This window comes from Neoarius graeffei, chromosome 9, assembly GCF_027579695.1.
Source record: "Neoarius graeffei isolate fNeoGra1 chromosome 9, fNeoGra1.pri, whole genome shotgun sequence".
Lineage (NCBI taxonomy): Eukaryota > Metazoa > Chordata > Actinopteri > Siluriformes > Ariidae > Neoarius > Neoarius graeffei.
In genome coordinates this window covers 9307148-9451326 of record NC_083577.1, presented here as the reverse complement: position 1 = coordinate 9451326, position 144179 = coordinate 9307148, and the positions used below count along the sequence as shown (strand labels likewise).

General features: G+C 40.0%; 1 protein-coding gene across 7 annotated transcripts; it reads left to right on the top strand.

Moving 5' to 3' along the window:
- The first annotated feature begins 33514 nt into the window (after positions 1–33514).
- On the top strand, positions 33515–113942 carry ikzf2 (IKAROS family zinc finger 2). Of its 7 annotated transcripts, none has more exons than XM_060929002.1 (8): positions 33515–33628; positions 42459–42507; positions 59536–59640; positions 74845–75036; positions 83109–83276; positions 101239–101376; positions 105649–105780; positions 108232–113942. In XM_060929002.1, exons 2-8 carry the CDS (start codon positions 42480–42482, stop codon positions 108972–108974), a joined length of 1506 nt encoding a protein of 501 aa, XP_060784985.1. In that variant the 5' UTR covers positions 33515–33628; positions 42459–42479; the 3' UTR covers positions 108975–113942. The 7 variants fall into 7 exon arrangements, with proteins under 7 accessions (XP_060784985.1, XP_060784986.1, XP_060784987.1 ...); XM_060929003.1 differs by lacking the exon at positions 33515–33628 and adding an exon at positions 35310–35491; XM_060929004.1 differs by lacking the exon at positions 33515–33628 and adding an exon at positions 35378–35524.
- The last annotated feature ends 30237 nt before the right edge of the window (positions 113943–144179 follow it).

Sequence of the window (144179 nt, the reverse complement as noted above, 5' to 3'; positions counted from 1 at the left end):
AACAGTAAAGATGTTCATTTTTGTAATCAAAAGCATTAGCTTGCTGTAGATATACTGGTTCTTTATTTTTTCCGATTCAGCGTATTGTAATGATCATTTTTTCCAATCTGGTTGACTAACAAGTTCAGTCATCTTTAATTCCCTTTCCTTCATGATGCATTTTTTAAAAAAATATTACCTGAAAATGAAATCTGACTCAAAATCTCTGTTTCAAACACACAGCAAAAGCCTGACATCTGACTATATTTCGGAGACATATTTTATGAGTAAGTAAGTTCAGAACTCTATTTCAAATCTAAGAGCAGTAATCACAACTGAAGCTTAAAACAATAACAACAACAAAACAGGATCTTGTTTACCTTCTCAGTATGTGGTATAGAAACTGCGTGTGTGTGCAAATTGTATATTATGCAGATATATATATATATATATATATATATATATATATATATATATATATATATATATATATATATACAGTTGAAACCGTATATTTACATACACTTTAGGAAAAGACACAATCTTTTTTTTTTCTCATAGTCAGACATGAAATCAGACATTCACTTTAACTTTTTCATGTCTGTCTGAATATTTAAAATTATTTCAATGTACTTAATGCCAAATTAATCAGAGAAGGAGTTTTTTATTTAATATTTTAATTGCTTTTATCAAATCAGAAGTTTACATACACTGCAGTTTGTGTGCCTTTAAACAATGTAGGAACGCCCAGATGATGATGTCATGTCTTTGGAAGCTTCTGATAGGTTAATTGGCAACATTTGAATTAATTGGAGACACACCTGAGACACACACCTGTGATTGTATTTTAAGGAACACCTCAAACACGGTGCTTCCTTGTACACAACATGGGTAAACCTAAAGAAATTGATCAAGATCTCAGACTAAGAATGGTTAACTTGCACAAGTCTGGCTCATCTTTGGGGGAAATTTCAAGAAGCCTGAAGGTGCCACGGTCTTCAGTTCAAACCATTATACGAAAGTATAAACAATGTGGGAATGTCAAGCCATCATACCGCACAGGAAGGAGACGGATTCTGAGTCCCAGAGATGAGCGGGTTCTGGTCAGTGCTGTGCATAAGAACCCAAGAATGAATGCAAAGGACCTCGTGAAGATGATGGCTGAAGCTGGTAAGAGTGTGTCACTGTCCACGGTGAAACGAGTTCTGCACCAACATGGGCTGAAAGGCCACTCTGCCAGGAGAAAGCCATTACTCCAACACAAACATAAACAGGCCAGATTACAGTTTGCAAATGAACACAGGGGAAAGGATCTCAATTTTTGGAGACATGTCTTGTGGTCGGATGAAACTAAAATTGAGCTGTTTGGCCATAATCAACAATGATATGTTTGGAGAAAAAAAGGAGACGCTTACAATCCTAACAACACCATACCAACAATGAAACATGGCGGAGGCAGCATCATGTTGTAGGGTTGTTTTGCTGCAGGAGGTACTGGTGCACTTCACAAAATCAATGGAGTAATGAAGAAGGAACAGTATGTGGAGATACTGAACCAACACCTGAAAGCATCTGCCAGGAAGTTAAAGCTTGGCCGCAAATGGGTCTTCCAAATGGACAATGACCCGAAGCACACCGCCAAACTGGTCAAAAAATGGCTTGATGACAACAAAGTCAATGTTTTGGAGTGGCCATCACAAAGCCCCGACCTCAACCCTATTGAGCATTTGTGGGCAGAGCTGAAACGACATGTGCATGCAAAGCAGCCAAAAAATATGGCCCAGTTATACCAGTTCTGTCAAGAGGAATGGGCCAAAATTCCTGTCAAGTATTGTGCAAAGCTTGTTGAAGGTTATCCAAAATGTTTGACCCAAGTCAGACAGTTTAAGGGCAATTGTACCAAGTACTGATGAAGTGTATGTAAACTTCTGATTTGATAAAAGCAATTAAAATATTGAATAAAAAACTCCTTCTCTGATTAATTTGGCATTAAGTACATTGAAATAATTTTAAATATTCAGACAGACATGAAAAAGTTAAAGTGAATGTCTGATTTCATGTCTGACTATGAGAAAAAAAAAAGATTGTGTCTTTTCCTAAAGTGTATGTAAATATACGGTTTCAACTGTATATATATATATATATATATATATATATATATATATATATATACACACACACACACACACACAACGCTAACCACTACACCACCGTGCCGCCAAGCGTTGTCGCCTCACAGCAAGAAGGTCCAGGTTCGAGCCCCGTGGCTGGCGAGGGCCTTTCTGTGTGGAGTTTGCATGTTCTCCCCGTGTCCGCGTGGGTTTCCTCCGGGTGCTCCGGTTTCCCCCACAGTCCAAAGACATGCAGGTTAGGTTAACTGGTGGCTCTAAATTGACCATAGGTGTGAATGTGAGTGTGAATGGTCGTCTGTGTCTATGTGTCAGCCCTGTGATGACCTGGTGACTTGTCCAGGGTGTACCCCGTCTTTTGCCCGTAGTCAGCTGGGATAGGCTCCAGCTTGCCTGCGACCCTGTAGAACAGGATAAAGTGGCTACAGATAATGAGATGAGATTATATACTGTGTGTATATATATATATATATATATATATATATATATATATATATATATATATATACACAAGAGAAAATGAATCCAAGGTACACAGCGTCATCAAGCTTAATTAAATTATTCCCTCTATCAGCACGCCAAACACTCCTGCACATTGTGAAGTATTGTTCTGCGTCTGCGTACCAGATCATACCAAGCCTTTGTTGTTTTGACATGACTATGAGTGTTTCTGACCCAGCTTCGTTATTCTCTTGACCCTGACTCTGTTGCTGCTGATCGACCGACCTCTAGGAGGAACTTGGCTTTGATTCTCATCACATGATTTGGATTTGTTTACCAGTTTGCAATGCACCCGCTCTCCCCTGCATTTGTGCCCATAAGTGCCTGCACTCTGACAGATACGTTCTTTCGTTTGTAGCCAAGGCCAGTTCTGGTCCATTATGATGTAATAACCATCCGAAAATGGAATGTATCAGTTGAAAGAATTTAAAATATAACTACTCTGAGTAAATATCTTCAGTTTTATGTTAGAATTTATAATCTATGACTTTTGCCAGATTGTTGTCACAGAGGCTTCTGGGAAGGCTGAGCCAGTCTCTTTAATGCTGATTTTCTTCATACTAGTATTTGTATGTTTATAAATCTCAATCAGTCATAAATCACCAGGCCTATTCACAGTATAACTGATTTACATTTTGCCACACCTACAAATTAGCATAAAAGGCAAAGCTCACTGTGAGACAAAAAAAAAAGTGGCTAAAGCACAGCATGTGCTAAATCATCCAGTAATGTAGCTTAGCCATCGCAGTGGGTCAGCTATTTTAGACACACGCTAACTTCTTCTTTTATACAGCACCATTATGTGCCATCTTGTCCTGTTTGAATGGCTAGATTTATCTTAACTTATGGAGTGAGTTTTATTAAATCCATGAAGTGAAGTTATACTTGATAGCATAATCCAAATATAAAATCTGAGTAACTCATGAACAACTATATGATTTGGAGCCGATCAATGGATGGTCCCATTAGTGATTCTCTGTATATGCATTGTATATTTATACCTAAAATGATTAAAATGTATGTTTAAATTCATGAGCAAACTTAGGCTACAGTTTTTTTTTCTTTTTTTCTCCTCTCCAAACGAACTACCACATGACCACCACTTGTTAAATGAGACCCATGGTTTCCATGGCAATATGATATACTAGTGCATCTCAAACAATTACAATATTGTGAAAAAAGTTCAATATTTTTCATCAGTTATTTAAGAAAGTGAAAATTTAATATAGTCTAGACTCATTACATGTAAATTAAAATGTTTCAAGCATTTATTTTTTTTCCATCCATCCATAACCACTTACCCAGTACAGGGTCGCGGGCAAGCTGGAGCCTATCCCAGCTGACTATGGGCGAGAGGCAGGGTATACCCTGGACAAGTTGCCAGATAATTGCAGGGTTGATACATAGAGATAAGCAAACATTCACCCCTACAGTCAATTTAGAGCCACCAACTCCACACAGAAAGGCCTCTGTCCGGTACTGGGCTTGAACCCAGAACTTTTTTGCTGTGAGGTACCAGTGCTGACCACTACACCACTGTGCCACCTCTTTCTTTTCTTTTCTTTCTTTCTTTTTTTTTGATAATTATAGCCCACTGTGCAAAAAAAATCTCAAAATATGAGAGTATTTCATTTCAAGTAAAACCATGTAAATACCATGTATCTCTCGGTCTAGTTCAGTCCATGCAACCACAATCATGAGGAAGACTGCTGACTTGACAGTCATCCAGAAAATGATCATTGACACCCTCCACAAGGAGGGTAAGCTACAGAAGGTCATTGCTGAAAAGGCTGGCTGGAAAAGGTGTACAAGCAACAGGGATGAGTGCAGCCTTGAGAAGATTGTCAAGAAAAGTCGATTCAAGAACTTGGGAGAGCTTCATAAGGAGTGGACTGAGGCTGGTGTCGTGCATCAAGAGTCACCACACATAGCCATATTCAGAAAAGGGGCTACAACTGCCACATTCCTAATATCAAGCAACTCCTGAACCAGAGACAATGTCAGAACCATCTTACCTGGGCTAAGGAGAGAAAGAACTGAACTGTTGCTCAATGGTCCAAAGATTTTTTTTTTCAGATGAAAGTAAATTTTGCATTTCATTTGTAAATCAAGGTCATAGAGTCTGGAGGAAGAGTGGAGAGACACAGCTTCCAAGGTGTTTGAAGTCCACTGTGCAGTTTCCACAGTCTGTGATGATTTGTCATCTGCTGGTTTTGGTCCACTGTGTTTTATCAAGTCCAAAGTCATTGCAGCATCTACCAGAAGATTTTAGGGCACTTTATGCTTCCATCTGCTGACAAGCTTTATGGAGCTTCCTTTTCAATTTCCTTTTCCAGCAGGACTTAGCACTTTCGCGCAGTGCCAAAACTGCTACCAAATGGTTTGTTGACCATGATATTACTGTACGGGGTGGCACGGTGGTGTAGTGGTTAGCACTGTTGCCTCACAGCAAGAAGGTCCTGAGTTCGAGCCCAGCAGCCAATGGGGGCCTTTCTGTGTGGAGTTTGCATGTTCTCCCTGTGTCTGCGTGGGTTTCCTCTGGGTGCTTCGGTTTCTCCCACAGTGCAAAGACATGCCGGTTAGGTTAATTAGTGGCTCTAAATTGACCGTAGGTGTGAATGTGTGTGTGTGTGTGTGTGTGTGAATGGTTGTTTGTGTCTATGTGTCAGCCCTGCAATGACCTGGCAATTTGTCCAGGGTGTACTCTGCCTCTCCCCCATAGTCAGCTGGGATAGGCTCCAGCTTGCCTGCAACCCTGTACAGGATAAGCGAACACAGATAATGGATGGATGGATATTACTGTGCTTGACTGACCAGCCAACTTGCCTGACCTGAACCCCAGAGAGACTCTGTGGAGTATTTTCAAGAGGAAGATGAGAAATACTCGACCCAAAAATACAGACTAGCTGAAGGCTGCTATCAAAGCAACCTGGGCTTCAGTAACACCTCACCAGTGCCACGCTGCACTAATACAGTAATTCATCAGTAAAGGATGAAGTAAAGGAGCTCCAACCAAGTATTGAGTGTATAAATGAACACACTTTTCAGAAGTTGGACATTTCTGTATTGTAAATCCTTTTTTGATAGATCTTCAGAAATATTCTAATAATTTGAGATACTAGATTTCTGGTTTTTATGAGCTATACACCATAATCATCAAAATTAAAATAAAAAATAAAGGCTTGGGATATTTCACTTTATTTGTAATGAATATAAAATATATAAAAGTTTACCTTTTTGAATTAAATTACAAAAAAAAATCATGATATTCTCATGGTTTGAGATTCACTAGTATATTTATCAGGCAACAAATTAGCCAACAGTTGGCTAAAAGTATAGCTAAATGCTAGGAGGAACTGGTTAAAACAGACTTTTTTTGTCAACACCTCCACAGCACAATAAAATACCTCCAAAGACTTTTTATTTTCTGTGAAAGATGTAGTATCACTTTCAGTATCCACTTCAGTGATTTACAACTTAAATTTTACTGAAGCCAGTTTCATTAACAGTCATCGGTTGAAAAAAGGCCATGTCCATCTTGTTTATTCTCAGTCTGAGTCACTGCAATAAAGTCATTGAGCCGATCAGTGGGTTTTCTGCAGAGAACAGATTGCAGATTAGGTGATGACTGGGGACTGTACATATCTTGAAGTATCTGAGGTTAAGATAATACAGGCTGAGTTTCACAGCGCACAGAGGGTGGGGTGGAAGTTGATATGAGGAAGAAGAGACCATTAGAGTGGGTCATACATGGCTATAGAACATAGTATGTTATCTTAAAAAAAATGTCAGAAGAAGAGAAGTTGGTGAGGTTTTCCTGCATGGTGGAGCTGAAAGTCACAAGAAAGTTTGATCTTGAGCCAAAGCTTCATGCATTTACTACTCATAGTGTATATATTCTACTCCAGAACACAGGATGTATGTTGTAATTACTTTTACATAATGTCATTACTGATAACTAAGAAATGAAACACTTGAGACAAGCTGTTAAGAAAACAATAAACATTGGAGTTTCAGTTAGCAGCCCAAAGTTGATTATTTTACCATAACAGCACATCAGAAATTGTTCTATTCAATTATTTCTCTATAACATTTCCCAACTGTTTTTAAACTGTATCCATTAAAGAATGACATACTTTATTCTTTCTATCCATTTAATGTTGTGGAATGTCTGTGAAACAAGTTCCTGTTCTCACTTACGTTATAGCAGTGACATAGAAACAGGCGTTCCATCCCCAGCCTCTCTTTTTCCCCCTCTCTCTTGAAGTTAACAAGGTGGGAAAAAAAAAACAGCTTGTCATGGTATGAAGAGACAACTCTTCTGTCTTGTACTATATGTCAGAAACTACACTGCAAAAAATGATCTCTTGTTGAGAGAAAATATATTTAATATGGGTGAATTTATCTATTATTTCTTATTAGAGGGGTGGCACGGTGGTGTAGTGGTTAGCGCTGTCGCCTCACAGCAAGAAGGTCCTGGGTTCGAGCCCCGTGGCCGGCGAGGGCCTTTCTGTGTGGAGTTTGCATGTTCTCCCCGTGTCCACGTGGGTTTCCTCCGGGTACTCCGGTTTCCCCCACAGTCCAAAGACATGCAGGTTAGGTTAACTGGTGACTCTAAATTGACAGTAGGTGTGAATGTGAGTGTGAATGGTTGTCTGTGTCTATGTGTCAGCCCTGTGATGACCTGGCGACTTGTCCAGGGTGTACCCTGCCTTTCGCCCGTAGTCAGCTGGGATAGGCTCCAGCTTGCCTGCGACCCTGTAGAAGGATAAAGCGGCTAGAGATAATGAGATGAGATGAGATTTCTTATTAGAAGTTTACTAGAACTCAAATATAAGATTATTTAGCTTACTTTGAGATGTTTTTACTAATTTCAAGCCTTAAATTTTCTTATTCTATTGGCAGATAATTTTGCTCATTTTAAGCATTCAATTCTAGAAAGAAGCAAATTTATCTGCCAATGGAATAAGAACATTTAAGGCTTGAAATTAGTAAAAAAACGTCTCAAAGTAAGGTAAATAATCTTATATTTGAGTTCTAGTAAACTTCTAATAAGAAATAATAGATAAATTCACCCATATTAAAGAAATTTTCTCTCAACAACAGATAATTTTTTGCAGTGTACAGTACTACTATTGCTGCTCCGTAGAGAGCAAAAGTCACAGAACTGAGCAGAATCACTAGGTTAGCTTGATGAACTCAGCCTTTGACTGTGCCAACCTCTTTGCCTGATCGATAGAAACTCCAAGCAATTGAGCGATTTTCAACCATGTCCCAATAATATTTCCTGATGAGTTTCGCAAACAGGATTTTCTTGGTGATGGCGGTGCTCTCAGCTCTGCAAACATCAGCAATGTACTTAAGATGCTAGGAGTATATAAAATCACGCATTGGCATTGTCTTCATCATTACCTCAGCCAACTTTGTTGGAGGACATTGTGTTTTCACCTCCGTGTCTTTGTTTCCAATGTAACTCAAAAAGTAGTAAGCATATGTGACCCCTCATCGAATCCAGGGACACATGTTGGCCGAAATGAATCTGAGATAATCACAAAAGAAGCATTTTTTTTTCGAAATTTGTGATTTTTGTTTTTTTCCATCATGTGCAAGTTGAGATCTTGAAGAATGCAATCAGTATTTCAGATAATAGATTGTTTTGTTGGAAAAGCATACATTTTTTGTTGCAAATTGTCTTGTTTTTGTCAGGACTGTAGCCTGCTGGGGGGTGTGGGTAAATTACCATATGGGCCATTCACATGATGATTTAAGTCTTTTGTTTTGTTTTTTCCGCGAATCAGCTGTATGATCCGAGTTGAGCGCATGGCTACTTAACTGCATACAGGCGTGTGATTTCACTATGGAATGAGTTACTAAACAGAGCGCAGAGGAGCAAACACCGCGAAGCAAACAGACACACGGTATTTACATTGGAGATCACCATTTCTAGCAAAAAAAAAACGCAACCTCGTTTTCCAGATTGAATGGAATACTTGAATGATTGGATGATACACGGACCATTCTAGGATTACATTATTCCATTGGAGGCATTGGTGTGTGCAAGGCGCCGTTTCTCTTTCTGATGGGGTAAGTTTATTAATCTCAGGCTGTGTGGTTATTTTTGCATGTAACGGAGAGTGTTGTGGTTTGGTTAAGCCTAGGTCACAACCGGACGTACGATTTTTTGGCCGTGTGATTTTTGGCGTTTCCCAAATCGCTGCGTTTTTTTTTTTGTTCGTGGAGAAAGACGCGCGTTGGCCGTAAGTTTGTCTTGCAACCTGAAAAAAAAACGTAAGCGCCCGTACAGTTTGTTTGACATGACAAAGAACCTCTGCGGCCGGTCTGCGGCTCGAAAATCAGCACATCACAGGCACGCTCTCGTGCTTTTCACACGCGTGCTCTCATGCGTTTCATGCATGCTCTCCATGTGTTCCTTGCGTTTTTTGCATGTAGACCGGCCGTAGGAGCACGTACTGTACGGCCGGTTGTGACCGAGGCTTTACATGAAACTAGTGTTGTGTTAGTTGTGTCATCATCGTGCTATCTTTCTTTCTTACGGTGTGAGTAATTTTTCAACCACAAAACGTTAAAGTATACTTTAGGACTTATTTTTGTACTTCATAATTGTGTTGGGCATACTTTGCATGGAAGGAAATTTGACGTGGTGATCTTTGTTTACATGAAAGTAGTATCATGCTAGCTCGTAGGGGGTAGGGCTTTCCTTAATGTCATGCAAATGAGCACCATTATGTGCCCGCCCTACACCCAGAGTAGCTGAGATGGAAAACTTTGAGGGCGATTTTCTCCCTTTTCTGTTTTAAGAAGTATACACTTTCAAAAGGCCACACATTCTTCAAATATTGTCAGATCCCCACATGGAAGGCATCATTGGAAAGCTTAGAAACTGTAGTTTCTGAATCTGTCAATAACTCAAAATGCCCCCGGGCCGACATGTGTCCCTGGATTCTGTGATCTGCCACATATTTTGATGAAATTTGGAGGAAAGGTGAGCCATGGGCCAAGGAACAATTCAAGTCAAGTCAACTTTATTGTCAAATATGCTATACATTCTCGACATACAGCACAGATGAAATTTCAGTCCTCTCTGACCCATGGTGCAAACAGGCAATGCAATAAATAAAAATAGAATAATTGAAAAAAAAAAAAAACAATATAAACAGTATAAACACTCTAGATAGGAGCTAGACATAGACTAAACACTCAGACAAACAATATAAACAGTATAAATAAACAGTATAAACACTAGATAAGAACAAGACATAGACTAAACACTCAGACAATATAAACAGTGTAAACACTAGATAAGAACTACACACAGACTAAACACTCAAACAGACAATATAAACAGTATAAACACTCTAGATATGAACTAGACGTAGACTAAACACTCATATATACATACATATACACACACACACACATAAATTGGTTCAAATAACCAAACAGTCAAGGGCACTTGAGGTATAGCAGGTAAACATGAAATAAGCAGTATAAACAAACTAGCAGCTGTTAAGATGAGGTAGTGCAGAATAGTGCAAATGAGCGAGGTAAAGTGAGATGTGCGGTCCCTGAGTTCAGTGTGTTAATGAACGATGAGATGTATGTATGTGTGTGTGTGTGTGTGTGTGTTGGGGGGGAAACTATGAGGATGACATGTCAGATGCTGAAGGGGGGGCAGGGGGTTGTGCGAGCAGAATCTGTGGCAGGGGGCAGAGGGGGAGGAGGGGCAGAACAGGGAGGGAGTTGAGCCTCCTGACTGCCTGGTGAAAGAAACTGTTCTTGAGCCTGCTGGTTTTGGCCCGGAGACTCCGCAGTCTCCTCCCCGACGGCAGCAGGCTGAAGAGGCTGTGAGATGGGTGGGTGGGGTCACCTGCAATCCTGATGGCTTTGCGGGTGAGGCGGGAGTTATAAATATCCATTAGAGAAGGGAGAGAGACACCAATGATCCTCTCAACTGCTCTCACGATGCGCTGCAGAGACTTGCAGCAGGACACGGTGCAGGCGCCGTACCACACGGTGATGCAGCTGGTCAGAATGTTCTCGATGGTGCCTCTGTAGAAAGTGTGCATGATGGGGGCCGGGGCTCTTGCTCTCTTCAGTTTGCGGAGGAAGTACAGACGCTGTTGGGCTTTTTTGGCCAGTGATGCGATGTTGTTGCTCCAGGATAGGTCTTCAGAGATGTGCACACCCAGAAACTTGGTGCTGCTCACCCTCTCCACTGCAGCACCATCGATAGATAGTGGAGCATGCTGGGTGTGCTCTCTCCTGAAGTCCACAACAATCTCCTTCGTCTTCTCCACGTTCAGACGGAGATTGTTGTCCTTGCACCACATGGTCAAGCGGCTCACCTCACTCCTGTAGATTGTCTCATCGCCATTGTTGATGAGACCCACCACAGTCGTGTCATCCGCAAACTTAATGAAGAGATTTGAGCTGGATGTTGGTGTGCAGTCGTGGATCAGCAGAGTGAAGAGGAGGGGGCTTAGCACACATCCTTGGGGGGCCCCTGTGTTCAGTGTGATGGTGCTGGAGGAGTTGCTGCCGACCCGTACAGTCTGTGGTCTCCCCATCAGGAAGTCCAGCAACCAGTTGCACAGGGAGGTGTTGAGTCCCAGCTGGTCCAGTTTATGAATGAGCTGTGAGGAATGATTGTGCTGAATGCTGAGCTAAAGTCTATGAACAGCATTCTGACATACAAGTCTTTTGTCTCCAGATGGGTGAGGGCTGAGTGGAGGGCAGTGGAGATGGCATCATTGGTCAAATGGTTGGACTGATATGCAAACTGGAAAGGATCCAGGGCGGGGGGGAGGGCAGACTTGATATGCCTCATGACTAGCCGCTCGAAGCACTTCATGAGGATGGGAGTGAGTGCGACAGGGCGGTAGTCATTGAAGCAGGAGGGAGACAGCTTCTTCTTCGGGACCGGGATGATGGTGGTGGTTTTGAGGCACGTGGGGACAACAGCCTGGCTCAACGAGATGTTGAAGATGTCTGTAAAGACATCTGTGAGCTCCTCGGCACAGTCTCTCAGGACACGACCAGGAATGTTATCAGGACCCAGGGCTTTTTGTGCATTTGTCGTCCTGAGAGCTCTCCTCACGCTGTCTGGGGACGGCGTCAACACCTGGTCACTGGAAGGTGGTGGGGTCTTCTTTGCCGTGGTGCTGTTGTCTGCCTCAAAGCGAGCGAAGAAGTCATTCAACTGATTCAGCAGAGATGTGGAGTTGTCACAGGTCTGTGGTGAGGGCTTGTAGTCTGTGATGGTCTGAATCCCCCGCCACAGGTTCCTGGTGTCTCTGCTGTCGTTGAAATGGTCAGCAATGTGCCTGGAATACTGTCTCTTGGCCACCCTGATGCCTCATGACAGATTGGCCCTTGCTGTCCTCAGGCCCACCTCGTCCCCAGCTCTGAAGGCAGCGTTCCGAGCCCACAGGAGCCTATGGACTTCCCCTGTCAGCCATGGCTTCTGATTGGCCCGAATGGAGATGGTTCTGGTGACCGTAACATCGTCCATGCACTTCCTCATGTAGGCAGTGACGGTCTCCGTGTACTTCTGGAGATCTGTGGTGTTGTTGTAGGTGGCCGCCTGTCTGAACATGCTCCAGTCAGTGGTGGAAAAACAGTCCTGGAGTGCCTCTGAGGACCCCTCTGGCCATACACGTTCCCACTTTGTAGCTGGTTTGGTGACTTTAACCAGCGGCCTGTATGCTGGCATTAGCATAACAGTGGAGTGATCTGAGACCCCAAGGTGGGGGAGGAGTAGGGCTTTGTAGGCATCTTTATGCATGGTGTAAACATTGTCCAGAGTATTGTTTCCATGTGTAGGAAAGTTGATATGTCCATAGAGTTTTGGAAACACGCTTTTGGGGTTTGCATGATTGAAATCCCCAGCCAGGATGAGGAAAGCATCTGGGTGGGCTGTCTGCTGCTCACTGATGTGCTGATAGAGTTCATTCAGTGCTTCACTCCTGTTGTTATTGGAGCCGGGAGGGATGTATAATGCTACCAGCAATATGGCTGTAAATTCCCTCGGCAGATAGAATGGCCGGCACTTAATAATCATAAACTCCACCAGAGGTGAGCAGTGTTTGCAGACCACAACAGCATCACGGCACCAGGCATCACTGATGTAAACACAGAGTCCTCCACCGTGAGTCTTCCCCCCCTCGACTGGCGCTCTATCTGACTGGTAGCATATTAGCCGGGCTAGCTGAATGGCACAGTCTGGGACACTGTCATTAAGCCATGTTTCCACAAACACAAGGACACAGCACTCACTCACAGACTTAAAAGATGAGCGGAGCAGGCAGACATAATCCAGCTTGTTGTCCAGCGAGCGTATGTTGGCCAGAGTGATGGTAGGGATAGCCGGCTGGTGAGGGCTAGCCACTAGCTTAGCTCGGATACCTCCGCGCTTGCCTCTCTTCTGCTTCTGCATGTTCCGCCTGTGGCGCTTCCACTGCGGGCTGGATGCAGGAGTGGGGGTCGGTGCTTGAGCAGGCCTCCGGAGCAAACCGTAGCTGCATAGCACTTCCGTGTCCACTGGATTTATATCCGTGAATATAGTTCTGCGGATATCGAGCAGAAACTCACGGGAGTATGTGCGCCTTGAGACTAATGGACGCTACAAAGACGAATAGATACACACTGTTTTAAAACACAAAAAACACGAAAACACCATTCTGTCGGGACAGAGAGGAGCCGCTGCGTGTGTGCGCACCACCATCTTGTGTGTAATTTGCAATTGATGCAAATCCAGATATGAATGTAGATCCAGGATCCAGATATGTATGCAAATCTAGGATTTTTTTTGTCTGTTCCCAACATAACTCAAAAAGTAGTGAACAGATTTGTTTGAAATTTGGTGGACAGCTTTCATATTATCCTAGCTTCAAGTGATTTGATTTTGAGGTTGACAATATGTGGCTTGGCGGAGGTATACACTCTACCATGTGCCCTTCTAGTTTGCTGAATGCGTTCATTGGTGCCTACAAAACTATAGTTCACCTCATCCTCATCCATTGGCATTTCTTTTCTTGCCCATCCATACTTCTTTTGCCATACTCCATAGATATTGGAACCAGCACACTTCAAGTTGCTTCATTTGTTGCTCATTCAAAAAACCTCCTTAGAAAAATTGCAGCTTTACCTTCGACTGTTACAAAGAGCTGACACAGGAGACTCCTTCCAAAAAAATGATACAGAAACATATTCTTAAAAAAACCTTCACCATATTGATGATTAATCCATTTCCTTGGAGTCTCCCTTGTAGAAGTATCCACGTCCATCCACTGTCTGATTTAGAAACAATAATACACTATATTGCCAAAAGTATTTGTTCATTCATCCAAATTATCGGAATCAGGTGTTCCAATCACTTCCATGGCCACATTTGTATAAAATCAAGCATCTAGGCATGCAGACTGTTTTTACAGTTTGGAGCTGGCCCCTTCCTCTTCCAACATGACTGTGCACCAGTGCACAAAGCAAGGTCCATAAAGACATGGATGACAGAGTCTGGTGTGGATGAACTTGACTGGCCTGCACAGAGCCCTGACCTCAACCCGATAGAACACCTTTGGGATGAATTAGAGCGGAGACTGAGAGCCAGGCCTTCTCGTCCAACATCAGTGTGTGACCTCATAAATGCGCTTCTGGAAGAATGGTCAAAAATACCCATAAACACACTCCTAAACCTTGTGGACAGCCTTCCCAGAATAGTTGAAGCTGTTCTAGCTGCAAAGGGTGGACCGACGTCATATTGAACCCTATGGATTAGGAATGGGATGTCACTTAAGCTCATATGTGAGTCAAGGCAGGTGAGCAAATACTTTTGGCAATATGGTGTATTTATCAGACAACTAATAATCATTCAAGTCTTGGTTTGTTTGATCTAATAATGTGGAATGACTCTGGTACAAGAGTAGACAAAGATCTAGGCATGTGACACAGCAGGATTGGGAAAGAAAAATCTGAGAAGTGCAGAAAGTACAGCTTTCATTCCCTGTTATCATTTGTCGAATTTCATTACAGGATCCTCATCACAGGTGACAAGTTTCTGATGTCGAAATAAGATATCCTTCCACTAAAATGAGCTATCTTGTCCCCTTTGCCCACAAACCAGATTAAAAAAAAATTCCAGCATGAAATGCTTGTTCATAAATGACATCTATTAAAAACAAGGTCAGAAGAAGCTGTTTTCTTCTTCTTCTTCTTTCCATTTTTCAAGCCCATGGGAGCCTGCTGTCATGGAGTATCACTGGATTATCTGGAGAATGATAATTGCTTGACCTGAATCCCAAACTTTAGTGCACAAAAGAATCAAAATTGTAAACCGCTCAAGTGTTACTTTACAGGACATGATGTTTGAACGATAGCATTTCACATTCTACTTTGTGGTTTAGGACACAGTCTTTAAATTGCCAGCTTGACAACTAATGACATCTGACCACTTTGAAAGAGTAATATCAAAAGTATTGTAGAGAACCATGGTTCTCAAAGTGAGATCTGTGATTTTTTTCTTTTCTTTTCATTCTTATGTTAATGGAACTCACAGCTCACCATCAGTATACACTGAACATGATTTTTATTACCTCTGCCTACTTTGTCTGAGGAGGTTATATTTTCACCTCCATTTGTTTGTTTGTTTGTTTGGTCCCAACATAACTCAAAAAGTAGTGAACACATTTTGATGAAATTTGGAGGAAAGATGGGCCATGGGCCAAGGAACAATTGATTAGATTTTGATGCAAATCTGGATAAGTATATAGACCCCTTTCACATGACGTCACCGCGCCGCGAGATTTTGTTAGGCGCCATATTGGAAGACCAAGTACATGCACTCACAATATAAAACAAAGTACGAGCGAGAGTAAAGTGACACGATGGATGATAATTCTGGTTATGTGAGTACATTACCAGTTGCAGAAAGGGCACGGTATGTGGAGAAACTGGCTGTGATTGATGGGTTTGACCCATATGATAAGACTCGGGGCAAGGGAGAATGGAAACATAAGGAGGACCTGACACCAATTCTGCCATCTGTTTGCTACCCAGACATTGTAAACTATTTGTTGTTTACACCCAGTGCCTACACTCAGTGTTCGAACTATGCCGATATTTTCGGGGGGGCCCCTTTTTTTCCCTTGGGGGTGTGTATGCTTGCGCTTGTCTCGGAGCGCGGATCTCCAAACACATGAGAAGCCTATCTTACGCACATATCACGCAGACTCCACACCTCCACACACGCATCGCGTCTGAAGTCATAACTCATCAGGGGAAATCGTGTCCACATTGGCATGTTCAAAAAACAACCTCGCGTCAACAATGATACCACACACAAGAAAAAAAAAACAGTCAGGCTACTCAACAACCAACCTGGCAGCAGCGAGCAAGCCCCAAACCATCCTAAATTATTATTATTATTATTATTATTATTAAATTGTAGAAGTCTGGGAGGCTTGCTCCTCATACAGTTATCAACTTGGGGCCACTTTAGCATGTTTTAAATCTGAATTTCTTGCGTTTGCTTACCTCAAAGTGTCCGCAGATCATGCACAGACTTATCCATTATATCCACAGTTTTTTGCCAAGTCTCACACAGGTTTCTTTCAAGTCTACTGTTGGGCCAATAAATCATAAATAAAACAGCTCAGATTTGTTTGTTTAAGTCGTTTGCCACTCCACTTTATTCTCGTGGGTTCACATACCGCTGCCGTTATTATCCCCTTATCACGAGTTTGTTGGTCTTCCAAAATGGCGCAGGGTCTGTTTACTTCCGGTTTCGGGTGACGTCAGTGAAAGGGGTCTATAGAGATCTTGCAGTCACGTGACCGGAAAGTACACAACCGCCATCTTGTCAGTCAAAAACACCGCTGAATACTGCTGCACTCGTGTACAGAATGGATCAATTTCAACCGCCGGACTACACGGCTCATTTTTCTAATGAACAGATAACTAGATATATGTCTAAAATAAACGATCTACAGATTTGTGACCCTTATGGCTTACCGGACGGAGTTTTCACGACCGGATTTTGAACTGTCAGCGGAATACCCGGACGTGTATAATTACCTCATTAACTTTCCCTCGCTGTTCAGTGGTGAAGCACTGCATGCTTATAAATCTCTGGACAGTTATCTTTACAGAAATTCAGGATTTGTCAGTGACTCAGATGTGGCATCTTGTAAACAAGAATCCTCATTGGATGGGTAAGTCACTTAAGTATTGAGTATAGCACTGACCAGCCGATTATAGAATAGAATAAGGTAATTCCAAATCGTCCGTCTTGTTTACATGGATCTGGCGTTGGAGAGGCAGAGGCTTGGCAGTGGAGATTTGAGTAGCTGTTTTCTGAGCTTAGTCAACAGGCCGGCTCTGCCTGCAGCCTCGCTTTTGCTTCTGCTCCCGGCGCCGCCTCCTTCGCTTTGCTTCTGATAACAATCCACGGAGACCCCGCTGGTCTCGCTATCTCGTCCGGAATGTTTTTTTTTTTTCTCGTCCGGAATGTTGTGCATGCGATGGAAATCGCTACAAACCATCATTTTCTGCTGGAAACCAATGTCCAGTAAGTCCATACGGTTGTACTGAATATTGAAGTCCGGTACAGACGAACAACACGCAAAAATACACACAAAAAACATAAAAAACGTGCACAGGTAGGGAGAGCTTGTAGCCGCAGCCGTTGTAGTAGAATTGTATATAGTAGGGTTTTCCAGAAGAAAAGGTAGAAGTAAAAGCAGAAGTAGAACCAGAAGTAGAAGTAGAAGGCAGAATATGGCGTTTGAACGACAAGATGGCGTCTGTCACAATCTGGATCGGCTGTGACGTCACATGCAAGTGCTCCATAGACAGAGGATTTTTTTTGTCTGTTCCCAATGTAACTCAAAAAGTACTTAAAACTGTGGGGTCTGACATTTCTTCAGTTCCCCACTCACAACTTTAGTCCCTATGTGCATTTTCTGTTTGACACACAAAACCTGAAGAAAAAATAATACTGTTATATACGACCATTCATCAAATATCTATTATGAAGAAAAATAAAGCTGGGAAAGACTTAGCAGAGCTCGCTGGTGAAAGTATGAAGCTAGATAACTTTGCTAATCATGGGCCAATGAACAGTTAATTAGATTTTGATGCAACTTTGAATATGTGGCTTGGCGGAGGTATGCACTATACCGAGTGTCCTTCCAGTTTTTATACAAGAGTTCTTATATTTATTAGTTTCACTGATTGATCGGTTGAATTCAATAGGTTTAATACAAACTTCCATGACTCAAAAAAAAGAAAAGCAAGTACTATAAATAAAGTTCACATGGACCAAACATGTTCTGTCAGTTGTCATTTCTGGGGAAAAACAAACAAATATTTAAAAAAAAAAAATCATTATTTATTTATTTATTTATTTATTTATTCATTCCAGTTAAAAAGATCCATGGGTGCAAAAGGTTTGGGGAAACTTTAAAAAAAAAAAAAGGACACTAAATATTCCACATTACAACATTTCACCTTAAATACACTGGTATTATAATGCAACATGTATCATCCTCAGTATAGCATGGAATTTAGCATACATGTTTAAATTATTATTATTATTATTATTATTATTATTATTTTAAATCTGAAATATTAACATCGCTCATGCCACCTATCCTTGTGATCGCCCTGGAGTGTAGAAACTTTTGTGTAAGTTCACGTGAGAACCCAGAGATCCTGAAAGCGCTTCATATACGACAGTGGAATGAAGACAGAGAGAAGCTCAGGGGAGGTGGTGGTTGTGGTGACAGTGGTGGAGGGGGTGTGTAACGGTTTCCCTTCTTCAAACACATCTCTTGAGTGTGGAAATTGAGCATGTAGAAGCTAAAGTTATCTAAAGGGGACGCCTCTGCAAACCAGGAGAAAGTAAACAAGTATACACTCACGCGCGCACACACACACAGACGCACACACACACACACTGTACATGAGTGAGAGTTTCAGAATAAAAATGTTTTGCTGTAGCATAAAACTTACCTGTAGAGACCTACACACACACACACACACACACACACTAATATATATATGTGTGTGTGTGTGTGTGTGTGTGTGTGTGTGTATACACACACACATTCAGCGTCCACTTTATTAGGAACTCCCCTTCATCCACCTGCTGTTTTATACAGTTCTCTCATCAGCAGCACGGTGCATCAAATCATGCTTCAGTTAATGTTCATTTCAAACATCAGAATGGGAAAAATTGTGATCTCAAAGTGTGACTTTCACTGTGGCATGGGTGTTGGTTTCAGCCAGATGGACTGGTTTGAGTGTTTCAGAAACTGCTGATCTCCTGGGATTTTCACACACAACAGTCTCTAGAGATTACACAGAATGGTGCGAAAACAAAAAAACATTGAGTGAGCGACAGTTCTGTGGGTGGAAACAAATGCCTTGTTGATAAGAGAGGTCAGAGGAAAATGGCCAGATTGGGTCGAGCATTTTTGCCAGGAAGGAAATAGTAACTCATATAATCACTCTTTATAACTGTGGTGAGCAGAAAAGCATCTCAGCATGCAACAGCAGAAGAACACATTGGATTCCACTCCTACAGCCAAGAACAGGAATCTTAGAATCAATAACAAATTCCTATTAAAGTGGCTGGTGAGTGTGTATAAGAACACACCTGATTTTATGTCTTCTGTTCCATCAGTTGGTCAGAAGGTGTTGATTAATTTTCTGACAGTGTTTCCAGTATGTTGATATGGCTGCATTCATTTTAATATGTTGCCATTTCTTTAGGAACAACTTACACAGCAACTAGTATATCACTTACTCCACAACACTCAAAGGTGATACTCTGACACTTTCCTTCACATTAAAGACGTGTTTATTTATCACATCCATATAACATTTGTGAAAGGAGTCCCCAGCATCAGAATTAAAGCTCTCAGCTTCCCAACATTTTTCTCATTAACATGACAAGCTTCATCTCATTAATGTTGAGAGAGACGTCATGGAGGAACAACTGTTTATGGCTGCTAGAACATCAATGAAGGAGCTAAGTTGTTTCATAGATGTTACTGGATGCATCCACGGTGTTAAATGTAACTATAAATAGATTTTTTTCATGATTATTGAATAATAAAAATATTACTGTGGATTAAAAGTACAGTGTATGGTGTTGGAGTAAAATAATAAATTTAGAGGTGCTTCACATCTGGTTACATCACACCACACAATCATTGATAATTTTTCAAAATTATTCCTTACATAACCGATTATTGGTGGACAGAATGATATAAATGAATACTGTCTATGTTGTTGTTGTTGTTGTTTTTACTACCAATGCATTTTTTTCTAACATTACAGAGGCTTGCATTAATAGACATAAACAATGCATAACCCTAAAAGTACTATTTATAAAGTATTGTTTTGGGGAGAAAGACTTTTTTTTCATATGGTTTAATTATAGTAGGAAAATATGAAGAAAAATAAAACTACAGAAACAATTAATATTCCTTTTATTTTAATCTTTTTTTAAATTTCTTATAAATATCTGCTTGGAGATGGCATCTTACACCACCTGTGGTTTATCATATTGTTCATATTACTTTATTAATATTTGTTTCATGTTTGAAAGGAACAGTTAGTGGAATTTAAAGAATTCACTTCAGTGTAAAATATGCAAAATAAAAATAACAAATGAAGGAAGTAAAAGTAATTCCACTACATGATGCATTATGTGATGTGAAAAATCCAAGCGTTAACTCTAGACCATATTTCTATTGTCAGATTGTTAAATATAAGTTGTAACTTGATGCATTTGAATTAAAAAGAAATTATTTTTATGCATGTGTTAATGTTTTACTTCATTTAAATATAATTTGGTTCAAAACGTATTTCACACTTTATACACTTTAGGTTTAGCGTCAGTCCAATGAGAATCTTCTTCAAGGAGAATATTCAGAGATAGAAAATAATATGAAAGACCACAAAAAAAGATGAAAGCTTGCTCTTTCTCTTTGCAGCAATGTATAAAACGTGAAAAACGTGTGGTTTTCAGTCGAAATGTTGGCACATTTTAGCAATGCGAATTACTAAAAACTGAAGTGTGCAATTTTTAGACAAATCTGTATTTGTCATGTCGGAGTCACTTACAGTAACAGTAGAAATGTTCACCCTCACATGACTAATATTTGCTGCTCCAGATGTTCAAAGTGCTTGAGTGAACATCTTCGCTGAGAAAGGTCAGAGCTCTCACATGCTACTGTACAGTGTGCACAGATGATGAGGTTTCAGTTACAGAAGACCACGTTCAGGGATTACACGTGAACAAGCCTGTCTATGGGAAGTCTGTAGGGTTTAATGTGTGTTTATGTACCATGTGCACTTACACACTGAGTGTATTTATTACATCTGTGTCAAGATTGTTGAGCGTGAGCAGGGTAAGGGATAATGTGTGTATGATTATATTACAAATGACAGAATTGCAGCCGATGATAATATAAATATGTTGTTGTTTTATTAAGTGCCATTAAGTTTGATTGGTCAGAAGGTGTTGATTAATTTTCTGTAACAGCAGCTCTGACAGTAAACCACATGTCCTTGTTCTCACACGTGATCATTTCCATAGTAACAGCTCAGACAGAGACTCCACATAAGCTAAAATGATGAAGAAACAGATTTAAAGAATGTCTTGTTATTTAATGAATAAGCAGCTATAATACTGTATGTTGATGTGATGAAGTTTAGGGGAGGTTTATTTAACATTTCTGAAAGGAGTCTCTAGTTATGTCTCACTATGTAACAGTCAGTAAGCCCCCACACACATACACACCCCACCCCACCCCAAAAAAAAAAGTTTTCCAAAAGTCTTCAGAAATTTGCATTTTGCAGTGACTCTATAATGTGACAAGCTGCCATTTTTTGATGAGGAACTTCAAAAGATAGAAAAAGGCTGGTAATGAAACAACTGCTCCAGTATATCATACCTGACAATAAGAACTAACTTGTTTCAGATGTTCTACAACATTAAATGCACCTATTGATGGATAAAAAATTACAACGTGAAACATGGCATAAAAGGTATACAATACTTCCAGATGTGCTCTTAATCAGAGGGGGAAAAATAGAACTCGGTGCCTCTGCTGCCAACAAGGCTAGTCTTCTTGGTGATAATTTGTTTCCCTCAAATACTGGGAAAATATATTTAAAGCAAGAAGGAAGCTCTTGAAAACAATTCGAACTTGATGCTAAGTGTGTTGATTGGGCTGCATCTGTCACCAATAACTTTGTATGCCAGAGATATCATTAAAGTATTGTAGCATCTGACCAGGTGGGTGGAGCACAGAAGTACGGCAAGCTAGAACTGAGTTCTCAAAACTCTTTTTATTTTAAGCTTTTCAGCTTTTCCCAATCTCCCAGCCACACACGCGCACACACACAAGTCTTCTGGTTGGGGAGAGAGCTCCCTTTCTTTGCTCTCTCTCTCTCCTTTTAAAGGGCGCGGTCACTGGGGAAGACACACAAATACAGGTTAATTCCCATCAGGTGCAATGATTCCACCACTTACCTTCCCTTACTCCGCCCTCCATTCACAGACCGATGCTTGGCCACGCCTCCGCTGCCACAAGTATGCTTAAACATGAAGGAAGCTATTTAAGAAACACTACAGTATTTCTGGGGTAGCATGGTGGTGTAGTGGTTAGCACTGCCACCTCACAGCAAGAAAGTTCTGGGTTTGAGCCTAGTGGCATATGGGGGCCTTTCCGTGTGGAGTTTGTGTGTTCTTCCCGTGTCTGCATGGGTTTCTTCCGGGTGCTCCGGTTTCCTCCACTGTCCAAAGACATGCAGTTAGGTTAACTGGCTACTCCAAATTGCCCCTAGGTGTGAATAGTTGAGAGGAGTAAGCCTCTATAAATAATCCAGTAGAAGGCAATGGGAAACCACGACTGTAATTCTTCCCTGGAAAGTTGGACCTGCCATCATGCAGAACACTAAAGAAGACAGTATTTCTGACATTTTGCTGTGACCTTGACCCCATGTAGATTAATTCCAAAATCCATTTTATAAATCCTACAAACATTTAACGACTCAACCTTTAGATATCGCATTAATGAAATTCTCGGACACAAGGATGGACCGATGGGAAAAATCATAGAAGAAAATCAATTTCCTTTCCCACCAAGCCAGTTCCAGGTCTGGTTCAGAGCCATTGCCAAAGTTTGAAACAATTATTGGTGTTTTGACAACCAAACAACCAGCCAGGAAATCTGGCTCCAGAGCAGGACCAACTATTTGCTCTTCTAGAACCAAGAACCACTTAGATCAAGGGCTGGGGATGGGATTATCATGGCCAACAAGACCAGCTAAAACTTTGTGACCACTATGCTTAAAATACCAGAGCTAGCATAGCATCTAGTCTGACTAAAGAATAAGAAGCAAAAGAGACAATGTAGTCCATCGTTGTTGTTGTTGTTGTGCTTGAGGCGAGTGGCACTAACAGGGCTGGGTAGCAGTGGGGTAAGTGGCAGGGAAAGTGGAGACTCAGTTGCTGTAAAGTGTGAGCTAAATGTTTGTTGCACTAAGCTATATGTAAATGACCTGTTTAGCTGACCTATTTACATAGGAAATGAGATAGACCACATATTCTATATGTTGAATTGCATGGAAAACTCTTGGAGATAAATGTAACGGTGCTTTCTCTTATAATATACAGCTTTCATTGTATATCTTTTGCAATTGGTTGATATTTATAATATATGATGGCTGTTGCATACTTTTTAGTGCTGATGACATTTGTAGAGCATATTGTGTACTGCTATTTTAATTGTACTGTATTGTATTTTTAAATTGTGTGACACCGCAAGAAAGGAAATAGCTTGTATATCATTTATTTAAAGTATGTATGTATGTATGTATGTATGTATGTATGTATGTATGTATGTATGTATGTATGTATGTATGTATGCATGTTTGTATGTATGTATGTATGTATGTATGTAAAGAATAAATGCAAGATTTTGAATAAACTGTTTAACAAACACTGAGTCACTGATTTATAAGGTAAACTGATGCAGTGCATAATAAACTGGCCTCAGAGTGTCTGATGCTTCACATTTTTATGTCTGATTTTGTCAAAGATGCTGATAGCCACTTCACTTGAGCTATCCAGACAACTGGAGGGAAAAAACACATCTGATATTTATTACCTCTGACACCGTTGTTTGGAAGGGGTTGCTTTCACCTCCTTTTGTTTTTTTGACCCCAACATAACTCAAAAAGTAGTGACTAGATCCTGATCAAAGTTTGAGTAAAGGTGGGCCATGGGCCAAGGAACAATTGATTAGATTTTGATGCAAATCCGAATATGTGGCTTGGCAGAGGTATGCACTCTACCAAGTGTCCTGGATGTGGATGTACAGTTGTCATCAGAAGTTTACATACAATGACATGAATGTCATCTTGGATATGAATGTCATGGCAATATTTGGGCTTTTGGTAATTTCTTTGAACTGTTCTTTTTCTGTGGCAGAATGACTGTACAGCATACAGCTTTAATAAAGAAAAAAAAACACTAGAATTTGGTGCACCAGTTTTAATTTTCTTTGGGTTTTCTGAAATCAACACAGGGTCAAAATTTACATACAGGATCAAAAATTTGCATATGCTCACTTACGGTATGAATTCAGAGGTGCTGAAACTTCCAAAATGTCTCTTATCTTGCCAAGACCGAGGTCTCTTAACTTCCTGTTAGTGATTATGATTGACTACAGCTGGTACTTCTCTGTGCCTTCATAAAAAGGGTTTGTTTACAACACTCATTGGATTGACCAACACACAATACAATGGGAAAGTCCAAGGAGCTCAGTGCAGATCTGAGAAAGAGGCTCACAGATGTACACAGCTCCGGAATGTCTCTTGGAGCCATTTCTAAACAACTGCAAATTCCAAGATCAGTTCAAACAATTGTATGCAAATTATTGTGAAGTGTAGTCACTTTGCCAAGCCACTTTGCTTCAAGAAAACCCAAACTGTCACCCTTAGCTGAAAGGAAATTGGTTTGGCTGGTCAGGAACAACCTGGGAACCACCATGGCACAGCTCTGCCATGCACTGGAAACTGATGGATCACTGTCTACAGATCAGACCACCATGGACTAAGAGGCTGCTATCCAAGAAATAACCGGTGCTCCAAAATTGACACCTTCAAGCTTAACTAAAGTTTAAAGCTGACCACATGGACAAAGAAAAAAGCCTTCTGGAGGATAGCTGTATGGTCAGATGAGACAAAGATTGAGTTGTTTGGCCACAATGACCACCATGTACAGAGGTATACTGTACCAGCTGGTGGTGGTGGTAGGATCATCATGTTCTGGGGCTGTTTTGCTGCCAGTGGAACTGGTTCATTGCACAAGGTGGATGGAATAATGAAGAAGGAGGACTACCTCAGAATTCTTCAGCACAAGCCATCAGAAACTTGAACACAACTTGGGACTTGGGAGTTACCACAGGACAATGAACCCAAACACGCATCAGAGCTGGTTGTGGAGGATAAAGCAGGCTAACATTAAGCTTAAAACAAGACCTGACTTCAATGCTTTTGAAAATATATGGACCTTGCTTATAAGTCGAGTCCATGCCAAGGAAAAATAAATAAATAAATAAATAAATAAACTCTACCAATTCTACCATGAAGAGTTGTGAAATATCCAACTAGAAACCAGAAGCTTGTTCATGGTAAACAGAAATGTTTGGTCAAGGTGAATCTTGCGAAGAGACATCTCATCTCATTATCTCTAGCCGCTTTATCCTGTTCTGCAGGGTCGCAGGCAAGCTGGAGCCTATCCCAGCTGACTACGGGCGAAAGGCGGGGTACACCCTGGACAAGTCGCCAGGTCATCACAGGGCTGACACATAGACACAGACAACCATTCATACTCACATTCACACCTACGGCCAATTTAGAGTCACCAGTTAACCTAACCTGCATGTCTTTGGACTGTGGGGGAAACTGGAGCACCCAGAGGAAACCCACACGGACACGGGGAGAACATGCAAACTCCACACAGAAAGGCCCTCGCCGGCCACGGGGCTCGAACCCGAACCTTCTTGCTGTGAGGCGACAGCGCTAACCACTACACCACCGTGCCGCCCGCGAAGAGACATTTTACCCAAATATTATGTGTGCTGTATGTGTATTTTTGACCCTGTATGTATAATTTTGACCCTGTGTTGATTTCAGAAAACCCAAAGAAAATTAAAACTTGTGCATCAAATTCAAGTATTTTTTTTAGTTAAAGATGTATGCTGTACATTCTGCCACAGAAAAAGAGCAGTTCAAATATTACTGAAAGCCCAAATATTGCCATGACATCCATATCCAAGATGACATTCATGTCACTGTATGTAAACTTCTGACAACAACTGTATGTGGATCCAGGATTTTTTTTCTGTCTGTTCCCAACGTGACTCAAAAAGTAGTGAACAGATTTGGATGAACTTTGGTGGACAGTTTTAGTATTATCCTAGCTTCAAGTGATTTGATGTTGATGATATGTGGCTTGTTGGAGGTATGCACCCTACCTATCGAGTTCCCTTTTAGTTATGTCATGAAATCATGTGTTGACTTTTTTGCTTAAACTTCTGAAACTTGCATCAACATGTTAGTCTATTTCCATTTTTGTTAATGATTTCCTACACAATGCCATTTGACAACCTACTGATAGTTCAGTGGAATCTTGTCATCTCTATCTAATGAGACCAGTGCAGCAGCACTTTAATCCTTTAGCCTGTCCAGCTCTCTCAGCTCCTCATCTGTACACTCTCCTCAAACAGGTCGACTTCAAAAGATTTAACTTTCATGCCAGTACAACAATCAAAGCCATCAAACTCGTCATCTTCAAACAAGTAATAGTGTAAACACTACTCATACGAGATGAGCTGAATCTCAACGTCGTATAGGTGCATTGCATTGTGGGACTTTGAGTCCTATGTTTGTGTCAATGTCCTTTTCTATGCTGGATTTCTTATTAATACAATGATAAAAACGATCTCTGTTTGTGGTTTGAGGTTGTTGATTTTTGTTACAATGAAACACCATTGTAGTCTATTGCATTAAAAACCTCTGTGGATCTGCCTGATCCATCCTGATGCCCTACTTCTGTTGGGAGTATTCATCACCTGGAATTCACTCACTCCTGCCCCACATGGACAGCCTAAATCTCACCATGAGATCACTGTGGATGGTACCACCTAGAAATCATCATGATGGCTGTGGATGGTGTTAACTGAATTGCCTCAGTGCTGCGATCACTAAAAATGGTTTGTACTCAAGTCTCTACCATTCAACAGTCAATAACTTCAGTTCAGTACAATAGACGTTAAGTGAATTCAAGAATGACTCTGATCTTCATATTCAAGTTCCTGTTAATTTATCATACGGTTGTAAAAGGGAAAAAAAAATTATAATCACATTATTTGCTCACTCAGATGAGGATAGGTTCCCATTTTGAGTCTGGTTCCTCCAAGGTTTCTTCCTCACATCCTTTCAGAGAGTTTTGCTTTGTTGCCGTAACCTCAGGCTTGTTCATTAGGGTTAAATTTCTAAATAAAAAATGTATATCCAGAATGTATATATTTCTGTCAATCTGCTTCATAACAATGTCCATTATTAAAAGTGCTACATTAATAAAATTGAATTGAATTGAATTGAACTGAATTGATTTGAATTGAATGATCCTCCTGTGATGTCAGTGCAGCACTGAGCATAGAATTAGCAGCAGTATCACTAAACACAGCTGAAATATTTCAATATCAGGACATTGAATGAGTTTCAGGGTGGAGTTTTCCCTGACACTGCAAATTCACACTCCAAGGACCTGAAAGTAAACTAATACACATGTGCAAATCAGTAGCTTGTGAGCATATTGTTATTAGTTAATTACCAAATAGATAAAGATGCCTCCAAATGAATTTTTCATGCTAAACAGTTATTGTCAGGTAAAATGTTCAAATAAAATGGCCTAGTTATTCTTACTGTAGTGGCACGAGCTACGGTTGGGATTGGGTTTGGCACGCAGAAGGTGCAGTTGCCCCGTTCTTCCAGTTACAAAAAGGCCCATGCATTTTTGTTGTTGTTGTTTAGTTTAATATTTTAAATAAATTTTGTTTGTGTGTCTTGATTACAGCAAAAGAATAAAATGTCAGACTCAGACCACATCTGTGTCTTCTGTAGAGCCGAGACGAACCCCACCATGGCCAAGGGATTCACATCTTATACAGCAAACAGCACCTAGAGGAGCACTGTGACCTTTTTGTATTGTCATTGATTCCTCCCCATTGGTAGCCCCTTAATAGGGCCCACACTGCTCTGAGTCGTGCCAGACTGTCTGCTGTATTTCTGAAAAAAAAAATCCAGATCAGACTGTTTCTGAAAACAGCTTAAAACTAGAAGGGCACTCGGTAGAGTGCATACCTTCGCCAAGCCACATATTCAGATTTGCATCAAAATCTAATCAATTGTTCCTTGGCCCATGGCCTACCTTTCTTCCAAATTTCCTCCAAATCCGTTCACTACTTTTTGAGTTATGTTGGGAAAAGACAAACAAACAAACAAACAAACGGAGGCAAAAACATAACCAACAAAGTTGGCGTAGGTAATCAAGAAGTGATGTAACCACATCATTACAAATGCGCCTCTCTCTCTCTCTCTCTCTCTCTCTCTCTGTCTCTCTGTGCATGTGTGTGTATGTGCATACAATGTGGCCTCTGACTTTGAAGTACAGCTGCATACATGTTGCTTCTTTGACTTGTATTCTGTCTGTGTTGGCAGGGCTCAACATTAACGGTAGCTCGACTGTCCAGGACAACCAACTGTTTGGTCCTGACAAGTCAAATCCCCATCTGCCTGTCTGATAGGACGAGTTGAATATTTGTTGAAAAATCAGCATTTTTATAGTAATTATTCAATAGTGGCAATAATAAAGTTGCAACAAAGCTAGTTCAATCCCCTCAGTGATCCGGCCGTGTTATTGTTTACGAAATTCCGGGGAAGCTGAGTACAGCAGGTGTGTGTGTAAAAATAACCATGTAATATCTTATCTTAATAGATTATTCAAAAAGTCAAAGTCCTTCCCACGCCTTACAGTACCTGGTATTCCTGGGCAGTCTCCCACTCAAGTACTAACCAGGCCCAACTCTGATGGTGGCGCATCGGGCGGCGCCGATCTCCGTTTCCGTAGCCCTCGGCCTCTCACATAGCTAGGGTTACAGTGGGGGGCTAGTCCTCTGGTAACCACGAGAGTTTAACTCCCCATGCACATCTGTATTGCAGCGTGCCTTGCCAGATGGTAGTAGGTACCATTTTTATGATGGTCTTTGGTATGACCCGACCGTGAATAGAACTCACGATCTCCCGATCGAGAGGCGGACACGCTACCACTAGGCCACTAGTTGGTAATACATTATTAAACTCTGAATTCATCAAAATTGGAGAAATAGTGATCAAATACCTTGATAAAATAAATATCTGTTGTGAATCTTCATTTCATTCATTCAGGATATTCATTGTATTTTTCTTTTGTATGGTTTGCATTAACCATCATAAATGTCATAAAATATTTTGTGGGAATTTTATAAGAGTGTCGAACTCACTTACAGTTTGTTTTCATTCCCAATGTGATTCTGTCACCCTTATCATGTCCAACTGGTTTTCTTTAAATCAATTTATGCTTCAAGTTTTACTGGATTAATCAAGATTTAACTTTTTTTCCTCCAGAAGCTTTGAATTTGTGTGAGTCTAACTCTTAAAACTGCAGATCAGGTAATGGATTATAACAACACGCACACCATAATGAGACATTGGATACAGGGCCGTAACTACCATTGAGGACACCGAGGTCATGTCCTCGGCATTTTTTTCCCACGGTATTTTTTTTTTCACTCAGAAATGTGAAATTAATATATGATGAAAATCGTTCTGACTTTGATCGGTGGAAAATTCTAATTTCAGCTTGCATCCCCCTGTTCTCATTTGTTTGTCTAAACATAATCATTTTTAAATGAAGCTGAAATATCCGACATTGGAAACATTTCATATTAGTCAGCTAAGCACCACGGGATATACAAGAGTTGAGAATTGTTCTCATCATGGTCCGACTCCACAGCCAGTCAGTTTGTCAATTAGTCGTGGAATCTGAAAATTGACATAAGATGAAGAAGTCTACTACACTAAAACAAACCAAACTCAGCTTTGGAAAGTCAACAAGTGAGAGAAAAAGAAAGAGGGAAGAAGGTGAGTTAATTTTGCCAGTCACTGACAGTTATGTGCCGGAATGCTTATGATCATTAACAGTGCAATTTTAATTAGCATTTCAAGCAACAACAGTCGAAGCCACTTATAGATAGGATTTTCGTTTTCCAGGCGGCACAAACTCTTTTATTCTCTCTCTCTCGTCTCGATTTGATTTGGTGCGTTTCAGATCAGAAAAGGCTGGACAGTCGTGACCTGTTGTTTATGAAGTTATTGTACTGACGAGACTTGAGCTATTTTGCTAACTTACCAGACTATAGGCTAACGTGAACCCAAGATGTTTTGATCATTGGTTGTATTTTTGAACAGAAATGAAAACGGGTAGCAAACTTATGTTCACATTTTATTTACAACATGATGTACCACCTCTGACTGCTTTCTGTCAATCATGAACAGCCCAGCCGCGTTCACAGCTCCTCCTCTGATCACCAATAATAGTAATAGTAGTAATAATGATGATAATAATAATAATAATAATAATAATAATAATAATAATAATAATAATAATGTTTTAAAATCAAATAGAGGACACTGGAAAGGGTGAGGATCAGCGAGTTGAAGAGAGAGAGCCAGGAGAGGAAGAGAAGGGAAGAGCAGAGCCAGTAGAGGAAGAAAAGGGAAGAACTGAGTCATGAGAGGAAGAGATAACAGAATCAGGAGATAAAGATAGGGAAATAACAGGTGAAGATCAAGAAACTCCAAGTACAAGTTTGTCCATCCATGATCCGGCAAGCTATAAAAACAAAAGTTCCTACACAGATGAGGAGAAAAAGAACATTCTTCAGGGTAGATGGAGTAGGGACCAGTATAAATACCCCCAGCGTCAATTTGGGAAAAGGCTTCTGAGATATAGTGCTGAGTGGGAAAAAAAACACCCCTGGCTACGGTACTCTCCATCTGAGGATGCTGCATATTGTTGTGATTGTGCAGTTTTGAAATTGTTAAAATAAACATGTTCACCTACATGTTCATCTCCTTGTTGGGCTTGTGATTTTGACTCGTTTCCAAAATGTATGAAAAGTCACCATATTAGGACGTTTTTTTTTTTTGGCAAATAAGATGTATCGCAATGTTTGACCTCGGTATTTGAAAAATCCTGGTTACAGCCCTGATTGGATATATATATATATATTATATATATTTTTTTGCTTATTGTCATAATTAAAGTTTGAGTTTAACTGAAAGATTATAAATCACTAAAGCATAATGATGATTATAACTATACCTGCTTTTTATAAACTTTGTTAATCTTTTTCCTTTCATTGAACTAGTAAATACATAGTAATAAAAAAAAGGTTATGGTCAGGATGAGTGAAAAATCTTGCTGCTTGTCCGACTGGACGAGTGGATTAAAATGTTAATGTCGAGCCCTGGTTGGCTAAATGGGAAAAAAGTGAAATATGTAGTTTTGCATGAAAAATCTGTCCAAATTTGAGTGTCCCATATGCCTGTTTCTTCTGTGTGAACCAGTGACAATGAGTAGTAGTCACTGTTACATTATGAAAATCTATGAGCCGTCCAGATGCCCAGTTTGGATAGATGGAGAGACTGAGAACATTTTGCTCTTCTGTTCTGAGTAATTGAGAAGTATTGCTCTGAGGAAACCAAAACGAGATGCGAAATACAAGAGAGGCTGAGGGATCGAGACTTTTTTTTTTTCTGAAAGCTGAAGACGGAGGACCAACACAAGTGTAAGGGTAGTATCTCACTGGGCTGCGACAGCCCGTGACTAGTTGGAGACACAACAATTGTGATAAAATATGCAAATTAGCGACAATTTTCACTTGGAATCACACTGAATTGATATTAGCATATTTTACCGCAATTGTTGTGTCTCCAACTAGTCGCAGGCTATCACAGCCCGGCTTTCCCTCGGCAGACAGGGAAGTAGAGGAAGCCTCACGGAAACTGACTCGAGAAGGGTTCGCGACGGCTTTGCGGCACCAGCGATGCATTTGCGGCTATTTTGAGAGAAATTTTGTCACACTAATTTTTTGAACATGTTCAAAATTTCAGCAACGAAGGAGCGACACTTTGCAACTCATGCGAGGAAATTGAGAAGCCCCGCAAATGTTTCAAGACACTTTTGAAACTCTCTTGCGAATGACATTCGCAATTTGTCGCAAACTGTCACAGCCCAGTGAGATACTGGCTTAAGAGTTAGCGTAGGACAAGATTATTCCAACACCAAACCAAATACAACAGCATCTTCTCACAGTGTAAATGTTCCATCATGGCTATTCATGAATGTGGCAGGCTGGATTGCAAAATTCATTAGATATATTTCACACATCCTGACCTCATAGGAGGTCATGCCAAGATATTTAACAAAGTCATGACACATATCATACCACTTTCTTCTTCTTACTTTTGGGGTTCCCAGACTTTTTGGGAAAACAACCTTCAATGAACATGAATTTTCTGCAGCCATTTCTATAGCACACCTCAATTTAATCCACATTTCTCTCTGTTCTGCCTTTCCATCTCCATACATTTTCCCTTAAATCCATCACGGTTCTCCATACAGCCAACATACAATAGGCCATCGGCTCCATCCTCTCCTGAAGTGTTTCATTCCTCTTATCTTACACCACAGGGATCTTTTTTTAACAATTACGTTTCTTCATGTATTAACAAATAGCATCATGATTTTTTTTCCATTTTTAGTTACATTTAATATTGTTGGACATCTTGTGAACAAGTGAGCTCCTTCACCAGCCTCTTTTTTTAAATCTTTTGTGGAGTGAATAAGGCAGAAAAAAAGATCTGAATGCTTTCCCATGATGTACAATATAAAACATACTGACCCTGGAGACACCTTACATAAATCTCATCTCATCTCATTATCTCTAGCCGCTTTATCCTGTCCTACAGGGTCGCAGGCAAGCTGGAGCCCATCCCAGCTGACTACGGGCGAGAGGCGGGGTACACCCTGGACAAGTCGCCAGGTCATCACAGGGCTGACACATAGACACAGACAACCATTCACACTCACATTCACACCTACGGTCAATTTAGAGTCACCAGTTAACCTAACCTGCATGTCTTTGGACTGTGGGGGAAACCGGAGCACCCGGAGGAAACCCACGCGGACACGGGGAGAACATGCAAACTCCGCACAGAAAGGCCCTCGCCAGCCACAGGACTCGAACCCAGGACCTTCTTGCTGTGAGGCGACAGTGCTAACCACTACACCACTGTGCCGCCACCTTACATAAATCTTCCAGAAATATTTTCAGACATAATAATTCACTGTATCAATGAAACATTTATTTGTATAAGAATGTTATAATAATAACATTTTTATTAAATTTTGTTGCATAAATAAATATAAACCTGTGATATGCCTTGCAGCCAGCGTTATGTCAGAGCCGACCACTCAGAATGTTGTCAACAATACTGTAGTACCTGAGTATAATTTATGAAGCTACACCTCAAAAAAAAAAATGTCCAAATCAACATTGTAAGATAAATTACAGATCACCAGCCTGAAGGGCATCTGACAAGCCAATGAGAATACCAAATATCTAGATTATGGTTTGAATAGGGCCAATCTGGCAACCCTTCCCCTGTGTAACTCTGCCTGTTGGATTTGTTCCTCTGGGTTTTGATCAGCCTCGTCTCCACTCTTCAGGAGAGCTCTCTTCATTTCTCATGACCTGCTCCTTCTTCATCTGTGGAGAAGATGCCACTGATCCTTCTTCTACACCACTGAGGTAACAAACTCATCACCATTCATCCACAGCTGCTCGTTTTATTCTATTCACCATGCCATTTACAACCTTTATTGCAGAGATATCACAGTCTGAAACGCTGTGCTGTGCGCAGCAGGGTTGCCAGATCTAAACGCAACTCCTATAATCTTTTATTTCTGTCCTGAAATAATAACACATGAAACGACTTCGGAATCGAGAGATAGCATATTTTCCTAATGTAATTGATTGTGAAGAGGTTTGGTGTAAATTGGGATTTTGGCGTTATGTTTTCCTTGGGCTGTGAAAATATCCGGATAATCTGGCAACCATATTGGATGTTGTGATACCAATCTGGCAACTCGGGCAGTGCAGTTATCAGATCACCTGTTGCAATCTGATCACTGCAGGGAGGGATTGGAGAGTTAATATTTCAGGAATGTCTATTTTAGTGAGTTTAGCATCCAGGGAGGGCTGTAGAGAAAATAAAAAAGTTTTTAAAAATTTAGAAAATTCTATCTTGTTTTTTTAATTAATTGTTTTGTTGATGTATTCGGAATACAAACTAATACGAAGTAATAATCAGCTATTAATTAATAATAGGGTGGTAATAATCTTTTAAGCTATAACATGTGAATCTAATGTGATGATAATCATTTCAGCTGTCTTCCAAAAAGTATTTAGCTTAATAATATTGAAGTTCAAGTCTACATCAATCAATCAATCAATCAATCAATCAATCAATCAATCAATCAATCAGCCATGGCTTTATTTATGTTCCATATGTACAATGAGTCAAATACTTGTAAGAAATACATTTGAACTAATTATATATATATATATATATATATATATATATATATATATATATATATATATATATATATATATATATTTCTGTGTGTGTGTGTGTGTTTATGTATTGTCAGAGATGTTTTATATAATGTCTAAACTTGAAACAAAAAATTAAAATAAAAAATGCATGATGGATAAAGAGAGAGAGAGAGAGAGAGAGAGAGAGAGAATCCTAGATAAAGGATACAGATATTTATGTTCCATATGTACAATGAGTCAAAGACTTGTAAGAAATACATTTGAACTAATTATATATATATATATATATATATATATATATATATATATATATATATATATATATATATATATATATTCTGTGTGTGTGTGTGTGTGTGTGTGTGTTTATGTATTGTCAAAGATGTTTTATATAATGTAAACTTGAAATAAAAAATAAAATAAAAAATGCATGATGGATAAAGAGAGAGAATCCTAGATAAATCCTCAATTAGCCTCATCAGTACAACTACTAGATTTTTAATCTCGTGACTGAAATATCGCGATATTACGCGGTATGTGCTACCACTGTGTTGATTTTATTTTATTTTATTTTATTTTATTTTATTTTATTTTAAGACAGTTTAAACATTCAGTACGTTTTCAAAAAACAATCAAATGTTCATTTATTTATTTATTTAAAAGTCACGTTACCCAGAAGCAGCCTAAAGTTGTTGCCATAGTGACCAAAACCTGCCAGGAGAACGGAGGTTCGCAGCCCACGCTAACTGTTTACTGATTGTAATTTTATCCCTTAACGTTAAAATTCAATCCCGAGTGTTGCTTTTTTTCAGTCAAAGAGTCTGTTCCTGTTTCCTAATAACCAATTCCACAAGGAACCGGTGGATCAGGTTCCTCTCTCTCTCTCTCTCTCTCTCTCTGTCATTCTTTCTGTATAAACCCCGCTTCCTCTCATCGATTCCAGTAGCAAAGCTGAATCACAACCATAACCCTAAAAAACAGAGTGAGAGAAAGAGAGAGAGAGAGAAGAAACCTGAAGTTGTCAGAGGAGAGGTGGAAAAAGAGACCCGACAGGTGCGGAGATGGAAAATAGGAAAAGTTTGACAGGTTTGCAAGGAGGAAGTGGGTGACAGATTGGTGTAAAACCTTCAGAATGTTCCTTTCGTGTTGTTCTTGGTATTTTAAAACATAAACCATATATTTGTATTATAAGTAAAAATTGATATAATTAATCTACACATCTAGAAAGACCAATTCCGTGTACGAGGGAGATGAAGTGATTTTTTTAAACCAAGTTTTAAGTTTGGGATGTTTCTCAATCTGGCAACCCAGCAGTTATTGAAGTATGCGCTCAATGTCGGTCTCTTTGGTCGGGTAACTTTTTTTTTTTCTTTCTTTCCACTTGTGACCAATACTGATCTCCTGATGAATGCGTCCCGTCACAGGCTGATCGGAAGACACCCAAGTCATTTAGGAGCTGTGTGTCCTCGGAAATTAACTCAGAACCACTGTTGTGTTTTATTTGTACTGCTTTTGGGATCCTTTATCCATTTTTAAGAATTTTCTCAGGGGGAGATCAGACAAGGTAAACATTTCTCCTACTGACACACTGACATGCATTTCTCTCTTTATGACCCTCTTTCTTTCTTTATGCTGAAAATCTTCCAGAAGTAGATTAGATGTGCATCCTGTTTCTTTTTATAATTATGAATAATATATAATGCTATACATGCATTATATATCTCATCTCATCTCATTATCTCATTATCTCTAGCCGCTTTTATATATATATATATATATATATATATATATATATATATATATATATATATAGTGTACACATACAGAGAGAAAGAGAGAGAGAGAGAGAGAGAGAGAGAGAGAGAGAATAATAAACTTGGAGGTGTCTTGGTGCTCCTGGACAGAGCGACAGGTGTCAGGCACAATTTCTATCACCTCTTACAGGGTTAAATTAACATCATCATTAATTCATTATCTCTTAGATTAACATTTATTTAATCGTCAAATCCGGGTCGACTTTTTATTATTAACTTATTATTTTTATTCACACATCCTTGTCTCTAAGTCCGAATTCAATTCAACACCATGGCAAGTTTTCTCTTGACCACTTCTTCCAGTGCTATAGGTGTTAATCCTGCAATGCAAGAATTTATTCAACACTCGATAAAAAAAAAAAAAAATCAAACGATAATTCAGTTCTGTGGAGATCAGTTCAACGCCATGTTTGTGTTATTAGGTGTTAATTCCATCCTGTGTGAGTTCATTCCACATTTGGGTGTTCGTTAACCACCACAGAAAATATTCTTATCCTTTCAGAATCGGTTCAACCCTGATTGAGTTCACGGGTTATTTCGACCCTGTAGGTGTTAATCCTGCAATGCAAGAGTTAATTTAACACTTAATTGAGGAACTGTAAGCACTTTAATTTCAATCCACACTGTGAGAAAGAACTCAGCGCTGTCAGATGTTCATTACGACTCAGTGCAACGCTGTGAGAGTAAATGAAACTCTGTAGATTATAATCCAGGGTTTGAGGTATTAATCTAGCACTCTAGGTGTTCATCAAGTGATTTAAGTGTTACCTCGACACTGCAGATCCAGTGTTTTATGTGTTAATTCAGTGCTGTCAAGGTTAATTCAAGATTGTAGAAAATAATCGAGTGCTTTAGGTGTTCATCCAGTGTTTTGGGTTGTTTATGCAGCAGTGTAGATTATAATCCAGGGCTGCGTTAGCATTTATGTAATTTATATAATGTTATGTGAGTTAATTTATCACTATTTTATGATCTATTGCTTTAGGTGCTGATACTATACTTTGTAGATTATAATTCAGTCTTTGAGCTGTTAATTCTACACGTTTTAGATTATAATCCAATGTTTTAGGGGTTGATTCTATACTTTGTAGATAATAATTCAGTCTTTGAGCTGTTAATTCTACACATTTTAGATTATAATCCAGTGTTTTAGGGGTTGATTCTATACTTTGTAGATAATAATTCAGTCTTTGAGCTGTTAATTCTACACGTTTTAGATTATAATCCAGTGTTTTAGGGGTTGGTTCTATACTTTGTAGATAATAATTCAGTCTTTGAGCTGTTAATTCTACACGTTTTAGATTATAATCCAGTGTTTTAGGGGTTGATTCTATACTTTGTAGATAATAATTCAGTCTTTGAGCTGTTAATTCTACACGTTTTAGATTATAATCCAGTGTTTTAGGGGTTGATTCTATACTTTGTAGATTATAATTCAGTCTTTGAGTGGTTAATTCTACATGTTTTAGATTATAATCCAGTGTTTTAGGGGTTGATTCTATACTTTGTACATTATAATGCAATCTTTTACCTGTTAATTTGACACATTTTAGATTATAATCCAATGTTTGGCGTGTTAATTCCACACATCAAAAATTATAATCCAACGTTTTACATGTTAATTTGACACATTGTAGATTATAATCCAATGTTTTTATGTGTTAATTCTACACATTGTAGATTATAGCCCAATGTTTTACATGTTAATTCAGTGCTGTGAGAGTTAATTCAATACTGTTGGTATTATAATGCAATGTTTTATGCGTCAATTCTACACATTGTACGTTATAGTCCAGTGTTCTAGGTGTTAATTCAGCGCTGTGAGAGTTACTTCAACGCTGTAGATTATAATCCCATGTGGTTTTTTTGTGCTAATTCTACACATCATAGATTATAATCCAGTGTTTTACAAGTTAATTCAGCGCTGTGAGAGTTAATCCAGCACTGCAGATTATAATCCAGTATCACTAATATAGATGTGACGGCGAGTAAACAGAAGGCCACAATGTGATTGGACAGTATTTTAACACATGATGTGCTGGACAATAACATCTTGTCCCTCATTTTAAAGCACATTTAACATGAGTTTTCCCAGAACGCACTGAAGCAGTGATGAAAGTTTGTGCTGGGAATTAACACATGATATATATATTTTTGTGACTAAACCGTGTGTTCAGGAACTCAGAGTTCGCTTCACTCCACCATGTCGCTCTTCATTCTCACCTCATTAACGTGTCTCCTTCTTTCGATTATTTTACAAAAGACCCTGTAATCATTCACTTTTCAGGTCTGTCCCAGTTTTTCAGTGTACGGTAACTCACAGAGTTCCTTATTTTGTTCGAAACTGTTTATCGTAGACTAGATGAGGTGTCGAGTTTGCACGTACACACACACACACACACACACACACACACACACACTATCCTACTATCCTTGTGAGGACCTTCCATTGACATAATTATTATTACTGCAGTTAATTAATGCTGTGCCTGCACCTAAGCCTAACCCTAACCTTCACCTCAGTAATGAAAAGAAAACTTTTTGGCTCTTTTATTACTTTTTTTATTTTTTTGTTGAAAAAACAGAACAGCAATTTCCTTGTGGGGACCATCCAAATGTCCCCACAAGGTCAAAATTGTCAGATTTTACTATCCTTGTAGGGACACTTGGTCCTCGGTAGTATATAAACACACACACACACATCGCTTTGAGAAAATTAGAACGTATGTGCACAGACGCCTCTGATCGTGAACGTGTGAGAAACTAAAGTACAGACGTTGCGTCCTTTTGTTTTTGAATCTGTTAAGATGTGCGCCGTTGACCATTGTTTTGTTATCTGATGATCTGATCACCTTTATAATCTCTTATTATTTTAAACGATCAATGATAATGTATCTTCTCATCATGGTTTGAGACTAGAATTATTTTGTAATGAAGTAAACTCTGACACTGAAATTTTATTCAAGTATTTGAGACAGATGTTCAAAATCAGCCATGAATTTGGTTATAAAGCTAATTTATTTATTTATTTATTTATTTCCTTCCTTCCTTCCTTCCTTCCTTCCTTGCTTGCTTACTGATAGATAGTGTGTTTTTGATCAGGAGACGTTATTTGTAATCCGTAATTCATCATTCACTTTTGCACAGATGATTCTTTATAATTTTGAGTTTTAGTTTTCGTTCCAAAAATTAAAAAAAGGCCCGTTTTATGCGAGTGAGCGTGACTTATCATGAACGTAGGCTCTTCAAGGCCTTGTTTAATATAATGGAAAGGAGATGTTTGATCTGAGACGTACGGTAGTGGAATCGTGCAGCAAGATGTCTTTTATTTTTTAAAGCATATATATATATATATATATATATATATATATATATATATATATATATATATATATATATATATCAGGGCTTTACATTAACTTTTTTGCTCACCAGCCACTGTGGCTAGTGGTTTTCCCGAGTCACTAGACATTCAGCCTTTTCACTAGCCACAGTTTTGTTGCCAGGAAATCGCAGTTTTTTCTTCACCATAATACGTTAAAGTTCGGAAGATCTAGATTTAATTATGAATGGCAGCGTATAATGTATCTCTACAGTAGCACTTGTATTCAGTGCTGTTAAGGTCGCTCCCTATATGAAAACATGCACCCAATTCAGACACAAATATAAACAGAGTATTCTGTTTATTGAACTCAAATTCAAGCCCCTTACAATATGAAATATCGTATAATATGAAAAATAACATTCAGTACAACTGAACTGATTCTAATATTAAAAGTCCAATTCAAAACATTTATCATTGAAAAACATTTGATGTTTTGATATGCAAGTATTATGTGTATTATCAAGTATTATTATGTATATTATGTATTATCTATTAATAGTGTGTGTGTGTGTGTGTGTGTGTGTGTGTGTGTGTGTGTGTGTGTGTGTGAACATGTGTTGAGAGAGACATTAAATGTCCTCATTACATTCATCATCAGATGAGTCTGAATGGTCCATGAAAAATGGTCTTTGTGACCTGAGGCTTCCAGCAGGCCATAAGTTGATAGCTGGGGCGAGATCAACTTCTTTCCAATTGCGTGAACGTTTCTAAACAGCAGCTCCATCCTCTCCAGCTCAGCCGACTTCATGACAGCCAGGGACTTGAAAGCAATGCTGTCCTGTAGTGATCCAGCCGTTTTCGCCTGTTTTGATGTTATACTACCGATGTGTGCATTTGACTTTTCGTGGTTCTTTATCGTTTCGAGTTTAAAATTACTGGTGCCTGTCTTTGCCAGACTTTCTACAGTCTTCGCAGTATGTGGTATTTCCGGTTTTGCTATGAACTAGCCAATCTCGCCCGAACTTCCATTTGTCATTGAACTGTCTTATCTTCCTATTAGCATCTTGTTCATCTCCATGGCCGCAGCCAGCTCTGAGGCCCCCGCGGTCCGGACCTCGGTCATTTTTAAGAGCTGAAAATACATTTGTACGCTAAATATTCAGCTGGATAAAAAATAAAGTATAACATTAAACGTCTCCGTAAAAAGTGCATTGTTAATTATGTTAAGCGTTGATTCTGTCTTCTGTGTCTGTTTCGCGAGCGTGGCTCTGAGACCAAGAACGCAAAAGCGAATGAGTGCGCAACTCGGCGGAGGAACGCAGTGCAGGAGACACAGGGTTTCCATGGTAACCATCAGCGCACTTTCATCAAGCTGTTAAATTTACATTTTCGAAGCAGCGCAGTTTTGTCCTCATTGCTTGGGCCAGATCAAACCATTAAACAAGCTTAAATTATTCTTACTCTTGCCACATTTTTTTTTTCGAAACTGATGATATTCAGTTCAAACACCATTAAAAGTAATTTCAGGAATAGATCTCTTGTGTGACGTGTAATTCACCCCTCTCATTTAAATAAGTCAAATTTTTCAGCGCGCGCTTTGCGCATCACGGACCTTGGTGATTTTAAAATGCTGCTCTGGCCCTGATCATCTCTGCCCCTTTTTCCCTGAGCAGCAGGGTTTGAAACTCCAGCTATATGCCGCCACATAGTGCGCTTGTCAGTCGTTAGCAACTTTGTTGCTTCGTTCATTAACCGCAGGTTACCGTATCACTGATTTTATCTGAGCTGTTAACGAACGTTCTAAACAATTCTAACATGTTGTCAGAATGTTTATGCAGGTGCTCATGGGAGTTGTAGGCGCGTAATATTACATTGCAATGCATTTATTATATCAGATGCCTTCAGAGAAAACTACAATTAAAATATATTGTCATACCATAGAATAAACCACCCGCAAAAGTGGCTAGTGAGACTAAAGTCATTACCCGCCAAAGCCGAATTTTACCCGCATTTGGCGGGTGGGCGGGTGCTAATGTAAAGCCCTGATATATAAAATCAAAGCTTCGTTCTTGAGGAAACATGATGATTTTTGTTTTTTGAGTAGCACAATGTGAAGAACTGAACAGAAAAAAAAGTCTGAATTTCTGAATTTTACACAAAATTTTTTACAAATATGTCAATTTATAGTAATCAGAATGCTCGCCAGCTTAGTGTAGTGTCGATACAAAAAAAAACAAATAAAACAGAAGAGAGATGGACAGAAAGAGAGTGAGAGAGAGAAAGCAAGATGATGGTTTGGCATCATGTTCTCTAACCTGCACCTCCTCCATTTTCTCTTTACACAGTGTGAAAACCTGAAAAAAAGTGAAAGGTACAATGGCCCGCAGTTTGATTCTTTCTTCACTGTGAACGACGTGTGGACTAAATATAGTGCAAGACTTGTTTTAGTGTTAATTTTGTAGCAGTAGATATGAGTCATCTGGTTGTAGTGCTTCATAAAGATAGACACGGTGTATAATATAGATCCATTTCTTCGATTATTAGGTCATTCTGTGTCTCCTGAACGTGTGGTTTGGTTCAGTGACGTCAATAACGTTTGACTTTAGTTCCAGAGATAAAGACGATTATGACTAGGTGTAGTAGTATCTTGTGATATTATATATTATTATTATGATAAAAAAAGACACCATTTTGAGAATCTAATTTCTGTGACACGCAGGTTGACACGCTTCTTATGTCCTGTGGTCATTATTGCATCTTATCCATATAAACCCAGTGCCTGTGTGGTCACATTTACACAAAGCCGAGCATTTGGTTGCGTGTCCCAGATTCACAGCTCAGATCTCTTGACGGTTTCTGTGTTTCTCCTTTCTCTCCACAGCTCGTCCCCCGCATCACGGTCATGGAGGCAACTGATGTCTATCTAACCAGTAAGTTTGGCTTCTGGCTCCTTTATGTTTTCTTCAGTGTGAAATGGATCTCAACACCAGCTGACGTTTCAGTTATTTGTGTAATGGATTGTGTATATCATTTATAAGTGACATGTGACTTGTTGTCGTCATCGTCGTTTGTCTGGGGGGTGATGAGTATGACATGCATGTTATTACATGCTTGTGCAAGATCAAGACTGTGCGTTCCGTTGTTATTGGAAAAAAAAGTCATTGCAGATGAGAAAGGAAGGGTTTTTTTCTTTTTTTCCAAACGTCATTATTTCCAGTACATCCTAAAGTTTTCATCGATAATGTACAAAATCAGAAAGTGACACCACATAGTATTAAAAATAACTACGTTCCAGTGTGTGTGTGTGTGTGTGTGTGTGTGTGTGTGTGAGATCCTATCACACTATCTACATCTGCTTCTGTTTAATATTCCAAGTATCTATGTATTATCTGTGTTCTGATTTAAACCCAGAGTGGGTGTGGTCACTTTGCAGAGATTAGATTAGATTAAATAAAACTTTATTAATCCCTTTGGGAGGATTCACTGGAAATTTTCAAGAAACCTTCGTCCCTCCCTGTGACATTTCGAACAAATTTACTTGATTCTGTTGACAGGATGTTTCAGATGAAAGGATGGAGGTCCTTCTTTAGGAACTGATATCTAAGTGTTGTCGTAGCAAGGTTCTGAGATGCTTTTCTGCTCACCGCAGATGTAAAGAGCAATCTAGCGTGAGGACAAGTCGTTTCTGGGTGTGGTCCTGCCTGTCATATGACTCACCGGACTTCTTCATGACTTTTTTTTTTTCCCTCACTGTGTATTCTGTGTAAACGTGATAAATCCCAACCATGCACTGTTCCTATTAAAGTGGCCGGCGAGTGACTATACATCCTGAAGCACTGAGTATGACAAATAACATATAAACATACCAGATTATTTTTATTCATTTACACTTGGTGTAAAGTCTCTTGAGAAATGTTGAGACTGGTTCTGCGTCATCAAACACACACTTGATAAACACACAAGCTGTGGAGATATCCCACCAATCTCTCTCTCTCTCTCTCACACACACACATTTCGTTCCGTTCTCTTCTTGGCTCCTTGTACGCTGTGTTGTTATCTGCACCAGGCTTCGGTACCAGGTGCGCAGTGGTACCGTCCCACCTCCCCCTGCCGATTCCCTCAGATGGAACGGTCTGATAAAGTGTCCCTCATCAGAGAATTCATGCAGGTGTTCTGGAAAACACACAAGGTTTTGCAGTTACTTGCAAAGCGAAGATAGAATAAAGCGCTCGTCTTCAGTGCTTTTTTTTGACACGTCGTAGGCGAGCTTGTCATTACGCCGATTAAGCATCATGGAATGTCAGAAATGTCCAAAGAAGAAACGGAGGAACAATGCAGTTTGAAATCACAGAGTATAAACACAGCATGCTCTCTGCATGTTGCGTTTCACTTCAGTGTTCTCGTTGTCTGACTCCTTCAGGAGCTATCGAGCCCGTCCTACCTATCTATCGCCCGTCTGCTTTTTTTTTTTTTTTTGCTTCTATTTCCAGATCCTAACAGCACATCTGGGGCTCAGCATTGTGCAGCTTGGGATTACCTCGAGCAGGTGTGTGTGTGTGTGTGTAGGGAGCTGGAAATGAGCAACAGTGTGGACAGGTGAGAGGGTTAATAAAGAAGTCTGTGGTAGGGAAAAATCGCTCACTGCCTTTCAAGCTCATATTCAGGATTTAATCTTAGAGCTGATTCCAGTGAACTGAAAAGAATTGGGAATTCGGAATGGGATTTTGAATCCTGTTTTGTCTTTCCGTGATTGTGAACTACAGCGAGAAGGTAGTTGGTGAAATGTTACAACCTTTTTGGGCTTCAAGAATTGACACATGGTACTGAACAACACTTTTACTTCTTTGATTTCAAAAGAAAAATCTCAAACGTCATTAGGTTTCTCGTTAGCGTCGGAGAGCTTCACATCAAAATTGCAAGAATCTATCTGTTAAGATGTACATCTGTTCACGTACTCATCACTACAGTTTGGATCGTCGTCCTAGAGAACAGTTGAGCGAAGACGCATAAATATATTATTATTATTATTATTATTATTATTATTATTATTATTATTATTATTATCTTCATCCAACTTGGATTTCCTTGGTAAAAATTTTCCCTTCAGTGACTCAAATCTGTGTCTTTGATTCTTTTAGTAAAATGTAAAAATGTCTACTTTTCTGTTCAATTTGTAAACATGATGAATCACACCTTTACCTGATTAAATAATTTCCATCCATCCATTATCTGTAACCGCTTATCCTGTGCAGGGTTGCGGGCAAGCTGGATCCTATCCCACCTGACTGTGGGTGAGAGGCAGGGTACAGCCTGTAGAAGTTGCCAAATCATTACAGGGCTGACACACAGAGACACACAACCATTCACAGTCAATTTAGAGCCATCAATTAACCTAACCTGCACGTCTTTGGACTGTGGGGGAAACCGGAGGAAACCCACACAGACACAGGAAGAACATGCAAACTCCACACAGAAAGACCCTGTCAGCCACTGGGCTCGAACCCAGAACCTTCTCGCTGTGAGGCGACAGCGCTAACCACGACACCACCACGCAGCTGATTAAAGAAGTTGCCCATTTTAATTTTTATCACTTCTGCTTTGATCAAACCTTATTCTGAGTCTGATTTCAAGATCAACCCATTAAAGATTTATGTTCTGCTCCGAAATACAAAAAGTAAACAACATGAACAACATGCTTGCAGTGGCTAAACCTGAAGCAAGTTCCAATATTTATTTATTTATTTATTTATTTATTTTAACCTGACGTGAATTATTGACATTTAGAAACATGGTAGAATTTTAATTTGTGCATATTAAACCCTCAATGCAGGTAATTTCATTAACATTTCAATAAACGTCCTGAAGTTTAGAATTGGTAAGGTTAACTAATGCATAGGTTTTATAAAACAGTATATTATATGGACATGAGTGTTTTACTGGGAAATACGCCTCTCGTATTTTCCATACGAGCTCCATGGAGAACCAAAACCGTGACATGGATCTCTGTATGTCACTCGTGAGGAAATCGATGAGTGAGTTGCTTTGATAAATTTGAGGACTTTTTGTTTGTGAATGTGTCGATATAATAAAAAGAAAATCACATGCTGGCTTGAAGATGTGAAGTTTATCTACTCATGTTGAAAAACTCGAGATTTGTCATACGAAATACATCGCAGATCTGAGTGACATATTTCCTGATATTTCACTCCGATGACGTCACTCCCAGTGTTTTCCTGCTGACTAGATGTGCATTGTCAAAATGGCAAATTCAAAATTAAAATTCTTTTGATTCTTTTTTTTTTTTTTTAATGTGGATGTGTCCATATAATATAAAGAACATTCCACAGTGGTGTGAAGAAATGAAGTTTATCTTCTCATGTCGAAAACATTTCCACTCACTCATAATATATGCATGCACCACTCGAAAATAAACTTCATATCTTCACGCCACCATGTAATATCCTCTGTGTGTAATAAACATGTGTTTGGAGCGTAAGGGAGCATCCACAAGGCAGAACATACAGTATCAGATAAAAGTTTGGACATGCCTTCTAATTCAAGGTATTTTCTTTCTTTTATTGATTAAAAGTCACTTCTTCATGTCTTAAAGGAATAATGGATGCCGTTTCTCTTAGTTGTTCAGTTCTTGACATAACATCTACAGTTGTAGACGGAATAGGGCTATTTTATTATTTGTATTTCAATTATTTACTATTTACTGTTTGCTAATTTTAAACGCATTAAGAAGGAAAGAAACTCATCCAATAATTACTTTTTGATGAGGCACACCTATCAATTGGAAAGCATTCCAGGCGACTACCTCATGAAGCTGTGTAAGATTATGCCAATAGTGTGCAAAGCATCATCAAGGTAAACGCTGAAGAATCTAAAATACAAAACATGTTTTTGTTGACCATATAATTCCATGTATGTTCCATTTGCAGAAAATAGTCACAATACAGAAAATATATATATATTAATGAGTAGAGTAGGGGTGTACAAACTTTTAACTGGTCCTGTATGTCTGTATGTATTAATTCTTGAAACTAAAAAAAAGTGAATGCTTCTTCGTTTCTTATTATTTGATGGTAAAACCGTTCTCAGTTTTGAACCTGACCTGTGTAGACGACTCACTTTAGTAGCCTGCGAGTGCTGCTCTTACAGTACGTTATCTGTTCGCTTGCTTTCTCTCAGAAGGTAAACTTACGTACTGTACAGTGTTGTATCACATTGTCACGCTGTTATAATTTTCATGCCCGCAACTCAACTGCTCAGAGGCTGAGTAAACAGGCTACAGAGTTGGTCAACAAATAATTTAACGGCATTCATGTGAGGTAGACGTCCAGATGAGGGCTGGAAGAGACTTATTATTATTATTATTATTATTATTATTATTATTATTATTATTATTATTCGTAGTAGTAGTAAACATAATCTCTGCAGTGTAAATTTCAATGCATTGCCCTGCACTGGGGAAAAATAAATAAATAAATAAATAAATATGACAAGACAGTTAAATCAGCATACTGGTCATAGACGCCTAAGGCCAGTTACTGGAGCAGACAGTCAACAGTTATGTGGAGAGTGTGTTTACAAATTCCTAAAAGCTGTTTGCAAATGAAATCTCAATGTGTAAACAACCTTTCAGAGCTGAAACCTATTAAGAGGGAATTATTATTATTATTATTATTATTATTATTAATAATAATAATAATAATAATAATAATAATAATAATAATAATTTATATAGCACCTTTCTCACACCGAAGGTTGCTTTACAGTGACAAAAACTAGCATTATTATTATTATTATTATTATTATTATTATTATTATTATTATTGTGGCTCTGGTTGTTGTATTGTACTTATCGTACACAGGATGCAGCTCAAAGTGCTTTGACAGTTTGGCACACAACCCAAAACAAGATTTAAAAAAAAAAAAGGAAATGGTAGTAATAATAATAATAATAATAATAATAATAGACCACACAGTTAAAAAAAAATAATAATAATAAAGATAAAACACACAATCCAAAGGACATAAAACAGAGAAGGTCATACTACAAAAACAACAACAACAACAACAACAAAATAATAATTATTAAAATAATGATAAATGAATGAAAAAACAAACAATGAAAGGCGGACACTTCTAATTTAAACAAAGAAAAAGAAAAAGTATGTTTTCAGTCGCCGTTTAAAACCATACTGAGCCTGGCTCTCTAAACACCAGTATTAGGAAACGTGCAAATTTTCCCTGAAAATCTGTGCTTTCAGGGAATTGCACATCCACTTTATTATATTCATGCAATCCACTTGGACATTCATGTAAAGAGCCAATAAAATCATGTTGATACAGGTGTGCAGTTAAAGTTTATCAGTTAATTCCAGATCAACACTGGGGGAAATGGATGATCTTGGTGATGCTGAGAGTGGCATTGTTGTTGGTGCCAGTTTGAGCACTTGGAGTGGTGCGGAAAACAAAAAAACATCCAGTGAGTCCCAGTTGCGATGAGAGACGACGGCAAAAAAAAGGCTGAAGCTCTTCGCTTGTATTTGAATGAGTTTATTGCATAATTGCATGAACGCACTGGTGTTCCAATGTTCCTGATAAAGAGAGTGGATGTGTACAGTGACCTTTTTTTATTATTAAAAAATAGTCTTTTGCATTCTGGTGCCTCTCAAGTTTTTTTTTTTTTCACTTATCATCTGAAGGAGGTTTTGTCTTGCTGTTTTTTGAACCTCGGTCTTGTTCGTTAAGGACAAGTTAAACTTTTGTCCTCAAATTTCTGGAAAGCTGCTTTGTGGCAATGTCTATTGTCACAAAAACAAAAGAAGTGCTCTACAAATTAAAAAAAATGAATTGAATTAAAAGTACTTTGGCATTGGAAAAAAAAAAGAAGCAAATTCTAGGTCATGCACTTTCTGTATATTGTACCATAAATGCATCCACTAGAATGAAAACGTCAGATTCTCTGAGCTGGTTTTCTTGTAATGTTCTTATAACTGTGTATCTGAGAGACCTGATTTCATGGTCAAACCAAATAATTGTGTTTGTTCCAGTTTGTTGTTCTTTCTAATCATTTTATAAACATTTCATACCATTGTACAGATTGATTTAGTCACGTTAAAACAATTCAAAATCTTCTTTGCATATTGCAGAGCAGCACATGACACTTAGCATGTGTACGTTGCTTACTGAAGGGTGGTGGAAGTACTGTAAGAGTGTGTTCAGCTTGTGGAACTTTGATCCAAAAGGCACAGAGCCTGACAGGAAAAACCAGATCCCGAGTCAGAAACCTGCACGGCTACAACATGCCACAACCAATGCCGGGAAAGTGGATCTTCTCAAAAAAAAAAGTCTCTTCTTTTTTTTTTTCCCCCTTTGGTACTGATCCGAGATTGCTGCTGTTGCTTTGCCCAACCCAAACGGGCCGAATGCCAAGATAAACTTTTGATCAGTGTCTTTCAACAGCACAGGAAAAGAAGAAAGAGTTATTCAGATAGTCTTACGTGCTAGAAATCTTACTGTCACCATTAACGCTGGCTGTCATTCTCCCCACGGCCCAACCCTCAGGCGGAATCCAAAGAAACGTCCAAATCAGTGTCTTTTTTTTTTTCAAAACATTTCCAAATAAATTTTGTTTGCTGCATCCGTCTCATCATCCTTGTCCATTAAGATGAAGAAAGCACATGGAACAATGGTTCACTCGTTCTGTTTTTGAGTCAGTGATCTGATTATGACTCAGCACAGTCCCATACTCACTCCAGTAGTCTCCATTGGGCTTTCCTACAAGTTCTCGACTTGCATCAGCACGGGGGCAGCCGCTCGCCTTTTTAATATTATCCCTGCACCCTTGGCCCATGGGAGTGATCGAGTGTGTGTGTGTGTGTGTGTGTGTGTGTGTGTGTGTGTGTGTGTGTGTGTGTGTGTGTGTGTAGTGAATGCTCATTTGTAGAGCAGAATGAGAAATCAACACGAAGTGGAACAGTAGTAAAACCGTGAAAACCGCACGCTTTCAGAGGACAGAGTGTGTCACAGCTCCTTCGAGCGATAATAGACACAGTGTGCTTGATGGATATCAGCTCAGTTTTGCTCCGTGGTTTGCAGCCCTTATCTCTGGCCTGGAGTCATCTGGCTGAGCTCTCTTTCTCTCTCTCTCTTTTTGCCCTGGGCTGACAAGTCGCTCTTCTTTGCCAAGCCCGATCTAATTCCCTAAGAAGGCAGACCGGAGTGGGAGGCCGCAGCTACCTCGCTGTGCTGTTATGGAAAATCCTCCCCTTCTCCGTCACTCAAATCGGAGCGCTCGTTCGTTTCCCGTTGCCAGGGGACTGACGGTCACCTGAGATTTCCCTCAACCCCGGCGTGGTAACCAGACACGGACTCCGCGATTGGGTCATTGTCTGTCATTGACTCTATCCATGACACTCTCTCTCTCTCTCTCTCTCTCTCTCTCTCCATACAGTCTTATAACACCTTATAACAACATCTTCAATGTGTTTGAAATCAGTTTGTGCTCTGTTATAACTGTTTCTTCTTTCATGACTATCCGTGTTCTATCCATAAAGTCATCTCAGAACACACTAACAGGTTATAACAGGCAGAAAAATGGTTAGAACAGAGACTTTATAAGTTATAATGCACAGAGAGCTAGATTAATGCAAAAGCGTTGAGTTGGGACATAGATAACGTTATAAATAAAGATATAGACACAGTGAGCGCTGATAGGTTATAACAGGTTATAACAGTGCAGTATTATAGCTCTGTTATCACTCCATACATCTGTATGTCATGCGTTATAACTATCAGGACTGACCCTATGCTCTGTTTAATGTCTGTGATAAAGAAAGCTGTATCAGAGCACAGATCAGTTATAACAGAGACTTTATAAGTTATAAAGCATCATGGATCTACAGGACACTCTATTCTAACTGTTCAGTCTCATTCTTTACTTCATCTGTGTGTCCAGTGTTATAAGCATCTACCCCATCACTGTGCTCTGTTATAACTGTCGAGTATCAGTATCAGCACTCAGCTGTCACAGTTATAACAGTGTATAGGGCTGTAGATGGTTATCTGTGCTCTATTATAACTCTTTGGAAGTTCTTACTCCATCTGCGTGTCATATGATATAACTCTCTACACTCACCCTATGCTCTGTTATAACTACCTATAACTCAGTATGCTGTTTTGCTGTAAGTTATAACATACCAGTGTTGTGTCTGGACTCGACGACTTTATTTACGCTAGCTTTATCAATATTATGCCCTTGCGTGTGCTTTGTTCTAACTCTTATTGTGTCTTGTTATCACTATCTGTGCTCTGTAATACTGTATTTCTGTTAATCTACTCATCTGTGCTCAGCTAGTATTCCACCCATGCCGTTATAACTCTGACTTTGCCCTCTAATAACTCCATGCTCTATTATAACACTTTGCTGTGTTATAATTCTCTTTGTTATATTATAACTCTGGGGTGGCACGGTGGTGTAGTGGTTAGCGCTGTCGCCTCACAGCAAGAAGGTCCTGGGTTCGAGCCCCGGGGCCGGCGAGGGCCTTTCTGTGTGGAGTTTGCATGTTCTCCCCGTGGGTTTCCTCCGGGTGCTCCGGTTTCCCCCACAGTCCAAAGACATGCAGGTTAGGTTAACTGGTGACTCTAAATTGACCGTAGGTGTGAATGTGAGTGTGAATGGTTGTCTGTGTCTATGTGTCAGCCCTGTGATGACCTGGCGACTTGTCCAGGGTGTACCCCGCCTTTCGCCCGTAGTCAGCTGGGATAGGCTCCAGCTTGCCTGCGACCCTGTAGAAGGATAAAGCGGCTAGAGATAATGAGATGAGATATTATAACTCTTTGCTGTCTTATAACTCTATGCCCTGTTATAACCCTGTATTTGCTCTGCTGTAACTCTATACCCTGTTATAACACTGTTCTGTTATAATGCTGTGCTCTGTTATCACTGTCTTTGCTCTGTTATAACTCTGTCTTTGCTCTATTATAACTTATAATGCTATGCTCTGTTATAACTCTATGCCCTGTGATAACTCCATGCTCTGTTATAACCCAGAATTTGCTTTGTTATACCTGTATGCCCTGTTATAACTCTATATTTGCTCTGTTATAACTCTGTGCCCTGTTTTAAATATGTCTTTGCTATTTTATGACTATCTGTTCTCTGTAATACTGTATTTCTGTTAATCTACTCATCTGTGCTCAGCTAGTATTCTGCCCATGCCATTATAACTCTGACTTTGCCCTCTAATAACTCTATGCTCTATTATAACACTTTGCTCTGTTATAATTCTGTCTTTACTATATTATAACTCTTTGCTGTCTTATAACTCTATGCCCTGTTATAACCCTGTATTTGCTCTGCTATAACTCTATACCCTGTTATAACACTGCTCTGTTATAATGCTGTGCTCTGTTATCACTGTCTTTGCTCTGTTATAACTCTGTCTTTGCTCTATTATAACTTATAATGCTATGCTCTGTTATAACTCTATGCCCTGTGATAACTCCATGCTCTGTTATAACCCAGTATTTGCTCTGTTATACCTCTATGCCCTGTTATAACTATGTCTTTGCTATTTTATCACTATCTGTGCTCTGTAATACTGTATTTCTGTTAATCTACTCATCTGTGCTCAGCTAGTATTCCGCCCATGCCGTTATACCGTAACTCTGACTTTGCCCTCTAATAATTCTATGCTCTATTATAGTTATAGACAGAGTTATAACAGGGCCCTCTTATTACTCTGTGCCCTCTTATAACTCTGTCTTTGTTCTGTTATAACCCTCGGCCCTGTTATAACTCTATGGTCTGTTATAACTGTCTTTGCCCTATTATAATTCTGTCTTTGCCCTGTTATAACTCTATGCTCTGTTATATCTCTGTTATAACTCCATATTTGCACTGTTATATCTCTGTATTTGCCCTGTTATAACTCTATGCTCTGTCATAACTGTGTTTGCTCTGTTATAACTCTATATTTGTCCTGTTATAACTGTCTTTGCTCTGTTATGACTCTATATTTGCTCTGTTATAACTCTATATTTGCTCTGTTATAACTGTCTTTGCTCTGTTATTACTCTATATTTGCTGTTATAACTGTCTTTGCTCTGTTATTACTCTATATTTGCTCTGTTATAACTCCATATTTGCTCTGTTATAACTGTCTTTGCTGTTATATCTTTCTTTGCTTTGTTATAACTCTATATTTGCCCTGTTATAACTGTCTTTGCTCTGTTATAACTCTATATTTGCTCTGTTATAACTGTCTTTGCTGTTATATCTTTCTTTGCTTTGTTATAACTCTATATTTGCCCTGTTATAACTGTCTTTGCTCTGTTATAACTCTATATTTGCTCTGTTATAACTCTATATTTGCTCTGTTATAACTGTCTTTGCTCTGTTATAACTGTCTTTGCTCTGTTATAACTCTATATTTGCTCTGTTATAACTGTCTTTGCTCTGTTATAACTCTATATTTGCTCTGTTATAACTCTATATTTGCTCTGTTATATCTCTGTCTTTGCTCTGTTATACCTGTATCTCTGTCTTTGCTCTGTTATAACTCTATATTTGCTCTGTTATATCTCTGTCTTTGCTCTGTTATACCTGTATCTCTGTCTTTGCTCTGTTATAACTCTATGCTCGTTTATGACTCTTTCTTGTTAATTTTAGCTGCATTCTGTTGCAAGCCTATAATCTACTTTTAATCTGTGATCTGTTCTGCTCTGTAACACGCTTATGATTTGTTATAGCTCTATCTGTGCTGTGGTACACGCTTACGATCATTTATAACACTGTCTATACTCGGTTATTCTGTGCTCTGCTCATCCTGTTCGTTTACAACATTTATCTATGTTCTGTTATAACTCCACTTGTACTCTGTTACAAACCCGTGATCTGTTGTAACTCTGGCTATGCTCTGTTGTAACTTTTGCGATAGTTTTCTCAGTTATAACTCTGTCGCCTGTAGCCCTGACAGACTTTTTTTAATAGAAGATAGTGAAAACTGTTTGAGCAGAGAATTCCTGCAATCACTTTCCTGTCATATTCTGAATCAGCCACTCCGACCTGTTTGAAGGAGGGTCCGACAAGACACGCAGGGCTCCATTACAATAGAGAGTTTAATACTGAGAGCGCAGGTGCTTTCCACTCATTATCAAACATGAGCTAAATGCCGAGGCTTTCAGCCACACAGCACCGGGTCCTTGTGGATGATTCTGAGTGTGTGTGTGTGTGGAGTTGAATGATGCAGCCAGTCATACAACAGAACAGTAAGTGGACTCGGAAATGCTAGAAGAGAGAAAGTTTACTTTCTAATTCAGCTTTGTTTCATGCGTTTATACCAGAAAAGAAATGTAAGGAGGGAAAAAAAAAGAGGTCATATTGTGTGGGAAGATATATGCTGGGACAGCATTGTGTGGTGTGTGTGTTTGTGTGTGAGTGAAGGGTGTGTGTCTCTGAAGGGGTCGCGAGGGAAACAGATCAGTCAGGAAACAGTCGCTCCCCCTGGGCGAACACAGACCACAGCGCAAAGCCGTTTCAAGAGTGTAGAGAGACGGTGAAATCCAATCTAGATGTCAAGCATGTGGCTGAAAGGTTAACAAGCTCTCCCAGCAGGAGACGAGAGGAGAGGAAAGAGGAGGAGAGAGGAGGAGAGAGGAGGAGAGGACGTCCCGCTGGCACACACTTCATTAAACAAAGTGTACGAGCGAGCCTGGGCAACCGGAGAAGGCCTGTAGTGTACACTGTAGCTGCAAATAAGAGAGGAGTGTAAGAATGGCGAGTGCGCACTGCAGTAGGAGGTCGGAGGATTGGAACACTGCTTCAGTCGCACTGTTTGACAAGTGGAACAAAAGCCTCCGCTTTATTTTATCCACATACACTCCGTGATCAAATGTTCCTGATCTAACATTACGCACTGGTTTAGTCAGAGGGCCTCCTACACAATAATCCTGTTTTATGTGCGTGTGTGTGTGTGCGTGTGTGTGTGTATTTGTGTGTAGGCACTAGATTTACTTCAAGGTGCATTAGGTATGATTAGTCAAGGCTTTTTCAAGATTAGGTCACTAACAGACAAGTAGGTGGCTTTGACATTTAAGTGAAATGTTTGTGTTTGTGTGTGTGTGTGTGTGTGTATCTATATACTGGGAATATAGATACACTGGGAAATACACCACTTGTATACTTGTTTCCATATATATATATATATATATATATATATATATATATATATATAAAACAAAGCAATTATTCCACGAAATCGAGTTGTACATGAGCTGATAGCTGATGAGGCGTGTAGCACCGAGTTCCCTATAAGCGACGTGCAGCGAGACTGAGTGGAATAACTGTTTTATTCTCTCTACATTCACTGGATTTTGAGAAACAGAGCATTTTTGCTTTTTATTTTTGCAATTTCGATAAATAAAAACTTTATACAAATTTCTGACAAAATCATTTCTGCTTAAAATGTAAACAAACCGGTGAAATGACAGGAGCAATTTGTGAAAAATGCTGTAATAATAATTCTTGAAAAATATTTTTTAAAAGATACGTTCTTACCATCAAATACTTTTATTCCACATTTTGTATTTTTTTGGGCTTTGTTTTTGAGTAGTTTTTATTTCTTCCTCAGTTGGTTCAGCAACATGCTCCACTATTTTGTTTTTTCTCTATTCACCGTATATGAGCTGATATCCTAGTAGTAGAGTAGCTAATCAGAGCGTGTGTTTGCTCATATCCAGTGAATGTGGATAGAATATATATATGTAATTAATGAGGAAATCGATGAATTGTTTTGATAAATTGGGGGACTTTTTGTTTGCGAATGTTTCTATATAATAAAAAGAAAATCACATGCAAGAAAATTAAACTTCCATTTTTCATATGAAATATATCATGGATCTGAGTGACCACTGGCTGGCGTTGAGTGGGATATCAGATATATTCCATTCAGCTAGTACGATGTAGAATGAGTCAAAGATGAGTAGCTGAATGGAATATATCTGATTATACCATGAAAAAAAGCCAGCTATTTTTATTATTATTATTATTATTATTATTATTATTATTATTATTATTATACACTCTCTTCATATTAGCGTTCCCGAAGGCCAACACAAGCTTACCACAACTCGGCGCTGTTAGCGTGGCAGTCCAGTTACCTGTGTAGTGTTACCGCAGGCCTATATATATATATATATATATATATATATATATATATATATATATATATATATATATATATATAAAATTGGAAAAGAGACATGTCTCTTTTCCAGTTTTTCAATGTCCATTGGTATGTTTTTCTCTTGTAAATATGCATGAAGAATATATAATGAAGTTTTGGTAGCCTTTTGGGTGTTCAGCACGTCTTTGGTTTCAGTTTTTAGTTCATTTATTCAATGCTTAAATATAGCAGAGCTAATCCTAGCATCAGCACTGGATTACCCTCGTCTTCTCTCTTTCCTGACTGACAAAGAAATGATTGTGCGCATGCGCAGCAGAAAAGTTTTGTCACTGGCTCTTCCCATGAGCTCCAATGTGTGACGTTGTGTTGTCTTGACAACATGCAATATCGTAAAGCGTATTCAATGCTCATTCTCCATTGAGGAGAGTGACATAATGCACGTAGGATAAGCAATATGATAACAATATTGCATGCTACCAATAAACCCACTTGAAGGGAATAGAATACATGTTTTTATTCCATGGAAAACGTGGCCTGTATGGATAATAATTCCTGATATTTCATGCCAATGATGTCACTCCCAGTGTTTTCCTGCTGACTGGACGTACATTGTCAAAATGGCAAACTGGTTCAAAATTAAAATTATTTTGATTAACTTGCATTTTTGGGGGATATGTCCATATAATATAAAGAATATTACATGAAGATATGAAGTTCATCTTGTCATGTTGAAAATATTTTCATTCATTCACTTCACTCACTCATGAAATATACATTCACCACTCGAAGATAAACTTCATATCTTCATGCAACTGTGTAATATCCTCGATCAGTTCAGGAAACTCCGCCCCTTGGATCGAATCTTTAAAATGACTGACAGGAGGCACAATCCAAACACAAATCAGCATTCAGGCCCAGCTTAATACACTCGTCCTGAACCTACGGGTTAAACAGTTACTTTTCATCATTTTCCTTATCTTTTCATATATTTGTACAGCAAGAAATTTAAAAATAAAAAAGGATATGTATGAACCTGTTTATCCACATTTTATATGTTTTATATCACATTAACTATCACTACTACCATCTGTTTTTCAAAATACTCCTTTTTAACATTTCACTTTTACCCGCAATAACGTACATTCCAACATTCGGTCGAATCCTCAAGGCTTCCTGTTCGCTATAAATATCTATCCTCACTACACAGGGTACATAGTATCTATTTAGTGCACTATAGCCTCGATTAGTGCCTGTTGAAAATGAATAAGGGATAAAGCACTCTGTGGCATGCTGTTTTAGGAAAATTATCAACAACAGTGTGGTGTGATGATGAATAACAGCTCATCAAAAATGTTTCATTCCTCTTATGACAACAAGAGTAGTTTCACAATTTTTTTTTTATTAAAGGATGACGTGCCACTTTTTATCCATTTAGAGTTACATTTAAGGTTTACTTGTGTTATAACAGCCATAAACAACATTTGTTCCTTCATCAGCTTCTGTTTTTACTCTTTTTAAGCTCATCAGAGGAAAAAAAATATCCTGATATGTTACTGAGTAAACAACCAAGCGTAAAAACTCATCTGTCCTGAAGATATTGGAAAACTTTGGTTTTATGGTACGGCACAAAGTGCTGAAACTGGAGACTCCTTCCATAAAAGTTCATGAAGCATTTCTTTCCAGAAAACTTCACCATATTAATGATGATGAGTTTTTATTTGCATGGTTGTGTATGTAGTTACAATGGAAATGTGATAATCTATGAGACCGAGCACATTCATGTAAACCTGTGATTTGTTACGGACGATTAATCGACTCCTCTTGACCAATCAGAATGAAGAATTTCACAGTGCTCTGGGATAGATACATATATGTAATATTAGAGTATATATATTTTTTAATCAGGTTAATTAGAAAGTTAAATATAGCCACAAGTGGTGATGAAGGGCCCAAGCACCTCTGGTTCCGCGACTCATCACATGTGGTCATACAAATCTGGAATGAATCTAATCGTCTAGGAGCAGTACAGCAGATATTGATGAAAAAGCCACCCTTTCTGTTGCCAAATGGTAGCACTGTACCTGAGGATCACTGTGGGCATGTGAATATCATCAAAACCATAATATCCTATAACCTGTGAAGTTTGAGCCAAGTTGATATCATGTATCCCAAATATGTCATGAATCCAACAAAGTGCCTAGGAAGAGAAAGTCAAAATGTAACGTGTCAAAATGCATAAAACCAAAAATAACTCGCTTCCTGTTGAGTTTGGCTAATACAATGTACATTACAATTTTGTTCGTCTTGGGGCTCCCCACACACCTACCAAATTTAACATGGATAGGTGAAACTATATACTGGGCAAAAGTCTCAATGACATATGGGGCTCTATGGAGTCCCCCGGCCACACCTGGGGCCAAGCCTCTATCCCTGAGTAGCGGTGACCAGGACTGATGTGTGTACCAACTTTCATAAGTTTTCGCCCATGGGAACCACCTCAAAAATGGCCAAGTCTTGAATAATAATAATAATAATAATAATAATAATAAGAGGAAGAAGAAGAAGAAGAAAATAATCAGAATCTTTAGGAAAACAATAGGGCCTTGCATCTCTGGTGCTCGGGCCCAAATTCACTTCTTTTAACAAACATGTAACAAAGCAAGAACTTCAGCATTAATGCACTGTCAGTGAGCTTAACCAAGTACCATGTCTTTTTTTTCCACCCCAAGTAATAAAACAAGCTGCAACAAGTCCAGAGTCAGCAATGTGAACTAATTTCTTTTTTTGTGTGTGTGTGTGGTTAATTGGTCAAATTTGTAATTAAGGTTTCCATATTTATACCTGGAAACCAATGTTCAGCAGTGTTCCATAATTAATTGAATGTTAGTTCATACCCTGGATGCAGTAGAAATTAGGAAATGCAAGCAAAGAAAATTAAAACACTTAAATGCACATTAATTAATGCAAGATAAATTCTATCACAGCAACGTTTTCATGCATGACCGTTTCCATAGTAACGACTCGCATATGGTAGGTTTTTGTATGACAGATTCACCGCATGATCTAGTGTCAGCGCTTTTTGAACATTCAAGAATTTTTTTTTTTTTTCCCAACAGAGGAGACACTGGAGATTGTGATTTCTGGCTTCGCTGCATTTTTTTCTCTGATTCACTTCTCGAGAGAGACAGAAAGCGAGCCTGAGGCGGGAACGCCTGTTTATCGCTGCTAAAATGGACGTGGACTTGTTTCATGACATTCAGTGTGACTATAAATGGATAAAAAAGTATACCAGCATTTAGTAATCATTGACAAAGTGCTGATGTATAAGATGAATAAAAGACTTTGGAGAAAATAATCTGCTTTTTATATCAGTCTGTGACACACAACATCGGTGTGGATTAATTTCCGATAACAGCATGTCCTGAAGTGTTTCATTCTGCACTTAATCATCAGGAATTCATAATGAAGTCATGATAGTGATGTGAGCATTAATGTAAAGTGTTACTGGGTCAAGTGAAATATATATTTTCATAGATTTATGTGACATACCTAAAAGTAGAGTGTTTTTTTTTCTTTTTTTTTTCCAGCTGCAAATACATCAATTTTATACAAAATCAACAAAACGGCATTTGAAAAATGAAACATGCTCCAAAAGTCTTCATTGATATTTGTGCATTTGGAATGAAGGTTTACATATAATAAACTGTTGGTTTTGTGTGTGCGTGCGTGTGTGTGTGTGTGTGTGTGTGTGTCTCTAAGGTAACGGCGAGTGCTCTCCCAGGAAGGAGGGCAGCAGAATGCAGGTGGACCTGTCGCTCCACACACACAACGGGCAACATTCCCAAAGTCCCACATCTTCTGCCGGTGAGTCTCCACCCACGAACACTCCCTGTGCACTGTTCCATAGAGACACACACACTTCACCACACACACACACACACACACACACTTTCAGCACGCACACACTTGCCTTTTTACTCAGTTGCTTCATTAATTACTTCTCACACTGCTCTTCTCATCAGCTCTAATTGGCCTGAAGTACAGAATAATAAGGCTCCGCCCACTTCTTCAGCAACCTTATTTCCAGAAGTCTCTCTCACGTGAATGAGTAGTTTCAGAAACCAATGAATCAGGAACTTATATCATTTTCAAAGGAGGTAACAAAAGACAGTGAGTCGATAGTACAGGGAAATGAACTGTCAATCCCATCATGCACTGGGAAGGATCAAAGCAGTTTCCCTTCTTACACTTGTAATCTGTCGTAGTGTTTTTGTAGAAAATTTTGCGGAGGGTTTCGATCAGTTTTGTTGTTTGTTTATCTTTTTATAAGTTTCCAAACTTGGAAATATCTTGCGTTAAGGAAAAGTTGTCTAATATTTCACAGTGTGAGATTATTATTATCATATCGCAAATACTGTTTCTGATAAACCGAAATCCAGATATATTCCCTAATGATTAACACATTGTTTCATTGCTTTCGAGAAATAAATGCTCGATCTGAGCAAAATGATTTACGAATCGAAAAAGAATGTCTAGAAATAAGGCTCCTAATCATGTATTTGTTTAAAAACAATCAAATAAAGAAACAGGTGAATAAAGTTCCACGTTAATTGGAACTTGTTCTTGATTCTAAGATTCCTGTTCTTGGCTGCAGGAGTGGAACCCGATGTGTTCTTCTGCTGTTGCACGTTGGGATGCTTTTCTGCTCACCACAGTTGTAAAGAGTGATTATATGAGTTATGAGTTGCGATATCCTTTCTGGCAAAAAAAACCCCAAACCAATCTGGCCATTTTCCTTTGACCTCTCTTATCAACAAGGCGTTTGTTTCCACCCACAGAACTGTCGCTCGCTCAGTCGATGTTTTGTTTTTTTTTTTGTTCGCACCATTCTATGTAAACTCTAGAGACTGTTGCGTGTGAAAACCCCAGGAGATCAGCAGTTTCTGAAATACTCAAACCAGTCCATTTGGCTCAAACCAACACCCATGCCACAGTGAAAGTAACGGGGATTTGAAAATATCATTTTGTGTCGTGTGTCAGGCCATGCATTACTAAAATCTCAAATTAATATGTACAGTAGATTTGTTGTTGTTGTTGTTGTTGTTGTTGTTGTTGTTGTTGTTGTTGTTGATCTAAAGTGGTAATGTACTGTCCATCTAAAAACTACATCCCCATCTTTATTAATTCGGTAAAAGTCATTTGACATCACACCAACTATAAAACAAAAACTACTACATAAAACCATCAAGTAAAAAACAAAGTCAAATGGTTCTCTGGGAAAAAAAAAAGAATAAAATAAACATCCTTAGTAGCCTTGTATCATCCATCCATCCATCCATCCATCCATCCATCCATTATCTGTAGCCGCTTTATCCTGTTCTACAGGGTCGCAGGCAAGCTGGAGCCTATCCCAGCTGACTACGGGTGAAAGGCGGGGTACACCCTGGACAAATCACCAGGTCATCACAGGGCTGACACATAGACACAGACAACCATTCACACTCACATTCACACCTACGCTCAATTTAGAGTCACCAGTTAACCTAACCTGCATGTCTTTGGACTGTGGGGGAAACCGGAGCACCCGGAGGAAACCCACGCGGACAATCAGTCCGCCACAATTCCCTGAGCAGATCAGTGACACTAGCAGTTAAGTGATGGTTATTTGCACTAAAACGTGCAGCTTTTCTCTGCATGCGTTCTCTGAACAAGTTCACATCCTTTTTAACCCTTTGATGCAAAACATATGCACACCCCTTCTAATGCACAACATGGGTCAAAAATGACCCGCATTCATTTTCCAGCTTATTTCATGCTGACCGAGTTTTTCTTTGCTCTATCTTTTGAAATCAATTTATTTTATGATTGAATATTCCAAGTATTCTTTAAATATCTTGTTTTTAATTACCACAAATCATTAATTTATTTTTTCTTTCCGACTTTATGAACAAAAATACTTTTTATATTACTACACATGGGTCATCCAAGTGTGCTTTAAAATTAAATGTCTTAATACTATAATAATAATTTGTTTCAAGTAATTACTTTAGCAGTGAATGGGGCCAGTTATTTATTTATTAACTATGTAGTTAGCTAAGCCAACTACAATAAAATTAGCTAACTAAAGTAGAATATGTCGACAGCTCGGTAGCTAATAGTAATTACTTGTAATTTTCTGACAAGTAATCTACTCACTCTCAAGGGAACCTAAACATAATCCATTTTTTTCTAAGGTAATGTTAGAACAATACTTACATGTATTAGATGGGCAAAGGGCGCTGTGCTGAGCTGTGAAATGTCTGACACAAGCACAATTCACAGTTCCCACCAAACGCTGGAGTAAATGCATGCGGGTCATTTCTGACCCATGTGTGTAAACTTGATGTAGAATTACAAAAGCTGTGCTTGTTCATAACTTAAGAAAGGGAAAATAAAAACGATGATTTGTGCTAAACAAAAACAAGATATTTACTGCATATTTGGAAAAGTAAATGATAAAATGAATTTATTTCAAAAGTATATCATAGAAACACTCAGCCATACATGAAATAACCTGGAAAATGAATGCAGGTCATTTTTGACCCATGTTGTGCATTAAAAGGGTAGTGATACAAAAAGGGTTTTTATTCAAAAAGTAAGAAAGGAAAAAATAAAATAAGGATGCATGATGATCAAAAACAAGTTAATTGAGGAATACCTTGAATACTGAATGATGGAATTCATTTATTGCAAAGATATAGAAGATAAAAACTCAGCCGGGCCACTTTTGACCCATGTTTTGCATCAAAGGGTTAAAGTGTGGGTCCCAAGTTTCACAGGTATAACCAAAACCATGTATATCCTAAGAACAGTTCCAAAAGTCCCTCTTTATCATACCCAAGACTTAATTGCTTTCCCAGAGATGGATGGAAAAAACTATGTTGAAATGGATGGAACGCCATTTAAGAGGGAAATTAAATATGGAAGAATAAACCCATTATGTTCCTTCAAATCTCAAAATCATTTTGTCTTCTTTGTATCATTGTTCACACTCAGACTCTCCGTATGTAAATACACTTATTATCTCACCCGGCCGACCGGCGATGAGTTTATGCCATCATGTGTTGTCCGTCATCCATCCGTCGTCGTCCACATTTTACAAAAATAGTTTATTTTCTCTCAATTCTTCACCGATTTTTGTTCTTTTTGGCGGGAAGGTGGATCTGCCTGGGGTGTGTATAGCTTCTCCACAAATTTGCATAATTGTAATTAATAATGAAGATATGGAGTAATTAAGTCCTAACAAGCAGTTTCCACACAAATCGTTTCTTCTCCCTCAATTCTTCACCGATTTTGATTCTTTCTGGCATGAAGTTAGGGGTACCTAGGGGGCATAGGACTTCTACCCTTCCATCGATCCATTCATTATCTGTAGCCACTTATCGTGTTCTACAGGATCGCAGGCAAGCTGGAGCCTATCCCAGCTGACTATGGGCGAGAGGCGGGGTACACCCTGGACAAGTCGCCAGGTCATTACAGGGATCTTCTACCCAGATTTGCTTAATTACAATCATTAATGAAGTTATAGACTAATTAAGCCTTAATGAGCAGTTCAACAAAAATTGCTTCTTCTTGGTCAATTCCTAACTGTTTTGGATTCTTTCTGGCAAATAGGTCAGTATTCCTAGGGTGTATATAGCATCTATATATAGCTTGTATATAGTGTACATACAGTGGGGCAAAAAAGTATTTAGTCAGCCACCAATTGTGCAAGTTCTCCCACTTAAAAAGGTGAGAGAGGCCTGTAATTTTCATTATAGGTACACTTCAACTATGAGAGACAGAATGGGGGGAAAGAATCCAGGAAATCACATTGTAGGATTTTTAATGAATTAATTGGTAAATTCCTCGGTAAAATAAGTATTTGGTCCCCTACAAACAAGCAAGATTTCTTGCTCTCACAGACCTATAACTTCTTCTTTAAGAGGCTCCTCTGTCCTCCACTCGTTACCTGTATTAATGGCACCTGTTTGAACTCATTATCAGTATAAAAGACACCTGTCCACAACCTCAAACAGTCACACTCCAAACTCCACTATGGCCAAGACCAAAGAGCTGTCAAAGGACACCAGAAACAAAATTGTAGACCTGCACCAGGCTGGGAAGACTGAATCTGCAATAGGTAAGCAGCTTGGTGTGAAGAAATCAACTGTGGGAACAATTATTAGAAAATGGAAGACATACAAGACCACTGATAATGTCCCTCGATCTGGGGCTCCACGCAAGATCTCACCCCGTGGGGTCAAAATGATCACAAGAACGGTGAGCAAAAATCCCAGAACCACATGGGGGGACCTAGTGAATGACCTGCAGAGAGCTGGACCAAAGTAACAAAGGCTACCATCAGTAACACACTACGCCGCCAGGGACTCAAATCCTGCAGTGACAGACATGTCCCCCTGCTTAAGCCAGTACATGTCCAGGCCCGTCTGAAGTTTGCTAGAGAGCATTTGGATGATCCAGAAGAGGATTGGGAGAATGTCATATGGTCAGATGAAACCAAAATGTAACTTTTTGGTAAAAACTCAACTTGTCGTGTTTGGAGGAGAAAGAATGCTGAGTTGCATCTAAAGAACACCATACCTACTGTGAAGCATGGGGGTGGAAACATCATGCTTTGGGGCTGTTTTTCTGCAAAGGGACCAGGACGACTGATCCGTGTAAAGGAAAGAATGAATGGGGCCATGTATCGTGAGATTTTGAGTGAAAACCTCCTTCCATCAGCAAGGGCACTGAAGATGAAACATGGCTGGGTCTTTCAGCATGACAATGATCCCCAACACTCCGCCCGGGCAATGAAGGAGTGGCTTCGTAAGAAGCATTTCAAGGTCCTGGAGTGGCCTAGCCAGTCTCCAGATCTCAACCCCATAGAAAATCTTTGGAGGGAGTTGAAAGTCCGTGTTGCCCAGCGACAGCTCCAAAACATCACTGCTCTAGAGGAGATCTGCATGGAGGAATGGGCCAAAATACCAGCAACAGTGTGTGAAAACCTTGTGAAGACTTACAGAAAACGTCTGACCTCTGTTATTGCCAACAAAGGGTATATAACAAAGTATTGAGATGAACTTTTGTTATTGACCAAATACTTATTTTCCACCATAATTTGCAAATAAATTCTTTAAAAATCAGACAATGTGATTTTCTGGATTTTTTTTTCTCATTTTGTCTCTCATCGTTGAAGTATACCTATGATGAAAATTACAGGCCTCTCTCATCTTTTTAAGTGGGAGAACTTGCACAATTGGTGACTGACTAAATACTTTTTTGCCCCACTGTAGCTTACAACATTTATTGCGTAAGATGGCCCACTTTAGATCATTCCTTCTGGACTAGATGGGGCCGGAGTGAGCTACGCCGTCATTAACAGTCTCGTTTGGTGATGTCGTTACATTAAGGCTGTAAGTTATAGTTACAAAGCACTGATACTGGAGACTCCTTCCTTAAATGTCATTATCAAGCTTTGATTGTGAGAAACGTGATCTGTGCAAGTCCAAGCAAATGAGTTATTATGATAGAAACCCATAAAAAAAGCTGGTGCTACCAATCAGACCCAAGAATTTCACCAGAGCTCTTATGAAGGAATCTGTTACTAATTAAGCTTTAATTACACCAAGAGGCATTATTGTGCTAACTGACTCACATGGCTAGCTAGCTCATTTCTCATTGGTCCTCAATGGTCCATCTGTAAAAAAGAACTGAAAACAAAGAGCATGTTATCGAGCATGGGCAAGGTGCGTGTCATGTTTTTATATCATAGCTGGTTTAATTCTACAGCCGTCATGCATAAGTTTACTTCCAGGACCTGACTGTTCAACCGTGTTGCCAAAGTCAGACGAAAAACAAAAAAGGAGAACTGAGTGAGCATCAGTGTGCAATGGACAGAGGAAGAAGCTTTATCTTACCAAGTTTTAAATATATTACAAACACATACACACACACACAATTCAGAATAGTGCACATCCTATCGTTCATCTGATGGGACAGACATCTGCCTTCCTCAAAACCATGAGCGTGTGAGAACCCAGCCCTCCGTTTTTGGGGCTCGTCATCGTGAGTTGGTGTACAGAGAAAAAGGAAGCTGTCACATCTGAGGAATCAAACACACACACACACACACACACACACACACACACACACACACACACACACATACAAAGACCACAATCCCATGTTGAAGCTGTTCTCAGATACACAACTGTCGTTGCACAGTGAGGGTTGAGAAATTTCTAATTCATATTGAGCAAAGAGAAGTTGCTTCAACTTCTTGGATTTCTTGCAACTACACAAACGTGTAGTGTGTTTGACTTTCAACAATTCGTAGCTCAGAAAGTCTTGATGAAGTTTCGGTTTTCTATAACAGTGCAGTTACAACGCACTGATACGTTAACACGACAGAGTTTCTATAGTATTCATGACATCCACAGGGACGTGTACAGTGGATGCACCACATCGGCGGAATAATGCAGTTTTCTGGGATGAGACATTGATTGAACGTTTATAGGACGAGACTCGAGTGGCAGGATGAGAAAGTCTTCAGGACAGAGGAGTTTTCATTTTTCATGGCAGTTTCTCTGGAACATTACAAGCTATTTGTTTTCTTTATCATAGAAACTATGTAGGATGTAGGAGAATAAGAGATGAGGGTGCTGAGCAAACAACTGTTTATAGATGTGAGAACAGGAACTACTTGTTTTGGACATTCCACATTATGAAATGTAACTATAAATGAATAAAAATTATGACTTGTTATTCTGTAGTTAATGAGAATTGTACTAGTTTACAAAATGAAGAAAATTAATATAACATTACATTTAGTTTTGTTTGAAAAGTAAAGATTTTGGCAGATAGACAGACAGACAGACAGATACATACATACATACATACATACACACATACATAGATACATACATACATACACACACATACATAGATACATACATACAGTACAGAGAGGTAGGTAGGTAGGTAGATAGAGAGAGAGAGAGAGAGAGAGAGAGAGAGAGAGCCACACTAATAGAATTGTCTGAATAGACCATGACTGAGCTGCACAATGGATGTTGATTAAGGTTTTAGAACTCAGTGGAGAAACAGGAAATGCGGCAGTGCTTTATAATCACTCCATGTCCTTCAGCTCCAACCTTCCCAGAAACCTGACCCTTGAACTTTGAAGGTTCCATGTGATTGACGTCTGTCATTAACATTCCAGTGTTGATGCGTTGAAGTCAGAATGATCTAATGGACCTCCTTTACCCTGCCCTGTATTTAACCTTTTAAAAACTTTTATAAGCTTTAATTCATTGTTAAAACTGCTCAAAGTTTACCATTTTTTTAACAATACATATACATACTCCCCGGCCACTTTAATAGAAACTTGTTGATTCTAAGATCCCTGTTCTTGGCTGCAGGAGTGGAACCCAGTGTGATCTTCTGCCGTTGTATGCCGATATGCTTTTCTGCTCACCACAGTTGTAAAGAGTGATTATCTGAGTTACTATATCCTTCCTTGCAAAAAGCTCAACCCAATCTGGCCATTTTCCTCTAATCTGTCTTATCAACAAGACTTTCGTTTCCACCCACAGAACTGTCGCTCGCTCACTGAATGTCTTTTGTTTTTCGCACCATTCTGTGTAAACTATAGAGACTGTTGGGTGTGAAAACCCCAGGAGATCAGCAGCTTCTGAAATACTCAAACCAGTCCATCTGGCTCAAACCAACACCCATGCCACAGTGAAAGATAGTCACACTTTGAGATCACAATTTCTCATTCTGAGGTTTGAAGTGAACATTAACTGAAACTCTTGATTTATATCTATCTATCTATCTATCTATCTATCTATCTATCTATCTATCTATCTATCTATCTATCTCAGAATGCATGATAAAGTGAGTTCTGCAGTACAGTGCATTTTCATTCATAATTATAGCTACATGAAGTAGTTTATTTATGGTTGATTACAGGTTGATTTGACCTTCAGACAAAATGTCATCAACATTTTACATTTTGAGTGAGATGAGGTTGGAGAGTTCACACCATGCTCCTTTGAAAGCCCTGAGTCAAACACACACATGCTCAAACACAAAGTTCTGTGCTAGTGTGTGTGTGTGTGTGTGTGTGTGTGTGTGTGTGTGTGTGTGTGTGTGTGTGTGTGTGTAGCAGAGACGGCTGAGAGTGTGGGCGAACTGTCTGTCTCTCTCACTCCATTTGGCCTCTTTGATCGTTAGAGGATGAGGAGGCTGAAGGATTCGGTACGTTGTTGTCCCGGCAACCATTTCAAGTTCACCCAGCTGCAGCCACCCATGTTCCTCTGCCTTGTTTTTATGGTTTACTCTGGACCGAAGTCAGGGTGATGTCTTCATCCTCATGACTGGTCTGAACCAAAACTCAAAGAACCATAACATTCATATATATATATATATATATATATATATATATATATATATATATATATATATATATATACAGGGTTAGTCAAAATTATGTTAACACTAATGAATTATTTTTGTCCTGCAGATAGACGTACGCCATGGGTGACAGATTAAATGGTACTGTTGCTCGCTGATTTTTGTGTGTTGAATGTGATGGTGAACAGGTTGAGACCATCCTGTAAATCATCTTATACAAATGATGTATGTTTTGTGAATAAATTGTTTCTACCATTTAAGTGTTAACATAATTTTGACTAACCCTGTATATATTAGATATATGTACTTTAGAGACTCCGAGAAATACATATGTCATTTACTTTATTACTGTTTACTGCTCTTTCAAGTACTTTCTTGATTGAAAATGCTGAATTTCTCCTCTTTTTGAAAACATCTTTGCTCCATAGCATTTCTTTTGTGTGTTTATTCAACTTCTGAACCAAACACCTTCTGTGTGGAACTTTCTGGAAAGATTTCTATCCAATGGGACTGAGTAAGCAAGTGAACTCTGTTTCTACATTTCAAACCAACATCGTCATTCCCAATTCCATTGCAAGAATCTATTATTTACAGTTGGCAGCAATATCTATCAAATAGGATTTGATCAGATTTACCGTATTTTTCGGACTATAAGTCGCACTTTTTTTCATGGTTCGGCTGGCCATGCGGCTTATACTCCGGTGCGACGTATATATGTTTTGTTTTGTTTTTTCACCGCGGAATAACTGGAGCTGATGCTGAGTCTGACGACAGCCACGCAGAAGAAGAGGAAACGGCGCTTCATCTGCCGCTGGAGTTGGCAGAGTTGTTCAGAAGCGACACCGAGGATGAGGAATTCAATGGATTTGCTGATTTGGAGTGAAATCATCAGCTTGATAAACTTGATTGACCTGTGTTTTATTATTAATGATAGGCCTATAGTTATTTAAATAAGTTATGTAGTGATTTTAGGCAGTGCTTAATTTGTGAAGTGGGAGGTCCCAGAACGCAGGAGGTGGGTGGGTCCGGCGACTCAAAAAAAAAAGGCAGGGGATGGTTTACTATAACTTTACGCACATGCGCTTATTGTGTGTGTAAAATAATAATAATAATAATAATAATAATAATATCAGACATTATGATCTTAGAAAACGCTTTAGTGACAAACAGTTACAGACAGTAATATGTCGTGATATTATATTATAAAATATTAATTTTTATTAGTCTATATATTAAATTATATATTACATTTATCTTCTAAAATAACAGACTGTACTCATCACAACCGGTTTATTTCACTATTGGAGATCAGATCACACAAGACATGAGTTAAATGACTCATTTTAAGGATTTAAGTAGGGGATTTAAAAGCGGTTGTTGTTGTTTTTTTCCACTAGACGGTTGTTTTTACTACCGTACCTGTCTTTGGAGATGATATACCTATAGCCTACTTGACCTCTGATTTGATGAAATAAAATTCGACAAAAATGAAGAATGACACTCCTCGATGATGACTACAGCTTTAATAACACAGATGAAAGAGCCATGGGGCGATAATAAGCCCTACCGGTAAAAATAATCTAAAAACAAACTGATTAATGCATCAGTAATAGGCTACTAATATTAGTTATAATAATAATATAGGCTATTAGTAATAACGATAGTGATAGTATTAAAGATAGTAGTAGATATTTAAAATAATCAGACTAGGCTACTTACAGGGCAAAGGGCGCGTTATCACTGCTCAGCTGTTCGTTTATTAAATAAACAATGCAGTCGCGCAGTAACCACGCGCCGCTTATCAGATACAATCACAGATTCTATGGATAGAATAACCCTTCAAAAAAGTGCGACTTATAGTCCGGTGCGACGTATATATGTTTTTTTCGTCTTCATAATGCATTTTTTGGCTGATGCGACTTAAACTCCGGAGCGACGTATAGTCTGGAAAATACGGTACTTTAGGCTTGGGTTTGTTATATTTCAGAAAGATCAGAAAAGTTGGCTGTCATGATCTACATTAAAGCTAGAGGCACTTGGAGCACTCCCGAGGTCTTCTACGCAGCGTTCAGAATGAACGTATGACCTTCCTGAGTGATTTTCTTTTAATTGTGGTGGAGAATGATTGTTTAAACACAATGGGGAGAAGAAAAAAAAAAAACAACAACAAATAGCCCATCTGAAGGTCGGATCTGTGTTCCTATTTGTTTAGGACATGTGTGTGATGTTTGTTGCTTTCAATCGGTATATTTATCATATTATGACAATGAAACTGTTGTTGACTTCATTTCTCCTCACTATTGTTCTTCCTGTCATCCCGCTGTAAGACTTTTATCCCACATCAGGTGGTAATCAGTTTCTCTTATCTTAACTTGTATTATTTTATCCTGTCTTGACTTAATTTATCTTACCCTATCTTGTATTATATTGTCTTATCTTGTCTTATCTTATCTTGCCTTATCTTATTCTTTCTTGTCTTATCCTGACTTGTCTTATCTTATCTCGTCTTGTCTTATCCTTTCTTGACTTACCTTGTCTTATTCTGTCTTGCCTTATCTTATTCTGCCTTGGCTTATCTTGTCTTAGCCTGTCTTGCCTTCTCCTGTCTTGTCTTATCTTCTCCTCTCTTGCCTTCTCCTGTCTTGTCTTATCCTGTCTTGCCTTATCTTATCCTGTCTTGTCTTGCCTTCTCCTGCCTTGGCTTCTTCTGCCTTGCCTTATCTTATCTTATCCTGTCTTGTCTTATCTTATCTTATCTTATCTTATCTTATCTTATCTTATCTTATCTTATCTTATCTTATCTTATCCTGACTTGTCTTCTCTTATCTCGTCTTCTCTTATCCTCTCTTGCCTTACCTTGTCTTATTCTCTCTTGCCTTATCTTATTCTGTCTCGGCTTTTCTTGTTGTAGCCTGTCTTGCCTTGTCTTATCCTGTCTTGCCTTCTCCTGTCTTGTCTTATCTTATCCTGACTTGTCTTCTCCTGTCTTGCCTTATCCTGTCCTGCCTTATCTTATCCTGTCTCGGCTTATCTTGTCTTATCTTCTCTTGCCTTATCTTATCCCGTCTTGTCTTGCCTTCTCCTGCCTTGGCTTCTCCTGCCTTGTCTTATCTTATCCTGTCTTGTTTTAGCCTATCTTGCCTTTTCTTACCTCATCTTGCCTTATCTTATCTTATCTTATCTTATCTTATCTTATCTTAGCTTAGCTTAGCTTAGCTTAGCTTAGCTTAGCTTAGCTTATCCTGTTTTGTCTTGTCTTGTCTTATCTTATCATGCCTTGCCTTATCCTGTCTTGTGTGATGTAGTGGTAATATTAGATGAGACACTAACTGAAACTGTTATTGTGGAGCATTAAAGTCTCTTCGATAATATAATAAATACAGTGTTGGGCAAAAACTATTACACACACACACTTAAAGACAGGCAGCTGTACTCATTCTTTCTTTTGTAAGTCTGTAATGCTCTGCTGCTTCATATTTTGTTTCCTCTGAATATAAAACAGAAAAAAAAGTGGCAACCAAACAGAGATACCAAATAAGTCGAATGCCATTTTGTGTCATTTTTATACTTTAATTGAACAAGTTTAATTTCTCCTACAAATGTATTTCTGTGGAAAAAAAGAGGCTAGAGTGAATATCTCATACACGTTCACCTTCTCAGTCACTGCTGATGGTGTGTCATGGATGTGTGTGAAAAATATCAAATCAGATCAAACCTTTAGTGCGTGTCTCTCTAATCACCTGACACGAATCGGCCTCACTTTCTTCTTCAGACCATTTTGTGTATTTGTTCCACAAAAACCCACCTGAAGAACAAAATAAACCTTTTATACAGATGGGTTTTTTTCATGTTTGAAAGGTTTCATTGTGGATTTGGGTCACATCTTCAGTGTGTCACATGGGGTTGAGTTGCGAGATTGTTTGCAGAATTGTGAGAATTTTTTACATGGGAATTTAATTTTGAATTTGAGGAAGAGTTGACTGAACAACCTGTGATGCAAGGTGCAGTGTCGTGGCATGTGAAATGCTGTGCACCTACTGTATTGTTCCTGGGCGTTTCTTTGAAAGCAGAGGAGCACACAAGTTGCACAACATTCACTGTCACTATCGTCAGACTTCTCTAGAAAGGCCAGCAGGCAAAATTCGAAGACTGCATGTGGCTGTGCTAAAGGGCATGCTGCATTCAGGCACTCCAGCACTTGTTGATCACACTAAAGGAAGAGAGGCGTGCGCTGCTGAAATATTTTGGATTTTAGCAAAAGTGTCACGCTGGTTGATTTTAATAAATGTGTGTGTGTGTGTGTGTGTGTGTGTGTGTGTGTGTGCGCTTGATTTCTGACATGCCTCAATATGCTTGAAGGACAGGATACCAAACCTCTCCTGGCCCCTGTAATTAGAGAGAGAGAGAGAGAGAGAGAGAGAGAGAGAGGCAGGGTGCAAGTCTGTGCTCGGTTTTTGTTCCTTATCCTGCAGAACAGGATTATGGGTAGGAGGGAAGCGACTGATCCAGTCTTCCTCTGATCTTTCACTCGGTGACTCAAAGCCGCTCCTGCTCAGAGATTAACACAGAAAGAGCTGATATTACAGAACAGGTTGAGCTGGATGACGTGTTCATGCAGCGAGCCTGGACGTTTTTCCACCTGATGCATTGTGGAGGAACGCCGAGAGGTGTTGTTTTTTCTTCCTGTGTGGTCGAGATGGAAAACTCGCAGGCTGGGCGCTTGCTCATTTGCGTCTCGCTTTTTTTGTATGTGTCATTTGTGTCTTAGAGTGTCTATTTTTGGTTCAGGTGTGTGTGTGTGTGTGTGTGTGTGTGTGTGTGTGTGTGTGTGTGTGTGTGTGTCACAGAGAGAGAGAGAGAGAGAGAGAGAGAGAGACATGGTGATGGTTCCCCAAATAAATGACAGTTCCTTGAATCAGACTGCAGGGCGGCGCTGTACACACCCCTTCTTATCTCCTCTTCATGTTAAATCTATACTAAAGGCGAAAAGGCTTCATTCATCTCCTGAGCAAGAATTTAACACATAGAAAACATCCAGGTTAAAAATAACATGGAGAGAGAAATCTTAATTATTGTCAAGCTTCAACCAGCGCATGTGCGCACACACACACACACACACACATACACCTCAGAACACAAACATATTACTGGGTGTTCAAAGTATATATATATATATATATATATATATATATATATATATATATATATATATATATATATATATAGTACAAAATCTACCCATGGATGGAGACGGTGTGTGTCTGTAGAACATGGTGTCTGGGTGTGACTTCATCAACTGAATCAGAACAAGAACAAACCTACATTATTTGATTTATTAAAATAAGTAAGGAATAAAACATGTCGGAAAAATTTGCCGATGATTACAAGTAGTAATTTATTCATGACGATGTCGTACTTTTTAATCATTTATAGTTGCGTTTTTAGAAAGTTGTTGTGGAACATCTGGAAAACAAGTTAGTTCCTGTTCTTACTTACATGATACAGTTAGAAGATATAAACTGTTGGTTTTATACAAATATGCCTTAAACTGTTCATTTTTGTCACTTCAAATATGAATAAATGAATAAATAAATGAATACATACATTCCAAGAAAATCAGCAGTTGACTCAAATAATACTTGTGATATATTTTGACCGATTTATACGTCATGCCTTAATAGAATAAATTATCACAAATACAAATAAGCGAGGCGGCACGGTGGTGTAGTGGTTAGCGCTGTGGCCTCACAGCAAGAAGGTCCGAGTTCGAGCCCCGTGGCCGGCGAGGGCCTTTCTGTGTGGAGTTTGCATGTTCTCCCCGTGTCCGCGTGGGTTTCCTCCGGGTGCTCCGGTTTCCCCCACAGTCCAAAGACATGCAGGTTAGGTTAACTGGTGACTCTAAATTGACCGTAGGTGTGAATGTGAGTGTGAATGGTTGTCTGTGTCTATGTGTCAGCCCTGTGATGACCTGGCGACTTGTCCAGGGTGTACCCTGCCTTTCTCCCGTAGTCAGCTGGGATAGGCTCCAGCTTGCCTGCGACCCTGTAGAAGGATAAAGCAGCTAGAGATAATGAGATGAGATGAGACAGTACTCCTGGAGCAGAAAGGGTTAAGGGCATTGAACAAGGGTCCAACATTGTGACAGCTTGGTAGTAGTGGAGCTTGAACCCTAGTTTTCTGATTAGTAAGCCAGAGCCTTAACCTTTAAGCCACAGTCAGCATACAAGCTTTGCCTTTTGACTTTTGTGTGAAATTGGACGAAATCCAGCTGCTGTTCATGAGATCAGGGTCCTGTTGCTCCAAATCAAGGTTTTGTAGGAAGCATTTTCTTACTTGGCTGTCATAGTAACTGATCAGAGAGAGAGAGAGAGAGAGAGAGAGTCTTACGTTGAAATAAATTTCATACTGCAGTAAAAAATAACTTGAATGGACTTGGTTTTGAAACTTTGCATTCACAGCACAGATGTTGAGATGCAAGCTTGTAAATAACAAACTGTGTGTGTGTGTGTGTGTGTGTGTGTGTGTGTGTGTGTGTGTGTGTGTGTGTGTGTGTGTGAGAGAGATGATCACATGTATAAGATCAGAAGCTGTAATGTTAATTACCCCTCTTGTTTATTTCTATTCCAGCTCACAAGATCAAACAGGAGGAGGGCGCTGAGGAAGACACCGAAAGAAGAGCCGTAAGCCAAGATGAGACGGTCCACAGTGGTGAAGAAGGCTCCATATTGGAAGAGCCAATGGTTGACAGCCCGAACAACCTACAGGATGTCGGAGGAGGGGCCGAGGCACCACCTGACACTGTGACACGCCTCCCCAATGGTGAGTGTGTGATCTGTAACGAAGCTACTTTCCTTTAATAACACAAAGTGCTTTATTCCTCTTATACTCCAGGTTGTAGCAATTCAAAGCAAAAAGTCAGACTTTTTATCCATTGTGGAATGTCCATGAAACAAGTTTTTGCTCTCACTTGTTCACTAGAAACTGTAAAGCATAAACTTATAAAGTTATAGCTTTACCTCTAACACTGGAGACTCCTTCCATAAATGTCACATAAACATGCCTTTAAAGAAAACTTCACACATATGTTTCTGTGGAGTGTCTTCAGTACAAGTCCATGTGAATGAGCTATTACTATAGAAACTAGAATGTATTTGAGTATGCCGTGCTTTCTACTCACTGCGCTCCAGGGTTTACATGCATTGTGTTACATGCATGTCATCTTGCCTTTAATTTTAATGACCACTCACTTGGACTGTCCTCACCATTCTGCTGTATTAAAGATACAGATTTTAAACAGCAGGATATCAAACCCAGCACAAAGAGTGTACAAAAAGTGTGTAAAGAGTGCACAGAGTGCATAAAGAGTGCACAGATTACACAGTCAACAAAGAGTGCACAAAGAGTTTCTAAAGAGTGCATAGAGTGCACAGTGTATAAATAGTGCACAAAGAGTGTATAAAGAGTGCACAGAGTGCAGAAAGTGCACAGATTGCATAAAGAGCTCTCAAAGAGTGCAGAAAGTGTATCACAAAAGAGTGTATAAAGTACATGGAGTGCATAGTACATAAAGAGTGCACATATTGCATAAAGAGCACAAAGAATGTATAAAGAGTGCATAAAGAGTGCACAAGAAGTGTGAAAAGAGTGTACAGAAAGAGTGTACAGATTGTAGAAAGAGTTTGCAAAGATAGCACAGAATGTCACAAAAGAGTGCATAAAGAGTGCACAGTGTATAAATAGTATATAAAGAGTGCACAGTGAGTGCGCAAAGGGTGTATAAAAGTGCATCGAGTTCACATAGAATGTATAAAGAGTGCACAAAAAGTGTGTAAAGAGTGCATAAAGAGTTTGCAATTCACGCTAGTTTATTAATTCAAGGAGATAGGCTTGCACGTGAATTACACAAATTGAAAAACGTATTTTAGACACATTATGGAGGTTAAAAAATTTACTACCTGGTCAGATGACGTTTATTACTTTTTACTACGTTTTACAAGCCTTAATTTGGTCTAATTTCATTTACTACCTTTCACTACCTTTTACAACCCCGCGGCAACCCTGCACAGATTGCACAGAGTGTCACAAAAGAGTGTATAAAGAGTGCACAAAGAGAGCATAAAGAGTGCATTGTGTATAAATACTACATAAAGTATGCATGGTGAGTGCACAAAGAGTGCATAAGGAGTGAGCATATTGCATAAAGAGTACGCAAAGTGTATGAATAGTGCATAAAGAGTGCACAGAGTGTATAAAGAGTGCATAAAAAGTGCACAAAGGGTGCTAGACATAAACAAAGCTCAATGAAACGTCCGCTGATTGCTTTCCATTTTATTATTAGTATCAAAGTGCACCAACACCTATGTACTCATACGTATTAAAAATAAATAAATCAATAGATAGATAAATAAATTATCTTGATGCATCACTAGGAAATAAGTGCCTACTGTCTGATGCATGTTTCCAGTTTACATTTCTTTGACACGAGCTCACTCTCTCAGTTTCTATGCCATGTGTTCCCTGTTTCACCACAAAGCACCGAATGAAAGCAAACCGATGCACAGACCTGTTTTGAAATTTGAAGCTGCATGCAAAATGCACTTCAAGGTTAGAACACACTCGTGGAAAATTTGTGTAAATAATCCTCCATGCTCACTTTGATTCTTAATAAATAGCTTTTGGCATCTCAGAAGACAGACTGTGGAACATTATGCTCACTTTCTTTTTTTTTATCTCACTTTTTTCCTTCCTTTACTGCTTACTCATGGACATCCCATGGGCAGAAATCACGCCAGCTTTTCAGCAATAACATTTGAACATTTATAGTAATTTGCCTCTCAGTTATTGAGCACATTTATGGAAATTGACCACTATAAAGCCTTTATCTTGGAAAAAGTGTGTTAGGTTTCAAGTGTGTCAAAAGATCAGGGTAAATCTGAGTAGGTTTTAAACATTTTCTCAGGGACATTATCCCAGGAATCCTCCACAACCTGTTCTAGATGTTTCACCTGGCGCTGATGTGCATTCATTGGAACTCCTGGCTCAGATTTCAGATTTTAGCTTTCTCACTTGTTCAGCTACTAAAGGAAAGAAAGGGGGGGAAAAGTCAAATACGGTAGCATCTCTAGACATGTTTAGATCTTATCTGGATCTGGATTTTCTACATAAGCAAGTAACCAAGCGCCATGGGAAAGGCAAAATCAGGGTGGTTTTTAACTGTAACAAAGCTACCAGTTGAGTTTTAAAGCCTTGACTTGCTGAGAGAAGGAGTTAGTAGAAGAACTTCAGAGCTTGTTCAAGACCCTGGCGTGTTGTTATGTTAAGCAGCCGACGACCTTTAGGTTTTGTACAAGCTTGCTCTGGAAAGCCTGTGTGGTAAGCCAGGCTCTGCAAAAAGGACACAGAAGGGGCTACGCTGTTGTGATCTAACACTTTCTCATCCCACTACTCTATTTATAAAAGGACCAACGATGCATTCTGAGAACGTGTTTCGATAGCGGTTAGCACTCAGAGTCAAAACCATCAACTCATGCTCTTCTAGCATTACAAAAAAATTAAAAAAAATTGTACAATAACTCCAGTGCAACACCATCACCATTTGCACAACTCTGCTTCACATTTTCAACATTAAACCCCCTAAAGTGCCATTGTTCAGTCTTTTGGATAGACAAATTATATTTTAAAAATACTTAAAGGAGATATGCAGAACCTTTATTTTTAAATACATTTCTGTGTGGATAGTATCTCCATCCTTGACTCTTATATGCTGCATAAATGGGAATTATATATATATATATATATATATATATATATATATATATATATATATATATATATTTTTTTTTTTAGAGTTAAAATCGACCGCAAAGTTGGCATTCGAGCTGTCCTGTTGAGCCAGACAGCCCTGAGTGCATGACGTCATTGCAGGAACCAGTTTTAAGGCCGAGACCTTTTACAGCTATAGACCAAAGTCATATAAATAAACATTTACGGTGAGAGTAAGAAATACCATCACCGACTTTCTCAACTAAGACTGATTTGACTTCATTGATTGTGGGTTGACTCTCATTAAAACAGGATAGGTGTTATAACTTATGCAACATACATGCACATGCATGCATTTTCACTGATAAAACGTAAAAGGCTAATTAAATAATCAGATGAACTGAAACAATCACATTCTGAAGCAAATTAAATAATCTTATACCGCTAACTTAAACACACAATACAAGTTACACGTATTAATATAAATGCAGGTAAACAGTGAGTGTTGTTGTTTTTGTTGTTTTGCATCCAAATGAGAGTCGTATCTTACCCGTCTGTGTTCTCACTTCTTGAAGGCCGACCTTGTGGCTGATTGTTTTGAAACAATCTGACATTCAGTTGTTCATTCAGTTCTCCGTTCATTCGCTTCTTCCATGTAAGGGCAAGATATTGCTGCTGAGGCAAGTATATCCAGTGGAGAAATCAGACTGCTGGTCCACTCATTCTCCATTTTCTCCATACAGAGTACTCCGCCATTACTGCTCGGCTCAGGCAATTACTAAAACCTGGGACGGGATGTCACCAATTTTGCAACAACTGTGGGGAGGTCACTGCCTGAACGATAATATGTCACATCCCGTTCTGTCCTGGGGTTTATCAACAATCCTCGGCTCACACTCCAGGAGAACTGGTGCAACTAAACTTACTTTCCTTTTCATGTAGTTTTCTTTTCCTTTAATTGTTGGTACTGCACTCTCTTTCAATACAGGCTTATAGCCAACATTCCTCAAAAGATCAGAGGTCTTGTACAAGTCTTCAGTAAAATGTGCAGAGGAGAGACCACTTTGTAGGCACCCAATGTGCCCGTGAACTTCTCATAAAACACGTCCAAATCTATGCAGTTTGAACATTCAGGCCATGAATGCAGCGTAAATCCACCTTCTGTAGTGTTGCTGGATCCACCAGCAACACAGCTATGTGGCATGGCGATAAATTAGCTCAAAATGGAAGCTCGAAGTTGCAGTCAGCTCTGTGTTTGAGTATAGCAGAAATGGCGATGAGACCAATAGCCTTCCTGCGGTTGCATCACAGATGTCAAGGTCATTCACTCAGACCGCTACCTATATGAATCATTTTAATCATAAACATTACTATATTAGATTTATTGTTAACACTTAAAACTATTCCTATGCCATTCTTGAGGTCTGAAGGCATTTATAAACAAAAGGTGAGGCCATGGTTCTGCATATCTCCTTTAATGAAAGGTTTCTGTTAGCTTCTCTGTTATCTCTATTCTGGGGGGGGCAGGTTTTTTAATTGCCATCATTATCTACAGTACATCAGGAGATTCAAACTCATGTTCTGTCCAAGCCATATCTTTTAAAGGCCCAAAATACCAAAAGCTATCAGTTGCTAACATATTATTATCGGTTATATTCTAACAATTAACACCAATAGACTTGGCTCTGAAAATAGATTATGATGTTTCTCGAATTAAAAAAAAAAAGCATCATATCTATGTACCGATTAAAGATTTCAAGTTTATTCCCCAAATATTGAATTGTAAGAAGGAAATTTAAATAACACAGGCCATGCTCGATGCATACATATCCTTAGTTTCTCATCTCATGTCTTTGCATTATATCAACTTTTCCTTTTTGGGTGAATCGTTTTTCGATGTGGGTCTGACTTGCAGCAAATGTATCAGCCAGTACTTTATCCCTGTAAAATGCGAGTCTACATGGACAGTACAGCTGAGGGTATATACGAAACACAAAACTGACAACAGGTCATCCGATGTACACTGCCATGCAAAAAACTTTGGAGCATCTTGCATTACCATTTTTGGTTAAGCTTCAAGCAATGTTCTCATTTTATATACTCTGAAGCGGATCTGGTTTTGTACTGGCGCAATCATAACTTCCTGCTGCTGGGTTTCTCAAAAAAAGCTTGCATTACCAGTCCTTAAGAAAAGCCCTGTCCCATATCTTCTAACCCAGTTTATAAGGGTGTTTTCACACTTATTTTGTTGACTGAGTCTGAATCAGAGCGAAATTGCTACTTTCTGTTTGTTTGCCTTTTGGTTTGGTTTCACACTGCAGATAATTGATTGTATAAACTGTTCAGAAATGTGGTAACAAAAAAGTAAGTTTACAGAGTGCACGTAGAAATAAAAAATTGCCCAAGCATGGAGAACATGGAGCCAGTATTCAATAAATCATTAGATCATTACTGTATATAAATATCTAGGTTCAAATGTTTTGTGTTGCACAGCAGCCAGCGTTTATTTTCTCATTCTGTTTGTCACATGGCGTTTCTGCAGTACTACAGCTCTGTGCTTTGGCTCAGTTTGTGTCTCATGGCTCAGTTTATAATAAGAATAAGAATAATGACTAGATAGAGACTGTGACTGAAGTCACAGTCATTTGTGCTAGCTGACCTTTGTTAATTGAAGGTCAAGGAAAAGTTGCACCCTTCTTCCTTCAACAGAATAATAAAAAAAGATTGAAAAAATCATGAAAATTGAGTTATAAGTGATTGAAAAAAATCCTGTTTTTCATGGATCATTCTGGATCAGTGATCCAGATCAGCACCAAAAGTCATAGCAACGTAATTCAGCAATGAGGTATTCATCATGTGAAATTTGGTGATGGTTGGTTGAAAACTGAGAGAAAAATAGCATCATAAAAAATGTGAGGAGAATAATAATAATAATAAGAAGAAGAAGAAGAAAGTACAAAGATCCTGAGTGAGAGTAACAATTTGTGCTAGTACAAATTATTATTAATAATAATAATAATAATAATAATAATCATCATCATCATCATCATCATCATAAGTTAAATTTCTATAGCGCCTTTCACAAACCCAAGTTCAATTTACGGAAGGGAGGGGAAAAAAAGACAAAGCAGTGAGAAATGAAGAGAAACATTCATGGAAAAGATTGTGATTTGAAAGTAAAGAAAGAAGACCAGTCACAGAAAGACTGAAGAAGAGAATTCCAAAGTTTGGGGGCAATGGCCCCCATGGTGGAAAGTCTGGTGCATGGGACAGCAAGTAGGTTGTTGCTAGTAGACCTTAGTGAGCAAGTGGGGTGTAGGGGGTCAGTAGTTCCCTAAGGTATGTCCGAGCAAGATTATGCAGGGTTTTGAAAGTGACACGCAAGATTTCAAAAGTTTGGCAGCTCGCATCTACAAAAAAAAAAAACAAACAAACAAAAAAAAACTGCTCATATCTCAAACCACAAGGAATGTTGGATTCACTTCCCACTTGTCAGTTGATTTAGAGTCAAATCGCTCTCTTGCTGAAGTCGAAACGTTAGAATTCTCTTGGAAATGGATTGATAGCATTTCCCTCAAACACATTATTTTAGTCCATGCACAAGTGTTATCGATGTCTTTCATCAAATTGAACACAAGTTCATCAGACTAAACACTTCATGTTTAAAAACACTATGAAAGAGATTCATGGTACCCCCACAGGACTCCCAAAACATCTGTCCTAATTAATAATGCTAATTTGCTTTTGCAGACTTATCGATGTAGGTATTGAATGTTGTGATGGAATATTAGACTAGCTATTATTAAACATTATTATACATACAGGACACTTTTTCGATGGAATAAAAACATATATTCTATTCCCTTCTAGCAGGTTTCATTCATTTGGTTTGATAGCATGCAATTGTTAGCATATCGCTTATCCTACGTGTATTACATCACTCTACCCAATGGAGAATGAACGTTGAATATGGTTTACAATATTGCACGGTTGTCAAGACAACATGACGTCACACATCGGAGACGTAAAACTTCCACACTAGCGAGCGACTGTGAGAATTTGTAAACAAACATGGCCGTCAGGTTTGCTTCATTAAATACGAATGCTTTTGAGAGAATTTTGAAAGAGAAAGACACGTTGAACACCCGAAAGGAATGTGTATGTATAATAATAATAATAATAATAATAATAATTATTATTATTATTATTATTATTATTATTATTATTATTATGGCTTTTTTCATGGTATATCAGATATATTCCGTTCAGCTACTTGTCTTCAACTCATTCAGTATCATGCTAGCTGAATGGAATATATCTGATATACCAGTTAATACCAGCCAATATTATTCAAATATGTTGTTCAGCCATTGTTAAAATGTCCTAAAATACAGAAATTTAAGTCTTTAGTGAATAAGTTTTCTTTTTTTTTCTTAATTAATTGCCATCCTATGCCTTTTGGTTGATGTGGGACTGAAACTCTGTCAAGGAACCATTTAAGAAACTCCATTTGTTCATAAACCTTTGACTAGCAGTACCACAGTGGCCTCAACAATCAGATGATTTGGAACAAAGCATCCATTTTAAAGACAACAATTGAAATGAATCAAGGTAACAACCATAATTCTATTATTACGAACAAATATAATACACAAAGGTATAATATGCAAATTATTATTAACCAAAAATATAAAATACGAAGGGGCTGGTATATTAAAAATAATTTACATTTTAAGCTAACGTGAAAATAATTGAATAAGCTAGTGAGGTAATTTGCCTCTAAGTCTGATACATTTAAAATATATTTTTCCTTCTCTACATCATCATCGTTCTCAAATCAACAGTACACCAACCCCAGAAGTTGTTCACATGTTGTTCGGAGGCTATGAAATCAAATTGTAGATTCAGTGGTATCATCAAATATTGAGTTGTTGCCTTAAGAATCAAAAATGTCTTGTATTGTTTTATATCGTATCATGTGGAAGCCTGAGGTTTACACCTCTAGTATGCCTATGATGTTGTGTATAATGTTAACACTACATTATCACAGGTCCAGTGTTAACTCTTTGTCATTGCCCAAATCAAGATGTTGTTTTGTTTTGTTTTGTTTGTTTCTCCTATTTATGCAGGTGATCGTCCGTTTCAGTGCAGCCAGTGCGGCGTGTCCTTCACCCAAAAAGGAAACCTGCTGAGACACATCAAACTTCACACAGGCGAGAAACCCTTCAAGTGCCCATTCTGTAGCTATGCCTGCCGCCGCCGTGACGCCCTCACAGGTCACCTGCGCACGCACTCTGGTATGTCTCCTCTCAATCCAATTCCTCTTTATAGCTCAGAGGACTTAGGTTTACTGCTTAAACAATTTCCTGAACTACAGTGGCCATTTGAGGTTTAACCGTTTCGGGTTTAATTTAGTTCTGGGCTCGAGAGCAGAAGGAGCAACTGTTGGGCTTTGAAGTGAGACCTTTAACCCATTTTCTCAGCTCTTAGTTGCTTCGCAGAAGATGTCTGCTAAAAGAATACATAATTCCTACAGTAGTAGGAAGTCAAGGTTTTCTGGACAAGTCAACATGTGTTTCTTTACCAATCTGTGGGGCATCTTGTGTTCTTCTACTTTTAAAGCATCGGATAACCTAAATCTGTGGTCGCTTTCTAATGAGTTTAAGATGCAGTATAAACTCTGAATTATTTGTAAACTTTTAATCTTGATCATTTTATTGTGAAGTGGGTCAGGCTTACCATCAGTGGGTCAGTGGGCTGGTACCATCAGTGGGTCAGGCTTATCTTGTTTTCACCACTCACAACAATGATATGGGTAGCCCCTTTCCAAACTATGCAACGTATGAAAAAATAACTCATACCCCCCCCAGTGAATTTGGGTTATCAAGTGAAAAACATCTGTTTGATTCTTTAAAATGTCCCAGGAGGGCGTTACTCGAAGGTTCCTTGGGTAGTCCAGAATTCAAGAAATCAAGGAATTCCAGAAATCCAACAATCAAGGAATTCCAGGATTTGAAGGACTCAAAGGTCTTTGAAAGATTCTACACAGACCCTGTATAGAAAGGTTCACCTGAGGGACAAACCATTGTACCATGGTTGTTGTTTTTTGTCAAGAATGAGTCTTCATGAAGGCATGTTTGAACATTTCCACATCTTCTTGCTTTTGTCATTGTGTTTAGTTCTACTCAAGTGGTGTACCAGGCTCAGGACATTGGTAGATCAGTACTTAAGTCATTGGGTTGGGTTACTCATTGGGAGGCTGTAAGATCAAATCTTATCACCACTAAACTGCCTCAGTTGGGACCTCAAGCAAGGCCCTTAGCCATCAACTGCTCACTTGGCACTGTCCTATCTCAATTTTAAATAATTTTGGATACAAGGTTCAACCAAATGAAGTAAATCAACCTTGAGCCTCTCAAGGGATGTCAATCAAGTGTGCTTATTAGAATATTAGGCCACACCCACTTTGACAGGCTAAAACTCCATTGGAGAGGTTAGTGCAGTATGGAAGCTACTAGGGTAGTGGGGTCATTAGTCCTTTAGAAAAGGTAGTAGGTCTTTAGTCTCCATTTGAAGACATCTAGTGACTTGGGCAGCTAGGGGAAGTTAGTCTTGAGTTAGAATAGTCTTGATGCAGCTGTTCCTTGTATTTTGAGGGACACTAGAGCCAATCAAGCAGTGCTAGAGCCTCAAAGGAAGTGTGGTACAGTGCCAGATGTGATAAGTGCTTTCAGGTAGATGGGTATTGGTCCATTTCTGGCTTTGTAGGACCAGCAAGCTAGTGGCAAGAATGCATCAATGAGGTAGTGTGGGAGAACTTGAGGAGGTTGAAGACAAGTTGTGTAGCTACTTTCCAGATCACTTGTAGGGCTTGGATGGTGCACATGGGCAAACTTGCCAGGAGAGAGTTGCCGTAGTACAGTCTTAAAGTGAAAAGTAACTGAACAAGCACCTGAGTGGCCTTTGTGGATAGAAATGGACACGTCCTCATGATATTGTAAAGGAGAAACCTGCATGACTGCATTGCGGGGCAAGAAGGCTAGTCGGTTGTCAGGACTACCCCAGAGTTGTGTACAGTAATAGATGGTGTGATCCTAGGGTTCTCCACAGAGAGTCTTAGTTAGTTATGGCTGGGCTCTTGCCCGAACTGATAATCACATCATCATTTTTTTCTCTGGCTGATCAGACACAAGGTACGCCACCATTCTTGCCAGAGCAGTTGGGGGTTAGGCGCCTTGCTCAAGGGCTCTTGAGCCAGTCCTGCTGGTTCAGAGAATTGAATCAGCAAACTTTTTGTCCCAATGCTGTTTCTCTACCCATTTAGCCATGGTTTCCTCCAAAGCCAGAGAGTATTGCGAGGATTTAGTGTCAGCTGATAAGCTGCCGTCCTGAGGAGATATCTGACAGACATGCTGAGACATCCATATTTGATCTGATTTAGTTGAAGCCAATCTAATCTTATAGACTGAACCATTCTCACAGTCATGCTCATTTACACTATAGCAAGCAAACATGACTCATACGTGCTTTAAAAAACAGTCTTGCAGATTCTGTAAGAAACTCAGACTCAAAGATTCATAGCCATTCTTATGACTCACTTCTTAGGCAAAGTAGCAAAGGTGTGGATTAAGGGGCAGAGTTCAGGCTGATACCTTTTCTTCATGCTTTGTTCATAACATCGAATGGATTTGAATGGATTACATTTTACTTCATACGAGTGAAGTTGTACAAAAAGGTATGAACGCTAGCCCCATCTATGCTCCTGTTCCTAACCATGACGTTTAGAGAAGCAGCTTTGGGACCAAAAGGTCACTAGTTTGATTCCCTGGACCAGCAGGAATGGCTGAAGTGTCTTGAACAAGGCACCTGCTACTCTGGGTATGCTGTATGTCTCGCTGGATAAGAGTGTCTGCTAAATGCCTGTAATGTAACTATAAGGCATTTCAATATATGATTAGATCCGAAATTAATTAGAAATGATTAAGAAAAAAAGCTCATTGATTTAAAGCCACAACACTGATTTTAATATATCGGCTGCTTATTTTTTCTGGTCAATTTTGGAAAAAAAAAAAAGCCTCAAGAACGCAACGTGTTAATCAAAATTGCATGGTTTTAAAATTAAAAAAAAAAAATCTGCATGCACTTTTACATCTAATCATTTTCCTCCAGTCAGACGATTTGACTGATGTGTCAGAAAAGTGTAATCGTTATTATTATCATAATGCCCAGCCCTAATCTTAACACTTTTTATCTTTTTATATATACATTTTCTATAAATGAAGTGTGTGTGTGTGTGTGTCCACTCTAAGGGACTTTCACACACTCTGTGGTTAGGCCACTCAGGACTCCTCCTGCAGCCCACGAGCTGGAGAACCGCGAGAGGAAACATTCCACCACTCGCACTCTTGTTTGCTCACTGCTTCCCTTCGTCTCTCACCCTCTCTCTACTTCTCTTTTCTTTTCTCTCCATCTCTCTCATACCCCTTTCTTTTTCTTCATATCTCTTCTCCAATCATTCAATCATTCTTTCTCTCATTCCTCCTGTCTCCTTTTTTACTTTTCTCTCTCTTCTTTTTCTGTCCCTCTTTCTTTTTTATTTCTCTCTCTCTCTCATACACCTTTTTATAACCATATTTCTTTCTCTCCATTTTTCTTCTCACATTTCTCTTTATAACCCTTTTTTGTCACATCTACGTTGTCTGACTTTCGTTCGCTCCATTTTTATTTCATTTTCTCATTTCTCTCTCTTCTTATCCTCCTCTTCTCTCATTTTTTCTCCCTCTCTTCTTTTTCTGTCTCTCTTCCTCTCCCCCTTCTTTTCTCTAATTTTCTTGCCATCGCTTTCTCCATTTTTCTTCGCATTCCTTCCTTCTGTTACTTTTTCTCCATTTTTCTTTTCTCACTCGTCACTTTTTTTACTCTCCCTCATATTCTCTCTTTCTCCTTCATACCCTTTCTTTTTCTTCATATCTCTTCGATCCACCTTCATCCCTCCATTTTTCTTTCTTTTTCTTTTTTCACTGCATTCACCTTTTCCATCACTCACTCTCTCTTCTTATCTTCTTCTTCTCCCCGTCCTCTTTTTCTGTCTCTCTTCTTGTCCAATCCTGACATTTGTCTCTCTATCATACTCATCCTCTCTCTCTCTCTTTCTTTCATTTTCTCTCTTTCTCCTTACACCAGTTACTCTCTTCCCTCCCTCCTCTTCTGTCTTCTCTCCACCATGTTTTCTTTCCCCATTTTTTCTACTCTTCTATCTCTATTTCTTCCCTTCTTCTTTTTCTCATCTGTCTTCTCTTCCTGTCCTCTTCACTTCATCCTCCTCCTTTTTCTCTTTTCACCTTCTCTCTCTGAATAACAGCTTACTCTCCTTCCTGTCTTTTCTCCCTCCTTGTTTCTTCTCTCTTCATCCTTCGTTTCTCTTCCTTTAACCTACTTTCTAATCTACCTCTCGCTACCTCTTCTTTTTCCTTTATTTCTCTTTGCTCTCTCTCTTTATATCTCTCACCATCATTCTTTTTTCCTGTCTATCAATGCATCAATCTATCATTCTGTCACACTCTGTGTGTGTGTGTGTGTGTGTGTGTGTGTGTGTGTGTGTTGGGGGTCAGTGGATACCTGGAGTAGTGAGCTGAGCACACCGTCACACCAGGAGACACTTGTTGTGACTCACAGGGAGAGCAGGAGCGCTCTATCTCTCTCATCATGTTTTGCTGCTTTTCTTTGTCTTTTCTCGTTTCCTGTTTTTCAGCGCTAATCGCTCTGAGCACCTGGGATACGCACAGTTTCTAGGCCAGGCAGTAAATATGTCACATTTCTGCACACACTCTCTTCAGGCGCTGAAGGATTATTAATTTAATTATTCTTTGTCCTTTCAGTTTAATAAATAATACGAAACGGATGTCTTTTGTCCAGGAGCAGTTAGTGGGCTTTGACCCCCTCCCTGTGAGTGAACACTGCGTTCAGGCTTTACTTCAACTTTACTCCCACAATGTGACGCTACTACCGGTGCAGTCTGATCAGTCTCAGAGTCTCAGACAGACAGAGAGAGAGAGGGAGAGAGAAAGCGACGGAGAAAGAGACAGAGAGAGAGGCCTTTGTCCTGATCCTCCCTCATCAGTCCTGTGCCACCTGCACTTCACAGGAATGTCAGGAACTCAGGCTGGTCCGACTGCATGTTGTGCAATAAGAACTTTCCACCTCAGAAATAGAAGGAGAGAGAGAGAGTAGTCAAGAAAGAGGGTGTGAGAGAGAGATAGACATGAAAAAGAGAGTGGAGAGGAAGCAAGCGACAAAAAGAGACATGGAGAAAGACAGACAGAAAGAGGACTCAAAAAGAAAGAGAGAGAGACAGTAGTTAAGAAAGAAGGTGTGAAAGAGACACACTGACAGACAGGCCTGGAAAAGAGCAAAAGTAAGCGACAAAAAGAGACATGGACAAAGACAGCAAGAGTGAAAGAGGAGTAAAAAAAAGACAGAGAGAGTGAGAAAGAGAGAGAGTAGTTAAGAAAGAAGATGACAGGCAGACAGGCAGACAGGGAAAAGAGTGGAAGCAAAATACAAAAAGAGACATGAAGAAAGACAGAGAGAGAGAGTAGTCAAGAAAGAATTGGATTTTCAAAACTCCTTTCATATGAAACTTAAAAACAGAAACAATTTGTCACAATCTACCACACGATTAAAAATACAATGAAATCAAAAAAGTGTAAAGTCTTTCACTCACAGGATCCATCCATTAGCGCTTATCCTTTGTAGGCAAGCTGGAGCCTATCCCAGCTGACTATGGGCGAGAGGCGGGGTACACCCTGGACAAATCGCCAGATCATCACAGGGCTGACACATGGAGACAAACAACCATTCACATCCAATTTAGAGCCACCAATTAGCCTAACCTGCATGTCTTTGGACTATGGGGGAAATTGGAGCACCCAGAGGAAACCCACACAGACACGGGGAGAACATGCAAACTCCACACAGAAAGGCCCCCGTTAACCACTGGGATCGAACCCAGAACCTTCTTGCTGTGAGGCAACAGTGCTAACCACAACATCACCGTACCGCCAGCATTCTTTAAAACATTAACTGCAGATTCCTATCTCCAACCTATTATTATTATTATTATTATTATTATTGGCGGCACGGTGGTGTAGTGGTTAGCGCTGTCGCCTCACAGCAAGAAGGTCCTGGGTTCGAGCCCCGGGGCTGGCGAGGGCCTTTCTGTGTGGAGTTTGCATGTTCTCCCCGTGTCTGCGTGGGTTTCCTCCTGGTGCTCCGGTTTCCCCCACAGTCCAAAGACATGCAGGTTAGGTTAACTGGTGACTCTAAATTGACCGTAGGTGTGAATGTGAGTGTGAATGGTTGTCTGTGTCTATGTGTCAGCCCTGTGATGACCTGGCGACTTGTCCAGGGTGTACCCCGCCTTTCGCCCGTAGTCAGCTGGGATAGGCTCCAGCTTGCCTGCGACCCTGTAGAAGGATAAAGCGGCTAGAGATAATGAGATGAGATTATTATTATTATTATTATTATTATTATGTTCTCTGGTCCAAGCAAAAAATGAATCAACTGATATTTAAAACGATGTGTCTGCACAGGTTTAAAACCAAAAATAAAGCCTCCATTCAGAAAGTTTCATTAAAATAAATTTAAAAAAAAGCACCTGTAAGAGAGTAACCAGGGGCCTAAACGTCTCACAGCACATGAACGTGTGAAACACAGTTTCCTTTAAAGAACCAAAGGGCACTCTCTCACATAGAAACAAAGGCAGTGAGTGCAGTTGCACTTTACTGAATCTTCCACTGTACATCAGCAGCTTGTTTTAGCTAAAGGTGACCTGTGTCATGCTCGCCGCTCAGGTCTGACATTTTCCCAACAGGGTAAACTTAGGGAAAAGATCTGTACACTCTGGCCTGCACAACCTCCTCACATCCTTTCAACATCATCACATCCGCTGCTGTTAAAAAGGTTGCGCTGTTTCTGAAGTACCTGGGCGACTCCATGACTGGATCTGATCCCCATGTGACTGGCTCCTGTTTCACTGTTACCGAGGTCAGGAGCTGCTCACGTGAGGAACCTCTCTCGGGTTTTTATCCCGACCTGAGAGCTGAGCCAGAGCTCAAGGGCTCCTTTAATACCCAGGACAAAGAGCCATTGCTTTTTCATTCATTACACTGTACATATGTATTTTTTAAAAAAGACCAGACTTTAAAAAACAGTAAAAAAAAAAACAGGAAATTGAATGAGGTTCAGCTTCTTTGGATCTATCCGAAATAAAGGTCTGTCCAGCCCCAATCCATCACACATCTGTGAAACGGCACAAGGCACAGATTTACAATTTGATTCCATTGGACCTGTGAGAAGACGCTGTGGGAAGTGTACACAAAACACAGCAACTCGGAGGGGGGTGCAAAAGATAAACGGGGGGGAGGGAGAGAGGGGAGGACAAAAGAGAAATGGGAGAGAGGGGAGGGAGGGAGAGAAATGGGAGGGGGTGAGAAGGGAGGGGTGTAAAAGAGAGAGAGAGAGGGGAGAGAGAGAGAGGGAAGGGAGAGAGGGGAGGGAAAAAGAAATGGGGAGAGAGAGAGGAGCAAAAGAGAAATGGGAGGGAAGGGGAAAAGAGAAATGGGAGAGGGGGGAGGGAGGGAGAGGAGCAAAAGAGAAACGGAGAGAAAGCGGGGGGAGAGAGAGAGGAGCAAAAGAGAAACGGGAAGGGGGAGGGGTAGAGAGAAAGAGAGGGGAGCAAAAGTGAAATGGGAGAGGAGCAAAAGAGAAATGAGAGAGAGGGGGAGAGAGAGAGAGAGAGAGAGAGAGAGAGAAGCAAAAGTGAAATGGGAGGGGGAGAGAGAGAGAGAGAGAGAGAGAGAGGGGGGAGCAAAAGTGAAATAGGAGAGAGAGAGGAGCAAAAGAGAAATGGGAGGGGGAGGGGAGAGAGAGAGATATAGAGAGGGGAGCAAAAGGGAAACGGGAGGGAAGGGGTAGAGAGTAAGAGAGGGCAGCACATGTGAAATGGGAGAGAGGGGGAGGGAGAGAGAGAAATGGGAGGGGGAGAGAGGGGAGGGGTGCAAAAGAGAAACGGGAGAGAGAGAGAGAGGAGGGAGGGAGAGAGAGGGAGCCAGAGAGAGAGAGAGGAGCAAAAGAGAAATGGGGAGAGAGAGGAGGGGTGCAAAAGAGAAACGAGAGAGAGAGAGGGAAGGGAGAGAGGAGGGCAAAAGAGAAATGGGAGAGAGAGAGAGAGAGAGAGAGAGAGGGGAGGACAAAAGAGAAATGGGAGAGAGGGGAGGGAGAGAGAGAGAAATGGGAGAGGGGTGAAAGGGGAGGGGTGCAAAAGAGAAATGGGAGAGAGAGGGGGAGGGAGGGAGAGAGAGAGGGAAGGGAGAGAGAGGAGCAAAAGAGAAATGGGAGGGGGTAGAGGGGAGGGGAAAAGAGAAATGGGAGAGAGAGCAGGGAGGGGGAGAGAGAGAGAGGTGCAAAAGAGAAATGGGAGGGAGAGAGGAGCAAAATAGAAATGAGAGGGAGGGAGAGAGAGACAGAGAGAGGGGAGCAAAAGTGAAATTGGAGAGAGAGAAAGAGAGAGAGGAGCAAAAGTGAAATGAGAGGGAGGGAGAGAGAGAAAGAGGGAGGGGGAGGGGTAGAGAGAAATAGAGAGGAGCAAAAGAGAAACTGGAGGGGGGAGGGAGGGGAAGGGAGAGCGAGCAAGATGGAGGGGGAGGGGTAGAGAGAAAGAGGGGAGCAAAAGTGAAATGGGAGAGTGAGAGAGGGGGGAGTAAAAGAGAAATGGAGAGAGAGCGGGGAAGAGAGAGAGAGGAGCAAGAGTGAAATGAGAGAGGGGGAGGGAGAGAGAGAGAGAGGAGCAAAAGAGAAACGGGAGGGAGGGGAAGGGGAGAGAGAGAGAGAGAGAGGAGCAAAAGAGAAACGGGAGGGGAGAGAGAGAGAGGAGCAAAAGAGAAACGGGAGGGAGAGGGAGGGGAAGGGGGAGAGAGAGAGAGGAGCAAAAGAGAAACGGGAGGGAGGGGAGGGGGAGAGAGAGGAGCAAAAGAGAAATGAGAGGGAGAGCAGGGAGGAGAGAGAGAGGAGCAAGAGTGAAATGAGAGAGGGGGAGGGAGAGAGAGGAGCAAAAGAGAAACGGGAGGGAGAAGGAGGGGAAGGGGAGAGAGAGAGAGAGGAGCAAAAGAGAAATGGGAGGGGGAGGGAGAGAGAGAGAGGAGCAAAAGAGAAACGGGAGGGAGAGGGAGGGGAAGGGGGAGAGAGAGAGAGGAGCAAAAGTGAAATGAGAGGGAGGGAGAAAGAGAAAGAGGGAGGGGGAGGGGTAGAGAGAAAGAGAGAGGAGCAAAAGAGAAACTGGAGGGGGGGAGGGGAAGGGAGAGCGAGCAAGATGGAGGGGGAGGGGTAGAGAGAAAGAGGGGAGCAAAAGTGAAATGGGAGAGTGAGAGGGGGGAGTAAAAGAGAAACGGAGAGAGAGCGGGGAAGAGAGAGAGAGAGGAGCAAGAGTGAAATGAGAGAGGGGGAGGGAGAGAGAGAGAGAGGAGCAAAAGAGAAACGGGAGGGAGAGGGAGGGGAAGGGGGAGAGAGAGAGAGAGAGAGAGAGGAGCAAAAGAGAAATGGGAGGGAGAGGGAGGGGAAGGGGGAGAGAGAGAGAGAGGAGCAAGAGTGAAATGAGAGAGGGGGAGGGAGAGAGAGAGGAGCAAAAGAGAAACGGGAGGGGGAGGGAGAGAGAGAGAGAGGAGCAAAAGAGAAACGGGAGGGAGAGGGAGGGGAAGGGGGAGAGAGAGAGAGAGGAGCAAAAGAGAAACGGGAGGGAGGGGAGGGAGAGAGAGAGAGAGAGGAGCAAAAGAGAAACGGGAGGGAGGGGGAGAGAGAGGAGCAAAAGAGAAACGGGAGGGAGGGGGAGGGGGAGAGAGAGAGGAGCAAAAGAGAAACAGGAGGGGGAGGGAGGGGGAGGGGGAGAGAGAGAGGAGCAAAAGAGAAACGGGAGGGAGGGGGAGAGAGAGAGGAGCAAAAGAGAAACAGGAGGGGGAGGGAGGGGAAGGGGGAGAGAGAGAGGAGCAAAAGAGAAACCGGAGGGGGAGGGAGGGGGGAGGGGGAGAGAGAGAGGAGCAAAAGAGAAACGGGAGGGAGAGGGAGGGGAAGGGGGGAGAGAGAGAGAGGAGCAAAAGAGAAATGGGAGGGGGAGGGAGGGGGAGAGAGAGGAGCAAAAGAGAAACGGGAGGGAGAAGGAGGGGAAGGGGGGAGAGAGAGAGGAGCAAAAAAGAAACGGGAGGGGGAGGGGGAGAGAGGAGCAAAAGAGAAACCGGAGGGAGAGGGAGGGGAAGGGGGAGAGAGAGAGAGAGAGGAGCAAAAGAGAAACGGGGGAGGGAGAGGGGGAGAGAGAGAGGAGCAAAAGAGAAACAGGAGGGGGAGGGGGAGAGAGAGAGAGAGGAGCAAAAGAGAAACGGGAGGGAGAGGGAGGGGAAGGGGGAGAGAGAGAGGAGCAAAAGAGAAACAGGAGGGAGGGGGAGGGAGAGAGAGAGAGGAGCAAAAGAGAAACGGGAGGGAGAGGGAGGGGAAGGGGGGGAGAGAGAGAGAGAGAGAGAGGAGCAAAAGAGAACCGGGAGGGGGAGGGAGGGGAGAGAGAGAGAGAGAGAGAGAGGAGCAAAAGAGAAACGGGAGGGAGGGGCAGGGGGAGAGAGAGAGGAGCAAAAGAGAAACGGGAGGGGGAGGGGGAGAGAGAGAGAGAGGAGCAAAAGAGAAACGGGGGAGAGAGAGAGAGAGGAGCAAAAGAGAAACGGGAGGGGGAGAGAGAGGAGCAAAAGAGAAATGGGAGGGAGAGGGAGGGGAAGGGGGAGAGAGAGAGGAGCAAAAGAGAAACAGGAGGGAGGGGGAGGGGGAGAGAGAGAGGAGCAAAAGAGAAACGGGAGGGGGAGAGAGAGAGAGGAGCAAAAGAGAAACGGGGGAGAGAGAGAGAGGAGCAAAAGAGAAACGGGAGGGGGAGAGAGAGAGAGGAGCAAAAGAGAAACGGGGGAGGGGGAGAGAGAGAGAGAGAGGAGCAAAAGAGAAACGGGAGGGAGAGGGAGGGGAAGGGGGAGAGCGAGAGGAGCAAAAGAGAAACAGGAGGGAGGGGGAGGGAGAGAGAGAGAGGAGCAAAAGAGAAACGGGAGGGAGAGGGAGGGGAAGGAGGGGAGAGAGAGAGAGAGAGAGAGAGAGAGAGAGAGAGAGAGAGAGAGGAGCAAAAGAGAACCGGGAGGGGGAGGGAGGGGGGAGAGAGAGAGAGAGAGAGAGAGGAGCAAAAGAGAAATGGGAGGGAGGGGCAGGGGGAGAGAGAGAGGAGCAAAAGAGAAACGGGAGGGGGAGGGGGAGAGAGAGAGAGGAGCAAAAGAGAAACGGGGGAGAGAGAGAGAGAGGAGCAAAAGAGAAACGAGAGGGGGAGAGAGAGGAGCAAAAGAGAAATGGGAGGGAGAGGGAGGGGAAGGGGGAGAGAGAGAGGAGCAAAAGAGAAACAGGAGGGAGGGGGAGAGAGAGGAGCAAAAGAGAAACGGGAGGGGGGAGAGAGAGAGAGGAGCAAAAGAGAAACGGGGAGAGAGAGAGGAGCAAAAGAGAAACGGGAGGGGGAGAGAGAGAGGAGCAAAAGAGAAATGGGAGGGAGAGGGAGGGGAAGGGGGAGAGAGAGGAGCAAAAGAGAAACAGGAGGGAGGGGGAGGGAGAGAGAAAGAGAGGAGCAAAAGAGAAACGGGAGGGGGAGGGGGAGAGAGAGAGAGAGAGAGAGAGAGAGAGAGAGGAGCAAAAGAGAAACAGGAGGGGGAGGGAGGGGAAGGGGGAGAGAGAAAGAGAGAGAGAGAGAGATGTATGGTATAAAGCAGTGATGTGTGCTGACAGTGAAACACCTGACACTGAGTTGAGGTTTGAATGTACTGAAAAGCTCTGGAAATGAACACTGTGTTTGTGTGTTAGACTGTATGTCTATATGGATATAAATTGTCCATTTTTTTAAAAAGCACAGACAAACAAAACAGCTTCACCTTGTCTCTGTTCTCCGTCCCGGAACTCAGAACCCCGAACGGTGGGTTCTGTGTCGAACCCTGCTGCAGTGTGCGGATTAAACAAATGGATCCAAGTGGAAAAATCTAGAACTATTGAATATCCAGTGGTTATGGTGAAGGTAACTGTGAAAATCAGTGTGTGTATATGTGTGTGTGTGTGTGTGTGTGTGTGTAGCTGGGCACTTGTGCTGATGAGCAGCAGTTGATAGGCATTTACTTGAAGTGAAATGTCATCTTCATCTCACGATTTCCTGTTTTGAACCCGAATGGATGCGGTTAAGTGGGCTTTAATGCTACACTAAAGGTATTTGCATATCAAGAATAGACGCTGATGCAGGGATTTTTCTGCACATCCAACATCTGTGGTGTGCACTCGCTCACGCCGTCTGATTGGATGCCAAGTGCCAGCTGTCACAGCTCACCTTCTCAACATTTTCAACTTTTCAATTTCAACATCTTTTTTATTTCTTTATTTACTTTTATTTATTTTTTGAACATCATATACATACAGGTTTATGTGTGTGTGTGTGTGTGTGTGTGTGTCAAACTGAGCTTTATCCTAACACACACACACACACACACACACACAGAGTGCAGGTGCTGTCCCAGTTCACTGGACCAAACCACTGCCTTTCTTTTCATTTTCATCTTGTGGTGCAGCTCGTTTCTGATTGCGGAGACGGAATCTCCTCACACACGGCCACAAGCAGCCACCTTACATTTACTGTAACGATCGAATTGTGTGAAAAAGAAAAAAAAAAACTCCTCTTTTACAAAGACTGAAAGTGTGACAGAACCAGACAGGAGTATTGTCATCATGAGTGGGTACTCATATCAGTCCGTTTCCCAAACCCTGATCTGATGACACGTCACCCTGTGATGAAGAGCAGAACAATGAGCTCAGCTTTCATTTCGCTTGTAAAGTCTTTTATTTTTGTCCTGAAGTATAAACGGGCTAAGGTGAGATTTAAGAGGTAGAAATGTTTATTTATTTGTTTGTTTGTTTACTTATTTGTTAATATATTTTGAAAATATTAGAGTGGATGATAATAATAATAATAATAATAATAATAATAATCGAATCTACCCCCTACCCCTGGTCTGTAACACATTCATTCACACAAGAAACTCTCTTTCATCCATTTGCACATCACAGTACAATCATTGCCCTGTGATGACCTGGCGACTTGTCCAGGGTGTACCCCGCCTTTCGCCCGTAGTCAGCTGGGATAGGCTCCAGCTTGCCTGCGACCCTGTACAGGATAAAGCGGCTACAGATAATGAGATGAGATGAGATGAGATGAGTACAATCATTAGCATTACTGCTGTATCTGCCGCTATTGCTCGTTTGCACTACTGCTCATATTCACCTCTTAAGCTGCTCTTCTAGCACCTTCTCCGTTACTGATATTGTACTGTATTTGCACTACTGCTATTTTGTACATTGATTTTAGTGTATTTTTATCTATCTATCTATCTATCTATCTATCTATCTATCTATCTATCTATCTATCTATCTATAGTTTTTTCTTAATATATATTTTTTTTAATCTGCTTTTACAAGTAAGGTGAGAGAGAAACATCATTTCGATTCTCCTATCTGTCCTGGATATATAGTGAATTGACAATTTAAAAAAAAAACTTTGAATCTTGAATCTTTGAATAATAATGTCTTCTACACAAACAGACCTGCAGCTTTGACCATCAGGGCTGTAAAGTTCAGTGGTCTTTTTAAAATACAATTTATTTCTCATGTTTATTTTATATTGTTTGTTTGATATGCTGGATTTTTAAAATTTGTTTATTTATTTTTATTCATTAATTTGTGTACTTGCTTATTTGTTGATTTATGTTAACTAATGCACTTATTTATTACCATTTATTAATTCTTATTTCTGTCTGTCTCTCTGTCTGTCCATCCATCCGTCTCAGCTACCTACCTGTCTCTCTGTCTGTCTGTCTCTCTGTCCGTCTGTCTGTCCATCCCTCTCAGCTGCCTACTTGTCTGTCTGTCTGTTTCTCTGTCTGTCTGTCCATCTCTCTCAGCTGTCTGTCTGTCCGTCTGTCTCATTTATCTAATTATCTCGGGGAAAAATGCATTCCTATAATTATTTTAGGAATAGGCGGCACGGTGGTGTAGTGGTTAGCGCTGTTGCCTCACAGCAAGAAGGTCCTGGGTTCGAGCCCCGGGGCCGGCGAGGGCCTTTCTGTGCGGAGTTTGCATGTTCTCCCCGTGTCCGCGTGGGTTTCCTCCGGGTGCTCTGGTTTCCCCCACAGTCCAAAGACATGCAGGTTAGGTTAACTGGTGACTCTAAATTGACCGTAGGTGTGAATGTGAGTGTGAATGGTTGTCTGTGTCTATGTGTCAGCCCTGTGATGACCTGGCGACTTGTCCAGGGTGTACCCCGCCTTTCGCCCGTAGTCAGCTGGGATAGGCTCCAGCTTGCCTGCGACCCTGTAGAAGGATAAAGCGGCTAGAGATAATGAGATGAGATTTTAGGAATAAATATTCTCATTTATTTTCTTATCTCGTGAAAAAATACTCACATTTCTCTCAAGGAAAAAAGAAGAAATACTCTCCTTTATCTTCAAAAAAAACCTCTCATCTGTCTCAGGGGAAAAAATACTTAAATTCAAGAAACAAAATGCTCTTTTTTTCTCTCATTCTCACATCTTCAGGCAGAAATAAAGCACCAAGGTGCAAAGTTCTGGTATTTAGCGTATAGTGAAACCCATTTTTCTTTTATTACCAAGAGGAAGAAATATTTTATGATAAAGCATCCTTTTTAACTGAAACCAAGGAATCTCCTCTCTCCTTTTTTTTTCCCCGCTCGAACATCACCACCATGTTCGAGTGTGTGTTGCTGAATTCACACCCAAATCCTGTTGACTCTGACAGAACCTGATGTTGTTTGTGATGTTTTTAGTTTTCCTTTTTGTCTTGTACTCATGATCACGCCCTTGTGAAAGACGAATACGCTCGGGTTTCTCTCATTCTGCCTCTGATTCACACATCCATCTTTTCTCATGGTGTTAGATGACAAATTTGGTGCAGATTTTCATCTGTGAAAAGTCGTCTTGGCCTCATCTCATGGTCTCATCCCTTCACCGCCTCACTTTCACTATCAGCTTCACTGTGCCCTTCCTGAAATGTGTCACTGGTATTTTCACAATCCACTCTTTACAGGTAATGGTGCAAGTCTGATCGTAACAGGTGGTCTTTTTTTGTTCTTTTCAGAATACATTCTCACGTGCAGGTCCGTATTCTCAGAATCAAGTAGCTTGTGATGAACAATACTGAAAGTGGCTGACACCACAGAGGCTGAAGCAGGCCGTCGAATTGGAGATGCTTTTGGCTGACTCAACTCATCAGGTGTTAGCGAGCCATGTGAATGAATGAACGAAAGAATGAAAGAAAGTGTATAAGTTAATGAATGACTCAACGCAAACAATGAATGAAGCTCACGTTGATTCATGGAACATGACGTGTTCCTGGAGGCACTGGATCTTCCTCCTCCTCCTCCTCTTCATCCTCCTGCTGTTCTGGCCCACACTGGAACGCTGTGCCGTTTGAGCTGGTGTGTCATCCCAGTGTGTGTGTGTGTGTGTGTGTGTGTGTGTGTGTGTGTGTGTACGGAGGCTCAGTGTCAGTGGAACTGAGATAATGATTCACCTCACACCTGCTCTGGCTGAGCAGGGAAAAAAAAAAACTCCCTCTGTACCTTTTTTGCTGCTCTGAGCGATTTTCCAGCTACTACGTGAGTGTGGGTGTTGTGTCTGATGTAGCCCATGTTCCTGTAGCTCACAACTAATTTCACTGTTTCAATACTCCTCAGGTTTTCATACAATCCATTTTTCAGAATTTCATAGTTTCGGAGTTTTCAGTGACATGCGGTGGACAATACGTCAGGCTAAAGTGTATGTTTTGGATATAAATAGACTCCAAAACATGATGCCATGCCATTTGAGACCAATATTAAATAAATACAGTAAATATAACACTGTTAATTAATTAATTAATTACTAGCATCATCCTTTTTTTTCAGCTTACAGCTTACTTTTGATGAACAATGTACCGTAGACTTTAAAAGTCTACATTGTTCATCAAAAGTAAGCTGTAAGCTGAAAAAAATTTAAAAAACTAAATTTGTATTATTCTATCCACATTCACTGGATATGAGCAGTCACACATTCTGATTGATTACTCTACTACTAGGATATCAGCTCATATACTGTGAGTAGAGAAAAACAAAATGGCGGTGCAAATTGTTGAACCAACCAAGGACGAAATAAAAACTCTACTCGAAAACAAAACGGCAAAAAATACAAAAAAACAACAAAATATGGAATGAAAGTATTTGATCGTAAGAGCGGATCTTTTTTTAAAATAATTATTATTTTCGCATTTTTCACAAATTGCTCCTGTCATTTCGCCAGTTTGTTTACATTCTAAGCAGAAATGATTTTGTCGGACTTTTTGTATAAAGTTTTTTATTTATCGAATTTGCAAAAAATAAAAATAAAAATGCTCTATATCTCAAAATCCAGTGAATGTGGATAGAATAAAACAATTATTCCACCCAATCTCGTCGTCCACGGATTATAGCCAACTCGGTGCTACATGCCTCGTCGGCTGTCAGCTCATGTACAAGTCGATTTCGTGGGACAACTGTCAATTATTGTATTAATTTGACCATGAAAAATAGTGAATTGAAAGAGTGCAGTTTTATAATAACCAGCAAAGATACAATACTGTCCAAAAGTCCTAGCACCCTATTTTTTTATTACAAACTTTGTTATATATTTCTATTTTATGACTTCTACATTATTGACTCAAAACATTACAAAAAACATTTTAGAGTTCCAAACGTTCATTATTTCTTCCAGCACAAAATTAAATGTTACAGAAGAAAAGAGTTTATATCTGAGCAGCATATGCCATAAGAGAGCACTTTTCAGATTAAAAAAAGTGGATTTTGGTGCAAAATGAAGAAGTGAGTGTGACAGTCAAAGTGTCCAGAAGAACTGTGGCTGGTTCTGTAAGATGCTCGGTAAAACCTACAGCTCATTTCCGCATAAAACTGCACTCATTGTACCTGAGCCTACTATTTTTTTTTTGTTTAAAGCAAAATACTGACTTTGTTTCATTTATTATGGCTTACTGATTGCTGTTTATAGTAATTTTTTAATGTTGAAACATTTCATTTCATTGCATTATTTTTAAGCCATTTTTGGTCGACAGCATTTCTTTACATGTGCCTAAGACTTTTGCACAGTACTGTATAACATTAAATCACAATTAGGGTTCAATAATTAGACGTATATACACTTAGAACAAGACTTTTGAACTTGTTTCAATGTTCGCCACAATATATCATCATTTTTAATTTCTCATCTTTAAATTATCTCTTGCTTTTATGGTACATCATATTACAACTGCTGTCTTTCGTTGACAGCAAAGAAAACAAAAAATGTAATTTCCTTTTTCAGTCATTATTTTCTATCCTTGATTGATTTTTTTTTTTTTTTTTGGGGGGGGGGTGGTATTTGAGGTTAAGGCAGTGGCCTAGACGCGATTGAAAAACCTTGTCACAGCCGCTTCGACTCAAAAACAATCAGGCAGCAGAGGTGTTGCAGAATCCACAGATAAGTTGCAAATAGAGGTGTGTGTGTGTGTGTGTGTGTGTGTGTAATTACAAAAAAAAAAAAAAACGGGTCAATTGAGTTTCAGCTCAACTTCTAAATTCCTGTGTGAATGTTTTATGCCAATTCTGCATGGTTTTGTTTTTGGTGTCTCTGATGAGAAAAAATCCGCGAATGTGTTAAAGTTTCTGATGAAATAATAATTGCGTCCTCTTCCACTTTTCTGAAATGATATGCAGTAATTTGTTCCACGGCACTGATTTTATGACTGGGTGTGTGACTGCGTGCACGTCTTACGCCAACCTCATGGAGAGACCAGCTTTTACAGCTTCTACAGATTTTACGTTGTGAGTGTATGTGCAGTGTGTTAAATTTCTGTGTGGGATTATTATTCCACTCTGAGCTCGATTCTGGTTTTTTTTTTTTTTTTTTTCTGCTGACCCATCTCAGACATATTGAGTTGCATCATCACGAGAAATGTGCCCACTCTCTTGGTTATTACCTCAAAGAGCGAAACTGCACTTGTGCGTACAGTCTGAATGACTTGCATCGTAGTATTACTAATAGACACATTTCTCTCCTTTGATGTCCTCTCTCTCTCTTTTAGTGGGTAAACCACACAAGTGTAACTACTGTGGGCGGAGCTACAAGCAGCGCACCTCATTGGAGGAGCACAAAGAGAGGTGCCATAATTACTTGCAGAGTGGTGGCATGGACCCCAACCCTAATCCGGGTCCGTATGCAGGTGAGTGGGTCGGGAATTACGTCCATCAGAATTTTGAGCAATTATAGTCATGAGGTGATAATTGTCAACCCCAAGATCAGGACTAGACAAGGGGATCGAGGCCCAGTCAAGATCAAGTCAATATAGAGACCAAAAACCTTTACTCCAGCATAGGTACTCACTGTGCCTATGTTTTCTACAATAATTCTACACAAACGTTGTTATTATTAACTCGTCCGACCGACAGGCGATTGTCCATTGTGTTTTCTGTCGTCTGTCCGGCGTCATCCACATTTCATGAAAATCGCTTCTTCTCCCTCAATTCTTCACCAATTTTGATTCTTTCTAGCATGAAGGTAGGGGTGCCTAGAGTGGATATAACTTCTGTCCAAATTTGCTTAATTACAATTATTAATAAACTGATAGACTAATGAATTCTTAATGAGCAGTTCAACAAAAATCATTTCTTCTCAGTCAATTCCTCGCTGTTTTGGATTCTTTCTAGCAAATAGATCAGTATTCCTAGGGTGTATATAGCTTCTATATATAGCTTGCAACATTTATTGCGCAAGGTGGCCCACTTGAGATCGTTCTTTCTGGACTAGACGGGGCCGGAGTGAGCTACGCCGTCATTGATGGTCTCGTTACAAACTCTGATCAAGACCAAGACCTTGTTCCTCAAGACCAATGGTCAAGACTGAGACAAGTCCAAGTGCCAATAATTCTGAGAAGCATCCAAGTTGATACAGAAAAGGTCTCGAGACTCAATTTGAGTCTTGCAGTATTTATTATGAATTAAATCACATTTAAAGTAGTTTAGACAAATAAACCCCGCCCACAACCAAGGTCCTCTGACCAGAGAGACAGTCCATGCATCTAGTATTAAACATTTAAGCCAATCCAGTATGAGTAGACCTTTTGGTCAAGCATTTTCCAGATTTTTGAATAGATAACAATTCTTCTCTTATACTGAAGTCATAACATTGGATAAATGAAAACATACTTATAAAACAGAGATGTCAATTTCCTTTATACAGCTTATAGACCATACGGTACCTACTGGTATGAAATCACATTGAGAGATTCAAATCATATTATTTCTACCGTAATTTAATGATGTAAGGCAGGATGGTACACGTGGAACTTTTTATTTTAAACATAAGCCATTAACATGTTTTATTTATTTATTTGTTTATTTTTAAAATTGGAGCTTTTTCATAAACGTATATTTACTTATGCATCTCATTACATATGCATGTGATTGTGTGCATAATAAAAGCAAAACTCCTCTCTTTTGATAATGTCAGAATTAAAATGTTTTTCACACTGAAAAAAAGAGAGAAAAATCCAACTTTTAATTGAAATGAATTTATTCAGAGAAAAACAAATCCCTCATTTTCAACAAAAAAACACACATTCCACTATTATCAGCACCCCTGAAAATGTTAATAACCACAATGTAACTGAATAGTTTAAATTTCCAATTTAAATTGTACATGTTTGAGTTGGGGTGGCACGGTGGTGTAGTGGTTAGCACTGTCGCCTCACAGCAAGAAGGTCCTGGCGACCGGCGAGGGCCTTTCTGTGCGGAGTTTGCATGTTCTCCCCGTGTCCGCGTGGGTTTCCTCCGGGTGCTCCGGTTTCCCCCACAGTCCAAAGACATGCAGGTTAGGTTAACTGGTGACTCTAAATTGAGCGTAGGTGTGAATGTGAGTGTGAATGGTTGTCTGTGTCTATGTGTCAGCCCTGTGATGACCTGGCGACTTGTCCAGGGTGTACCCCGCCTCTCGCCCGTAGTCAGCTGGGATAGGCTCCAGCTTGCCTGCGACCCTGTAGAACAGGATAAGCAGCTACAGATAATGGATGGATGGATGTTTGAGTTGATTGGAGTGTGTAAGAACTTTCAAGCTGTAATCCTGATTAACTGGGAAACAAATATGAGGTAACACAGAGGCCAAATTTCCTTAGTCATCCATCAACATGGGAAAGATAAGAAAACACACAAACCAAATGAGGGAGGTGTGTTGCCTTTCATAAGTCAGGGAATGGTTATTTAAAAAAAAATAGCTACTCTCTTGAAAATATCCATTTCTACTGCTAGGGCAATAATAAAAAAAGTGGACACCAACTGGAACTGTTACAAACTCTCCTGGAAGATGAACCAAGTTTATTTTGCCCCCATGTACAGTGAGGAGGAGGATAAGTAAGGCAAAAAAAAAAATCCACAAGGATCACTGTTGGGGAATGATTAAAAAAAAAGTAAAATCTTGGGGTTTCCAAGTCTCCAAACCCACCATCAGACTCCACCTCCATGACAACAGATTATTTGGAAGGTTCCTGGAAAAAAGCCTTTCCTGTCAGTTAACCACAAACGTACGTAAGCGCCTGAAGTTTATGAAATGCTACTACACCTTTGACTGGAACTGTGTTCTCTGGTCTGATGGAACAAAAATGGAGCATTTTGGCAATAAACACTCAAGGTGGGTTTGGCGTACAAAAGAAGGATGGCTATAATGAAAAGAACCTGATCCCAACTGTAAAATATGGTGGAAGTTCTGTGAAGTTTTGGGGCTGTTTTTTCCTCCAAAGACCCTGGAAACCTTGTTAGGGTCCATGGCATCATGGACTCCGTGAAACACCAGGACATTTTAAGTCAGAATCTGGCTCCTCTGTCAGGAAACTAAAACTGGGTCATCATTGGATCTTCCAGCAGGACAATGATCCAAAGCATATGTCCAAATCAATACAAAAATGGTCCACAGAATCAAACTTCTGCCCTGGCCATCTCAGTCCCCTGATCTGAACCCCAGTGAAAACCTGTGGGGTAAGCTGAAGAGGAGAAAGCGCAAGAGAGGGCCGAGGACCCTGTATGATCTGGAGAGATTGTGTCAAGAGGAATGGTCTCGGATGCCCTGCTCTGTATCTCCAACATTTTATGTTATAAGACGAGACTCAGTGCTGTTTTACTGCCAAAGGGAGAGTGTAGAAAGTGTTAAATGCAGGATGCATGGGTGCCAATAATTATGGCACATTTGTTTTTGTTGAAAATATATTTCTTGACGAGGGATTTATTTTTCTCTGAATACATTTGTTTCAATCAAATGTTGGATTTTTCTCATTTTTTCAGTGTAAGATGAAGCGACTTCACCAAAAGATGGATTTTTCTTTCAATCCTTTTTTACTAATATAATATAATATAATATAATATAATATAATATAATATAATATAATATAATATAATATAATATAATTTAAAAAAGGTCCAATATGAAAATACTTGTTAAAAAAAACTGGCAAAGATTGAGATATATTATCTGTCTATCCATCTTTATGCCAGTGAAGGTCACTGGTGGGTCTTGGCTTCCATCCATCCATGTGTCAGTCCATCAAACTTTAGATTTACGAATGTCATTAAAGCTTTTCCTGCTCATTTCATAAGCTAAGTGTTAAGTAAACTTAATTTAGTAACTGAAATGTGGATTATGTCAAAAGACAGAAGTCCATGTTGGTTAGTCTGTGTGTTACAAGCTTCACCCTGTTTCACATAATATAACTGACACAGCTAAACCTCTGACCTCAATCCCTTTTTTAATAAGACGTCACAAACCTTTTTTTTTCATGACAGCGTCATCCATCTTTCATAGTTTGAGTCACACTGTTGGTCTTTGACACTAACATCAGACAGCATTAAGCAAATTGTCTAGGACAACTAAAGTATTCACTCGGTTTTGTCTCTTGACTATCTTGTCTCTGGTTTTGGATTGAGCATCTTACTTGACACACTTATTGAAGAGAGCAGGCTCGTCAGTTTCTCTACTGCACTTCAGTGTATCTTCCAGGTTCAGTGGCATTATCGGGGTGCATGAGCTTGATCTGAAGTGCTAGCTGAGAACTTTACCAAATACCTCGTTTTGATGACTTGAAAAAAAATGTCGTCAACTATGACATTTTTTTTTTACCCCTAACCTCTGTCAGGTTGGTGTTATGGGTCAAAAATGGGTCACAAGCTCAATACTATCTAATCTAGCTTCCGGCATTTACATCTTCCACCAATACTATTTCACAAAACTTGATAAGATAATCCAGATATATTCCAACAAATCCAGATAATTTTCACGAATTTAAATTCCATGATGGATGATAATCCTAATCCGTGCGACATGCTTTTGGATTTACCTGCACAACACTAGGCTCGTGTTCAAGTTGAGCTTATCCTAGCTCCCTTCAAGAAATTTAAAGTACACTTTTCATAGAATGTCGGCATGATGCATGATGTTTCTAATTTCTCCGCAGCAGAGGTTCCTAAAGAGCCGAGACCTCTGACTGAGGTCACCAGCATCGTGCCCTTCGAACGACCGCCTGTCATCGAGAGATTGCAGGCCAACGTGGCCAAGAGGAAGAGCACCACGCCGCAGAAATTTGTTGGTGAGTGTGTGTTCTCCAGCGAATAACCGCCTAATGAGTTAATAACACGTATACATTCATAATATGACAAAGGTTTGCAAGCAGTCACCTTACCTCACTGATGGAAATACTGTAGTCTTACTCAAAATGAAAACTGATTGCTAAATATAACCACAAATATTTCCTTTCGAGGCAAAGATCATAATGTCAGTAAAACGGGACAAGAGCCAAGACAGGTTTCATAGTCTATTCGAAAATAGGTAAACACGTACGACTTTTTTTTCTTTGCCAAAAATGGTATATCATGACTTATGTTTTATTGCATTTTCTTCTGCAGTATTCTGTGTTGCCTTTTACAAAACACACATTATGCAAATCCTGATGTACAATGTTCGGTGCAGTGTGGTTTCAGGGTGAAAGTGTTTGCTAAATCCAAACACTGCAGGAAAGCGAAAGAGACCGTGAGCCTAATTTGCTACAGGCTGGAGATGTTTTTTTTCCCCTTGTGGTTTTTTCACACCTGTAACTTTAATCGAGCAATGCGCAACACCTCACCACATCCACGTTATGCAGGGGTTAAATTCGCTCACCCGGCTCTTCAAACGGGGCTTTCCAACTTTATTCAGAGCAAAAAAACATGAAAACACAACGAATACAAGAATGATCTCGACTCAAAATATATCAGCTATTTATTTTATTTTTTTTTAATTTCCAGCGCATTAAATGTGATCAGCATCATTTTACATTTCTTTTGTAAAACTAATCAAACGAGGAATTTTCCTTCCCGGTTCTGTGAATGGCCAAATCCATCATTTCATAATTTAATTTTTACTGATTATATAATTTCATCTCAATTGTGTAACGAATAAACAAAACAAACATTCCTGTAGGGAATAAAACACTGAGTAAAGAAACATAATATACAATAACGTCATACAGAACAACGCATTAATATAAACCTGTGATGTGCAGCAGCACTACTCTCACAGCTGCTTCTATAGAAAATTAATCAACACCTTCTGACCAATCAGAATCCAGAAATCAGGAGCGCTGCTGTATCATACAGTCATAACACAACTAAAGTCGACGCACAAAACCCCTGAAGGACACAAAGCTCCTGATGATAGATGGAGGTGTACATAAGATATTAAGGAAGGATAACAGGAAGTACAAACAACTTTATTTTATTTTTTAATATTTACAAAGATTTCACTTTTAATCATTTGTAACACTTATCAGTTTATCTCAAAGCAAAATAAACAGGATCATTTATTCAAAAAAAAAATCATTGATGTAATGTTCAAATCCTTCAATATTTTTACACATTCTTAATGCTTAAAAAGAAAGAATTCAAAATAAATATAAATTTGGATAGTTTTAAAATATTATTTACTCAGAAATTGAACCAAGAATCTACGATATCGGCAACACGGTGGTGTAGTGGTTAGCGCTGTCGCCTCACAGCAAGAAGGTCCTGGGTTCGAGCCCCGGGGCCGGCGAGGGCCTTTCTGTGCGGAGTTTGCATGTTCTCCCCGTGTCCGCGTGGGTTTCCTCCGGGTGCTCCGGTTTCCCCCACAATCCAAAGACATGCAGGTTAGGTTAACTGGTGACTCTAAATTGACCGTAGGTGTGAGTGTGAATGGTTGTCTGTGTCTATGTGTCAGCCCTGTGATGACCTGGCGACTTGTCCAGGGTGTACCCCGCCTTTCGCCCGTAGTCAGCTGGGATAGGCTCCAGCTTGCCTGCGACCCTGTAGAAGGATAAAGCGGCTAGAGATAATGAGATGAGATGAGATCTACGATATCCTTAAGACAGTGTTCTATCCATACGGTAGTCTAGTTGTTGCTTAGCAACCAAATCTTACTGTTAATTGTTTATTGCAAATATTAATGTTGGTAATAAATTAACAATTATTCACCGATTATTCACTGAGCCTGATTCAGACAGTTGCTTTAGGATAAATACGCAGGTGATTATTTCAAAAATATATTTTTAAAAATCGTATTCAAAAAGAAAAAATATATATATATTTCAGTCTTCAAAAGCGGCATGCAAATGTAATAAAGGCACGACGCAGACTTGTGCCACTCATCTACGCCAAGTCACATGAAATACTTTGTTTTGAAATCGATAAAATAAACCACAATCCCGCCTTACCTTTGAATAATTTTAGACCAAACTTCGTAGCATCTTTAGTGCTTTTAGGAACAGCATTTTCTTTCATGATTTCTAATTCTTCCTCACTTACGGTGACGAAGCGCATTTTGGCCGCCATTTTGCCGAGTCACTCGAGGTGGTTATCGAGAAATAGTCTGAATTTCTCAACCAATCAGTGCACGATTTCCTATAATCACCTGCATATTTATACGAAAGAAAATTATTAATTGAAACCTGGTGTCATTTGTGACTGTTTTGTCCAAAAAAGCCCTCAAAAATGGAATTATTGCTTTTAAAAATTGCCATGTTCTGCAGGAGAGAAGATGATGCGTTACTCGTACCCTGATCTGAACTTTGACGTTGGCCTCAAGTACGAGAAGGAAGCAGAGATCATGCAGGCTCACATGATGGACCAGGCCCTCAGTAGCACCGTCGCTTATATGAACAGCGATACCTTGCGTCCGATAATGTCTCACCCGCCGATGGCCATGCCCGAAGTGGTGCCCATGGTCAACCCTCTGTTCCACTCTGTGTACCCCCTCGGCCCGCGCCTGGAGCGCCCGAGCAGCCGCGAGTCTCTCCATCTGCCTCACCATCCAGCCCACCAAGCAGAGTTTTCCGTCCGCGCAAATGGTGCCATCACACTTGCAAGGCCCAAAGCCTCCCAGGCTCTGCGAGGTGATGTGCACGACGGGCGCGATCACTCACCCAGCAACAGCGGCCACGATTCAGCCGACTCGGCTCGCAGCAGCCCACGTGACAAACTGGTGAATCAGACGAATGCCAGCGTCAGGGCAGCGTTGGCACGGCCAGACGAGAGCAGCCACCAGCCAGGCATCAGAGACAGGATCCGAGTGTTCGGCCCAGAAGGAAACGAGGTGCGGGTGTTCCAGTGCGAGCACTGCCGTGTGCTGTTTTTAGATCACGTCATGTACACCATCCACATGGGCTGCCACGGCTACAGAGACCCCCTCGAGTGTAACATCTGTGGCCACTGCTGCAAAGATCGCTATGAGTTCTCCTCGCACATCGTCCGTGGAGTGCACACCTTTCGTTAAGGAGACGCCTGGGATCCACCACACAACGAGCCAAGCGACGATACACACCAAATACGGATATGAAGTTTTCGGTCCAGCAGGTTTTGATTTTGATTTTGAAGGCGATACTTATGGGAGAGGGTTTTAGTTGAAATATGTAAATGATGTGAACGATGTGTTATAGACAGACACTCACTCTTTTATTATTGCTATTTTTTTTAACCTACTGCACCGTCCAAAAAAAAAAAAGAAAATCAAAAACAAAAAAACAGAGCAGCTATATTACCTTAAACATCATGAAGGGTTTTTTTTTCCTTTTTTTTGTGTGTCTATGTGTGTGTGAGAGGTTTTAATCTTTTCTTGCTGTCATTCCTGTCCCAAAAGGACTTTTAGAGATTTTATAGATATCGCCATATGAGAGAATCAGGAACAAAGTGCACTTGCATGCAAGGGACCTTCAGGGGATTTGGGAATTTTTGTTTGTTTGTTTGTGCCGCTGCTGTGTTTTCTCAGTGCCTTGCCGATGGATGTTTTGACTGTTATGATTTCGAGCTTGCCTTTTCCATCATCTTTTGACACCATATCATTATAACTTTAGCATTAGAGGTTGCTTTTGTTTCTTGTTTATTTCTTTTTTGATTTGACGATGAGTTTGTGCAGGATCACACTCTCTTGTTGTCCCTCCTGATGATGTGCTACCTGCACTCCCCGTGCTGGCGTTGTGTGTCGCTTGTAGCCACGTTAATACACCATCAGGCAACAATATGACTTTGTTTTCCTTTCTTTCTTTTAAGCGGCACACCTTACCGAGCCTCTTCACTGCACCGGTAGCACCGTGTCTTATCTGTTTGTCACTGTAGCGTCTCCTTCACTAACCCACTCACTCAACAGGTAACGATTACAGCTCGCACTTTACTTCCTACGCTGCTTTATGAAAATTGTTATGATTATTAAAGCTCTAATCTGGAGTGCTGGGTATTTGCTTCTTTTCTTACACCTCAGGTTAGAATTGAGTTCTTATTTAATTGAAAAAAAAAAAGGTAGGTTCTTGAATGTTGTCGATGAAAGTTTTCTGATCTGCACGTAAACCTCAACCTGATCCACTGTTTGTGAATTGTACACCAGAAAATCCTCTACTGCTGTCGATAGAGTGATTAATTTAACTCAGTTCACACTGATTTTTATTGTTATTATTATTTCAGTTTATTATGACAAACAACAACTGTTTACAGTTCTGTATCCAAATATTCTCTACGGTTGAAATAAAAAATAAATCAATTTCTAAAGCAAAATCTATTCTCCAACATCCAATATAATTATATCGTACCACAGCACTTAAATTCTCTCATCTGATTGGTCGATTCTGAAGGTTGATTAATTTCCAATATTTAACAATTAATTCACAGTTATTCCATGAAATTGAGTCATACATAAACTGATAGCAGACAAAGCGCGTAGCACAGAGTTGTCTATAAGCCATGTACGACGAGATTGAGTGGAATAACTTTTTTATTCTATCCGCATTCACTGGATTTTGAGAAACGGAGCATTTTTATTTTTCTGCAAATTCGATAAATAAAAACTTCACACAAAACGCCCAACAAAATCACTTCCGCTTAGAATGTAAACAAACTGGCAAAATGACAGGAGCAATTTGTGAAAAATGCAATAATAATAATTCTTGAAAAAAAAAAATATATATATATATATATATATATATATGTGTGTGTGTGTTCTTATGATCAAATACTTTCATTCCATGTTTTGCTGCTTTTTTGTATTTTGGGGGGGTTTTGTTTTCGAGTCGAGTTTTTATTTCATCCTCGGATGGTTCAGTAACACACTCCGCCATTTTGTTTTTCTCTACTCACGGTATATGAGCTAATATCCTAGTAGTAGAGTAGCCAATCAGAGCGTGTGATTGCTCATGTCCAGTGAATGTAGATATTTACCGATATTCACTGAGCCCGAGGCGGATAATTGTTTTAGTATAAATACACAGGTGATTATGCTAAAAAAATGTATAAAAATAACTTATTTCAAACTTCAAAAGCAGAATGTAAATGTAATAACGGCACGGCGCAGATTTGTGTCACTTCTCTATGCCGAGTCACATAAAATACTCTGTTTTGAAATTGATAAAATAAATCACAATTCCACCTTACCTTAGAATAGTTTTTGACCAAACTTCATAGCATCTTTAGTGCTTTTAGGAACAGCATTTTCATTCATAATGTTTAATTCTTCCTCACTTAAGGTGATGAGGTGTATTTTGGCCGCCATTTTGTCGAATCACTTGAGGTGATTATCGAGAAATAGTCCTAATTTCGCAACCGATCAGCACTTGAGATTTTCTATAATCACCTGCGTATTTATACTACTAATAATAATTAACAGCTGTATATGTACATTTCTATCCTCAAGACAAGTGTTGTCTCCTATAAGACATTAACTAGACATCTTTAAAATAATTTTCTGTTTCTTGCAGAGTTCTGCATGTTAATTATTTTAATAGTTATACAGTATTTTTAACATTGTTTTGATTCGCTGGATTTAATAATACTTCTCGCTCGAGCCGATGCCACGAAAGAAAAAAATGGACTTAAGTTCAAAGTTAGATTTGTGTGTAACTGAGATGTGTGTAACTTTTTCTTCAGACTCTTCCGCGTTTGCGTAAATAGTAGAGCTTCAGTTTTGATTGGCTTTAACTTCAGCTTTAATTCTTCCTCGCTTATGGTGACGAAGCGCATTTTGGCCGCCATTTTGCTGAGTTGCTCGAGGTGATTATCGAGAAATAGTCTGAATTTCTCGACCAATCAGCAAACATGATTTTCTATAATCACCCGTGTATTTACTGTATACTAACAGTAGTTAATGTTGCATGAAAAATCAGTTTTATTATTATTATTATTATTATTATTATTATTATTCAGCCCTGCGATAACCTGGCGACTTGTCCAGGGTGTACCCTGCCTCTTGTCCATCGTCAGCTGGGATAGGCTCCAGCTTGCCTGCGACCCTGCACAGGATAAGCGGCTACAGATGATGGATGGATGGATGGATGGATGGATGGATTATTATCATTATTATTATTATTGTGTAAAATTACATTATTATTATTATTATTATTATTATTATTATTATTATTATTATTGCACTTGTTGTAATTCGGTTTAATTTCTATCGTAACATCCTACCCAGGGAGTGGCTTGTGTGTACAGCGGAAGCTCATTATACATAAATAACATTTACAAAATGTCTGGTTTATATGCTGAAGGTTTCTCTGAGGTCATGATTTTTAGTCACAATTTACTTCAATAATTGACTTCAAGAGAAATAAATAAGGCAAGACTGGGGAGGGAATGAGTGTTTGTCGCTGCTATAACTCGTTCATAATGTCGTGAACGTCCCACGATATTAAATGTAACAATAAATTGATAAACAGTGCGTCGTTCTTTAATAAACTCCAAATATAGTGCTGTGCTATAAGAGGAATAAAACCCTTCAGGAAAACAATCAGCAGCGGTAACGGTTACTCCGTTTCATCACACCATGATGATGTCATTGATTATTTTCCTGTGACAGCATGCCTGCCTGTACGTGTTTTTTATTCTTTACTTTTAACTCATTTTAGTCCGTTAATCATGATAATTCATTGGACAGTGGATTTAAAGTGAAAATTTGGACAGAATCATAGATTAGGTCGGCGTTTGTGTTTAAACCTGGTGAGGATCTTGCTTTGGCATTATTCTTCTCAGCATATGAAAGTTCGCATGGCCTGGATATTATGAACAGTTTCGATGACCTGACACTTGTAGCTTTATTGCTTCCTGTTTCTTCAGTGCTTTGAACACTCTCTCTCTTTTTTTTCTCGGCTGCATGGTGATCAGTGTTAGTGTTGTGTGCTTTCTGAGCTTTTCACATTTTCTCTCATTTACTAAGTGGATTCTGGGTAAAAACTGTGAATGATCTCAAGGCCGTGAGTCGTAGCACTGATCGAACACACACATTCCTTTTTACATAAAGCGTTGTTACATGTAACATGCATTGTTGTTGTTGTTTGTTTTTTATTTTTTTGAACAAACATAAGTATTGAAAGTCCTTAATGAAATGACCAGTTGTATGTATTTTATTTGAATTTGTTTTCATCTTTTCTGTGAGAGTCTTTTTTCCCTTTTCTTCTTTTTTTGTGCACTGTAGTTTTTAAGTGGAAATTGTCAATTATTTGTCAAACAAGTCTGGAGATACATATCATTACATATCACGGCTTACACTCTGGATTATGTTTTTTAAAAATTATGTTGAACAAAAAATGGACAAAAAGGACTCAAAGATGGAGGTGAAGGACGTATCGACGTAAGGACTATGTTTACAGGTACAAGCACACGAGTGTTCATTTATTAAATCTACATTTTGGGATTAGTGGAACGTACTTGAAGTTAAATCAGTGGCACTCAGAGTTGAGCTTAATATCACGGGGTTGATAGTTTAACATTACTGTAAATATTTTGTGAAAGAAGTGTTTTTTAGTACTGTGGGCCACATGATCAGCAAAAACGAGGCCTTGCAGTGTATTTTTATAAATGCATTATATATATATATATATATATATATATATATATATATATATATATATATATATATATATATATTGGCTCTATGTATGAATGAAATGCAGTATATTTTGGTACAGAATTAAACTGGGTTTATCTTTTATTTGTTTGTTTGTTTGTTTGTTTTCTGTGTGTGTTTAAACTTTTGGACCTTCTCAGGTATTGTGTTGCCAAGATGCCGATTAAAAAGTGGCATCTTCATGAACTGATACAGTCAGAAGGGATTTTTGAAGAGAAAAAAAAGTTTGTTTTTTTTTTAGAGAAATACAGAAACAAGATGTTAATGTGTAAGACGTTTGACCCTCTGAAGGACAGATGTAAGGTTTTGGATTTTAAAACATGGACTTTTTCTGCATTAAATACCTTTAAACTCTCAGTCATGGCGTCTGTGTGTCCACTTCGCTGCTCTCTTTCCTCTCGTTTATACCGCGGTCATGTTTCAACATGACGGTCATGTCGGTTACGAGTGTGTGTGGATGGGTGTGTGGGGTGTGTGGGTGTGAATGTGGCTCTGTCTAGCTATCCATCTAGCATGGAATAATGTAAAGAAAAAAAGAAAATTTTGCGAGGATCTCTACCTCTCCACACCTCCATATATTTTATTTATTTATTTATTTATTTATTTATTTATTTTTACTGTGTCTTCTTCACTTGCTCACTTCATGTGCTGAAGTTTGCATCCCTGGTGCAAAAAATAATGAAATGAAAACAATTTAAAAATAACAAATGTCCGAGAAGGTGTACAAACTTTTGTATTCAACTCTGGTACTTGAAAATGAGAAAATACAGTATGCCCTAAAATACAGCACTACACACACACACACAAACCAACTGATTGATTCGTTGTTTGATTGGCTGAGTCGTGCATTCACTGATTCGTTGATTCATTGCTTGACGTGCAGGGAGAGTGCAAGTTAGAACAAAATATGCTGTCACACTTTTCATATTTTCTTACATTTCTTAGGCATAATCTTCCACTTCAATGGATGAAATGCCATACCAAATAAATTAATGAAGTCTCAGGAAAATATTTTATATTTATTTCAAATTTATCATATTTTCATATCTTATTTCTTAGTTCAGTCAGGAATTTTAGATAATTACGTGTGCACTTGTGACAGTTCGCACCATTAGAAGCAGTGGGAGCAAATCAGGAAGGGTGGGGATAGTTGTTTGTGTGTGTATGAGAGAAAGATACAAAAATAATTACCACCACTGTTATTCCACTTATACCACATCAATTTGCCTACAATTACAATGTTTAATTTATGACGGAATTACACGTCTCACATCTTAAAGAGTTATACATAGATTTAATGTTGTGGAACATCTGGAAGACCTTCTGACCAATCAGAATCGAGAAAGAATCATTTCTGAGCAGGTCAGTCTATATACCAGGGCACTTTAACACACTGACACGTGACAACATGGATACTAATGGTGGCTACATCTCAAGGCTAATGTAGCATTGGATTTCAGCTAAAGTATTAAAAGACTCACTGCAAGAATCCAAGTTTGAGAATTCAGATAATACAAAAAATTTATTTCGGAAATAAATACGACGGATTTTTTTTTTTTAACTTTTGAAGGACAAAAATAATCAATGAAAATAATTTTACCCATGTGTGAGTCTGAACTTATTCTCAGAGTATCAGAAATCACACAAAACAGCTATTTATTTATTTATTTATTTATTTATTTATTTAGAGTTGGCGCCCCTAGTGTTGGAGGTATGAACAGTATGACTAAGAATTTGCCCATATGACAACTCATCCCGCTCTCCTCTATTTATTGCCTCTGGGATTTTAGTCCCTGAATCCTTCTGATTTTATATATATATATATATATATATATATATATATATATATATATATATATATATATATAGTGTGTGTGTGTGTGTGTGTGTGTGTGTGTGCAAAAGTCTTAAGCACATGAAAATGCTGTCGACCAAAAATGGCTTAAAAATAGTGAAATTAAATGTTTCAACATTAAAAAAATACTATAAACAGTAATCAGTAAGCCATAATAAAGGAAACAAAGTCAATATTTGGTGTAAGTTGACCCTTTGCTTTAAAAAAAAAATCATCATCTCATGTCCAATGAGTGCAGTTTTATAAGGAAATGAGCTGTAGGTTTTACTGGGCATCTTGCAGAACCAGCCACAGTTCTTCTGGACACTTTGACTGTCACACTTGCTTCTTCATTTTGCACCAAAACCCAGTAGCCTTCATTATGTTTTCTTTTTTTAATCTGAAAAGTGCTCGCTTATGGAACATGCTGCTCAGATACAAACTTTTTTTTATTTTTATTTTTTGTTCTGTAACATTTAATTTTGTGCTGAATCCCCCCCCCCCCCCCCCCCCGAATGTTTGGAACTTTAAAATGTTTTTGTAATGTTTTGACTCAGTCATGTAGAAGTCATAAAATAGAAATCTATAACAAAGTTTGTATTAAAAAAATAGGGTGCTAAGACTTTTGGACAGTCCTGTATATGTGTTGGTTATTGGATCGCTCTTTCAATTCACTATTTTGCATGGTCAAATTAATAAACGCAATCTGATCTACTGCTTTTCATTCTCTGGGGTTTGGCAAATATGGTATCAGATAGTGTTCCAAGTAGGGAGTAGGAAGTCTTATCCTTACTTCTGCAGATAATTTCACCTGGATACTCCAGTTTTGTACCAAAGAACTGCTGCTGTAATCATAAAAACTGTCCTGCACTCATCTCAAGACACATTCACAATCTGCTTACACTGAACATGCTTTCAAAACACTTCATAGCATTTGTCTTTACTCTTCTACTCCTGAATATTGTGGCTATGAATTTCCCACCTCATGATGCTGGGTAGCATGGTGGTGTAGTGGGTAGCACTATTGGCTCACAGTAAGAAGTTCTAAGTTCAAACCCAGTGGTGGACGGCGGGGGGGATTTCTGTTTGCATGTTCTCCCGGTTTCTGAGTGGATTTCTTACAGTTTCCCACACAGTCCAAAGACATGCAGGTTAGGTTAGTTGGTGGCTCTAAATTGACTGTAGGTGTGAATGGTTGTTTGTCTCTGTATCAGCCCTGCAATAACCTGGCAACTTGTCCAGGGTGTACCCTGCCTCTCTCCCATAGTCAGCTGGGATAGGCTCCAGCTTGCCTGTGACCCTGTAGAACAGGATAAGCGGCTACAGATACAGTAATGAATGGATATGAATGGTTGTTTGTCTCTATGTGTCAGCCCTGCAATGATCTGGTGACTTGTCCAGGGTGTACCCTGCCTCTCGCCCATAGTCAACTGGAATAGGCTCCAGCTTGCCTGTGACCCTGCACAGGATAAATGGTTACAGATAATGGATGATGCTGATGATTGCCTCCATCAACTTTGTTGGAGGCTATGTTTTCACCTCTGTTCGTTTGTTTGTTCCCAACATAACTCAAAAAGTAGTGACCAGATTTTGATAAAATTGGGAGGAAAGTTGTGCCAAGGAACAATTGATTAGATTTTGCTGCAAATCTGGATATGTACATATATCCAGGATTTTTTTTTTTTGCCTTTTCCCAAAGTAACTCAAATCATAGTGAATGGATTTGGATGAAATTTGGTGGACAGCTTTCGTATTATCTTAGCTTCAAGTGATATGATTTTGATGTTGATAATCTGTACCTTGGTGGAGGTATACACTCTACCACGTGCTCTTCTTGTTTTGTTTTTGTTTTTTGCTTGTTTCCACTCGTGTCCTGTACACGGTCTTGTCCCTAATATGTGCACCCATTCCTAGTTTAACCTTTGATTAGTTTGTCTTTTCATGCCCTCCTGTTTCTTTCTCTTGTGGTGAACTTGGGTATCATGTACCAGTACATTTCTGAGCCTCTTGTTCCTTAGTTCCGTCTAAATCCGGTTTCTCTACTTGTCCGGTTTTCTAATAGATCATAGATTTTTAATTTCCCTGAGGGAACCCTCCTAAAGGGATCAATAAAGTTTTATCTAATCTAATCTAATCTAATCTAATCTAATCTAATCTAATCTAATCTAGTCAAGTCAAGTCAACTTTATTGTCAAATATGCTATACATGCTCGACATACAGCACAGATGAAATTTCAGTCCTCTCTGACCCACGGTGCAAACAGGCAATGCAATAAATTAAAATAGAATAATTGAAAAAAAAACCAACAATAAAAACAGTATAAACACTCTAGATAGGAACTAGGCATAGACTAAACACTCAGACAAACAATATAAACAGTATAAATAAACAGTATAAACACTAGATAAAACAAGACAGACTAAACACTCAGACAATATAAACAGTGTAAACACTAGATAAGAACTGCACACAGACTAAACACTCAAACAGACAATATAAACAGTATAAACACTCTAGATATGAACTAGATGTAGACTAAACACACACACACACACACACACACACACACACACATAAATTGGTTCAAATAACCAAACAGTCAAGGGCACTTGAGGTATAGCAGGTAAACATGAAACATGAAATAAGCAGTATAAACAAACTAGCAGCTGTTAAGATGAGGTAATGCAGAATAGTGCAAATGAGCGAGGTAAAGTGAGATGTGCGGTCCCTGAGTTCAGTGCGTTAATGAATGATGAGATGTACGTATGTATGTGTGTGTGTGTGTGTGTGTGTGTGTGTTGGGGGGAAACTGTGAGGATGACATGTCAGATGCTGAAGGGGGGTGTGCGAGCAGAATCTGTGGCAGGGGGCAGAGGGGGGAGGAGAGGCAGAACAGGGAGGGAGTTGAGCCTCCTGACTGCCTGGTGAAAGAAACTGTCCTTGAGCCTGCTGGTTTTGGCCCGGAGACTCCGCAGTCTCCTCCCCGATGGCAGCAGGCTGAAGAGGCTGTGAGATGGGTGGCTGGGGTCACCTGCAATCCTGATGGTTTTGCGGGTGAGGCAGGAGTTATAGATATCCATAAGAGAAGGGAGAGAGACACCAATGATCCTCTCAGCTGCTCTCATGATGCGCTGCAGAGATTTGCAGCAGGACATGGTGCAGGTGCCATACCACACGGTGATGCAGCTGGTCAGAATGTTCTCGATGGTGCCTCTGTAGAAAGTGTGCATGATGGGGGCCAGGGCCCTTGCTCTCCTCAGTTTGCGGAGGAAGTACAGATGCTGTTGGGCTTTTTTGGCCAGTGATGCGGTGTTGTTGCTCCAGGACAATCTAATCTAATCTAATCTGATTGTTTCTTGATCTATACTATGAATTATGAAGGCCATATTTGATTTAATAAAGAAACAATGAAATAACTGGAGTGGCAGACTGGGGTGGTGGTCCCTCTTTTTAAGAAAGGGGACTGGAGAGTGTGCTCCAATTATAGGGGAAATCACATTTCTCAGCCTTCCCAGGAAGGTTTACTCCAGGGTACTGGAGAGGAGAACTCGGCCAAAAGTCAAACCTTGGATCCAGGAGGAACAATGCGGTTTTCGTCCTGGTTGTGGACACTGGACCAGCTCTATACCCTTCATAGGGTGCTCGAGGGTTCATGGGAGTTTGCCCAACCAGTCCACATGTGCTTTGTGGATCTGGAGAAGGCATTCGACTGTGTCCCTCATGGTATCCTGTGGGGGGTGCTTCGGGAGTATGGGGTTCGGGGCTCTTTGCTAAGGGCTGTCCAGTCCCTGTACGAACAGAGCAAGAGTCTGGTTTGCATTGCCGGCAGTAAGTCAGACCTGTTCCCAGTGCATGTTGGACTCTGGCAGGGTTGCCCTTTGTCACCGGTTCTGTTCATAATTTTTATGGACAGAATTTCTAGGTGCAGCCAGGGGCCAGAGGGAATCCTGTTTGGGAACCACAGGATTTCATCTCTGCTTTTTGGGGATGATGTTGTCCTATTGGCTTCTTCGAATCAGGACCTTCAGCATGCACTGGGGCAGTTTGCAATCGAGTGTGAAGCGGCTGGGATGAGAACCAGCACCTCCAAGTCCGAGGCCATAGTTCTCGACCGGAAAAGGGTGGCTTGTCCTCTCCAGGTTGGTGGAGAAGTCCTGCCTCAAGTGGAGGAGTTTAAGTATCTCGGGATCTTGTTCACGAGTGAGGGAAGGATGGAGCGTGAGATCGACAGGCAGATCATTGCAGCCTCCGCAGTGATGTGGTCGCTTTACCAGTCCATCGTGGTGAAGAAGGAGCTGAGCCAAAAGGCGAAGCTCTCGATTTACTGGTCGATCTACGTTCCGACTCTCACCTATGGTCATGAGCTTTGGGTAATGACTGAAAGAACAAGATCGCGGATAAAAGCGGCCGAAATGAGTTTCCTTCACAGGGTGGCTGGGCGCTCCTTTAGAGATAGGGTGAGAAGCACAGTCACTCGGGAGGAGCTTGGAGTAGAGCCGCTGCTCCTCCACATCGAGAGGAATCAGCTGAGGTGGCTCAGGCATCTCTTTCGGATGCCTTCTGGACGCCTCCCTGGGGAGGTGTTCCAGGCATGTCCCCCCGGGAGGAGGCCCTGGGGAAGACCCAGGACACGCTGGAGGGACTATGTCTCTCGGCTGGCCTGGGAACGCCTCGGTGTTCTTCCCGAGGAGCTGGCCGAGGTGTCTAGGGAGAGGGAAGTTTGGGCTTCCATGCTCAGACTGCTGCCTCCATGACCCAGCCCCGGATAAGCGGATGAAAATGAGATGAGATGAGATGAGATGAGATGAGATGAGATAAATATGCCCTTGTGTCATGTCTCATCAGCCCAAATGTTGCGACTGTAATGATTCATGAACATCATTATCTGGCTGTAAAGTTGCTTTGTGGCAATGAGTATTGTTTATTTGCATTATGGACATCAATTTGAGTTGGACTGAACTTTAAGAAACCACCGAGGAACCATCTAGAAAGATGAAAACATTTTTCTAATGCAAGAGGAACCTTTTTTAATTGATTTTATTTTCATGTTTATTGATTGTAGCAGTCCTTTCAATCTGATAACAGTAGCTTGCGTGTCATAACAACAACATCAATATGGCTTCCTTTGTCGACCTTTGCATGTGCTTTTGGTTCTTACACCACACACAAATGCCAGACGCTGGGTATCTCCTCGATCTGTGTCTTGTTTGTAAAGCTGGCTTCCCCCTATGCCCCCCATCAGATGGTCTGATCTGCTCTGAAGTGCTGCCTGTGCTCTTTCTGAAGCCCCTTGGAGAAACCTGCATGCACAGCGTTATGTGAAATGCGCATTGTTTCTGCATTAAAAGGGGTTGCGATGGTTAAGATAAAATTTGTGCAATTGTATCTCCCGCACTACACTCTTTCTTGTCTTTTGAGCTTGCTTGAGACGTTCTTTTGTTTTCTAGACTGAGCTGAGTTGATCGAGCATGCACATGACTCACATCCTGGCTGGTGAAGTTGATCTCTTTAACTGCCTCTTTTGCTTCACTTTGATTTTACAAGCTCGACCCAAATGCTGGCTTGGTTCTGGTCTCGCAACATCATCTAACACGGACTATGTGAGGTTTAAGACAGGTTTAGCATTAATTCATGAACTTGGATTTGTCTCATGCTATGGGAATGAGTTTACAACCAGCAAAAAGTGTGCACAAATATTAGAAAGTTCACGAGAATGCTAGAGATATGGGATGATGGTGATGGACAAAGATAGAAAGAAATTAGTCCATTCATACATACATATGTATAAATATGTATAAAGTGACCTGTACACAAAACCTGAAAGGCATTTCTGGCTTCACAGCTCTCCTTCTGTGGTAAATGTGTCACGAGCGTCAACTGATGTGAAGAAGCATTTTTTTTTTAAGTATAACCTCCTTATTCTAACCACTATCTCTCAGGCAAACAATTGGGAAAATAAAGTTCTATCAACCTAAAATGAGTTCAATTGGACAGCAGATACAGGGATGTTCTTATAAAGATGTTCATAAACCCTTCCCTGAAGGTCCTTGAAGTACGTATTTTGTGTTTTGTTTTGTTTTTTAAGTTCAAAGCCATTGAAATTTCAGGGATTGAATCTGAGGGAATTAATCATCACTTTAGGGTCTATCAAAGATTGCTTCAGCTTTGTAAGGAACATGGTTGCCATTCCAGATGTTCATCAAAACAAGTTGCTCAAAATTGTTGAAAAAGAACACTGTGGATCAGGAATGCAAAACAGCCAAATATTAGATGACGCTAAATAACGTCAGTGTTTCCTTCAGTTCTGAGTTTCTGTCTTTTTATTTGTTGTGCATCTCTGATTTTTTTCCAAAGCATTGTATAACCCTGAATCTTCAAAGCAACATCTTTGCTTACCATGAAAAATAGTGTGCATTTCGTAACAATGTTAACAAGAGGTTTCATCTTGATGTTTTTTTTTTCCAGAGTTACACCCGATTCAGGTCACAAAGTCCTTGATCATTTGCACATGAGTTCTGTCAGTTACACTAGAGTGCCATATAGGCCTGTGAGTTTATGCATGAACTCATCAAACGGGGCAAGTTTCCTGCACAGGGGCTTGCTCTTTTTTTTTTTTTTTTTACACAGCTGCTACTCTGTTGTTTGTTATTTAGCACCAGAGATTTCTCCAGGACTATTGTGCAACTATGAATAAGTCTTATTCCAGTTTTTCCTGTCTGGTGGCATGGGGGTTTGTCTCTTCTGGTCTTTTGAACCACTGGAGATGACACACCCTGAAAACGAAGCATGCTACCTCTTCATGTTGATTTATCACAACCTGAAAAGCCTAATTGAACAACAAAAATGGTGCACAAAGAAGTAAAAACAGATGGATATGTGCTGGTGGGACTTTCAAGACAATTGCACACCACTAGTCCTGAAGACAGACATGTCCCTTTTCACAAAGCTTCAGGAAAGCAAGGCCACTCCATCAAGTGGTGGATTTAGCCAACAATGTAATCCTAGACAGATTCAGGAGATTTGGACATGAGTCATGTTGACAACAGAGGCTGTGAAAAATGAGATACAGAGGGTAGTGATGAGAAAAAGAGAGATGTATTCAGAAATTAGTTTGTTCTAATAATGAAGGTATCAACTTCCTTATTTTTAAAGTGCTGCCTCTTCGTGCTGATATGCCCTGACAGGAAAAGTCAAATTGGTGAGCAGAATGGTACACAAAGAGGTCATGTAGTGGTGGTGTTTTCAAACCCTATCCAGCTCTAGTAGTGTGTGTGGCTTTTCCTTATCTGGCCACAGAAATGCCTCCATCAGATGAACAAAGTTCATTCCATCCAGTGGTGGTACAAGTCAACAGGAAACCAACACATGCTCAGGAGATCTGAACCAGAAAAGACGAGAGAAAGATGTGTTCAGAGATTAACCCATTCTCAGAACTGAGGCTAAATATAAAGTGACCTGGACCCCAAGCTTGATAGACACTTCTGACTTCAAGGCTCTCTTTTTGTACTAGACATACTGTATCTTGACTCGTGTGAAAGTCTTTTTTGTCAACGACCTTATTTTTTACATTGCAGATGCTCTCATCCAGAGTGATGTAAAACATACCCAGAATAGCCTAGGGTTCAGTGCCTTGCTCAAGGGCAATTCAGCCATTCTTGCTGGTCCAGCAGATCAAACCAGTGACCTTTTGGTCCCAAAGCTGCTTCTCTAACTATCTCTTCATATTGATTTGTTACAACATCAGTACCCAATATGGTGCATTAAATGGTAGACAATGTGGTCAAATAGCAGTACTTTTGATCTTGTCATGGTGGCACTTTCAGGCCCATCCAGTGCCACTTGTTTGTGCAGTTTTTCCTCACCCTACCATAGAGATGTCCCCATTCACAAAATCACTTCATCCAGTGGTGGTATAAGTCAACAGTGGGACCCTACACACACACACACACACACACACACACACACTCACTCTCTCTCTCTCTCTCTGAACATAAAATTGATGCATTCACAGATAAGCCTATTATATATATATATATATATATATATATATATATATTCTGTGAGAGGCGGCACGGTGGTGTAGTGGTTAGCGCTGTCGCCTCACAGCAAGAAGGTCCTGGGTTCGAGCCCCGGGGCCGGCGAGGGCCTTTCTGTGTGGAGTTTGCATGTTCTCCCCGTGTCCATGTGGGTGTGCTCCGGTTTCCCCCACAGTCCAAAGACATGCAGGTTAGGTTAACTGGTGACTCTAAATTGACTGTAGGTGTGAATGTGAGTGTGAATGGTTGTCTGTGTCTATGTGTCAGCCCTGTGATGACCTGGTGACTTGTCCAGGGTGTACCCCGCCTTTCGCCCATAGTCAGCTGGGATAGGCTCCAGCTTGCCTGCGACCCTGTAGAAGGATAAAGCGGCTAGAGATAATGAGATGAGATGAGATATTCTGTGAGATATAAAGTGATCCATATCCCAGCCACTTCTGACTTCAAGTTCTGTCATAAACACATAATGAATCTTGATTAATCTGAAAAAGCCTTACTTTTTCCTTATTTTTAAAGCGCTACCTCGCCATGCTGATTTTTATTGTGAGCTAAATTGTCAAATTGGTGAGAAACTTGGTACACAGAAAGGTAAAATAGTAGGATATGTAGGAATCACATTTTCAAACCCATCCAGCTCCAGTGGTATTGGAGAGTCAAGGAGGTGGATCAAATGGTGGATCGAGCCGGCACTGTAATCCGACACACGCTCCGTAGATCTGGGTGGGGGGTCATGTTGAGAACACAGCCTGTGCCTGCTTTTGTTACACACAAAGCAAAAGCCAAGAGTAGAAGAGGTGCAGTTGTGTTTTGAACACCAAGTATGAAAGACACGTTTCTTTTTTCTTTTTCTCTCTCTCTGAGTTTCACACTCACAATGGCCTGATTCGAATGTGCAAAAAGGGGATGCTATCAAACACCCCCCCACCAATTTTGGCGACTTCCTGTGCTGAGCGTGAAAGAAGGAAAGAAAGAGAGAAGAGACTGCTGCAAAGACCTCTGGGTACTGACTATCTGGTTTGTGGTTAGGCAGTTCGGAGAGCTAGGTCGCAATCTAAAGCGAGAGGAGGAAGGAGAAGCAAAGGGGGGCTTCCACTTCTCTTCCTACGGCTCACCAGACTCAGAGCCACGGCCAAGGGGGAAACTACCATCCATCTTCGAACATCTACCATACTTTAAAGGCAAGACTGCCTCTGAGCTTCTCTGAAGATAAGGTCAAGGAGTTGAGACATGCTCAAAAAGAAAAAAAAAGAAAAAAAATCATTTCACAAAAGATAGATGAGAAACAAACAAACAAAAAAAAACATTTTGGAGTATCGGTATCAGGTGCCTGCACCTGGGGTCTGAAAGAGTGAAAGGAGATGTGTGGAAAAGGAGGCATCTGCAATGTGGCGTGGAGAAGAAACAGACAGAGAGAGAGAGAGCGAGAGAGAGATATAGATAGAGGACTGTATCTGGAGAGAGAGGTGTAGGAGGAAGGAATGAGAACCGGAGGAAAACAGTGAAACAGTGGTTTGGTAAAAATGGGTATGCAGCTGTCAATAACTGAAGTGAAAACAGGAAATGAGTGAAGATGTCATCTCCCAACGCATCTGAGACCCATATGACAAGGACCTGAAGGTATTTTAGGCCTCTGGGATGCAGAGGGATTTTAGAGCAGGTTCAACAGTGCATGCGAGTGCGACTCGAAGATGCAAATAAACAAGCACACAATGTACAAGGCATTAAGTGTTATTGCACATTGTCTTCTTGTGTGCACCACACAGCCGGCCTCAGCATGCAGGCGTGAACTTCTGGCTCACTCTCTTCTCAATCTCACATCCTGAACAGGCGTCTGACTGCTTCGGACCGAAAAGGTCAGCATAATGAAACCACACTGTAGAGGAGAGACAAATACAGTATAAGAGATGCTCTAAGCGACACACTTTTTTTTTTTTTTGGCTGTGTTTTGTTCCACTCTTTCAACAAGGAATCTGATAATAACTCTTAATCGAATCGATTATACTGGGTCTTATTTACCCGTCTTTGAATAAAGTTGTGTGTAAATATTTTCATCGACCAAATTGAAGTAACAGATCAAGATTTCTTTTCGTACTCACATGATAAATGGCAATCAGTCATAAACTACTACGATTGGTCACAGCACAGCTGATTTACTTTGAGCCACGCCTATAAAACTCCATTTTTAGAGACTTGAAAATGACAAAATGGCAGCTAAATGGTGAAAGAACAGCACGTCTTAAACATGACATTTTCCAGTAATGCAATGCAGCTCATTCATTCATTATGGCGTATCAGCTACGTGACAGATACACACCAACTCCTTCTTTTTGTATAGGGAGCCATTACTTTTGTACCAAGTGAATCGCTACTCGTAATAAATTTTTAGATTTGTTTTGGTTCACTTTCTGTGAATTTCACAAAATGTTCATTAAACATTAAAATGGCATGTAAAATGAATACATAAAAAAAAGATTTGAACTTGAAAGTGCAAAAGTGTTGGCACCCCTTTTTTTCTTTTCATAAAAACTTTGTTATAGATTTCTATTTTATAGCTTTTACATTATCAAGTCAAAACATTACAAAAACGTTTTAGAGTTCCAAATGTTCATTTTTTCCAGCACACAATGAAATGTTACAGGGGAAAAAAATGTTTGTATCTGAGCAGCATATTCCATAAGAGAGCACTTTTCAGATTAAAAAAGAAAACATAATGAAGGCTGCTGAGTTTTGGTGCAAAATGAAGAAGCGAGTCTGACAGTCAAAGTGTCCAGAAGAACTGTGGCTGGTTCTGTAAGATGCTCAGTAAAACCTACAGATCATTTCCGCATAAAACTGCACTCACTGGACCTCAGACTACCATTTTTTTTTTCACGCAAAGGGTCATCTCACACCAAATATTGACTTTGTTTCATTTATTATGGCTTACTGCTTACTGTTTATAGTATTTTTTTAAATGTTGAAACATTTCATTTCATTACTTCTAAAACATTTTTGTTTTTTGCACTTTATTGCTTTATTGTATATAAAACCAACTCATTAATTCAGTGATGATTGAGTCACATTAATGACTCATCCTGTACATAAATTAACACTAACTCAGGAATGAATGTAGGATACGAACACTTTTTTTTTTTTTAGTATACAAACTGGATTTTTGATGAACACGACATTTCTTTATGAATAAATGAACTCATCTTCTGTGTGATAGATGAACCCCATTGAGAGCAGTACATCACCCTCCGGTCATCAGTGTGACTTTCCAGATCATGTGAGTCGCACGCTCTCCCTCTCAAAGTGAGCACTGATCTGTGAATAAGAACATGAATTACTCAGAGGTAAACTCCTCGAGTCACACCATTTCTGAATCGAAACTTAACACTCAGGCACCAAGCAGAATGTACCTGACTAAATGAAACAAAAAATAAAGAACGTAAGCATAAACATGGTGCTCTCTGGTCTCCTCAGCATGACACGATGCTGATCATTCAGCAGGAACATCCCTTTATCCTCTTTATTTATAAAATAAATCGACTTTTACTTCATTCATACCATCTGAGCTCGAAGTTTTAATATTATACTGTAGCTATGAAATAAACACAGTGGAAATATTATCGACTGCACTTTAATTTATATTCTACAGTCAGCCATTTTGAGATTTAATTTCACCAATTATAACTCTATTATTCATTTTTTTAAAAATATATTATGCACTAATTGTGAAATATACAGTAAATATATGAGGTTTGGGTGAAAAATAAAATAAAATAAAATAAAATAAAAAGTCCCAGTTTCGTAAATCTGGACCTATTGATACATCTTGTGTTTAACTCCAAAAATAAATAACTCCCACACTTTCAGGTACAGATCTCATTTTGTTTAATAAATAACTAAAAACTGAAAGAATTATTTTGTTCTCAATAGAAAGATTTTCATCATGAAGTTTGATCCTATAAATGTTTCCTGTAGTTTTCCAGTTTTCATGCTGATTCCACTTCTATCCAGCAGAGGACAGTATTTAACGGACTTCAGAAAATGATCTTCTTGTTGTTTTTTAAATGTTATGTTGTATGAGTTTTTGAGAATCAGAATCACTTCATCCCGAGGCATTGAGCTATCATGATGTACATCTGGACAATTTTTTTTTATTTAATTAACGCCACATTTGAACTCATAATGGCTTACAAGGTCTTCAGTGGCGCAGTAAAGACTTCTCCATTTTGTCCCTCATGGGAAAAAAAAAAACTGTAAAATGTTTTTTTTTCTTTCAGATTGATGTTCACAGTATCTCACAAGACCTTCCAGGAAGAATGCAAATCAATATTCAAAACATGTTCCACTAAATATAGGCTAGTTCAGAAAACTCATATAATTTCACATTTTAAGGTTAGTGCAAATAGCTTTTAACATATTCTCAATCGAATATAAAATGAACACTCACTACATTCAAAAATGTACTTACTTACTTGCCCTCTTTGCTCCCACTGGAGCATAAGATCTCCACAAGATCCCTCCATCCAGCATGGTCTTTTACAGTGGTGCTTGAAAGTTTGTGAACCCTTTAGAATTTTCTATATTTCTGCATAAATATGCCTTAAAACATCATCAGATTTTCACACAAGTCCTAAAAGTAGATAAAGAGAACCCAGTTAAACAAATAAGACAAAAATATTATACGTGGTCATAAATTTATTGAGGAAAATGAGCCAATATTAAATATCTGTGAGTGGCAAAAGTATGTGAACCTCTAGGGTTAGCAGTTAATTTGAAGGTGAAATTAGAGTCAGGTGTTTTCAATCAATGGGATGACAATCAGGTGTGAGTGGATATCCTGTTTTATTTGAAGAACAGGAATCTATCAAAGTCTGATCTTCACAAAACACGTTTGTGGAAGTGTATCATGGCATGGACAAAGGAGATTTCTGAGGACCTCAGAAAAAGCGTTGTTGATGCTCATCAGGCTGAAAAAGGTTACAAAACCATCTCTAAAGAGTTTGGACTCCACCAATCCACAGTCAGATTGTGTACAAATGGAGGAAATTCAAGACCATTGTAACCCTCCCCAGGAGTGGTCGACCAGCAAAGATCACTCCAAGAGCAAAGCGTGTAATAGTCGATGAGGTCACAAAGGACCCCAGGGTAACTTCTAAGCAACTGAAGGCCTCTCTCACATTGGCTAATGTTAATGTTCATGAGTCCACCATCAGGAGAACATGGAACAACAATGGTGTGCATGGCAGGGTTGCAAGGAGAAAGCCACTGCTCTCCAAAAAGAATATTGCTGCTCGTCTGCAGTTTGCTAAAGATCACATGAACAAGCCAGAAGGCTATTGGAAAAATGTTTTGTGGATGGATAAGACCAAAATAGAACTTTTTGGTTTAAATGAGAAGTGTTATGTTTGAAGAAAGGAAAACATTGCATTCCAGCTTAAGAACCTTATGCCATCTGTGAAACATGGTGGTGGTAGTATCATGGTTTGGGCCTGTTTTGCTGCATCTGGGCCAGGACAACTTGCCATCATTGATGGAGCAATAACTTCTGAATTATACCAGCAAATTCTAAAGGAAAATGTCAGGACATCTGTCCATGAACTGAATCTCAAGAGAAGGTGGGTCATGCAGCAAGACAACGACCCTAAGCACACAAGTTGTTCTACCAAAGAATGGTTAAAGAAGAATAAAGTTAATGTTTTGGAATGGCCAAGTCAAAGTCCTGACCTTAATCCAATCGAAATGTTGTGGAAGGAGCTGAAGCGAGCAGTTCATGTGAGGAAACCCACCAACATCCCAGAGTTGAAGGTGTTCTGTACGGAGGAACGGGCTAAAATTCCTCCAAGCTGGTGTGCAGGACTGATCAACAGTTACCGGAAACATTTAGTTGCAGTTATTGCTGCACAAGGGGAGTCACACCAGATACTGAAAGCAAAGGTTCACATACTTTTGCCACTCACAGATATGTAATATTGGATCATTTTCCTCAATAAATAAATGACCAAGTGTAATATTTTTGTCTCATTTGTTTAACTGTGTTCTCTTTATCTACTTTTAGGACTTGTGTGAAAATTTGATGATGTTTTAGGTCATATTTATGCAGAAATATTGAAAATTCTAAAGGGTTCACAAACTTTCAAGCACCACTGTACCTTGGTCTCAGCCTCACTCCAGGTGATCCCAATTTGCTTAAGTTCTGCTTCAACTGTCATTCGCCAGGTGTTCCTTGGCCTGCCCCTTGGTCTCTTGCCTTGTGGGGTCCATCACAGTGCAAACCTCGCAATACTTGTCTGTGTACTCAGACTCATGTCCTACTGTGTACTCAGCACATGTCCTAGCCATCGAAGTCGTCTATGCTGTATTTCACTGACGATGCATGTGGTCTGGCTGAGCTGGAGGAGGTCTTTGTTGGAGATCTTGTTGGGCCAAACTATTCTGTTTATCCTCCTAAGACACTCATGATGAAAACTGGACAATGTTTCCATGTCGGCCTTGGTGACTCTCCAACATTCACTCCCATATAGAAGGATGGCCATGACATTGCTGTTGTAAATGTGAATCTTGGTCTTGCGGCTGTACTGCTTGGACTTCCAAATGAACTTGAGCTGATGAAATGCTGCTCTTGCCTTTGCCAGTCTGTTCTTGATGTCTTTCTTTGTTGCATCAAGAATATAATGTCATATAATACTCAGGACTTTAACATGCCATTTGCTCTATTAATTTATTGTCTGAAACGTTGTTGCCCAGACTGTGCCACTTTATCCGGTAGCACATATAAACATCTGGACATGCGTGTTCATACTGCTAACTGTCCATACAGCCCTACACACTCTCTAATCCTGTCCACTTTCCTTCTGTAAAAATGCATTTAAATATCTACAAACATGTCTGTATAGTGTTCCGCTCCATTGTCCATCCCTGTATGTACTGAAACAGAGAGCATCACTGTGCTGCACTACTTATTTCTGCACTTATCAGTAAATAATACTGTATTCTGCACTTCTGGTTAAATGCATTTAATTGGTTTTGTACCTGTAGTCTGCACCATGACAATAAAGTTGAATCTAATCTAATAAATTTACAAATTACCGCATCATCCAAAATCATCTTTCTAATCTTTGCTCGTCTCGCTCTCACACCGATGCTCAAATGATCGTGGATTACTTCACCGAGTTTTGCCCATCCATCCATAACCGCTTATCCTGTGCAGGGTCACAGGCAAGCTGGAGCCTATCCCAGCTGACTATGGGCAAGAGGTGGGGTACACCCTGGACAAGTCACCAAATCATCACAGGGCTGACACATAGAGACAAACAACCATTCACACTCACGGTCAATTTATAGCCACCAATTAGCCTAACCTGCATGTCTTTGTGGGAGACCGGAGCACCCGGAGGAAACCCATGCAGACACGGGGAGAACATGCAAACCCCACACAGAAAGGCCCCCATCAGCCACTGGACTTGAACCCAGAACCTTCTTGCTGTGAGGCAACAGTGCTAACCACTACACCACCATTCCATGTTTTGTCCTGTTGAGGAAATTTCTCACTTTTAAAAAATTTTCATTCAGAAATGGACACTCTGTCTGCTGCCGTCTGTCCAGTGTATCACAGATAATCTGACTGTTGGTATTTGTACCATTTACAACCTGAATGTATTAGGTTTATGCCCTCATGCTGACATTTTACATATCTCGATACAGGCTGTAGAGCTGCATTTGTTAAATTCACTCTTTTCGCCAACACCAAATTATGAATGAAATTAAACTTTTTCACATTATTTTGGGTAAAAAAAAAAGATAGACGCACAGACAGACAGACAGACAGACTTGCTTGGTTATACTGGTGCTGTCAAAGTACAGGGTGTTTCAAAAAAATTTATATCATTTCACAATCTAATACAAATCTGCCCACAAATCTCCATAAAAGGTAAAGCTCACGGAGAAAATAACAAAATGACAACTAAATGGTAAACGAGTGCCTCCAAAGTGCGATGTGTGCTCAGCCACTACTTGAGGGTGCCATTACATTTGTCATTGAATAGCTCGGGTTCTTTGTTTTGAGTTGTTTGAAAAATATTCAGGTTAAAAATTGTTAAAACGTTGTATTAGAGAGGCGATATTTTTGTGTTATGGCATTGTGAATGACATCGCAAGACAACATTTCTGTATGAAGCAAAAGAAATTTGGAATAAATTCTTGATGAATGGTTTAATATTGATTTAAATTTCCCAGAGTAGGCTTGACATACCATATGGAAGATTGTCTGTACTGGTAATGGTGCCTAAAAAAAATACCTTGACTATATTGATTAAATTGATCAAATTGTTCCTATTAGATGACAATAAACCAAATATTTGATGACAAAGATTATTTTCCATGTACTGACTACTTTCATATACCCATAATGCTTCGCGGCTTGGGGGGTAACCCGGCACTATATTTGTTTACTATGTCAGATAAGCTCAGTCGTTTCTTCAAATTCACATGAGGAAAAACAACTTTTGCTGTGCACAAATTTGTTCAAATAACCATAAAATGAATCCTGTTTTAAAGTTTTGTAGAATACCTAAAGAGGCCAAGCGTTTAAAAGCGTGGTTAATTCACTGTCAAAATTTTACACCGACAGACAACACGCGACCGTCTTCTGCACATTTTAGTGGTGTACTAAAGTCTGATGATCCAAGTCACGAAGCCTACAACCCTTCTGTCTTTGTCTTTAGTCCTAAAAAGTATGAAAACCAAAAAACAAGGACAAGTCAAAGAACTGAAAAGGAAAAATTTATTGAAGGGTCAACTCCCAAAACAAAGCACAAATGATGCAGTGTACTTCTCTTTTAGTGTTTACGTCAGGAGCTCAAATGGGTCCTGGGTATGACTTTAAACTGCAACTGGTGTTGAGTTTCAGGTCCGGGAGGACTTGAGTCTTGCTGGGTTTCATGTGATGTCACATCCGCCTCATAAGTTATTCAAAATTTAGCTGGTGGTCTGCCAAAGCTCAGTTGACAAAGTGTTTGTACGGAGAAGGTGCTTTGCTCGCATGAAAAATGCCTTATGCTTGCGTTGTTTTAGGTTGTTCAAATCGATCAAACTGTGAAACTGATAAAAGTTTCTTCAGGGTTCCCCGTGAACTAATAAAAAAGGGGTGAACAAACACAGGATTTCACAAAAAGACGTCGAGAAAGGTGGCTTTTGAACCTCTCACTGAAATCGAAGGGAGCCGAGTCGAAGCATGCTCGAGTTTGCAGTGATCACTTGGTGAAAGGTTTGTATTTCCCTTTCAGCTCTGTCCTTAGTGTTTTCCAAGTACTTTTCTTGCTATTTGTCATTATTTTATGGTACTTTTTTTAGTCACGAAGCGCTAAAGTCCCCAGCTGTTTCTTCGTTTACTCCTCACTCCTCACAAAGTCTATATGCATGAAGGTCGCGACAAAATTCTTCCCCAGCCGTACAATTACAGTGCGCCATGATCACTTCTCCGTCTTGTTTAATTAAGATCCAGGTCTTTAAAGGGGTTTCTGATGATCTTTGTGAATGATTTACCTGAGAGTGAGAATCAAGCAAACACAAATGAGAATCAAGTGAGAATCAAGCAAACTGTTGTTTGTTTACATTTCAACTTGCAGCACTTCGTTGTAAAGACACGAACGAAAAGCTTAAAAAAACATACTTACACAGGCAAAAACAATACAGGATTCATTCGGCAGCGACTTGATCCCGAGGTCCTTTACTCAGCCACATACAAAAAAGTTGTAAGCCTCCATACTCTTCCATGCTTTCATCTATTTTGCAGTGTAGAAGGACATCTGCAACACCAGATAGTTCGAGATGTTGAGGAACTCGACTGAAGAGTAGTTTTTGAGATCGTAAGACAAATCCTTCTTGCCCAGACTGTAGGGGTCGATTCCATTGCACATTGCAATCTTCTGAATATATCTAAAGCGAGGAGTGGCTTCTAGATTACAAGCATATTCTGATAAGTTATCACTAGTTGTTTGCACTGCGGCAGCCGTTTTGGTTTGCGTGACCACCAGCTGTTTTGCCGGAAGTGAAATCATTAAGAAAAGTCACGTGACTGAAACCCAAGAATTGGGGAAAGTGGATCACCATTAATCACCATTGCTCCCAGGTCCTCTCTGACCTGGAGTGGTAACACTTGCCTGGGTTCCAGCTATGGGTTAAATAGTACATCACCAATAAGGCGCTGGTAGCAGGGGGCCTTTCGGTGCAATGTGGCAGATGAACCCAACAGGGTCAATGGCGCACCACCAGATGGCATGCAGAAGAGCCACTCAAATGGCCAACAGATGGCATCACCCAGCAAATCAGTTGTCACTGCGGGGCAACTTCCATACACATCAGGTCTGTGGCACTTTTGTGCACCACTTGGCATCAGGTCTGGAGGTCCAGAGATGGGGGCACAACATCGTTTGTCTTACCTTACTGTGCAAGGCATTTCATTAGGAGAGGAGCTCTGGTGCGGGCCTCGTGGCCCATCTCCGTTTCTGCGTGTCCTATTTAACCAATCATCATCGCTAGCAATGGACAGCCGATTAGGGAGATCGGATGTAGTATTTGACCCTGTAGTCCTAACAGCTTCCTCTAACAGCCCAAAGATTGTCATAATCTGGTTGCATATGAGCTCAAGGAAAATCAGACTGGAGAAAATCAAAAATCAACATAAACTTATAAAAGAAATCTGACAGTTCTGCTGTGTTTATAGTACTGGACTGAGCAAATTCCTTGCTTGTGTTCCCACGCATGAAGCATTTTATATCTTCTTATGGCTTTCTCATTGTAACTAGCACCCAGCAAAAACGATTTCATTTTGGATCCTTCTATGATCAGTGTCAATCTTTCTCAGCTCTTCTGCCAGTCTTTTAACTTCTGCAGGTCAGTAATTGTTGGAACATCCATGTTGTCAGATGAAGAAGGCTGCTGACTCACTGTCACCCAAAGTAGAGATGTTCAATGCATTTGATACGATATTTACAAGCGCTTTTTTACTGATTGATTTCTCAGAGTCCACAGATAAGGCTTTGCAGATTTCTTTAAGCTTTGGTTTAGTTAGTTTTGACACTTCTTTGAAGGTTTTAGGGAGATTTAAATCTGAAAGATTACTGTCAGTATATGGTGCCATGTTGCTTTAGTTTGTTTATATTTTGGTCACCACCCCCACCCCTGAAGGCACAAACGTTACATTATCGCCTTCTCGCTCACTCACGGAGCATAGGCCATCAACTACAAGCCTCCATCATCTGTGATTTTGGGCCATCTTTTCTAGCTTCCCCAGCTGTGGCCCTCCTTCCACATTTCCGCCTCTACACTTTGCCTCCATGTATTCCTAAGTCTACCACGCCGGCGCTTTCCCGATGGGTTCCACGTTTGGTAATGTGATATTTCAGCTTTGCGTTCAGTGAAAGGAGATTCGGCAGTGTAGATTCCTTTTGGCTTTGTCTACTCTGTGTCATTCTTGCACTTCTAAATGAAGGCTCCTCCATCCCAATCTTGATCCAATGTCTTCCTATAGTCGATGTTTTGGTAATCAACAGTAATCCACTGAGTGGGGGATTGGCCCACCCAGCTTCACCAGAGCCCCTTTAACCAGCACATTTCTGGGTTATTCTAAACAGGCCTTCATGGCAACCATAGCGGCCCAGGTAGAAGCCTACCCACCATACTTCACCCACAAGTTTGGCAATCCCATACTTTGCCTGTTTCCGCCTCCTGTGACAAGAACAAGGGGTTGGACTTTGGGAGGCCCCAAGGCACAAATCATGATGGATATTGTGAAAGTAGTCAATATAGTGTAGTTTTGCTTCTTTCTAGAAATAAATGCTTAAAATTACCAACATGGCTGCCACTAGAATAAGCCTACTCATCACAAGCTTGAACTTTGTAAAGATGTCTATAAATAGGTTTAATAATGTCTGGTTTATTATCCTCTTTTGATAGGAAATATTCGTTCCATTCGACTGCCTTGAAGATATCTTCAGCTGCTGAGGCACCTATTTTTAGCAGTGAAGATCCTAAAACAGACTAAAGCATAAGCAGAACGACTTTGGATGCTTTTCATTAGCAGCTTCTTACCATCTTGTGGCTTCTGCACTGCTAAAATAGCTCAATATGCAAACGTTACACTGCTCCATGAGTACACTCACAGCACTCACAGTTTCACACACAATAGATAATCTGACATTAAAATGAATCTGTCTCTTTTCGAGAAGATGATCTGAAGATTAATCACATTATCAAAGCATCTTATCTCATGTTAGGTTTGGTAATAAGCTTTCAGCTTTGGGAAGAAGAAAATGTCAAAACTAGAGTTCAGTGTCATCCTGGTGAGTAGGAGTCGAATCAAACAAATATGCACAAAAGTACTTTTGAATGTTGCATATTTATTTTAAAATATTTATTTCATTTTTTTTAAATCTGAAAATCTCACAAGATCAGGTTAGTACCGGTAGATTGTTCAGTCACGGTTCTGTTTTCAGACACCCAGATGTTCCTGGACATTAAATACATACTATTTTGTTATTAGTAAAGATTAAAACACTTGGAGATGGGCTATTATGGGAAAACAATCAATCACCAAGGATGTAGTATGATAAAGTAGATTCACTGTTACCATCCAGAAGTTGCAAGTTTTTCTAGAACACCATGTCCCTATAACAGTGTTTTATTCCTTTGCCAACAATGATACTTTGTTTTTCATAATTATAGAAACATATGTCTTTTTATCCATTTATAGCTACTTTGAATGTTGTGGAATGTCTGTAAAACAAATTATGGTGATCATTTAAGTCATGGAAGTTCTCTCATATGGGGGGGGGGAAGCAGCTTGCCATGTTCCTGAGAAACCACAACTTGTCCTGAAGATGTTGGAAGACAGACTTGGACTGTTTGCTACAAAGTGCTCACACAGGCATAGTGCAAACAGGCAAATAGTCCAAATCAGCAGGCATATATCGTGAATGGTAAAACGGGCAAAAGGTCGAGTGAGACACAAACAGAATTTTGCAGACAGTAGCAGGGTTGAAAATGAGGAACAGGAAACAGAAACCAGGAAATCAGTCAGGAAACAAGGCTCGGTAATGTGTCACAACAATGCAATACTTCGCAAAGTAATTCTGCATTCTGAGTCCTTATTTAGGCGAGCTGATTGCGCATTGATCCTGTGCAGGTGTGTGTCATTCATGGTGCACGTGTGAGCCAGTTTGGAGTGCACGCTGTCCAGACTGCACCCGAGAGTCCTTCTGTTGCAACAACTGGTCTAGTGTGACTGGTATAATATGGTCTCGTGTGACTTCTCAATCAATCTGTTTGTATTTCTCCACAAAACTTATGGTAATGCAGTATTAGAAAAGGAATCAAAATAAAGCAGTGGCTAGTTTATTGCCTGTTTATTAAAAAAAGAAGAAAATACCTGCTTATCTTCCATCCGTTTGATGCGTGACACAGCATGCTGTCATGCGAAATCCTACATCACACAGCACCACCCTCGTTTTCATCTCTTAATACATCCATGTATCTGGTTAATCCAGTATGGGCACATCCAGGGAACTGGCCCAATGGACTGATGTTACAAGTTTAATATGTTTTTTTAAGCTAATTTTTTTCTTATTTATTTTTTCATCTAGAACATCTTGTTTTAATGTATAATGATGACATTTCATAACCCTATACTTTTAAAATATCCTGGTTAATCCCTTTAATACAGCTGTACTTGCAGATGTGTTACTGCCAGAGCTGCTATAAAAAATTTAAAAAAGAATCGACACCTGCTGACCAATCAAAATCACAGAATTGAGAATTCAACTATGCTTACTGTCTTCATGAATATCTTTCTCGATGTTGATTTTAGTCCTCTATTAAAAAGATCCACAAATGATTATTAATATAAGTATAATTCTTATTAAATCTCTCAATCTCCCTGATAACACACACATTTCCTGTTTTCACTCATTCCTCAGTGTATATAAGCAGTGCAGGCCCTCGTGTTCATAACAGGAAAGAAGATACATTAATACCACAACTTGTGATCATGAGCATGAGCTCATAGTAAAGACAGGAAGAAGATATTTTACATTGAGAATTTTAAACAGGAAGGTTATCTATAATACGCCCTTTCTACAACTTGACACAGCTCTTGGAGGTCAGACTGAAATGTCTGTGACACGCTTTAGTCAAAATACTACAAGGATAAAACACCACAGCTCCCTTCTCACCCTGTCTAAGCAGCCCTGTTCAAAACGGCTAATTTGAAGAATGGTCTGTTTCTTTAAATGATAATGAGCCTCTGCTCACCCCACCAACCTCTTCTGCTGGCCAATCACGTAGCACTTTACTGATGAATATTCATTCACAAAGGCAGTTCTCAATCCATGAGTGGAGATATGCAGATAAAGGGGGAGGGAAAATTCTAATGTACTCCACTTGTGTCTTCTTTCAGATTTTAGGGGTGTTCACACGACAACTTTTACTCCGGTGTAGCACCGGGGCTGCCCTGGTAGAGCGTTCACATGGTACAAAGTTATACCGGTGTAGCCCCTGAAAGCTGCTTAAACCGGTGCAAATCTAACCCTGCTTGGGAGGTGGTTTAAGAAATTTACTCCGGAGTAAATGCTAGTTTGCGGGGCAGCACCGATATAAAATGGGACGTCTGAACGCTACAGGGGTAGACTTGCTACGCGTGAGGAGAGTTGATTGCATACGGGCATTGCATAATTTGCATCCTGGTATTTTGCGCTTCCAAAATGGCGAATATCAACAACAACAGAACTGCGTGTCTTCCAGTGTTGCCAGATTGGACGGTTTTAAGTGCATTTTGGCGGATTTGAACATATTTTGGGCGGGAAAACGTCAGCAGTATCTGGCAACACTGGTGTCTTCATCCACGTTGTTTTCCCGGCACTTGGTGATGCCATGACAACCGGGAAAAGGAAGTACATTTTCACACATGCATATTTAATTTCCGCATTATTACTATCGTATAGCACGGTCGCAAAAACTACCGTGTCAACGCAAGTGGGGCTGCACCGGTGCTAACACGCTTCTCTCTAGTAAGCAGGTTTGTGACGTGTGAACGCTCCACAAAATTTACACCGGTGTAAGATATATCGCAACAAAATACATCGGTGCAGCATCGATGCAAATATGTGCCGTGTGAACACCCCTTTTGTCGGTTGGTCAGCTCCAAATACCCAAATGTCTGTGCCCAAGCACTGAAAAGTGAGTTTTTCATCATATGAAAGACCAGGAATACTGAATCGTCTGACCACAATACACATGTCCACTGTGTGATGGTGCATCCCAGATGCCAATGGCACTTCTGGACACAGTTATCATAAAGCTTCCTTTTTGCACAGTAAAGTTTTAACTGGTGTTTGTGGATGTAACTCTGTATTGTAGCTTGACAAAGGTTTGCCAAAATAATCCTGAGTCCATGTGGTTCTATCAGCTGTAGATGAATGATGGTTCTTGATGCAGTGAGGGATCAGAGATCATGGGTGTTCAGATTAGGCTTGAGCCCTTGTCCTTTACACACCAAAATTTCTCCAGATTCCTTGAATCGTTTAATGATATTATGCACCATAGAGGCAGAAATATCCAAATCCTTTCCTATCTTTCTTTGAGGAACATTGTTTTAAAACATTTCAATATTTTTTCATGGATTTGTTAACAAACTGGAGATCCTCATCCCATCTTTACTCCTCAAAGACTAGGCCTTTCCTGGAGACTGATTTTGTATCAAATCATGATTATAATCATCTGTTGACATCATCTGATTCAAATCACATCATTATTTAATAGTTTTGCCTCATTATCTGCCCTAAATTACACCTTTTTTTGGAATGTGTTGCAGGCCTGAAATGTAGGAATGGAGGTATATTAACAAATGAATACGTGCATCCTGAGATATGTGGCCAGATTCAGGGGGAAAGTTTGGTGGTGAAGTTTTCCTCAGGCACTAACCGACTGTTAGGACCAGAGCTGCTCCATGTCATGTGGAGTGAAATTCCACCTGACATGCAAGCAAACTCTTTTCAAACTCAAAATTATATTGGGTGGGGGTTCCGGTTGGTGTAAGATGTGGTAGGACGTGCGTGTCGAGTGCTCCCACCACACGGTGCTTATTTGGCTGTCTACTCGCAGTTTTTTTTTCCTGTGTTTGATGACTTTGGTGATTTGAACGTGGTCTTCCTATATCGCTGACCAGAATGGCTTCAAAATCGGAGAAGAAAGCCGCAAAATCGGACAAGAAAGGGGATTCTGCTTCTGTCCCCGATAACGCCATGCTTGCTAACATGATAGCACAAATGAGAACTGACATGCTAGAGTTACTGACAGGGCCGGATTCACTGACGGCAAAGATAGACGCCATAGCTGCAAGGCTCGACAGGAAAATAACTGCCGTAGAGGAGTTATTGATGCGATTCAGGCTACAGTTAACAGTCACGAACAGCGACTCTCTGATGTGGAAGCTGGGTTGACTAGCCTGCAAGTTTTGGAGGCGCAGGTCGACTCCTTGACCCGAGAGAAGGCTGCGCTGAAAGCCAAAGTTGCCGACTTAGAGGGGAGAAGCAGAAGGAACAACATTCGTGTCGTGGGGATTCCCGAGTCCATTGAAGGTACGAGACCAACTGCATTCTTTTCCAATCTGTTGTTTGAGGTGCTCGGGGAAGACGTACTGCCTACCCCCCCCCGAGTTGGAAAGAGCCCATCGTACGCTCCGTCAAAAACCAGCTAAGAAAGATCCACCTAGAGCTGTCGTCATGTGTTTCAGTAGGTTTCAAGTTAAGGAAGCAGTAATCCGCGCTGCCAGAGAGAGGCGAGGCAAGTTGACATACGATGGCAAGCCGATACATATTTATGAAGATTTTCCCCCCGCCGTTCTCGCACAACGAGCGAAATACAAGGATGTGATGCAGCGACTCTACAACCTTCAGTTAAAACCCACACTACGGTACCCAGCGCGGTTGTTCATCAAGGTGGGGGATGGAGAGAGACAGCATTTAGAGTCGGTGGCAGTAGCGGAGGGCTTCCTGGCAACCTACGAGCAGCCCAGGTCCGATGCGGGGGTCTGATTCAAGTCACGACCCAGCGGAGTTGATGATTTGCTGCTGCGTTTTTTCTCTGTGAAATGGACAAAGCCGGGTGACACTCATTTAACTTATTTCCACTATGCCTATGTTCTGTGAAATGGATGGTCCCTGGTGACGCTCATTTCACTCACTTCCACTGTATTCTACTGAGTGGCACAGCGACAACCTGAACTGACTGTTGACCCATGGTTGGGTCATTTTGTTGGCTGAGTTTAATTGTGTATTGAAGCCATGTAATGTAGGCTAAACTAGATAGTAGTTTAGCCTAATCTGTTCTGTGTTTCTTTGGAGTTAGGCTACTGTTGTTGCCTAGTCTATTTTATCATCTTAGTGTTATGCGGTGTAGAATGGTCTAAACCCCTTTTTTTTTTTTTTTAAATTACCTTTTAATTGCTGTGTGGTGGGGCAGAGGAGAGTGGAATAGTGCCCCGGAATAATTTTTCTAAGCGAAACTGTACAGATGTGTGTTGGGTGTTAAGGGACAACGGGGATGGGTTAGGACTGGGGGTAGGGTCAGGGGTTTTTTTGTTTTTGTTTTTTTTTTCCCTCGGATACTGTGCCTCCTCCTGTGCTTACTCCTCATACTCATTAATGCCATGGTATATAATGCATACTTTATGCTGAGTTCTCAACCTGCATGGATAATAGGAAGTCAGTGAATAATATTAGATTCATATCATGGAACGTCAAAGGGGCAAACCATGCAATAAAAATAAATAAGATTATGACTCATGTTCAGGGGCTGGGAGGGGAGGTGGTCTTCCTACAGGAAACACACCTGCGCACTGGGGAAACTCTGCGCATTAAAAGGGGCAAATTCAACCATCTATTTCACTCTAAGTTTAGTGATCGGTCTAGAGGGGCTGCAATTTTGATTCAAAACCACATTCCCTTTCAGCTAGAAAAATTGGTCGCTGATTCATTTGGTAGGTTCGTTATAGTGTCAGGGCAGCTGTGCAACACCCCAGTCATTTTGGCTAGCGTCTACGCACCAAATTGGGATGATGTTCAATTCATATCTAGGTTTTTCACCTCAATGCCCAATATTGAAAATTATCACATAATCATAGGAGGAGATTTCAATTTTGTTCAGCATCCTACTTTAGACAGATCATCAACCAGACCATACTCCCTTACAAAGTCTGCCAAACAACTTTCATCCACAGCATCACAGCTGGGTTTTTCAGATCCATGGCGGTTCAAATTTCCAGACAAAAAATCCTTCTCCTTTTTCTCACCTGTCCATCATTCCTATTCTAGGATAGACTTCTTTCTCCTAGATAACAGATTACTCTCTAATATACGCACATGTGACTACCATAGTATTATAATTTCAGACCATGCTCCCATTTCTCTAGACATACATTTTCCCACTTACAGACGCCCACTAAACTCATGGAGATTTAGCTCAAGTCTACTAGCTAACGACTTCTTTGTTGAGTCTATAAAGACCAACTCTCAATTGTTTTTCACAATTAATGATACTCCAGAGATGTCAAGGGGCACCCTATGGGAGACCTATAAGGCTTACATGAGGGGCCTTGTAATTTCTTACTCATCTTATTATAAAAAAGTGGATGCGAGGAGACAGTCAGAGCTAGAACGAATGATCCAGGAAGTTGATGATAATTACTGTACAAACCCAGATCCTGCACTCTACAAAAAACGGCTACAACTTAATTCTGAGCTAGCCCTTTTAACCACCAATGAAGCGGAACGGCAGTTGCTCAAGTCTCAGCAAAAATTCTTTGAATCAGGGGACAAGGCAGGCAAACTCCTTGCCCAGCAATCTAGAGCTGCTGCTGCCTCTAGGCTAATTCCTAGCATAAAATCACCAACTGGTGCTACCCTTACTGACCCAAAAAGTATAAACGAGACATTTACAAAATTTTATACTGACCTCTATACATCTGACCACCATCAAACTGCCACACACGACTTACTCAACAACACTGTATTTCCCACAATAGACAAGGAGTGGGTACAACATTTAGCTAATCCAACATCTCCAACTGAGGTTGCCAGTGCTATCAGAGCCTTGCAAAGTGGTAAATCACCGGGTCCAGATGGATTCACAGTAGAATTCTACAAGGAGTTTTCCCCACTTCTCTCTAAAATTTTAAGTGATGTATATAATGAAGCACTGTCTGCTGGCTGTCTACCACCAACTTTGAACAATGCCACCATTTCTCTTTTGTTAAAGAAGGATAAGGACCCGTTACTTTGTAGTAGTTTCAGACCAATATCACTATTAAATGTTGATTACAAAATACTAGCTAAACTTCTATCCCTTCGTCTCCAGCAGATTTTACCAAATATTATTTCACCAGATCAAACAGGTTTTATGCTAGGCAGACACTCATTTCACAATACTAGAAGGCTTTTCAACATACTTAACACCCCCAACCCCGACGTCCCAGAGGTGGTGGTGTCGCTAGACGCGGAAAAGGCTTTTGACAGGGTAGAATGGGACTTCCTGTTTGAGGTAATGGATAGATTTGGGTTGGGCTCTGGCTTCATTTCATGGGTGAAACTGCTATATTCGTCCCCAGTTGCATCTGTGCAAACAAACAATATACTTTCACCTCCTTTTCATCTCCACCGTGGCACAAGACAGGGTTGTCCACTATCCCCCTTATTGTTTGCCATAGCTATTGAACCATTGGCAATCTGGTTGAGATCTGAACCAGGATTCCAGGGCATCCTTCGTCACAACACTGAACATAAACTATCCCTGTATGCCGATGATTTGCTTCTTTATGTCTCCAACCCATCCACATCACTCCCAGTCGCCTTAGACATTTTAAAACAGTTTGGCCAACTTTCTGGCTATAAACTCAATTTTGGGAAAAGTGAATTATTTGCTTTAAACAAGCTGGTTGGGGTTCTTCCTGACACCATAGCTCCCTTTAGAAGGGCAGGCAATAGCTTTAAATATTTAGGCATAACCATAGCCACGACCCTGACAGACACTTTCAATAAAAACTTTGCTCCCTTGCTTAGTAAGGTCGAGGAGGACTTCGCCAGGTGGTCCACTTTACCCTTGTCACTGGCTGGCAGGGTGAACCTTATTAAGATGACCATATTGCCTAAGTTTCTCTACCTTTTTCAACACATTCCTGTACTAATTTCCAAAAGGTTTTTTGATAAACTAGACAAGTCAGTGTCTAAGTTTCTTTGGGCCAGCAAACCTGTACGAATACGGAAAAAAATATTGCAACTTCCTAAAAGAATGGGGGGTCTTGCTCTCCCCAATTTTCTACACTATTACTGGGCAGCCAATATTCATAAACTGTTATACTGGACTGATACATCCATGACCAACCAGCCTGCATGGGTGAGAATGGAACTGTCTTCGTCTCAGTCCTCCCTGAGGGCATGGCTGTGCTCTCCTCTTACCTTGTCAACAACTGAGGCAAGCTCAAATCCAGTAGTCAAACAGTCGCTCAAAATCTGGTCACAATTTAGGAGACACTTTGGCTTGAAAGATTGCTCAATCCATGCACCAATACTAAGTAACCATAACTTTAAACCGTCTATTATGGACTCTGCCTTTAAGTTGTGGTTTGAGAGGGGCATAGTTTCAATTAATGATCTTTATGATGGTGGCATTTTCATGTCCTTCACTAG

What these genes read in the sequence shown, in the direction of transcription:
- ikzf2 (XM_060928999.1), top strand. Translation starts at nt 40,870, where the DNA reads ATGAGTGCGCAACTCGGCGGAGGAACGCAGTGCAGGAGACACAGGGTT. An exon ending in AAGTCCCACATCTTCTGCCG is followed by an intron (nt 59,641 to 74,844) that starts GTGAGTCTCCAC and finishes TTTCTATTCCAG; the next exon opens with CTCACAAGATCAAACAGGAG. An exon ending in TGTGACACGCCTCCCCAATG is followed by an intron (nt 75,037 to 83,108) that starts GTGAGTGTGTGA and finishes CTATTTATGCAG; the next exon opens with GTGATCGTCCGTTTCAGTGC.